Genomic DNA, 120354 nt, shown 5'->3' on the forward strand with positions numbered 1-120354 from the left:
TGTCAGGCAGCTACAGTGCCTTCAGAATGTATTTATACACTACTCTGTCAGGCAGCTACAGTGCCTTCAGAATGTATTTATACACTACTCTGTCAGGCAGCTACAGTGCTTCAGAATGTATTTATACACTACTCTGTCAGGCAGCTACAGTTCCTTCAGAATGTATTTATACACTACTCTGTCAGGCAGCTACAGTGCCTTCAGGATGTATTTATACACTACTCTGTCAGGCAGCTACAGTTCCTTCAGAATGTATTTATACACTACTCTGTCAGGCAGCTACAGTGCCTTCAGAATGTATTTATACACTACTCTGTCAAGCAGCTACAATGCCTTCAGAATGTATTTATACACTACTCTGTCAGGCAGCTACAATGCCTTCAGAATGTATTTATACACTACTCTGTCAGGCAGCTACAGGGCCTTCAGAATGTATTTACACCCCTTTACTTTTTCCACATTTTGTTGTGTTACAATTTCAGATTAAAAAAACAAAATAACTTAGGACAAAACATACATCACGACAAGAGAGACACTGCAACACTGCATAAAGAGCGACCTAAGACAACAACATAGCATGGCAGCAACACAAGACAACACAGTATGGTACAGTAGCAACACAACATGACAACAACATTGTAGCAGCACAACATGGCAGCAGCACAACATGGTAGCAGCACAAAACATGGTACAAACATTATTGGGCACAGACAACAGCACAAAGGGCAAGAAGGTAGAGACAACAATACATCACGCAAAGCAGCCACAACTGTTAGTAAGAGTGTCCATGATTGAGTCATTGAATGAAGAGATGAAGATAAAACTGTCCAGTTTTAATGTTTTTTTTGCAGCTCATTCCAGTCGTTAGCTGCAGCGAACTGAAAAGAGGAGCGACCCAGGGAATGTTCGTGCTTTGGAGACCTTTAACAGAATGTGACTGGCAGAACGGGTGTTGTCTGTGGAGGAGGAGGGCTGCAGTAGGTATCTCAGATAAGGGGGATTGAGGCCTAAGAGGGTTTCATAAATAAGCATCAACCAGTGGGTCTTGCGACGGGTATACAGAAATGACCAGTTTACAGAGGAGTATAGAGTGCAGTGATGTGTCCTTTAAGGAGCATTGGTGGCAAATCTGACTACAAGCGATTACGATAGAGGAAACCAACTCTATATTTAACCTTAGTCTTCAGCTTTGATATGTGCTGAGAGAAGGACAGTGTACCATCTAGCCATACTCCCAAGTACTTGTATGAGGTGACTACCTCAAGCTCTAAACCCTCAGAGGTAGGAATTACACTGGTGGAGAGAGGGGCATTCTTCTTACCAAACCACATTACCTGTGTTTTGGAGGTGTTCAGAAAAAGGTTACGGCCAGAGAAAGCTTGTTGGACACTAAGAATGCTTTGTTGTAGAGCGTTTAACACAAAATCCAGGGAGGGGCCAGCTGAGTATAAGACTGTATCATTTGCATATAAATGGATGAGAGAGCTTCGTAACTGCCTGAGCTCTGTTGTTGATGTAAGTTGAGAAGAGCGTGGGGCCTGAGATCGAGCCTTGGGGTACTCCCTTGGTGACAGGCAGTAGCTGAGATAGCAGCTGTTGTGACTTTATTCACTGCACTCTTTGAGAGAAGTAGTTAGCAAACCAGACCAAAGACCCCTCAGAGACACCAATACTCCTTAGCTGGCTCACAAGAATGGAATGGTCTGCCGTATCAAAAATAGCAGCACAATATTGCTTAGAATCAAGAGCAATGGTGATATAATTTAGGACCTTTAAGGTTGCAGTGACACATCCATAACCTGAGCGGAAACCAGATTGCATACCAGAGAGAATACTATAGACAACCAGAAAGCCAGTCAGTTGATTATTGTTAAGTTCTTCAACACTTTTGATAAACACGGCTAAATTAAAATGGGCCTATAATAGTTAGGATCAGCTTGATCTCCCCCTGTAAATAAAGGACGCATCGTGGCTGCCTTCCATGCAATGTTGAAAGGAGCTCCTTTAGCACCTCAGACTCAATGATAGCCTGCAGGGGGAAACTTTGTAGCGGGCAGGGAAAAAAGAGGGAGGAGCATTGGGGCTAGTCACATTAGGGGTAAGAGAGAAGGAAATGTTGGACAGGCAAGGAGGCATGGCTGAGTCAAATAGGAATCCTGACTTAAAGAGCTCAGCCATGTGCTCCTTGTCAATAACAACCACATCATCAACATTAAGGGGCATGGGCAGCTGTGAGGAGGAGGATTTATTCTCCAGGTCTTTAACTGGCAGCGTAGCCTAGTGGTTAGTGGCTGACAAGGTACAAATCTGTCATTCTGCCCCTGAACATGCAGTTAACCCACTGTTCCCAGGCCGTCATTGAAAAGAAGAATATGTTAAGAATATGTTCTTAACTGACTTGCCTGGTTAAATAAAGGTACAATTTAAAAAAAAAATTACATTAAAAAACATTTTCCAGAATTTCTTGGGGTTAGACCCACTGAGAGAAAACTGCTCCTTAAAGTAACAAACTTTGGCCTTCCGGATAGCCTGAGTGCACTTATTTCTCATTAGCCTCAACTAGAGCCAGTAAGCCTGAGTATGCGTGTGCCGAGCCTTTCGCCAAATGGAATTCTTGAGGTGGAGTAACTCTGCCAAATCACGATCGAACCAGGTGCTGAACCTGGTTTAAATTCTCATTTTCCTTATGGGGGCGTGTTAAGGGGCGTGTTTGGGAGCGTTTGTTAACAATACCACTGAAAATATCAAAAAGGTAGATCCATGCGTCTTCGACAGAGAGGATCAGGCTGATTCTATGCCAGGTCATGAAGGAAGGCTTGCTCATTAAAGTTATTTAGCAAGCGTCTATGACAATTCAGGACAGGTCGTTTCACTGAGCAGCCATTACGTACACAGGCTGTAAAACAGGGATCACTAAGGTCATTACAGAAGTGGTCAGATGTCGCAGATGCTAAGCGACAGGACTGTTTTGCTAGCACAGACTGGAATATGTTCCAGGATTCTTCAGATAGCATTGAGGAGAACACCACATCAGTCACTGGCTTCATCAATAAGTGCATTGATGAGGTCCTCCCCACAGTGACTGTATGTACATACCCCAACCAGAAGCCATGGATTACAGGCAACATTCGCACTGAGCTAAAGGGTAGAGCTGCTGCATTCAAGGACCTGGACTCTAACCCCGACGCTTAAAGAAGTACACCTATGCCCTCCGACGAACCATCAAACAGGCAAAGCGTCAATACAGGACTAAGATTGAATCGTACCACACTGGCTCCGACGCTCGTCGGATGTGGCAGGGCTTGCAAACTATTACGGACTACAAAGGGAAGCACAGCCACGAGCTGCCCAGTGACACGAGCCTACCAGATGAACTAAATCCCTTCTATGCTCGCTTCAAGTCAAGCAACACTGAAGCATGCAAGAGAGCATCAGCTGTTCCGGACAACTGTATGAATATGCATTACCAGGACGTGAATTACCAGGACGTGAACTCAGAGCATGCACTGACCAACTGGCAAGTATCTTCACTGACATTTTCAACCTGTCCCTCCTGTATGTAATAGCAACATGTTTTAAGCAGAAAACCATAGTAGAATAAAATAGAATAATAGAATAAAACTTTATTGTCTATCCAGGAGGGACGTTTTTCTTTGGAGTCACCTTCCATTACAAGAATCACATCACAATCACATCATACACATTTAAACCAGTCAGTCCATCATGTTGCATACACTAACAACATAGAGGACAATTAATACATTCACTCACAAATGACCACTGTCCCAACTGCACTAGAAAGATAAGTAAATATACCGATAATGTAATGTACTTTGCATTTCGTAGTCCAGCCGCACAAGAAACAAATGAATGTTTGAACACGTTCTTCTTGGCCATGGGCATTCTGAAGCGCCAGCCAGAGGTAAGCCTCTCGAACTGAGGGTGTAGATGGTGTTAGGGGTCGCCAACGACAGCCAGTGTCTTCTTTTTGGTTGCCTTGTGGAACAGAATGCTCAAATGTGCCTGTGGTCGACCAATTACTTTGCTGGCTGTGTTTACTATTCTGGTCAGTTTGCTTTTGCTCCTCACACTCAGATTACCAGACTGTCATATTGAACGTGAGGATGCTCTCCACCATGCTGCTGTACACCCTCTCCAGAACATGCTGGCTGACCCCAAACCCCTTTAATTTCCTGATTAAGAACAGGCGTTGGCTTGCTTAAAAAAATAATACACGGCATTCTCTGTAAAAAGCCTGTTATCAATTTGTGTCCCTCTGTATTTGTTATGGGATTTATATGAATAATGACTCAAATGATGTATATGTCACAAGTCCGACCGAGGGTGGTGGAGCTCGGCGGTCATCGTTACCGGCCTATTAGCTGCCATTAGCTATTAGCTGCCACTGATTGTCTTTCCTCCCCCTCCTCGTATGTTTATTGGTAGCACCTGTTTATGTATGATTAGTTTGTCTTTATTATACAGCCGGGCCGGCTGGTTGTTGGTTGCGGGATTATTTCAGTGTAACCTTCGGCTCTGTTGTAGAGGTATGTGTTAGTGCCTGGTCGTGATTTTTTCCGTTGTACATTTTCATTCCCTGTGTTTGGGGCCTTTACTATTGTGAGCACCCTGTGCTATTAAAGACGCACAGCATTGCACTCTCTGTCTCCTGCGTTTGACTCCACACCCACGACACCCGGAGCATTACAGTATACTTTTAACGTAGAATTATAACTAAACAGAATACTACCCTGTCACTTAAATTCAATTCAATTAAATAATTCAATTCAATTAAATAAATAAAGCACAATAAAAAACTTGGGGCTTGAGGCTAGCCATTGTAAGTTCAAAGGGTCACTCGCCCCAACAAGATAACTTTGCACACTTGGATTGTACAATATCTTCTCATTGTTTTTTTAAAACTCGTCAAGCTCTGTCAAGTTGGTTGTTGATCATTGCTAGGACAGCCAAGTCTTGCCATAGATTTTCAAGCCGATTTGAATAAAAACTGTAACTTGGCAACTCAGGAACATTCAATGTCGTCATGTGGTGATGAGCAAGTTGATTTATAACCCACCCGCCGTGCGGACGGATTAAATAATTAAACATTGTGTGGATGAATTGCAATTGGGTGGCGAGTGGGTTGAATAAAGAGAAAACAATACCTTAAAAATCCCTTAAATGTATAATTCTTGTGCAATTTATATCTATAGGCTACATTGATGTTTTTCTTTCATTATTTTAAGGCTAACTGACATTACTGCATAAGCCTAAACTTTAGGGTCTAACTGTGTGCGAGTCAAATAACCTATAAGCCAATTGTCAATCGACAAATGCTTTTGGAACGGGCAGAAAAAGTTTATCTCAATTCGTGGAGACAAAAATGACAATGTCCGAGTTTAATTCAATGAGAGAAAAGCTGCGGAATGGAGAGTTGAAAATAGAGATGGGAGGGCCAGAAAAGTAATGTTTGGGAAAGATTTGGTGAAGTGGTAAAAGAGAACGATAGCAGTGACCGCTATGTTATGTGTGATGATTGTGAGGCGCTAAACAAATTCAACAGTCACAAGCTGGGGACATCAAATAGAGAAGTTCAAGGGAACTGTAGCCTACTGTTCAGATGGATTAAATGGAACCTGAAATCTGGACATTGACTGTATGTCTGTAACCTCTCACATAGTCTTAATATTAATTCCTGCATAATTAAGCACTTCTTGCAGTAAAATTATACACCAAATGTATGCAACATTTTGACTAGGGAACAGGAATGGAGAAATATGGCTTCTTTCTTAGAATGCTAATGCTCAGTTAGATACCATCTGTGAGATGTGTTATCTTTATCAGCATCATAAAAGCTGATAGTATTTCAACCGTATAAAATATGCATCCAAGCCAAACTGAAATCTTATCAGGTACATATTGGGTCGTTTTGACAGCTTTCTATTTCCTTTTGGACTATGTCATTTGGACATTTGGCACAGAAAATGTTTGCATTTTCTCCGAGGTCCCTAAACGTATTTGCTCCGCATAAGATGACAGAGAAAAGTACAGATGTCAACTAGATGAAAGCATTCATTATATGAATTTTTGACACTATTCTGGTGACCAATGTTTTTTTTTGTCTTCTTGGGCAACATATAATGACAGAAGAGAAGTCACATGTATCTAATTATAGACAAGTTGACTAGAAAATAGCTTACCAAAATGTTGGAAATTATAAAGAGAAACATATCCAAATCAGCCAACAAAAAATCCTGTAACCCCTTTCAAAAACCGTTCTGCAGTATTTGACTGTAGCCTACAGCACATTTTCTATATTAGCGCGTTAGGGTTGGGTGCAGGCCTCAGATCTTCACTTTATCACATAGGTTTTTATGAAATACCACATATGGAATCATGTTGTAACCAAAAAAGTGTTAAACAAATGATAATGGAACTTATATGTTTAAAGTAATGATTAGAATATTCCACCCTGAAACCATATCATTGTATGAAATTGATTAGAATCATAAAGTTACTAGTAATGAGGTGTGTGGGTTTAGTCTGTAAAATTATATATATGTACAATATATTTTTATAGTATCTTAAACACATATATCTGTACAATATATATTTATAGTATCTTAAACACAGACTGTCTGAGCAAAATTTTGTGCCGACCTTGCTAGGGGCCTCAGAGATTTGGGAGAGGGCAGGGAGTACTTCTCACATGCTCCCTAATCTTGAGGGAGGACAGGGAGTGCTTCCCACTGTCACCCTAATCTTTGTCGGCTGGGTAGTGATACCGTGTGTGCATAGGATACCTACTGTTCGTGTGTATGTATGTGCGTATGATATCTGCTGTTTGTGTGGAAGTATGTGTGCCGCTATAAAATGGATGTCTTTAAATTGTGGACTTCAGAACGTTCTCGTGAATAAACTGTACTAACCTCTTGCATAAGCTGAGTCTTTGACTAATTATTATTAAACCTATGGTCTTACAAACCTCGGGATTGGTCAAAGCTATTGATCGATTGTTATTATCATTGGGATTGAAAATTCTTGTGGCAGCAAATCAACGTATATTTGATATTTGATATTTTTCAAAGTAGCCGTCCTTTTCCTTGATGACAGCTTTGCACACTCTTGGCATATGTGTTATTTCATACTTTCGATGTCTTAACTTAATATTCTACAATGTAGAAAATTGTAAAAGTAGATGTAACAGTATACTTTTAAACCGTCCCCTCGCCCATACCCGGGCACGAACCAGGGACCTTCTGCACACATCAACAACAGTCATCCACGAAGCATCGTTGTTACCCATCGCTCCACAAGAGCCGCGGCCCTTGCAGAGCAAGGGGAATTACTACTTCAAGGTCTCAGAGCAAGTGACGTAACCGATTGAAACGCTATTTAGCGTACACCGCTAACTAAGCTAGCCGTTTCACATCCGTTACATAGAGAAGAACCATGGAATGAGTATGTGTATCCAAACTTTTCACTGGTACTGTATGTAGTGACTGGGTGTAGTGATACATCGTCCAAGGCGTAATAAATGACTTCACCATGCTCAAAAAGATATTCAGTGTCTTTTTTTTAACCATTCTCCTTTTTTTGGAAAACCTCCCTGGTTTTAATGGTTCAATCTGTGCTTGCAATTCACTACTCGACTGAGAGACCTTACAGATAATTGCATTTGTGGGGTACTAAGATAACATATGGAATTGTTTTAAGACGGTTATACCGTGGATCATTTAGCTATTTCATTTTGAATTTTAGAACCCCTCAATATTGAATTTGGCCCTTACTGCTATAACCTATAGAATACATAAGAAAAGTAAGGAAATATTTGTTTTTTCAACACATTTAGACCCTTTTTTTGGACGCTGATTCCTAAGGTTGCAAGTTCAAATACAGTGTTTTAAGCTATCCCAAACCTTAACCCTTACCTTAACCATTTGGAGTTAATGCCTAACATTAATATGTCAGAGTTAATGCCTGAACTTAACCCTAACCTTAAAAATTAGTTTGCAACAACTTTGACATGTGACGTTTCAGAAACATAGATGAACGTCTAATTCTGACATGAGACTGTGAGAGCTAGTTGCCACCTGATCAATGTAACAAAAAAAGGCACATTTTTTATTACACTACTAGGTACAATTTCTGAATTGCCAGACATTTATTAGCCTGATGATTATTGGTGAGGTTCAATAAAGATATGAAAACAATTTACCAGTCCGATCTGATGTGTCCCTTGTCAAGTTGCCATGGAGCTTTGGTTCAGACTGTTGGCTGGATAGAGAGAGATAACCCACTGCACCCTACTCCCCGATCAACAGTCATAGCGATTAGCAAGCAGTCCAGGGGACTGTTGTAAAATGGAGATACTTTAAAAAGTGAAAGGAATGGAAAAGGGAAGAGAGAGAAGAGCCCTCAGGGCAATTCATATTGACAAAGTTATTGCAGTCTTGTGCTGTCTTGTGCTCCTGAAGATGAAGCATACATTACACTTGAGGGGATTATTTCAGTGGTATTATCCTGTATTTTGTTTTACTAGACAAGAATAACTAGAAACAGTTTTGACGTGGATACTTTATCCAATCATATTGAAGTTCGAGTTTACAGTATATCTGTAGCTGTTACATACCCAATATTTGTTCAAAGATTACACGATAACAACATGATAGACTACTTTTTTGAACTTCAATTTAAGCAAGTACTGTAAGTATAAGTAATTCAATAAACAGTAATCATGTCACTCAAATAAATTAACTTAAACAACAAGTAAGTAATTAAACAAACATATTGTTGTTTCAGGGAAACCAGAAGAAACCAAAATGATTTGTTTGGTTATAATGACATTGCAGTTACTTTTACAGTGCACCGTACTTGTAGCATATTGTTAAAAGTAAATGACATAAAGGGGACAAGAGAGCTGATGTCCACAATCGGTGCTGCTCCACTCTCTATGATTCACAGATAGACTTATGGGTGTAGTAGGGTTATCATAAGTCATGGATGTGTTCATCTTGAACTAGCAAACAGTAGGACTGGATAGAAAAGGAGGTGGGATTAGCGTTGATACAGCTGGGCTGATGATGGAATTACTTTGACACTATGTTGATTCTGTTATGTGATCATGCACGCACGCACGCCCGCCCGCCCACCCGCCCACCCATACACCCCCCCGCCCCCACCCCACACACAGCTGCACCTTGACACAGACAACAGATGATAGCTGTGGATAATTGGCCTTGACAGTAATGCTGTGTGGAGGATAATTGACCTTGACAGTAATGCTGTTTGACAGATAAGAAGCTGTAGAGTTATCTGCCAACTAGAAATGTATCTCAGATATTCTTCCTCTGAAATACAGTAGTACTGTGAAGCAGGCAAAGATCTGGATAGGAAGAGTGAACGTCTCATGTAATGGTGATCCACAACCTCGTCCTGAATTCTGCAATTCAGATCTAGACCTGGAAGAACTGTGGACTTCTTAGCTAATCAACGACCTTGATCAGTTACAGTTGAAGTCGGACGTTTACATACACCGCAGCCAAATCAATTTAAACCCAGTTCTTCACATTTCCTGACATTTCATCTGAGTAAAAATTCCCTGTCTTAGGTCAGTTAGGATCACCACTTTATTTTAAGAATGTTAAATGTCAGAATAATAGTAGAGAGAATGATTTATTTCAGCTTTTATTTCTTTCATCACATTCCCAGCGGGTCAAACCTTTACATACACTCAATTAGTATTTGGTAGCATTGCCTTTACATTGTTTAACTTGGGTCAAACGTTTCAGGTAGCCTTCCACAAGCTTCCTACAATAAGTTGGGTGCATTTTGGCCCATTCCACCTGACAGAGCTGGTGTAACTGAGTCAGATTTGTAGGCCTCCTTGCTCGCACACGCTTTTTCAGTTCTGACCACAAATGTTCTATAGGATTGAGGTCAGGGCTTTGTGATGGCCACTTCAATACCTTGACTTTGTTATTCTTAAGCCATTTTGCCACAACTTTGGAAGTATGCTTGGGGTCATTGTCCATTTGGAAGACCCATTTGTGACCAAGCTTTAACATGACTGATGTTTTGAGATGTTGCTTCAATATATCCACATAATGTTCCTCCCTCATGATGCCATCTATTTTGTGAAGTGCACCAGTCCCTCCTGCAGCAAAGCACCCCCACAACATGATGTAGCCACCCCCGTGCTTCATGGTTGGGATGGTGTTCTTCGGCTTGCAAGCCTCCCCCTTTTTCCTCCAAACATAACAATGGTCATTATGGCCAAACAGTTATATTTTTGTTTCATCAGACCAGAGGACATTTTTCCAAAAAGTACGATCATTGTCCCCATGTACAGTTGCAAACCGTAGTCTGGGCTGGGCTTTGTGATGGCCACTCCAATACCTTGACTTTGTTGTCCTTAAGCCATCACACACGTCTCCTTCCTGAGCGGTATGACGGCTGCGTGGTCCCATGGTGTTTATACTTGCGTACTATTGTTTGTACAGATGAACGTGGTACCTTGCTCCCAAGGATGAACCAGACGTGTGGAGGTCTACAATTCTTTTCTGAGGTCTTGGCTGATTTCTTTTGATTTTCCCATGATGTCAAGCAAAGAGGCACAGAGTTTGAAGGTAGATCTTGAAATACATCCACTGGTACACCTCCAATTGACTCAAAAGATGTAATTTAGCCAACCAGAAGTTTCTAAATCCATGAAATCATGTTCTGGAATTTTCCAAGCTGTTTAAAGGCACAGTCAACTTAGTGTATGTAAACTTCTGACCCACTGGAATTGTGATACAGTGAATTATAAGTGAAATAATCTGTCTGTAAACAATTGTTGGAAAAATGACTTGTGTCATGCACAATGTCCTCACCGACTTGCCAAAACTCTAGTTTGTTAACAAGAAATTTGTGGAGTGGTTGAAAAACAAGTTTTAATGACTCCAACCTAGGTGTATGTAAACTTCCGACTTCAACTGTATATGCAAGGGAGGAAGGGAAACACATAGACTAGAGTTGAACAGTGTGAACTATGAGATGCCTCATATAGGTTGTGAACTATTGTTCTTCATTCCTGATCCTTGGGACCCATAGGGCGTTCAGGCTTTTGTTCTATACAAATTCTAACACGTCATCAAGCCCTTGATTAGTTGAATCAAGTGTCTTACAACAATGTAATGTATAGGTCACGTATAGTTTACCCATCTTCTTATTTTGGAAAATCTCTCTGGTTTTTGTATTTGAATCTGTGCTTGAAATTCACTACTTGACTGAAGGACCTTACAAATAATTGTATTTGTGGGGTAGTAAACTAACATATGGAATTGTTTTAAGATGGTCATACCATGGATCTATAGCTATTTCATTTTGATTTTAGGACCCCTTTAGGTATCCCCCCAAAAAATATTGATCTTGGCCTTTACTACTATAGCCCATAGAAACGCACTGAATAACACATTCATAAATGGAAAAAAAGACAGTCAAAAAATAAATAATAAGGAATATTGTTTTAAAGTGTCTATCCTATATCTAGGATATATAAGAAAGTTCAGGAAATGTTTTAAAAAATTTACACACATTTTTTTTTTTTGCCACAAAACTACCTTCATACTTCAATTTGTTTGTATGGGTTACCTTCAGGTGAGACACTTGTGGGGCTCGGATTTTGATGGGGATTATTTTATTGTGTTACTTCATACACCACCGTGATATTCAATAAGGCCGTGACAACAAAAAGACAAAAGTCACACAGTGGTGGAATAAATGATTGAGAACCACAGAGTTACCGCAAGTCAGCACAAAAACAACAGGAGCACTGCCTCCGCTATTCAAGCACCATTTCAACTTAAACATTTAAACATCATCAAACCAACAAGGCTATATATGCTTAATAACCCCTAGAGTTGATTGATGCACCGGTGCGGGCAATCTAAGTGACCTAATAAAGAATCCCCATCAAAATCCGTCAATTTAAGCTAGAGATATCTGTTTTTTCCATTTGGATGCGTCTCAATCCACCACAAACCGCCTATGTCACACTTCCTTATCTGGGGTGAAAGGTGACAGAGAGCAGTGTTTGTCCATGAGACATTCCGTCTTCTCAGTCTGTAGCTTCTGAACTGTTTGACATTCCCGAAAATCAGTCTTCTCAGTCTGTAGCTTCTGAATGGTTTGACCTACAAACTATTACAAACTGACCACTCTTTGGAGAAAGGATACTCTCACGAACACGATGGTGTTACCTTTTGCTCTACAACCCTAACAAGTGTCACGGGACTCGTCTGGTAACCATTTATGAATATTTTATTCAATGTGTTTCTCTGGGCTCTAGTAGTAAAAGCAAAATTCTATTTTTTTATTAAATCATTTTATTTTTTCGATTTTTCTGATACACCCCCAATGGCTTAGATTTACAGTGGTTTTAATACACTGAAAGCAAACTTAAAGATGCCAACAACAATTTAGTCCAATCAATGTTGCTAAATATCATGTGGCTGTCCATGGCACTGATTTCTGTCTGTGTGGGCATGTGTGCTTGCATGTGCAAGTAAAAAAATATATAATACTCACCCTACTTGTAAACTAGTTAAATGCCAATGTCATCCTCCTCTCTTTCATGTTGGCCAAGCGATCTATGGCTCTGTCATACAGTACACTTTTAGTTTTCGTTTTCATAGGCTACCTAGCTAAAATGCTTGCTAGACTAACTTCCTCTCATGGGCAACAATGAACCAGCTATGTTAGCTAGCTATACTGAATAAAAATATAAACGCAACATGTAAAGTGTTGGTCCCATGTTTCATTACCTGAAATAAGAAATCTAAAAAATAAATCCATGCACACAAAAAGCGTATTTTTTGTACGTATGGATTTTGGGCACACATCCCTGTTCGTGAGCATTTCTCCTTTGCCAAGATAATCTGACAGGTGTCATATCAAGAAGCTGATTAAACAGCATGATCATTACACAGGTGCACCTTGTACTAGGAACAATAAAAGGCCACTCTAAATTGTGCAGTTTTGCCACACAACACAATACCACAGATGTTTCAAGTTGAGGGAGTGTGTAATTGGCATGCTGACTGCAGGAATGTCCACCAGAGCTGTTGCCAGAGAATGTCATGTTTATTTCTCTAACATAAGCTACCTCCAATCATAAGCCGCCTGGCTCCCAAGTGCTTCTCCCAGTCCCTGCTGCTGAAAAACATTCCCACAGAATTATGCTGCCACCACCATGCGTCACCATAGGGATGCTCTCAGGCCCACCCATGGATGCACCCTTGTCCAATCATGTGATTAGGAATTGAATGATTTCCTTATATGAACTGTAACTCAGTAAAAAATGTCAAATTGTTGCATGTTGCGTTTAGATTTTTGTTCAGCATAGTTAACGTGAGTCTACTAGGATACATCTAGGCTACATATTGAACTTCAATCATCTCAGGCCAGTGGCACAACATATTCATGTATGGTTAGATCAGAATTGCCGTTTGATCATTGGCCTGTACAGAGAATTAAGTCTAAACCACAAGTCCAAATCCCCATCTACAACCATGGTTTAGGAAAGGGCCGATTTAGCAAGCTAACTACTGAAAGACATCAACACAAGCAGACTAGAAACAGACAACATTTTCTGATAATGATGACGTTTCGCTTAGGATGTGATTCGCCAGGACAAAACACAGTTGAGCTCAGCTTAGCGCTGATTGGTTAATTCTTTAATAAAAATGTTATCAACGAAGGCCAAATTCTGGTTGGCATCAATCAAATGATACGACGGTAACATACTCTTTTGTTCCTGACAGAATCAGATATATGGGCTACACATACTGAGACAGAGGAGCGCTGTTTCAGCTTCAGCCACTTTCGAATTGACCGAAAATGATAAAAACACAGAGATGAAAGATAAATTATTTATATATATTTTTTATTGTTCAAATATTTGGGGAAGTCTGGCTTCCCTCGGCACCCATGAATACACAACACTGCATAAAGGTTCCTTTTCATAAACTCTAATTAGATTCTGATTGTCTGAAGGACTAGTCTGGAGGAAAATAACACTGCATTTTATGTATAGTAGCCTATGTCTATAATTCATTAACTAGATCTCTTTATCGAAACATCTTTCAACTTTGTTAGACTACTTTGCAAAATGAAACATATTATTTGCAAAATTCTTTCAATATTTAAAATGTGTCAAAATGTTATACTAAAACAGATATTTGGGAATTGTACCAATGGCAGTATCAAATGCCTGGATTAGCACATTCATTCACTGTAATGGACCACCTGTTTCAGGGCCAACTCGATGATATTCCCTGTAGCTGCTGATGTGAAATCAGTATCGCATTTCCTTCCCTTACGATTATAAGGTTCCAATTTGGGGATGGTAAACTGATCCTACATCAGTGCCTAAAAACAACCACAACTGGCAGTGTGTAGGGAACTCTGGGTTGGATTGTCATGTTACAAACTTGTTTTTCTTTGTGTGTGTGTGCTGCCCCCTTCTGTTGAAACAGTACAGTACTAGTAATAGCTTACATCCAATAGGTATCAAGTTTAACAGATAAGAGCACAGCAGTGAACCCCCCCTGATGATATCTGATTCTGTGTGCAAAATCAACATCTCTGTGCTCTAAACATTGCATAACATTCCCAATGTTGTGTTTGTCCACCAGTGTGTCTTCATACAGTCATCATGACCTTCAATGAACAAAATCATTTCAAGAACACAATGTCAAAGTATTGTTGCCTGCATGTTTTTTTTACTTACTAAATAAACAATAGAAAAAGTAACTAGCCTGCTTGTAGATTATTAATCTCTAATTCATTATATGGTCTCCTATTAATATATTTATTGCATAGATCCATTGCTCATAGCTGTTATGCCCAAAATGATACTTTGTCAACTCAACATGTTGTCAAACTGAGGATGTCAAACTGATACACCATTCCGGTGCTAAAGGCCTTGCAGAGTAGGGGTTGGATTCTGGACTCTGGACTGAAAAGAAAGCTTTTTAGGTCAATTATACCCTGCATGACTGCCCCTCCAGGATTTAGCAACCTCGGACACACAACCGTATCAAACCTCATTGATTCCGACCCAGTCTGTCTGAGAAACATACTATTTACCAGGCTAAAATGGATACAATTGAGAAAAGTACATTTAATATGAATAATACTTAATGTGTTAAGAATCTAATGGTTTTGTCTTTTTTAGGCTCTTTGGAATTATAGATTTATGTTTGAATGTGAGGTAGAGTTAAAAAAACAAAATAAAAAACATTTTCAAAAACAAACTGTATCGTTGGTGGTCCTGATTCAACACACCGTGTTTGAATCAAAACACAGATACACCAATTCCACTACAGAATGACCCATGAACCCATCTCCTGGCCCCACTGACATCCTAAACGGGGCTGTGGTCAGTGGTTAAATCCTCCAAACAGCCACTAAATAACAGTCACTGTATTTATCTCTCAGTGTGTTTACAAATGTCATCTGCAGCAGTAGCGGTTGACTGTGTATCAGCTAGTCATTTCAGGATGATCAGGCCATTTCCTCAGAAACTGCATCTAACAGCCCGTAATTCCGATGTATCTTCATGTAGTATTCCAGAGCATCGTGGGAATTCTTTGGAATTGTAGAACATTGGTGGGAATCCTGTTTCTTGGAAAGCATGTTCCCAGAAGTATAGTCTGAAACCACACTGTATTGTTTCTCCATATATCCCAATTCTCGATTTCTGAAATTCACCCAACAGTCATTTAATTTAATGCAATTCATTATTTTACATACACCATAATCATATGCCGGAAGTCATAACGGAATTACAGCATCTGCATCCAACCTAAAGTATAGAGACAGACACTCATATTACATCACCTGTATTAACATGTATATCACATCTATATACCGTATTTAATCATCTATATGTTTATTTTTTAAATCACATGGATTATCTCAATTATGTGACGTGACTATCTAATGTCAAGGTAGTCTTAGCCATGCAGTTATTATTGTGCTGTTTCTATCTCCATGTATTCCTTGCTGGATAAAAGTGTGCCACAGTAACCACGGCGACGTCACATTAAACTTGAGTTTAGCCCTCTGGTGACAGAAACACTTACAGCAGAACCGACATGACACATGGGGGCTGCCATCTCCACAGCTTCACCCTTCAACAGCATTGGAGCCAAACGGCTTTTGATGAATTCAATAGTTTATTCCCCTCCCTGCAATGTTTACAGCAACAGTTCAATACTTCACTCCGTTAGGAAAAGTTTCACACCATATTGGTTCTGATCAACTGATTTATAGACCCATTGTGTGACATGGCATTGTCAGTGGTGAGGCCCGCAAACCTGTCTGTCTGTCTGTCTGTCTGTCTGTCTGTCTGTCTGTCTGTCTGTCTGTCTGTCTGTCTGTCTGTCTGTCTGTCTGTCTGTCTGTCTGTCCGTCCATCGGTTTTACGGAACAACACAAAGGAGGCATGCTGTTGAGTGAAATATCTATAGGACTCATCTGCTAAAGTCATTTAGCCTGTTTGAGGTTAACCTTTCTCTTTCAGAATGGACAGACAATATTGAATGCCTTTTAACTGAAAAGCAAGCTGAAACTATCAATTGATAACGATGGCCAACTGTGATTATTACAAATCATTGTACAAATCTGAACAAAACCCCTAATTTCCCAATGCAATGAGGTAAAGGCCTATATGTAAATCATGTTGCAAAATGGCTACTAATATTCATCAGCAAACAAACCTCTTAAAGGAGCAAATAGATTACTTATGCAGACACACTTACAGTACAGTATACAGAAACCAAGACAAACAAAAACAATCTGTTGAATGATTACAACAATTACATACAGTACAGTGCATTCGGAAAGTATTCAGACCCCCTTGGCTTTTTCCACATTTTGTTACGTTACAGCCTTATTCTAAAATGGATTAAATAAAACAGTTGCCTCATCAATCTAGGCACACTAACTCATAATGATAAAGCAAAAACGTTTTTTTAGAAATGTTTGCAAATGTATTCAAATAAAAACAGAAATACCTTATTTACATAAGTATTCAGACTCTTTGCTATGAGACTCGAAATTGAGCTCAGATGCATCCTGTTTCCATTGGTCATCTACAAATTGATTTGAGTCCACCTGTGGTAAATTAAATTGATTGGACATGATTTGTAAAGGCACACACCTGTCTATATAAGGTCCCACAGTTGACAGTGCATGTCAGAGCAAAAAACAAGTTGTAAGGTTGAAAGATTTGTCCTTAGAGCTCAGAGACAGGATTGTGTCGAGGCACAGATCTAGGAAAGGGTACCAAAAAATGTCTGCAGCATTGGAGGTCCCCAATAACACTGTGGCCTCCATCATTCTTAAATGGAAGAAGTTTGAAACCACTAAGACTCTTCCTAGAGCTGGCTGCCGGGCCAAACTGAGCAATCAGGGGACCAAGAACCTGATGGTCACTCTTGCAGAGCTCCAGAATTCCTCTGTGGAGATGGGAGAACCTTCCAGAAGGACAACCATCCCTGTAGCACTCCAATAATCAGGCCTTTATGGTAGAGTGGCCAGACGAAAACCACTTCTCAGTAAAAGGCACATGACAGCCCGCTCGGAGTTTAGCAAAAGGCACCTAAAGGACTCTCAGACCGTGAGAAACAATATTCTCTGGTCTGATGAAACCAAGATTGAACTCTTTGGCCTGAATGCCAAGCATCACATCTGGAGGAAACCTTGCACCATCCCTACAGTGAAGCATGGTAGTGGCATCATCATGCTGTGGGGATGTTTTTCAGTGGCAGGGACTGGAAAGATGAACAGATCAAAGTACAGAGAGATCCTTGATGAAAACTTGCTCCAGAGCGCTCAGGACCTCAGACTGTGGCAAAGGTTCACCTTCCAACAAGACAACGACCCTAAGCACACAGCCAAGACAATGCAGGAGTGGCTTCAGGACAAGTCTCTGAATGTCCTTGAGTGGCCCAGCCAGAGACTTGAACCCGATCAAACTCTCTGGAGAGACCTGAAAATATCTGTACATCATCCAACCTGACAGAGCTTGAGAGGATCTGCAGAAGAATGGGATAAACTACCCAAATACAGGTGTACCAAGCTTGTAGTGTCATATCCAAGAAGACTCGAGGCTGTAATCACTGCCAAAGTTGCTTCAGCAAAGTACTGAGGAAAGGGTCTGAAAACTTATGTAAATGTGATATTTCAGTTTTTTATTTGTAATACATTTGCACATTTAAAAAAAAAACAGTTTTGCTTTGTCATTATGGGGTATCGTTTGTAGATTGATGAGGGGAAAAAAACAATTTAATCTATTTTAGAATAAGGCTGTAACGTAACAAAATGTGGAAAAAGTCAAGGGGTCTGAATACTTTCCAAATACACAGTGTGTGTGTGTATGTATATACAGTATGTGTGTGTGTGTGTATATATATATATATATATGGTCATGTTAAGTAGCCCTAACCTCCTGCAGAAGAAAGTCCTTTCCACTCTTCACAGCATTCCTATGTTATTAGACTCGTTGTACTGGGGTCTGTGTGGATCTGCCTGTTCCTGGATGAGCCCTGATCCTGGTGATACTGACCAGGGAACAAGCCCTACTGTAGAGGGGAGATTACGCTAAATCATTCTGTATAGTGTTTTTGCTGTTGCACTACCTACATTCATCATTAACGTAATTACAATCCTCTCTCTTGGATTGGCACTGACTGACTGTACTGTATCGTGCTCTTCTCCTCTGTGGAGAATGCTGTAAACGTTTTTGTGTGTGGCAGAAATCTGCCAGGGTCTTACAACTCATCATCACTAATGATCTCCATATGGGGTGACTGCAGCTCCATGCCGCTTTACTCACTTCCTGTTCTGACTAACCACAGGGAGTAACACCAGTGAAAGAATTCCTGAACTTCTGGTGCAGAGGAAACTAATACACAGATTTGTTTCTGACCATGTGATTTGATAAGGTTGAACTCCATGCACACAGAGCAGCGTTTTCCTAAACTAGGGCGTGACACCGGTTGATTTGAAAATGGGGTCGCAAGAGAAACTCAGATTTTCTCTATAATCTGACACTCGGTTAATAAATATCCACTAAATGTGGTTGTGACAAACACAGAATGTTCTGTTATCTTCCTACAAATGTGGCTCTAACTTTTGAATGGTTGGAGCTATAAGCGAGGGGTACTCAAGTACTATTTGAGAAGGTTCAGTCACACACATTTCCTAGGTGGCAAAGGTCTGAATGGATATTGTCATTTATCGACGTAGTAACAAACCCCAGCCTCGCAACCCATGCGACCCCAAACTGTTCAAACCCTTCTTGTTGGCAGAGAGAACATTTTGCAGTTTTCAAACTAATTGCCTGTAATTGTACATGTTTTGCCATGGGGCTGGGAGAAAATGTTGCAGTTTGAAAGGACAATTTCCAGTAATTCTACATGTTTTGTCTTATGTGGGCTTATATGACACAAGTGGTCGAGGCCCGACTGACCCCCCCCAAAAAAAAAAACTAAAAAAATTGAATAAACAACCGGCGGTCTGTATTGACCCCGTTCTGGGTCCGAATCCAAATTGGATTTGATTTCGAACCCATTCCTGAAAACGAGGACTCCCAGGAACATGTATACTACCTGTCAAAAGTTTTAGAGCACCTACTCATTCAAGGGTTTTTCTTTATTTTTACTATTGTATACATTGTAGAATAATAGGGAAGACATCAAAACTATAAATAACACATATGGAATCATGTAGTAACCAAAAAAGTGTTAAACAAAACAAAATATATTTTACATTTGAGATTCTTCAAATAGCCACCCTTTGCCTTGATGACAGCTTTGCACACTCTTGGCATTTTCTCAACCAGCTTCATGAGGCAGTCACCTGGAATGCATTTCAATTAACAAATGTGTCTTGTTAAAAGTCAATTTGTGGAATTTGTTTTTTCTTTTTTCTTCTGCGTTTGAGCCAATCAGTTGTATTGTCACGAGGTAGGGGTGGTATACAGAAGATAGCCCTATTTGGTAATAGACCAAGTCCATATTATGGACTTGGTCTATTATGGCAAGAACAGCTGAAATAAGCAAAGAGAAGCGACAGTCCATCATTACTTTAAAACATGAAGGTCAGTCAATAGGGAACATTTCCAGAACTTCGTAAGTTTCTTCAAGTGCAGTCGCAAAAATCATCAAACGCTATGATGAAACTAGAATGAAAATAGGTAATGAAAATAGGTAAATAGCCCACCCATTTTCACCTACCTCATTCCCATACTGTTTTTATACTGTTTTTTTTATTTATTTATTTTATTTTTTTTTTTTTTTTTTTTTACTTTTCTGCTCTTTTGCACACCAATATCTATACCTGTACATGACCATCTGATCATTTATCACTCCAGTGTTAATCTGCAAAATTGTATTATTCGCCTACCTCATGCCTTTTGCACACATTGTATATAGACTGCCCATTTTTTCTACTGTGTTATTGACTTGTTAATTGTTTACTCCATGTGTAACTCTGTGTTGTCTGTTCACACTGCTATGCTTTATCTTGGCCAGGTCGCAGTTGCAAATGAGAACTTGTTCTCAACTAGCCTACCTGGTTAAATAAAGGTGAAAAAAAAAAAAAAAAAAAAAAAAAAAACTGGCTCTCATGAGAACCGCCACAGGAATGGAAGACCCAGAGTTACCTCTGCTGCAGAGGATAAGTTCATTAGAGTTACCAGCCTCAGAAATTGCAGCCCAATAAATGCTTCAAATCAAATCAAATCAAATCAAATTTATTTATATAGCCCTTCGTACATCAGCTGATATCTCAAAGTGCTGTACAGAAACCCAGCCTAAAACCCCAAACAGCAAACAATGCAGGTGTAAAAGCACGGTGGCTAGGAAAAACTCCCTACTTCACAGAGTTCAAGTAACAGACACATCTCAACATCAACTGTTTAGAGGAAACTGTGTGAATCAGGCCTTCATGGTCAAATTGTTGCAAAGAAACCACTACTAAAGGACACCAATAAGAAGAAGAGACTTGATTGGGCCAAGAATCATGACATCCTTTGGTCTGGAGTCCAAATTTCCGATTTTTGTTTCCAACGACTGTGTTTGTGCGATGCGGTGTGGGTGAACGGATGACCTCCGCATGTGTATTTCCCACCGTGAAGCATGGAGGAGGAGGTGTGATGGTGCTTTGCTGGTGACACTGTCTGTGTTTTATTTAGAATTCAAGGCATGCTTAACCAGCATGGCTACCACAGCATTCAGCAGCAACACGGTATCCCATCGGGTTTGGGCTTAGTGGAACTAAACTTATTTTTCAACACAACATTGACCCAACACACCTCCAGGCTGTGTAAGAGCTATTTTATTGAAAGCAATGATGGCGTTCTTTTCAGATCGTAAAGCAGTCTTACAGTCAGACTGATTTGTAATAGACGGTCATAGCCCCAAATAAAAAAAGTCATCATTCACTGTGGATTGTGTCACCTTTTTTTTTTTACCAGGTTTAAATAGGGTCACGGACCAAAAAAAGTTTGAGAACCTCTGCCACAGGGTCTATGACTAACCTGGTCTCAGAGTTTTTCTTGTCAGAAAAAAACTGGCCCCCCAAAAATGCCCTCTGTCTCTCACATAGACACATTTTCACTTAGCTACCTTTTACCACAGTTTATATACCAAATATATACTTTATTGGAGGGCAAGACAAATAGCACGCATTGAATAAAAGAGTGAAAAGGACTAGAGTGCCCGCTAAAAGCAAACCTTTGGTGAGTGCATCGCGGGCGGTTTATGCAATTTTCAGCCACAATACTGTTTTGATATCAATCTTTCATGATTCAACACACTCTCTCTTCCCAGAATGTCCTCTGGATGTACTCTCTGAACCCTCTTTATAAATTCATCATCTCTGCTGAGCTGAGGGAGAAAGCACGGTACAGTTCCTCATGTTGGCCACGCAGTTTAGTCCCCCCCCCCCAACCACCCTTTTCCTTTGTAAACCTTTAACCCAACTCTATGACCTTTGTCCTAGTTGTTTCAATTATTTTAGACAGACTGAGAGAGATGCTTAACTTGGTCAAACACAAATTAAAGCCCTGTAAGAGGCCAATATAATAGTTTTCAGACCAAAACAAAACAGATTCTGACTGGAGTTCATTCATTTTGTTTTATTCCAAATGAGATTAACATGGATAGAATCTAGATTACTTAGATAAATCTTGTGTATCACCGCAACATGCATGCCTCCTGCACGTGCTCTCTCTCTCTCTCTTTCTCTTTTTCTCTTTCTCACACACACACACTCCCTCTCTTATCTCTCTCTCCCAGATTTCTTTCCCTCTCGCCCTCCTCCCTCTCTCTCCCCTGGTGCTAGTTCAGCAGACGCTTCCTTCTTGAATGAGCACTTCCTCCTCGGGGCCCTGTGATCAGTGGGGCGGCTGTTATGAGGAATGTGGAAAGGAGAGCATCAGCACAATGATCTCTCTCTCTCTCTCTCTCTCTCTCTCTCTCTCTCTCTCTCTCTCTCTCTCTCTCTCTCTCTCTCTCTCTCTCTCTCTCTCTCTCTCTCTCTCTCTCTCTCTCTCTCTCTCTCATTCTCTTTCACTCACCCCTCTCTCATTGTTTTCCCTCTCCTTTTCACCTCATCACTCTATATAATCCCTCTACACTCTCTACCCTCCCTTTCCTCTCTTGCTCTCTACTTTTCTTTACCTCACATGCTACTCTGATCTTATGAACTGCATGGTCAGGACACTGTGGATATTAACATGGCTTTGAACTACTCCAACCACCTGGTATTTCTGGTATGGCACTGCACAACGGCACCAAACCTTTGCATTGTGTATTCATACCCTACAATAGCGTGTCAGTGAGTTTTTCTAAAAACAACATCCAAGCAGGGATATGATGAGCAACCTCAAATGTTCTCCTCCGGTCTCGAGCAATACCCAATGTTATGAATAATACATCACATATGCTCCAGACTTACAAATCATTAGTTTACTGTGACCTTAGAGAACATCTCTACTTTATGAATACCAGACAGAGCCCAGCACCGGCCCTGATTGGTGGATGCGTGAGTTTCTGTGAGTGGGGTCCGTTCAGTACTGTTGTCTGCCAGTTCTCTGGGAGAAGAGAGTGTGGGAACATGACCTACATTATACTGGGGATTGGTTGCAGATGCAGCCTCGGTGCCGTTGTAGCAGGGAGCTGCTATTGAATCAGCAAAAACCCAGGCTTCCTCTGAGGTTTGCCCCCAAGCACGAGCTCTCTCCCTGGGAGGAGGTGTTGTGTGTCTCTTTATGTGTACTCTATCTTACTGTGCACGGGATATGAGGAGGGAGAGAGACAGAGACAGAGAGGGACATAGCGAGAGGGAGGGGGAGAATGCGGAGAGATGAATCAAATCACATTTTATCCATTCAATGCATTGTAAACAACAGGTGAGAGAGAGAGAGAGAGAGAGAGAGCTTCCATCATATTATAATTCACCGCTGCGGGAAATGCCCTCACACTGATATCTGTCTAATACACAAGACACTTGTAATTTCATCCATTTGATAGGAAGTCGTTCATTGAAATATATACAGTCAAATCAAATCAAATGTTATTTGTCACATGCTTCGTAAACAACAGGTGTAGACTAACAGTGAAATGCTTACTTACGGGTCTTTTTCCAAAAATGCAGTGTTAAAGATAATATATGAATAAATACACAGTGAATAACAAATAACAATAATGAGTAAAAATAACATGGCTATGTGCAGTGGTACGATGTGCAAGGGTACGAGGTAATTGAGGTTAGCTATGTACATATACTGTAGTTAGCGGTAAAGTTAATAGGCAACAGGATAGATAATGAATAGACTGAGCTGTAGCGTATGTGGAGCAGTAGCAGCAGTGCATGGTGTAAGTGTGAAAGTGTGTGTGAGTGTGTGTGTAGCATCAGTATGCATGTGTGTGTGGGCGTATGTAGTGTGTGTGTGTTTTAAAAAAAAGTAACCTTTATTTAACTAGGCAAGTCAGTTGAGAACAAATTCTTATTCACAATGACCGCTTACCCAGGCCAAACCCGGACGATACTGGGTCAATTGTGCGCCGCCCTATGGGACTCCCAATCACGGTCGGATGTGATACAGCCTGGAATCTAACCAGGGACTGTAGTGACGCCTCTTGCACTGAGATGCAGTGCCTTAGACCGCTGCGCCACTCGGGAGCCCATGTATGTTGTATGTCAGTTTAAGTACTGCATGTGTGAGTTTGTGTGCATAGTCAGTGCAAGAGAGGTAGTTCAAAATAGAGTTGATGCAGGTAGTTCAGGTTGCCATTTGATTAGCTATTTAGCAGGCTTATGGCTTGGGGTAGAAGCTGTTAAAGAGCCTGTTGGTTCCACACTTTGTGTACTGGCACCGCTTGCTGTGCGGTAGCAGAGGGAACAATATATGGCTTGGGTGACTGTCGTCTATGAAAAATGGTTGCGCCTTCCTCTGAAACCGCTAGTTATAGAGGACTTGGATGGCAGGGAGCTGGGCTCAGTGATGTACTTGGCCGTACTCACCACCCTCTGTAGCCCCTTGCGGTCGGGTGCCTTGTAGTTGCTGTATCAAGCGGTGATGCAGCCAGTCAAGAAGCTCTCAATGTTGCAGCTGTAAAACCTTTTGAGGATCTGAGGGCCCATACCAAATCTTTTAATCTCTTAAGGGAGGAAAAGCTGCTGTCGTGCCGTCTTACCACGTCGTTGCATCAGAAAATGTAATGGTGGTGTTGGAGTCGTGCGCAGTCACACAGTCTTGGGTGAACAGGGAATACAGGAGGGGACTAAGCACACACTCCTGAGGGGCCCCCAGGTTGGTGGTCAGCATGGCGGATTTGTTGCTGCCTATCCTCACTGCCTGTGGGCGGCCTGCCATAATATAATAATAATAATATATGCCATTTAGCAGACGCTTTTATCCAAAGCGACTTACAGTCATGCCATAAAGTCCAGGATCCAGTTGCATAGGAAGGTGTTCAGTCCCAGGGTCCTGAGCTTGGTGATGAGCTTAGAGGGGACTATGGTGTTGAATGCTGAGCTGTAGTCAGTGAACAGCCTTCTTACATAGGTATTCCTTTTCTCGAGGTAAGTGAGGGAAATGTGGAGTGCAATAGAGATTGTGTCATCTGTGGATCTGTTGGGGCGGTATTCGAATTGGGCAACGTTGGTCCAGGATGTCTGGGATAATGTTGTTGATGTGAGCCATGACCAGATTTCACAGCTTTTTATGGCTATAAATGTGTGTGTTGAAGGCAAAAGGCATTTAGGCAGGTTACCTTGGCATTCTGGGGCACAGGGACTATGGTGGTCTGCTTGGTATTACAGACCAGGTCAGGATTAGGTTGAAAATGTCAGGGAAGACACTCATCAGCTGGTCAGTGAAAGCTCTGAGTACACATCCTGGTATTCTGTCAGGCCCCGCATTCTTGTGAATGTTAACCTGTTTAAAGGCCTTACTCACATTGGCTATGGAGAGTGAGATAACACAGTCATCCAGAACATCTGATGCTCCCATGCATGTTTCAGCGTTGCTTGCCTCGAAGGGAGCGTAGGAGGCATTTAGCTCGTCTGGTAGGCTCACGTCGCTGGGCAGCTTGTGGCTGGGTTTCCCTTTGTAATCCATGATAGTTTGCAAGCCCTGTCACATCTGTCAAGCATCAGAGGATTCAATCTTAGTTCTGTATTGACCTTTTGCCTATTTGATGGCTTGTCGGAGGTATAACAGGATTTCTTATAAGCGTCCGGATTAGTGTCCCGTTACTTAAAAGCGGCAGCTCTAGCCTTTAGCTCAGTGCGTTTGTTGCTTGTTCCATGGCTTCTGGTTTGGGTATGTACGTACAGTCACTGTGGGGATGTTGTTGTCAATGCACTTCTTAACTACTAAAGCCGGAGATCGATGTGATAAACTCCTCAATGTTATCGAATGAATCCTGGAACATTTTCCATGCTAGATAAACAGTACTGTAGTTTAGCATCCTCTTCATCGGACCACTTCCGTATTGAGCGTTTAACTGGTACTTCCTGTTTGAGTTTTTGCTTCGAAGCAGGAGGATAGAGTTATGGACTGATTTGCCAAAGGGAGGGCAAGGGAGGACCTTTTATGTGTTTCTGTGTGTGGCGTAAAGGTGATCGAGAGTTTTGTTGCCTCTAGTTGCACAGGTGACATTCTGGGAAAAATGTGGTAAAACGGATTTCAGTTTCCTTGCATTAAAATTACCGGCCACGACAAATGCCGCCTCTGAATGTACATTTTCTTGTTTGCTTATGGCCCAATACAGCTAGTTGAGTGGAATCTTTGTGTCGGCATCGGTTGTGGTGGTAAATAAACAGCTACGAAAAATATAGATTAAAACTCTCTTGGTAAATAGTATGGTATGCAGGTTATTGTGAGGTATTCTAACTCAGGTGAGCAAAAATGTGAGACCTCCCTAACATTAGAGATGGCACACCAGCTGTTGTTAACAAAGAGACACACCTCTCCTTCCTTCGTCTTACCTGAGTCTGCCGTCCGGTCTTGACAATGTCATTTTCAGGTTATGGGAATTTGTTTCATTAGGTTAGTTATTTTGATTTAGAAATATTTAAGGGGATATTTTATGTGTCCATAGAAACAACATCTCAATTTAATCAACAGGTGGGTCCAATCCTGGATGCTGACTGGTTAAAACCGCATTCCAGCCAGTGTCTATTCCACAAGTTACCACAGGCTAAATCTATGACGTTGAAATGCTTATTTATTCTGTTCCATCTGACTGTACAATCCAGTGTCTCATCAGCTCAGCCAGGCAATTTATATACTAAATCTACACTGTAAAAACATCTAGACATTATCTCCTAGAATTTGGTTTTCAACAGCGGAGATTTGTATAAACCTTGCTGTCTGTCTCTCCAACATTTGCAGCATTGTTTCAATATTGAAATTTGATCTCCAGCTGTCCTATGGTAATGAACGTGTCGGGAGTCGTGACAAGACAGACAGGCTGGCAGCTTTTCTCAGTCAGTTGAAATCATTAATCAGCATCATTTTTATGGATATATACAAAGAAATGTCAATAGAAAATGCAGTTAGTTAACTGTGTAGTTGGCGATCTCTTCTGAACAGTGGCTGGCAAGAGAGCAAATGTTCTATGCCAGGCAAAAATGCACATCATTAGCTCATTGTTATGGATGTACCCACAACAATAACTAGAAACAAACTTACACAAACGCAAATACAGCTACTTTGCTGTTACATTTACATTTACATTTAAGTCATTTAGCAGACGCTCTTATCCAGAGCGACTTACAAATTGGTGCATTCACCTTATGACATCCAGTAGAACAGTCACTTTACAATAGTGCATCTAAATCTTAAAGGGGGGTGAGAAGGATTACTTATCCTATCCTAGGTATTCCTTAAAGAGGTGGGGTTTCAGGTGTCTCCGGAAGGCGGTGATTGACTCCGCTGTCCTGGCGTCGTGTGGGAGTTTGTTCCACCATTGGGGGGCCAGAGCAGCGAACAGTTTTGACTGGGCTGAGCGGGAACTGTACTTCCTCAGTGGTAGGGAGGCGAGCAGGCCAGAGGTGGATGAACGCAATGCCCTTGTTTGGGTGTAGGGCCTGATCAGAGCCTGGAGGTACTGAGGTGCCGTTCCCCTCACAGCTCCGTAGGCAAGCACCATGGTCTTGTAGCGGATGCGAGCTTCAACTGGAAGCCAGTGGAGAGAGCGGAGGAGCGGGGTGACGTGAGAGAACTTGGGAAGGTTGAACACCAGACGGGCTGCGGCGTTCTGGATGAGTTGTAGGGGTTTAATGGCACAGGCAGGGAGCCCAGCCAACAGCGAGTTGCAGTAATCCAGACGGGAGATGACAAGTGCCTGGATTAGGACCTGCGCCGCTTCCTGTGTGAGGCAGGGTCGAACTCTGCGGATGTTGTAGAGCATGAACCTACAGGAACGGGCCACCGCCTTGATGTTAGTTGTTAGTTGAGAACGAAAGGGTGTTGTCCAGGATCACGCCAAGGTTCTTAGCGCTCTGGGAGGAGGACACAATGGAGTTGTCAACCGTGATGGCGAGATCATGGAACGGGCAGTCCTTCCCCGGGAGGAAGAGCAGCTCCGTCTTGCCGAGGTTCAGCTTGAGGTGGTGATCCGTCATCCACACTGATATGTCTGCCAGACATGCAGAGATGCGATTCGCCACCTGGTCATCAGAAGGGGGAAAGGAGAAGATTAATTGTGTGTCGTCTGCATAGCAATGATAGGAGAGACCATGTGAGGTTATGACAGAGCCAAGTGACTTGGTGTATAGCGAGAATAGGAGAGGGCCTAGAACAGAGCCCTGGGGGACACCAGTGGTGAGAGCGCGTGGTGAGGAGACAGATTCTCGCCACGCCACCTGGTAGGAGCGACCTGTCAGGTAGGACGCAATCCAAGCGTGGGCCGCGCCGGAGATGCCCAACTCGGAGAGGGTGGAGAGGAGGATCTGATGGTTCACAGTATCGAAGGCAGCCGATAGGTCTAGAAGGATGAGAGCAGAGGAGAGAGAGTTAGCTTTAGCGGTGCGGAGCGCCTCCGTGATACAGAGAAGAGCAGTCTCAGTTGAATGACTAGTCTTGAAACCTGACTGATTTGGATCGAGAAGGTCATTCAGAGAGAGATAGCGGGAGAGCTGGCCAAGGACGGCACGTTCAAGAGTTTTGGAGAGAAAAGAAAGAAGGGATACTGGTCTGTAGTTGTTGACATCGGAGGGATCGAGTGTAGGTTTTTTCAGAAGGGGTGCAACTCTCGCTCTCTTGAAGACGGAAGGGACGTAGCCAGCGGTCAGGGATGAGTTGATGAGCGAGGTGAGGTAAGGGAGAAGGTCTCCGGAAATGGTCTGGAGAAGAGAGGAGGGGATAGGGTCAAGCGGGCAGGTTGTTGGGCGGCCGGCCATCACAAGACGCGAGATTTCATCTGGAGAGAGAGGGGAGAAAGAGGTCAGAGCACAGGGTAGGGCAGTGTGAGCAGAACCAGCGGTGCCGTTTGACTTAGCAAACGAGGATCGGATGTCGTCGACCTTCTTTTCAAAGTGGTTGACGAAGTCATCTGCAGAGAGGGAGGAGGGGGGGGAGGATTCAGGAGGGAGGAGAAGGTGGCAAAGAGCTTCCTAGGGTTAGAGGCAGATGCTTGGAATTTAGAGTGGTAGAAAATGGCTTTAGCAGCAGAGACAGAGGAGGAAAATGTAGAGAGGAGGGAGTGAAAGGATGCCAGGTCCGCAGGGAGGCGAGTTTTCCTCCATTTCCGCTCGGCTGCCCGGAGCCCTGTTCTGTGAGATCGCAATGAGTCGTCGAGCCACGGGGCGGGAGGGGAGGACCGATCCGGCCTGGAGGATAGGGGACATAGAGAGTCAAAGGATGCAGAAAGGGAGGAGAGGAGGGTTGAGGAGGCAGAATCAGGAGATAGGTTGGAGAAGGTTTGAGCAGAGGGAAGAGATGATAGGATGGAAGAGGAGAGAGTAGCGGGGAGAGAGAGCGAAGGTTGGGACGGCGCGATACCATCCGAGTAGGGGCAGTGTGGGAGGTGTTAGATGAGAGCGAGAGGGAAAAGGATACAAGGTAGTGATCGGAGACTTGGAGGAGTTGGAATGAGGTTAGTGGAAGAACAGCATCTAGTAAAGATGAGGTCGAGCGTATTGCCTGCCTTGTGAGTAGGGGGGAAGGTGAGAGGGTGAGGTCAAAAGAGGAGAGGAGTGGAAAGAAGGAGGCAGAGAGGAATGAGTCAAAGGTAGACGTGGGGAGGTTAAAGTCGCCCAGCACTGTGAGAGGTGAGCCGTCCTCAGGAAAGGAGCTTATCAAGGTATCAAGCTCATTGATGAACTCTTCGAGGGAACCTGGAGGGCGATAAATGATAAGGATGTTAAGCTTGAAAGGGCTGGTAACTGTGACAGCATGGAATTCAAAGGAGGCGATAGACAGATGGGTAAGGGGAGAAAGAGAGAATGACCACTTGGGAGAGATGAGGATCCCGGTGCCACCACCCCACTGACCAGAAGCTCTCGGGGTGTGCGAGAACACGTGGGCGGACGAAGAGAGAGCAGTAGGAGTAGCAGTGTTGTCTGTGGTGATCCATGTTTCCGTCAGTGCCAAGAAGTCGAGGGACTGGAGGGAGGCATAGGCTGAGATGAACTCTGCCTTGTTGGCCGCAGATCGGCAGTTCCAGAGGCTACCGGAGACCTGGAACTCCACGTGGGTCGTGCGCGCTGGGACCACCAGATTAGGGTGGCCGCGGCCACGCGGTGTGGAGCGTTTGTATGGTCTGTGCAGAGAGGAGAGAACAGGGATAGACAGACACATAGTTGACAGGCTACAGAAGAGGCTACGCTAATGCAAGGAGATTGGAATGACAAGTGGACTACACGTCTCGAATGTTCAGAAAGTTAAGCTTACGTAGCAAGAATCTTATTGACTAAAATGATTAAAATGATACAGTACTGCTGAAGTAGGCTAGCTGGCAGTGGCTGCGTTGTTGACACTACACTAATCAAGTCGTTCCGTTGAGTGTAATAGTTTCTGCAGTGCTGCTATTCGGGGGATAGCTGGCTAGCTAGCAGTGTTGTTTACGTTACGTTGCGTTAAAAGAACGACAATAGCTGGCTAGCTAACCTAGAAAATCGCTCTAGACTACACAATTATCTTTGATACAAAGACGGCTATGTAGCTAGCTATGTAGCTAGCTACGATCAAACAAATCAAACCGTTGTACTGTAATGAAATGAAATGAAATGAAAATGTGATACTACCTGTGAATGCGACCGGGTTGTTGAGTTCTATTCAGTAGACATTGGCTAGCTGTTAGCTGTTAGCTGTTAGCTAGCTAGCAGAGTCTCCTACGTTAAGGACGACAAATAGCTGGCTAGCTAACCTCGGTAAATAAGATAATCACTCTAAGACTACACACTCTAAACTACACAATTATCTAGGATACGAAGACAGCAAAGACAGCTATGTAGCTAGCTAACACTACACTAATCAAGTCGTTCAGTTGAGTGTAACAGTGCTGCTAATCGGTGGGCGTTTGCTAGCTGGCTAGCTGGTGAAGTGAAGACTACGTTAGGACGACGAAATACGATAATTATGCAATTATCTTTGATACAAGGGCGGCTATGTCGCTAGCTAAGAAGAAATTGCTAAGATTAGACAAATCAAACCGTTGTACTATAATGAAATGTAATGAAAAAGTTATACTACCTGCGGAGCGAAGTGCCGATGCGACCGCTCGCTCCAACCCGGAAGTAACTATTGTTATTCTGACTGCACAGTTTGACGTGACTGGGCTAGCCAAAATTGGCTAGCAAGCAAGGGTTAAGAACGTTTCCAGCCATCATGGCAACAGAACATTTAGAACAAACGACTGAGTCGCGTCCATAGATTTCGAACAAAAAGACTTAACGACTGGGTCGCGTCTGTGGCAACCGAACCAATAGAACGAACGACCAGCTGGACCAGCTGAGTCCTACATTTGTTGCCAGACTATATCTCATGGAAGGATGAAACAATAGGAATAAATTCATCAAAATAACGTTTTTAAGGAAAATATGTCAATAGTCTCGGGCCTAACAACACCTGTGCTTATATATCCTCCAAACACTGTCTTCTCCGGGCATTATCACAAATAAACCTGTAGAGGTGACGATAGTGACGGTGACATAATTTATCATGCGTTGTTGTTTACATGTTTCGGATGAAAACGGACGTCATATAACCTGTACCTCTTTTCTCCAAAGCACAGCCTTTTCAACAAGGTTTGCCATTGAGTTCAATTATCCGCCGGCAAAACGAACCAGGGCCCGTCTTCCATGGAAAAGGACTTACCGGATTGTGAATGCGGCCCAGAATGCACCACACACTGTAGTTGAATCTACTGTTGTACGACGATTGACAGCTAATGATGGTGCTGTCACTGCTATCTATAATTGCTCCTGTAACCACCCTAGTTTCAGGGCTTTTAAACATATTCAGACTGCACTGATGAACTGCTTTGCCAGGGAAAATCGAAACAACATCTCACATACCATCTCACATTGCCAGCAGCATACCACCCTGCTTGCATACCACCCTGCTTGCTTCTGAAGCTAAGCAGGGTTGGTCCAGATCAGTTCCTGGATGGGAGACCAGATGCTCCTGGAAGTGGTGTTGGAGGGCCAGGAGGAGGCACTCTTTCCTCTGGTCTAAAAGAAACATCCCAATGCCCCAGGGCAGTGATTGGGGACACTGCCCTGTGTAGGGTGCTGTCTTTCGGCTGGGACATTAAACGGGTGTCCTGACTCTCTGAGGTCATTAAAGATCCCATGGCACTTATCGTAAGAGTAGGGTTGTTAACCCCGGTGTCCTGGCTAAATTCCCAATCTGGCCCTCAAACCATCATGGTCACCTAATAATCCCCAGTTTACGATTGGCTCATTCATCCCCCTCCTCTCCCCTGTAACTATTCCCCAGGTCATTGCTGCAAATGAGAATGTCTTCTCAGTCAATTTACCTGGTGAAATAACAGATAAATAAAACATAAAGAGCACAACATACAGTAAACCCCACACACCTGGATAAAGTGATGTCACTCAATAACATTTCCAGGTTTTAAAAAACAAGATTGAGGTTCCTAACTAACTAAGGTTTATGCGTCGGTTTAATTTAAAGGGTGTCTGGTATTGTTTTTGTTGTACATCTCACTGCATTCCTGAATGCAGACTTAATTTGACAATGCCTGCTCTCCGTATTAGCGTTCAATGAACCAACAACACGTGCTTTGGGCCAATCGATATGGGAAAACTCAGTCAACCGTGTTGGTCTACATTCACGCCCCTCGGCTCTGACGTTTAGAATAGATTAATCCTGATATCAACAGGGTCACTTGACCAACTTCAATTTGTTTCCTTAATGATTTGTTGTGTAAAAGCCTCAATGGAGTGTCATTGGAAATGGATCCTCTCCATTTGAACCTGTCAATTACTCTCAAGTGTCCTTCATGTCCCCCTAACACCCGTGTTACACATTTCTAACATCATGTGACATGTATTTTTCTTTTCTTGATCAGAATAATGTTTGGCCTTTTTTTGTGTATGTTTCTGTCAAATCAAATCAAAACAAACTGTATTTATCCCATGCTTCGTAAAAAAAAACAGGTGTAGACTAACAGTAAAATAAAATGTTTACTTATGGGCCTTTTCCAACAATGCAAAAGGCAAAATTCTTTAAAAAAGTAACAATGTCATGACAATAATTCTGGTGTTCCAGCCTGGTTGTGTAATTGCTAAGTAACAATGTATAGGGTGGAAAACAGCCCTCCCTTTCAGCCCAGCGCATGTACTTACTGTAATGAATCTCGACACATTCCCCATTCCTTTACATCTCCCTTACAAAATGAAGAGACAGGGGCCTACACTGAATGGCTATGAGGGGAAGTCTAAATTAAATTAGATATTGTGTTGATACTATTGGACTTCCTGTCTGTACAGTATATTGTCTGCTTTCACAACACCCAGTAACACAGTGGGTCATGCTACGATATTAGAAGATAAGGGATTTAGATCTGTGGCTGCTACAGTATGTCTATTGTTTGAATAAATATTAATTTCATCAAAATTGTGATCTCTCTTTATTAAGTCCGCTTATAGGCACTGGGAGAACACGATTTGTGAGAGCCATACTATGCAATGAATGTGATCTGACACCCAAACCACAAGCACAAGATGAGGCCACAAGTTCAGAATCCTAGATGTCGCAATTCCTTGGGCTCAACTGCAGTCTATAGGTTCAATGAGGCATTTGTCTTGGTGATGTAAACCAAGACAAATGCATATCTATTTCCTTTCAGTTTATGCAACATTTTAGACCCTCTCTGTGGGTCTATTTGTCTAAAAGAGATGAGAGCACCCGCCTTTCCCCAAATACCCTGCTGTCTAATCAAGTCTGTAGACAGACAATAGGCTGCCTGACTTAGCCGTTAATAGATAAAAAGCGTTAATAGACTGTAACTGCAGCCATCTCTCTCTCTCTCATCCATCCATCCATCCATCCATCCATCCATCCATCCATCCATCCATCCATCCCTTTCTCAATGCAATACAATTTCAATTTAAGGCTTTAACATACTGTATGTAGATAATAAACAAACGTGAAATAAACTATAAAAATGTACTGTTAACATTGCACCCACAAAAGTTCCAAAATAATAAAAACATTTCAAATGTCATATTATGTGTAAATAGTTTAAGTACAAAAGGGAAAATAAATAAACATAAATATGGGTTTTATTTACAATGCTGTTTGATCTTCACTGGTTGCCCTTTTCTTGTGGCAAAAGGTCACAAATCTTGCAGCTGTGATGGCACACTGTGGTATTTCACCCAATAGATATGGGAGTTTATCAAAATTGGGTTTGTTTTCAAATTCTTTGTGGGTCTGTGTAATCTGGTATGGTTATACATTTGGCAGGAGGTTAGGAAGTGCAGCTCAGTTTCCTCCTAATTTTGTGGACAGTGTGCACATAGCCTGTTTTCTCTTGAGAAACAGGTCTGCTTACGGCGGCTTTTCTCAATAGCAAGGCTATGCTCACTGAGTCTACATAGTCAAAGCTTATCTTAAATTTGGGTCAGTGACAGTGGACTGGTATTCTCTGTCCAGTGTCTGTGTTCTTTTGCCCATCTTAATATTTTATTTTTATTGGCCAGTCTGAGATATGGCTTTTTCTTTGCAACTCAGCCTAGAAGGCCAGCACCCCGGAGTCGCCTCTTCACTGTTGACATTGAGACTGGTGTTTTGCGGGTAGTATTAAATGAAGCACCAGTTGAGGACTTGTGAGCCGTCTTTTTCTCAAACTAGACAATCTAATATGGGGCGGCAGGTAGCCTAGTGGTTAGAGTGTTGGGCCAGGAACCGAAAGTTGCTAGATTAAATCCCCGAGCTGACAAGGTATAAATCTGTCGTTCTGCCCCTGAACAAGGCAGTTAACCCACTGTTTCGAGGCCGTCTTTGTAAATAAGAATTTGTTCTTAATTGACTTGCCTAGTTAACTGGTTAGGGCCAGTTTGTGCTGTTCTGTGAAGGGAGTAGTTCACAGCGTTGTACAAGATCTTCTGTTTCTTGGCAATTTCTCACATGGAATAGCCTTCATTTCTCAGAACAAGAATAGACTGACAAGTTTCAGAAGAAAGTTCTTTGTTTCTGGACATTTTGAGCCTGTAATCAAACCAACAAATGCTGAAGCTCCAGATACTCAACTAGTCTAAAGAAGGCCAGTTTTATTGCTTCTTTAATCAGAACAACAGTTTTCAGCCGTGCTAACATAATTGCAAATGGAGTTTCTAATGATCAATTAGAATTATAAAATGATAAACTTGGATTAGCTAACACAACATGCCATTGGCACACAGGAGTGATGGTTGCTGATAATGGGCCTCTGTACGCCTATTCCAATACAAATCAGCTGTTTCCTGCTACAATAGTCATTTACAACATTAACAATGTCTACACTGTATTTCTGATCAATTTGATGTTATTTTAATGTATAATTTTTTTTTTGCTTTTCTTTCAATAACAAGGACATTTCTAAGTGACCACAAACTTTTGAACGGTAGTGTATGTATAATTTTTTGTGTGCTCTAGGGGAACAGTGTCTAGATGTCATTTGTATTTGTGGTCCTGGCAAATGGACCTTTTTTGGAACACCATTATTTTTGTTTTACTGAGATTTACTGTCAGGGCTCACATCTGACAGAATCTGTACAGAAGATCTAGGTGCTGCTGTAGGCCCTCCTTGGTTGGGGACAGAAGCACCATATCATCAGCAAACAGTAGATTTGACTTCAGATTCTATTAGGGTGAGGATGGGTGCTGCAGACTGTTCTCGTGCCGTTGCCAATTTGTTGATATATGTTGAAGAGGGTGGGGCTTAAGCTGTATCACTGTCTCACCCCACGGAAAGAAATGTGTATGTTTTTTTAGCCAATTTTAACCGCACACTTGTTGTTTGTGTACATGGATTTTATAATGTCTTATGTTTTTCCCCCAACACCACTTTCCATCAATTTGTATAGCAGACCCTCATGCCAAATTGAGTCAAAGCTTTTTGGAAATCAACAAAGCATGAGAAGACTTTGCCTTTTTTTGGTTTGTTTGTTTGTCAATTAGGGTGTGCAGGATGAATATGTGGTCTGTCGTACAGTACTTTGGTAAAAAGCCAATTTGACATTTGCTCAATACATTGTTTTCACTGAGGAAATGTACTAGTCTGCTGTTAGTGATAATGTAGAGGATTTCCCCAAGGTTGCTGTTGACACATCAAATTTGTCTACACTTTTTTTGGATTGGAGTTATCAGTCCTTGGTTCCAAATATTGGGGAAGATACCAGAGATAAAGATAATGTTAAAGAGTTTAAGTATAGCCAATTGGAATTTGTGGTCTGTATATTTTATCATTTCATTGAGGATACCATCAACACAACAGGCCTTTTTTCGGTTGGAGGGTTCGTATTTCTGTCCTGTAGTTCATTCAATGTAATTGGAGAAACCCCCACCACCCATTTCTCTCTCTCTCTCCCTCTCTCCCTCGCTCCCTCTGTCTCTACACATCACCCTCTCTCTTTCTCCAACTCTCCACCCCTCTCCATCCCTCACATTCTCTCCCTCACGCTATCCCTCTCTCTCTAATCACTGCACAGTCATGGGCTAGGCATGGCAGCATGCCAGCGGGATTGATTTTCAAGACCCTCCTCCTGACAAGGAGGACAAGGAGACCAACGGGGTGGTTTTGTGGGGGCTCACTTCTGATTAAATTCCACACAATCTTTGACTTTTCCTCTGAGGGTTCCACTCCCCCACACGTACCCGTCCACCCCCTCTTTATCCCACACAGCAGCTGGTCACAATGATTACAATAACACCCTGGGTGCTTTGTGACAAAGCCCAGATCAGACCTGGTAATGCCAGCAGTCACATGTGAGGGAGGTGAGATAGTAGCATAGCAGGGGGTGATCTCACTGTCTGGTCTCTGAGGTGTTGTTGTATTGAAGGGATGTGATACCAGGCACACTGTTGATGCTTGACATAGTAAAGGTCCTTTGACATCCAATTTATGATCTCTTTATGATTGACTCATTATTTTTTGAGTGCAAACCTTGGACATTATACTGTATGTCTGAGAGAAGCAGTTGTTGTCAATGCCTTGGTCTCCTGCTGTGTTTTGTGGGAGAATCAGTGATGTTATGGTACCACCTTAAATGTCCCGACTCTTTGTCGTGCACCTGTAAGTCATCAGATGTGGTTGGCCCACTTCCGGTTGATCCATTTCTCCAGGTGGACATCAAATCTCACATAACTCCTTGTTGCCCAAATAATTGAATAGAGAGCTCTAATGCCACTCTGGTCAAAAGTAGTGCACTATAAGATACATAATATCTTGTGAATTGAGATGCAGAATGAGAGAATAGTATCTGACACCCTTTCCCATTATATTAGATATTCAATACCAAAAGCCTCAATGTCTGTCCTGAGATGTCCTCTGTCAGAGAAGCATCTAAGGATATACTTGTCAAAGGAACGGCTCTTTGAGTCTGAAAATCCAGTAAGATCCTTTTGTTGATTTCAGTCCAAGCATTGTTTAATAGATTTCAATTTTCATTGTTCCTCACTCTGACAGTCTCCCAGCAATACCCCCGCCCCCCATGCAGTCATGGCAACCCCTGGAGTGTCTGTGCCCATGGTACCCATCCCCCTCAGCTCAGAGGGAGCTGATGCCATTGTAGGACAAGCCTGGCACTGGTAGGGTTCCAGTAGGCCTGGCATGGGACACACGGGGTAGGTCGTCCTATATGGTTATTTGTGTGACAGTGGAACAGAGCTTAGCGCCATGTGTTTCTGAAGATCCCTTTAGTGAGAGGGGGAATAAAGGAGCTGTAATCCTTTTGCATCTCCATAAATCCTGCAGCAATTAACATCAAAGTGGCTGGTGAAAAGGCAGATGGGATGTTTACTGAGGCCCCCAAGAACAAAAATAGGTAATTAGTACCAATCTGTGATTGGCATGTCTAAATGACAAGGAAACTAGACTCTTAATAGTTTTCAAATGAGTCTGCTTGTAATCACGGTGATATAATTTGAGGATTTCACTTTTGAGATAAAACTATACTAAATATATATTAATTCACATGTCACCAAATAGCTGATTAAAACACATTGTTTTGCAATGAAGGTCTACAGTAGCCTCAACAGCACCATCTAGGGTAGCCCCATGGTACAGCCAGGGGACAGCTATTTTCTGTCCTCCGTGTACATTAACTTCAATACAAAACCTAGGACGCTTATGGTTCTCACCCCTTCCATAGACTTACACAGTAATTATGACAACTTCCGGAGGACGTCTTCCAACCTATCAGAGCTCATGTTGTCCATCCAATCAAATGATCAGAGAATGAATATAGTACTGAAAGCATAAGCTACAGCTAGCTAGTATTGCTATGCATAAAGTGTGGTGAGTTGTTGACTCAAAGAGAGAAAAAGACAATAGTTGAACAGTTTTTAAAAGATGCTTTTTATTTATTTAAAAGAATTATAGAGATGCAGCAAAGTGAGAGTTAGCCATACTTGTTGTATTTTTTAAATTCACTTAGTTTACCATTAGCTTACTTAGCTAATGCAGCTAATTTAGCATACTCAACAACCTGACTAAAAAATGCCAGTTATGTTAGCTAGCTGGCTAAGGCTATGTACACATGGATTGGATTGTGGGTTTCCTAACGTGTTTGTGAAAGTCCACAAGTCACTGTCTTTCACCTTGATTACTCCAATTTGTCTCTAGACCAGTGCACCTACGATATAAACTTAAATTTGTAGGCTAGGTTGTAGCAACCTCGTGATGGGTATAGGGAAAATTAGAGTTATGTAGTAGCTTAAACCTATCAATGTTACATAGAGCTGGGAGAATGGAATATGAATGACAGTCACCCAGTTTGCTATAATATACTTGTCAAACTCATTCCACCAAGGGCCGAGTTTCAGTGGATTTTCTCTCCTCCCTTGTACTTGATTGATAAATTAAGGTCACTAATTAGTAAGGAACTCCTCTTACCTGGTTGTCTCGGGCTTAATTGAAACTAAAAACCTGCAGACACCCAGCCCTATGTGGAATGAGTTTGACACCTCTGCTGTAATAGAAATAAGGCCATGCTCATAAAAAAAACAATTGTCCCCACTAATCTTAAATGGCACCGACTGACACTGACATGATCATATCTTGTTAAAATGCACACCACACAAAGTGAATTCAATTTAGCATGAGATGGAAAGAATAATTTATGTGTAAAGCAATGTATATGCCAATGCCTGAGGATCACTGGGATATGGTTAGGGAAAGGTTAACTGAACCATTAAATGATAGTGTCAAATATATATATATATATATATATATACACTTTTTAAAACTTCCTCTATTAAAGTAACTGCCTACTGAAAATCACACTTTTAAAAGTTAATATACTGTTAACTCAATACACAAATAATTTTGTTGACTCGTCCCATTGTCGTATTTGTGGCCAAAGCATAAAATGGAGAAAAAACACTTTAAAAAAAACCCCCACCTATCTTGAACAGACTGCTTGCTATCTCCTCACAGAGGATGATGTCATCCTCCTGAGGATGAGCTGGCCAATCAGAGGTCGACTTGCGTTAATATTTTTAACGACCATTATATCCCCACACCATTCTGTTTTTAGGGTAGAGCCCAACCATTCAAACACAGAAAAACAGCTTTTTAATGTACTTAATATTTTTTAGAAGGAAAACCATTTCACTCATTGTAATTAAATTGTAATCACTCATATTTAATAGAAATCTGGAAACACTGGACAGTTACTTTAATGCTCTGATTAATGTGCATACCAGGCCAGCATGATGTGCCCATAGAAATAAAATGGATAGAAGGGGCCTCCCCATTCAAGTCAATGATGGCATAATGGATGGACTGGCAGCGTTTGCAAGTGTACCTTTCGGAGCAAAGCAGGAAGTAAAAGCAGAAAGTGTACCCAACCAATATGTGCTGTGAATTGTTGAAAAAACAAACATTCAATTTCACATCAGTTATCATAATTTGAATTAGCATTCTACATTACCATGGGAAATTATTGCATCACAATACCAGGCAGCCATAGCGAGTGTACCCATGAGTTGACCAATTGCTAAGCCCCACACCTTCAGTTACTGTTGCAACCTTCGACAACATTTTCCCGGGAAGCCAATTCCCCATTCTAACTAGTGGAGAAAACCCTTCACAATTATCTCAAAATGTGCATCTAATACACAATTAAACTAAACACAGATTACCCCTTGCTAATCAGGAAACCCTTGGGTATGTTGTGGTGAACTATCATTACAATTGCTTCACGGGAACCTGGTAAAACCTGGTTGTCAGCACCAGTGGTGAATTTAACATGTAAATCTTGGTGGGGCAAAAAAAACACTACACAACATAACACTAAACAATACAATAATTGCACTATAAGGGTGACACAAACTGTTAGGGCCTACATAAAGCTGTCCCAACAGCAGTCCCAACACCTTACTAATGCTACACCTCGCTATCTGCGGAGTCTTGTCTGGCAGCGAACCAGTTCATTCAGCCTCATTTACTGCCTTTTAAGAAAAACATAGCTGATACGGCTGACATTAAACAAATGTGGTTTCTACTGACAATTGAGATGCACAAACTATGGAATAAGGGAGTGGATAAGAAATCCGTAATTTAGATTAAAACATTAATGGATGAGCTAGGACGGACGTTGTATATATAACTATTCGTTCAGCACTTTTGAAATATGCAGCAACAGAATTCAGAACATGGGTCTTTTTAAAAGTATTCTCCCTGGAAACCAAGTCAGAACCGTAGGATAAATAAAGGGGGCATATAAGCAGACAATGAAAGCTCTTACAATACTTGATGATGACATTTCTCTAAAACAGGCTATAAGCTATATGTGCACCACCAAGTTTGAACAGTAGGCTAAATTATGCGGAGAAAAGGGACCAAATGATTAGGGTGAGGCACATGGGCTACTAACAGCATACTACACAACACACACGTAGTATTGCTTTCTTAGCTACAGTATACATATCTCCCTGGCATATTACATAATTTATGCAGTAGCATACAAGACATTTTTGGACACACCTTGTTGTGCTTTGCTCACTTGAACAGGAAGGTGGCGTGACGCTCCTTTGTGGACAAACTTTGTCTTCAAAGTCTGGCATGTGTAGCAGGGATCTTCAGGTCAGAGCTCTAGAAAGAGGCCCCGACTTGCAATTCTGAGTTGAATGACCGTTCAAAACGTATTTTCCCAGTCAGATTTCATTTTTTTCCGAGGTCTCAGAAGTCCAAGATTTCCCAGTTTTGTTGTTTTGAGCATGCTGGATTGACAGCATGGCCAATGTTGAATGTTTGTCCTTTTTTAAATGTTTTTAATTTTACTCCCTTTTTCTCTCCAATTTTTGTTACTATCCAATTGTTACTATCTTGTCTCATCGCTACAACTCCCATACTGGCTTGGGAGACAAAGGTCGCAAGCCATGCGTCCTCCGAAACACAACCAAGCCAAACTGCTTCTTTAACACAGCACGCATCCAACCCAGGTGCATGGAGGAAACACCATGCACCTGGCGACCTGGTTAGCGTGCCCTGCGCCCGGCCCGCCACAGGAGTCGCTAGTGCGCGTGCAACGCTTGGCCAATTGTGGAGGTCCCCATGGACATCCCGGTTGAGGCCGGCTGCGACAGAGCCTAGGCTCGAACCCAGAGTCTCTGGTGGCATAGCTAGCACTATGATGCAGCACTGCGCAACCTGGGAGGCCCTTGTTTGTCCTTTTTAAGCTTGGAAAAGAGACCCTTAAACCCAGACTTGAACCAAACACCTTGGAAAAGAGACCCTTAAACCCAGACTTGGACCAAACACATTGCTTTGCAATGCTTGCAGTTAGCCACTGATTCCTTCTGAACCACTCATTGTTAAATTTGCAAATTTCCAACTTGTTGTGTAATGTTTATGTATAATGGCCGATGAGCACAGACACGTTTTATCTATAATTAATATTCATTATTAATTTTCATATGACAAGGATTGTCGACTTGATTCATGATGAGGACTGCTTGTCTAGCTAAGATTTTAAAAGGGAAAGGGGATACCTAGTCAGTACAAGTACAACTGAAATGTGTCTTTTGCATTTAACCCAACCCCTCTGAATCAGAGAGGTGCAGGGGGCTGCCTTAATCAACATCCACAGTGCCCCCGGGAACAGTGGGTTAACTGCCTTGCTCAGGGGCAGAACGACAGAGTTTTACCTTCTCAGCTCAGGGATTTGATCCAGCAACCTTTTGGTTAATGGTCCAGCACTCTAACCAGTCCAATCAAAGCTACTGTAGATATACCATGATTAGATGTCATTTTATGTGTTGCAAATGACCTTGAGCCTTCTTGGATGGGAACTTCTAACGTAACTCTATGGCAGCACCCAAGGGGCTTAAATTTTCTAGCTCTACCTGTAGAGCTCACTGCAGTGACGTAGTGTCCCGGGAGTGACAGAACACTGAGCCAATCATGGCGCAACTAAAAAACATGACCAACCCTTACGCTTCGCGTTTTCCAACATCTGCCTCACCACCACAGAAAGCACTGAGCTAGGCTGAAACACCTGCATTTTAGAGCTGCCTTAATCAAGAAAGCAAAAAAGAGTCCAAGTTTGTATGCGGCTTTATTAACTCAATTATTTATATATATATATATATCTATACATTGTTTGCAAACTGATATGTGACACATATTAATGCCAAAATAACATGCAAAACAGGCAACACATTTTTTTTTTTTTAGCTAAACAGATGGGTCTCTACCCTACCTGAGGGCCGCTACTGGTCAGCATGCAGTCAAAGCTATAACCACTTTTAGAGCTAACTAGTGCTCTCCAATCGTATGCTGATGTCAACAGCAGATGGGAGTTGTAATCATAACATTGCTAAGTTAGCTAGCTAACACACATTTTGAGAAAACAAGTTATTTTAAGTGGTTAGTGAGACTGAGCTAGCAAACAATAACAAAAGTATAATTTCATATTAGAAAAATATTCCATCAACAGGCTGCATTTCAGGTGTCACAGTAGCAAGTACTCCTGGTTCAGTGTTAAATTATTTAGCCATTTAAACATGTATTTTTAAAAAAAGGAACTTGCCAAAGGCCTCACTGGCTTTCATGCGATGTAAACGTGAGCTTGACCGAGGTGTCGGACTCGATCCATTGGAGCGCTTGCGATTGGTTGCCCAACATTATGAAGCGGGGCATAGCGAAGGCTCAGGGTTAGAGGTTCCAATGCCGTTCTATTCATTCTATTTCTATGTATCTAACTGTGCCTTGCGTTCATAAAAAAGAGGTGTATCTTTGAAGGGAAAATGGAACACATCATATGCAATGGTAGGGGTGCACAGATCGACTGAGAATAAAACATACTCTCGATTCTCAAACACAATAATGTATCGTTAACAATCCATAGATATTAACACAAAATAATGTAGGAATAAGAGTTAATCACTCTTAGATTATTTATATGCAAGATAACTCAGAGTATTCTCCTAGCACCCCCCCCCCTTCCATGGCGCTGGGATACAGACTGTACAGTCGCTTGTAGATTGAATTGAATGAGCTTGTTTGGCGTTTCCCTTGAAGCTTTGAGGCCATCCCCACACATTCCGTCTAACGGAAAGATACCGCAGCATCTTTTGTTTTCCTCCGCTGGGTATCAAGGTAAGTGTTTTACCTATGGTTTACCTGCTACGATTATATCTTCCGCACTGACTGACGTGGACATACATTCTTATGTCCAGTCGTTATTTTCCCAGAATTATCCACCAACGTAGGCTATACATCAACATGGCTGTTTGACTGATGTCGGGCTAGTCACTTACATTTTTACGACAAAAATATGATAAGGTCAGTCTGAGTGAAAATGTTAAAGTGTGCGACGTCGTGTTTCAACAGCCATGCAATCACGAGACAACGTTCGTACGTAGCCTACTCGGGTTGTTTTTAGGCTCACATTGCACCATACAGGTGGCTGTCATTTAGCTAAACTGGTGATCGAACGTTGCATCTTTGCGTTGTGCATCAGCCTGAAGCAGCAGGTCACAATGAAACGATGCTCCTAAACCTCAATGTCGCTCTTTGAGGTTTTAACATTTTGTCATGATGATGGTTCGGGTGGCTCGAGCGCTGGGGGGATTGCAGAGTCAGCATCGTTATTGTATGGGGTTATGAGATGTGACATAATTCGAGTAATTGCCCACTAACAAGCAAGAACACTTGGACTTGCCAGTCCACTGGGAACATGGCAATGTTATGGCTCCTCTGAGATATTATTGTGGTGTTTGTCTGTTTTGTCTGTGTTTTTAGGCTGAGACACTGTGTCATCATAAGATAAGTGGGAAATTAAGAGCAAGTGTAAGTTTGCATTGATCATTCTTCAATGTAATATATTAGCATCAGGGCTGTAGCATGGGATGCATATAGTAACGAGTAAATATAGGCTACCGTGTTCACTTGTTCTGTTTGACATGTCATATCCGTTAGTTCACCTGTGTATACCCACTCCTCACACTTCACAGTGAATAGCTGCCGGGACCCTTAAACTCTGTCTGAATCATTTGATCTAGAGAGCCTGGTACACCGCTACACACAACAGGTTTATGAATATTGAGATTGGAGTGTGTGTCTGTGTCAGTGTGTTCGTTGGGAGGTTGGGGTGGTAAAATGATTTGGGTAAGTGTCAGTGTGACTAGATTGTCATGACAAAACGAGTGAAAGGCATTAGGCTTGGATGACTTTAGCAGGAGCCCTTTATTTGAATGTTCCATCATACTGCCTGCATAAGTCATAAACATGACTTAGCTTGACAGAATAAGTAACCTAATGACAGTATGTGAAGCATGATGCACTCATAACAGGTTTATAACAGAGACCAGCGAAGAGAAGCAAGTGGTCATAAACAGATGCATTTGGCCCAGGCCTTATCATTTTTAAGCTGGACACTGTTGTGATGCATATTGCATAACATTAATAGCTAACCATTTAGGCTAAAACCCTGACTGTGTGTGTAGTTTACCAACTCGAAGCAACACAGTATGACAACGTCAACACATTCCATCCCTGATGTGTAATTAACCAATTTGAATTCCCCTGTTGATCACATTAAGATTCAACACTTCCCAGTCTCTCACTGATAAACTCTTCCCCTTTTTGGCTTGACCAAACACACACCCAGGCTGGCACAGTCAAGACAACAACAGCTGTTGATTCTAGTGTTTCTCACAAAAACGTGTTAGCTGTGAGGAATGCTGAACAGTGAAGAATACGGTTTGTTACGGTCATGACTGGCACGGACACCATGCCTTTGTTTGAGACAGAGAGAGAAAAGACTGCAGTGTTGTGTTCTGGGTCCAAAACTATCTCTAACATATGGCCTCGAGATCAATGCTAGGTCAATGATGTTCGGGGTCACCGTGGTTAGATTATATTTATCCCACTATTCCCACAACAATGGATATGAAGTTGAGAGTAGAGGTCGACCGCTTTAATTAGGGCCGATTACATTGCATTCCATGAGGAAACTGCGTGGCAGGCTGACCACCTGTTACGCGAGTGCAGCGAGGAGCCAAGGTAAGTTGCTAGCTAGCATGAAACTTATCTTATAAAAATCAAACAATCAATCTAAACATAATCACTAGTTAACTCCACATGGTTGATGATATTACTAGGTTAACTATCTTGTCCTGCGTTGCATATAATCAATTCGGTGCCTGTTAATTTATCATCGAATCACAGCCTACTTCGCCAAATGGGTGATTTAACAAAAGCACAATCGTTGCATGAATGTACCTAACTATAAACATCAATGCTTTTCTTAAAGTCAATACACAGAAGTATATATTTTTTAAACCTGCATATTTGGTTAAAAGAAATTAATGTTAGCAGGCAATATTAACTAGGGAAATTGTGTCACTTCTCTTGCGTTTATTGCACGCAGAGTCAGGGTATATGCAGCAGTTTGGGCCACCTGGCTCGTTGCGAACTAATTTGCCAGAATTTTACATAATTATGACACAACATTGAAGGTTGTGCAATATAACAGCAATATTTAGACTTAGGGTTGCCACCCGTTCGATAAAATACGGAATGGTTCCGTATTTCACTGAAAGAATAAAGAAACTATTAATGACCAAAGGCTTGTATTTCTGTGTTTATTATATTATAGTTAAATCTATGATTTGATATTTGATAGAGCAGTCTGACTGAGCGGTGGTAGGCAGCAGCAGGCTCGTAAAGCATTCATTCAAACTTTACACCGTTTGCCAGCAGCTCTTAGCAATGCTAACGTGCTGTTTATGACTTCAAGCCTATCAACTCCTGAGATTAGGCTGGCAATACTAAAGTGCCTATTAGAACATCCAATAGTTAAAGGTATATGAAATACAAATGGTATAGAGAGAAATAGTGGACGCGTCATAATTCCTATAATAATTACAACCTAAAACTTCTTAACTGGGAATATTGAACCACCAGCTTTCATATGTTCTGAGCAAGGAACTTAAACATTAGCTTTTTTACATGGCACATATTGCACTTTTACTTTCTTTTCCAACACTGTGTTTTTGCATTATTTAAACCAAATTGAGCAAGTTTCATTATTTATTTGACACTAAATAGATTTCATTTATGTATTATATTAAGTTAAAATAAGTGTTTGTTCAGTATTGTTGTAATTGTCATTATTACAAATATATATTTATTTATTTAATCAAAATTGGCCGATTTTTAATTGGAATCTGCTTTTTTTTGGTCCTCCAATCGGTATTGGCGTTAAAATTCTACTCGGTCAACCTCTAGTTGGGAGTAGTAGGCTACTCTGTGCTGTGCTATAATACACTACATGTTTGTTGCCCCCCTGCAAAAGGATATAATTTAGGCTAGCCTACACTCTTTGCAATGGCCAGCAGCGAGGGCCAATGTCAAGATGAAAACACAATGTGCATGCTAGCACAAATAATGTGCTTGCTGCCTCTCCATCCCATAAAAATTATTCAACATGACCACCATAATATCTGTCAGTTTACATGAAGTAAACAAAGCATGAAGATAATAAAGTAGCCTACAAATTTGCTTGCGCAGGAAGAAAATCAATAGGTCACTTGAAATATGTTCCGAAGCCTACATTTAGGACATATTAAGATATGTAGCTTAACTATTTGCCTAAATACTCAACCCCATATTAGCCTGCCTATAGTGAAAGACCAGTAGGCTAAATCCCTGTCATGTGCGGTACGAGCGCAGGGATCAGGGGATGGTGGAGCCCTGGCTTTCTGAGGAATGCCATGAGGGTCAAAGCAGAGAGGCTCAGTAGAAATGGATGCTGTGAAGTGGGAACAGTTGAGTACACAGACAGACAGAACATGAACAGAACAGTAGTCAGTATGCAGCTCTGCCTGAGAGAGCGCCAAGGGGCAGGGAGGGAAAGAGGACTTGGGGATGCTCTGTGGCTGAGGTAGAGATACTTTTTGTTATGAATACTGACTAGGCTGTGCCCCCCGCAGAGTCATTCTTTCGAGTGGTCGAAATGTTTAAACTCAGGGTGTGTCTATATATGGAAAAATAGCCTATGTGTTTTAATAAAATCAACTACTGTATATGTAAGCCACTGAGCTTGTCTGATGCTTTAAGCACACTGTGATTAAATAATTAAGACACACAAATGACTCAAGGGAGCCAGAGATCAAGATCGCCTAACTAAACAAACCAAAAAATTGTTCCCGAACCACCACCTGCTGCTGGCCTTCGCAGATTCTGCCATTACTCTCCCAAAGTTGCCGGTAATAGGCTAAACCAGGGATCGGCAACCTTTTCCATTTGGAGTGCCAATTTATCTTACCATTTCTACCGATCTGTGTGCCAGTTATGATTTTCTTATGCACATTTTCGTAGAACATTTATTATATAATAAAGTCTTGATCTCAATCATTGTCGTGGTTAATAACAATTATATCTAAATGAAAATGCTACAAATCTAAAAGCAACTTCAATTGCCATTGCCAACTATGTAAAAATAGCCTCCAGAAAGCCAACAAATAAATAAAAACAGACTTTGTTTACTTGCTGTTTGAGGTGAAGAAAAAATTACTTTGAGAATCTCCACAGCTCATTAGTGGTGGTGAGTTAAGACAGAAATACTGTCAGATCCCCAAATGGGCACATTTTATACGCCTACATGTGCACTCAAGCCAGGTAGCCTAGGCCTACTTCTATGCGTAGTCAGGTGTGCGTCCTTTGTCAACATTGACAGGAGCGCTCCAAACCAAACACAATGAATGGCCTCGTAAATGGAATGAAATAAACCAAAACGTGTTTCTCACAAGTGTAGCCTAGTATGTGTTTTGTATGTCCACTCCAAAATGGAGAAGAAAAAGAATAGTAATATATTGAATGCATTAACAGAAATGACGGTATCCAAACAAACATTGTAGATTAGAAATGATGTGAATTAACGGTAAATGTACTATTGGTATGCCATCCCTGCGGCTTCCGCAATGGATTAGTCCACTGAGACATGCATCAATCAAGACATGTCCCATACGTGTTTTGGGAATTTTCTGCAATTCTACACATTTTGTCACTGGGCAAAGGGAAATCTGCAGTTTTATAGCTAATCTCATGCTATTGTACACATTTTGCCATGAGGAAGTTTATCATTTTTAAAGCTAGAATATAAATGTATTTCCATGACAGAATTAAAAAGCTATTTTGGACTGACCAATGTAGATAGTTTCAAAAAGTTACATATCAGGAAATTTCGATTAGAAATCTTTTGGATATCGGAGCAACCTTGATGGAATCTTATTTGAGTCAGAAAGGATGTTCATATGATAAGGAAGATATGCAAAACCTTGCGGAGAGCCTATCCAACTGACAATCCCTTAGAAAAAAACAAACACTTTTGGGACTTAAAACAAACTGATGTTGGCACAAGATGGAGGGAATGTTAGAACATAACTAACAAAATTACAGTTAAAGAAACTGTACGCTTGCTTAATCCGGTATAAACTAATGTATAGAATGTATTATACGAGAGACAAAATTCACAAATTCCACAGCACAACGGCATAGTCATGTCTTCAGTGTTAAACTAAATAATGACTTGATAATCCATGCTTTCTGGGAATACTATAAAGCCCAAAAGTTATGGGCGGAGCTGGAAAGTTGTCAGATGTATTACAATATAAACATTTTTTAATTTGTCTGTTTGCATATTTCAAGACATGGCATTATGGGGGTGCTGTGAGATACCCAATGGGCTGGACGATTCTCTTCTCATCTTGAAAAATGTCTGCTAAAAACGTGGACATCAATCCGCAATCATTAACACAATGGAAGAATCTAAAGATTTATTATTGAAACATCATGGGTGACCTAGAAAAAAGGGGGGGCTTTCAGTTATTATGGGCCTCCCATAACATGAGTGAATTAAATTTCATTTAATCAGAATGTCATTCCAGTACACTGCTTGCTATGGATTCTATCTGATAGTGTTTGCATGTTTTGGTAAAGAGACAAATCATGTCAAGTGTTCCAAACGGGGACAAGTAGAGAGCATGCGAAAGATGAATTGGTCACACAGTGTGAAAATGTATCTTGATAGTGATGAGTGGGTTGTCATCCTCCAGGCCTGACCTTGTGCCTGCAGCGATGGGATCTAGGGCTGCAAGATATATCGAATGAATTAGATGAATTCAAATGTATGTTTTTTTGCACAATATTCCAAATACCTATATTGCAAGGTACCTGTATCGTATTTAAAAAAATGTAATGAGCATTTATGTCCCCTTGTTCCCATGTTGTCTTTTTGGTCACGTCGTCTTTGCGCCTTCTGTGCTGTGTTCACCTTCCCATTTACACCAGAGATCTGTATATAATGACAAGATGGTCATCTCTCCGCCCTAACAATGGAAGTCGTTGTCCCAAAGGCGGCACGGCAGGCGACAAGGTTAGGTCCAAAATAAGCCCATAAAAATGCATTGGGCTTATTTTGGACAGATTTTGGCGAGAGTGAAACCTTACCTCACCTCTTCCTCTGTTTACACACAGACATCAAGCCCCTCCCCCTGACACTCGCACAACAAAGATGAGAGATCACTTCTTCCTCTCTGACAAGCGGTTTCAACTCACTGTTTGCATTTGAGATTTGGTCCAACAGAATGGGTCATACGGACACCAACACATTGAGACATTATTTTACTGTAACAGAGGAGACGTTAACTTTTCTAACCATACCCTCAACTCCTCAAATTGAGCTCATAGTAGACACTACTAAAACAGGAGTATCAATGAACATTGGTTCTGGAAAATGAATTCTCAGTTTGTCGCGCACGGCATTGGGGTACCACTTTAGCCAAAGACTGTTATACCAGCTGCCTAGTCAGTTTTTTTATGCTTATTGCATATTTATAAAACACAAAGGATTTGGCAACTCATTCTGAGAAAGAAGGTAGGCCATTTGATTTCAACATCTGAACAAAGTGGACAGGCTAGCCTGCTGTTCAAACAGTTGGAGAAGGACAGAATGGTGTGTTCATAACAATTCAACTGTTCTTCCTTGTTAACTAGCAAATAGATCGAAGTTGGCTAAACTCGAAATATAAAGATTAACTGGCTACGTCCTAGCAGGTGGGCTTGTGCTTGAGATTGTTTGAGACCTGTGGTCATTTTCTATAATGCCTGCTACAAGATGTGAATGGTTGCATGGTTCTGGTTACATTTGTAACAAAAGGGCATTTACATAGGCAGAGTTTTGGTTGTGGAAGGCTTATATTTAGCCAAGGTATAATTGAAAAAGCCCTGAATTCATTTAGATTATTGTTGACTGTTTGAAATGCAGTGTATTTGACCTTCAATTGTACAACAACGCTTATTTAGAGAGAACATAAAATTTAGATATACAGTCGTGGTCAAAAGTTGAGAATGACACATTAATTTTCACAAAGTTTGCTGCTTCAGTTCATTTCACAAGTGTCAAAGGCTTTTATTGACAATTACATGAAGTTGATGCAGAGAGTCAATATTTGCAGTGTTGACCCTTCTTTTTCAAGACCTCTGAAATCTGCCCCTGGCATGCTGTCAATTAACTCTGGGCCACATCCTGACTGATGGCAGGCCATTCTTGCATAATCAATGCTTGGAGTTTGTCAGAATTTGTGGGTTTTTGTTTGTCCACCCGCCTCTTGAGGATTGACCACACAGGATTGACCACACGTTCTCTTTGGGATTAAGGTCTGGGGAGTTCCCTGGCCTTGGACCCAAAATATTGATGTTTTGTTCCCCGGGCCACTTAGTTATCACTTTTGCCTTATGGTAAGGTGCTCCATCATGCTGGAAAAGGCATTGTTCGTCACCAAACTGTTCCTGGATGGTTGGGAGAAGATGCTCCCGGAGGATGTGTTGGTACTATTCTTTATTCATGGCTGTGTTCTTAGGCAAAATTGTGATTGAGCCCACTTCCTTGGCTGAGAAGCAACCCCACACATGAATGGTCTCAGGATGCTTTACTGTTGGTATGACACAGGACTGATGGTAGCGCTCATCTTGATGCCCCAAACAATCGGAAAGGGGATTCATCAGAGAAAATGACTTTACCCCAGTCCTCAGCAGTCCAATCCCTGTACATTTTGCAGAATATCAGTCTGTCCCTGATGTTTTTCCTGGAGAGAAGTGGCTTCTTTGCAGGCCTGCTTGATACCAGGCCATCCTCCAAAAGTCTTTGCCTCACTGTACATGCAGTTGCATTCACACCTGCCTGCTGCCATTCCCGAGCAAGCTCTGTACTGGTGGTGCCCTGATCCCGCAGCTGAATCAACTTTAGGAGACGGTCCTGGTGCTTGCTGGACTTTCTTTGGCGCAATGAAGCCTTCTTCACAACAATTGAACTGCTCTCCTTGAAGTTCTTGATGATCCGATAAATGGTTGATTTAGGTGCAATATTACTGGCAGCAATATCTTTGCCTGTGAAGCCCTTTTTGTGCAAGCAATGATGATGGCACGTGTTTCCTTGCAGGTAACCATGGTTGGCAGAGGAAGAACAATGATTCCAAGCACCACCCTCCTTTTGAAGCTTCCAGTCTGTTATTCAAACTCAATCAGCATGACAGAGTGATCTCCAGCCTTGTCCTCGTCAACACGCACACCTGTGTTAACGAGAGAATCACTGACATGTCAGCTGGTCCTTTTGTGGCAGGGTTGAAATGCAGTGGAAATGTTTTTTTGGAATTCAGTTAATTTGCATGACAAAGAGGGACTTTGAAATGAATTGCAATTAATCTGATAACTCTTCATAACATTCTGGAGTATATGCAAATTGCCATCATGAGGCAGCAGACTTTGTGAAAATTCATATTTGTGTCATTCTCAAAACTTTTGGCCACGACTGTACAGTTGAAGTCAAAAGTTTACATACACCTTAGCCAAATACATTTTAACTCAGTTTTTCACAATTCCTGACATTTAATCCTAGTAAATATTCCAGTTAGGATCACCACTTTATTTTAAGAATGTGAAATGTCAGAATAATAGTAGAGAGAATGATTTATTTATTTCATCACATTCCCTGTGGGTCAGATGTTTACATACACTCAATTAGTATTTGGTAGCATTGCCTTTACATTGTGTTTAACTTGGGTCAAATGTTTCAGGTAGCCTTCCACAATAAGATGGATGAATGTTGGCCCATTCCTCCTGACAGAACTGGTGTAACTGAGTCAGGTTTGTAGGCCTCCTTGCTCGCACACACTTTTTCAGTTCTGCCCACAACTTTTGTGGTCAGGGCTTTGGGCTTTGTGATGGCCACTCCAATACCTTGTGTTTGTCCTTAAGCCATTTTGCCACAACTTTGGAAGTATGCTTGGGGTCATTGTCCATTTGGAAGACCCATTGGTGACCAAGCTTTAACTTCCTGTCTGATGTGTTGCTTCAATATATCCACATAATGTTCCTCCCTCATGATGCCATCTATTTCGTGAAGCGCAACAGTCCCTCCTGCAGCAAAGCACCCCCACAACATGATGCTGCCACCCCCATGCTTCACGGTTGGGATGGTGATCTTCAGCTTGCAAGCCTCCCGCTTTTTCCTCCAAACATAACGATGGTCATTATGGCCAAACAGTTCTATTTTTGTTTCATCAGACCAGAGGACATTTCTCCAAAAAGTACGATCTTTGTCCCCATGTGCAGTTGCAAACCGTAGTCTGGCTTTTTTTATGGCGGTTTTGGAGCAGTGGCTTCTTCCTTGCTGAACGGCCTTTCAGGTTATGTCGATATAGGACTCGTTTTACTGGGGGTATAGATACTTTTGTACCCATTTCCTCCAGCATCTTCACAAGGTCCTTTGCTGTTGTTAGTGTGTGTAAACTTCTGACCCACTGGAATTGTGACACAGTGAATTATAAGTGAAATAATCTGTCTGTAAACAATTGTTGGAAAAATGACTTGTGTCATGCACAAAGTAGATGTCCAAACCGACTTGTCAAAATTGTAGTTTGTCAACAAGAAATTTGTGGAGTGGTTGAAAAACAAGTTTTAATGACTCCAACCTAAGTGAATATAAACTTCCAACTTGACCTGTATATCGTGAATCACCCATAAGTTTGAAAAAATCAAGATATTATTTTTTGTTCATATAACCCAGCCCTAGATGAATTATCCAGTAGGTTAGCCAGGGCGAGTTACTTTCTCAAACGTGGATACATCTCCCTGCTTTGTCTTCATTCCAGCGATATGCGAAGCGGAGGTGAGTCTGATTCACACGATGGAGTGGGATTTTGATGACATTTAGCTTGCTTGAAGCGATCTTTAGAAGTGAAGCTCTCAGCTGCTGCAAATGCCTGACCTGGAACAATCTGCAAATCACACGCGAATCTTTACATCATATTACTCTGAGAATCAGCAGACTACTAAGAGTATGAGTATTATGTAAAAGACCAGCATTCCAACGAGGGGCTGAGGGGACCTGTGTTTATCAACCTTTTCTGTGCCAGGGACTGGCAAACTGTGGTTCACAACCTTGTACCTGAGATTAAAACTAGTTATTGAGAGCTGTTGAAATAGTGTCAACTCCCTATCTGACAGAGCAGGAAGCGACATCACAAGGACCGGCGCTGGTCAACAGACCAGAGGGTTGAGAACATTTGTAAGCCTACTTTCCCACCTTTTTCCCCCCTTTTTTTCCCCTCCAAAGTTCATGTTCTTCCTCAGGAGAGAGGGGCAGGTCTTTTGGGATGTTGATGTTTTATGTTCAACATTCTGTTTTATTGCTTGGCGTCCTACTGAGTAGTAAGATCTGCACCAGCTGTGAAAGGTTGCGTTTCTGCTGTTTTTTTGTTGTTGAAAAAGAGCCTGAACAGACACATGAACAGAGACAGCCAGGCCTTGTATCTCGGGCTGGGAATTGCCAGGGACCTCGCAAAACGATATTAGCACGATATTTAGGTGCCTATTACGATTCTCACCATTCTGTATGTATTGCGTTTCGATATTGCAATTTGATGTTCCAAACATGTTGCTCACTATATGTCTGCTGCAGAGGGACCAGAGAAAATGAGTTGATCAGTCATGGGGGAAAAAGCGCTGAAAACCTGTTGGCTCACTATTCAAAAAGAAGATGGAGGATAAGCTATAGGATGAAAAATACCAGAGTTTTGTCTCAGGTACAGCCGACTAGCGCTAGCTAACGCTACCTAGCAAAATACAATATAATAATTGACATGGAGTCAAAGTATCGATATGTCATTCAAAATAATATTGCGATATGTAAAAATCGGTATTTCTCTCCATCACTACTTGTGTCCCCCATGGTAGGCCCCCCTCATCCTGCTTGTCTGATGTAAAATTGGGTGCATCTTAATGGTCTATAAGAAGCTTCCTTTCCCCCTCACTCTCCTCTTCATCTGCACTAATCTGAAAAGATAGGCTAGGGGAATCATGAAAGGAAGACGCTGGATGCCTACTGGAAATGATCTTTCACCAGTCCAGAGCTTTCAGATCAGGACCAAAGACCATAGTAGCCATCTGAAGTTTAGACTTGCCTGTGGTGATTTTGGTTATAATGAAAAGAAAAAAAATGGAACAAATTATTGTAGCACAATCACTTGCCACTCAATAAGTTTTAGGCCTAACAGATGATACCTTTGGCTATATGAAATAGCAGAGGGAAATCTATGATGTACATGGTGGTCCATTCCATCTACTACGGATCTCAAGGGACACAAAGCAGCTCATGGTGACTGGTACGGAGGTTAGTCTGGGGTCCTCGGAATACGTATCTCACATCAAAAAGCTAGTGGATTGCCATGTTCGACAGCACCTGTACCACATTTCCTCTTTTCTATAATGCAGGCAGGTCCTTTCTCTGCCCCAGGGCTGGAGGTTGCCAGTGACATGCTGAGAGACCAAGTCAGTCGTGACTAATCAGACATGATGTGGTGGTCAGCGAGGCGCCCCCCCCACGTTTTGATGAGGACATTTGTTAAGACTTAATTATTTGGGCCTTACTTGTTGAGTGTGCAGCTGGCTATGTTTGTGTCATGAACATTTGGAGTCAAAGTGCGGTTGCCACTAGCAGTGGCATCAAATAGTCACGGTTCCTGGAAATGTGCACAAATTACAGTCATAGCAGCATCTCTTAGAGCAGTTATGTTTAGTCAGTGTAACTACAGTGGGGGTCAATCCTGCTAAACAAAAAAACCTCTGTTTCTGTACTCAAACAATAGTGCACTCTTGTACACGAGTAGGCCTACATGGTACAGTGGCTGAGGTATGTTAGTTTGCAGTCTGAGGATCAGTAGATAAGAGACTGGGTCAGACAGCGTTCACTAGGACAGCTCCACTGATATGAGCCATGAGGGAGCAGACAAACGGGGAGAGAGGGCAGGGTAAAGAGCGAGGGAGAACGGTGTGTGTAATAAAGCCCGTCAGCTTTCAGCTGGACCCCCACTTCTCACCAATGGATTTAAAGTAGCAGTGGAGTTTTACTGAGACTGGTATAAAGCTGGCACTCGGGAAGGGAGAAGGGTGGAGGAGGAGAGAAATAACAGTCCAAACACTTTGGGGAGGGGGCATTCACTGTAGACGGTGGGGGCCTTGAAGGTTGACCAGAATCCTCTCTGACTATACTAATTACAATGGGCCTGGTGTGATGGCGGCTATCTGGCGGATGCTTAATGCATTAAAACAAGCTGTGATAAAAACCTTGCAGCTGCGGCTGTTGTTCGGGAATGTTCTCTGCTGGTTGTAAGTTAGTATGGTGGACCGTTATCTCAGACCTGATTAAATGTACTGTTTACAGTGCATGATAATGTCTAGGTTGAATAGTACCACAGTTATAGTTAGTGTGGCTGTCATCTCAGCTAGCCTGATTTATGTCTGGGCTATGTTTGAATTAGCTGGGCTACTTCTGAGATTGCGGTGGCGATAACGTGTATATTGGATAATTTGAATGCTCTGACATGTTAAGCGACGTGATAATGTGGCCGTGTGGTGTCAAGTTAGGGTTGTAGTATTGCGGCTATTGGTTGTGATGGCATAGCTTATGTGTGTGTCATGTTGTGTATTTCGTATCATATCGGAGATGATAGTCGCTCTGGATAAGAGCGTCTGCTAAATGACTTAAATGTAAATGTAAAAATGATAAACCATGTGGTTCGAGCCCAGAATGCTGATTTTTGTTTTTCTTCTGAAAGATGTGGTATATCAAACCGTATACCCAAACAAAGGACTTTTCACTGCTACGACCCTTAGCTGTGGTATATTGGCCATATACCACACCTCCTCTGGCCTCATTGCGTAATTATAGTGCGGCCGTTTCAGTTCTGATCATGTTTCTGTTGTGTTTGTGTGTAGCCTACTAAGTCACGTTTTATTAGGCTCGTTTGTGATAGTGGGGCGGTCGTTTCGTCTCTCGGTTTTGATAGTGTGGCCCTAGTCTCATGTTTCCCCTGCTCATGTGAATCCTCTGGAGGCGGAGGATTCGCATGAAACCCATCTGTCTGATTCCTGACACATCAATGGAGAGGAGACGCAGCTGCGTCGTGGACCCAGCAGGCCTTTTCCACACTCGGTGAACATGTCTGTTTGTTCTGTCTTTTGCCTCCAGTCAACGGTTGCCCTACCTGCAGTTTAAACAAATAGTTTTTAGTCGAGTGCATCTGCCTCCAGAGAAACAAGAGAACTAGCTGGTCTGATCATGTGGCCTAACACTCACCAGTGTGAGGTGTCCCAGATGGCAATTTGACTACAAAACCACAGATACCCCTAATAACCATCCAACACATTATAACATGCCAATCAAACACACCTGAGCTCTGGCAAATAGGCCAACTGAACATCTGCATATTGTACTAACACATTGATGTAGAGTAGTGCTGAGCCATTAGTGCTTTTTGAGGTCAGTTTCTGTTAGATTATACAAAAACTGATCACAGTAAAAAAATGAAATGCACTATGCATTATGTGGTTTGATTTCTCAAAAATATAACAATTAATAAAAGTCCCATGATGGTAGTGACTGCCCATGACTGCTTATCACTTATTAACCGTAAGTTATTCACAAATCTTTAATAAACTATTTCATTTGTTGTGTATATCCGATTACTTTTTGTTATTTCATTCCAAGTCATCTCATCTCTATAGAGCTGCTTCCTATGCTGTCTGATAGTCAGTCGTCCTTCAAAGTAAATAAGGTATACTTTTATGACTGCTGAATACCTTCTATCAGTCACTTGGATAATGTATTTTCAGGTCGAGATACCTCGTGAAGCAACCGCTCTCTGTCCCTCTCGATGTCTCTAACATAGCAGCCATAAAGGAAACACACAGGCCGGATAAGTAGGTGCACAATGGATTGTGGTCAGTGTAGTTAATTACCACATTTTCTCCTCTAAACTATGTAGAATATTGGCCTGTGGGGAAACTACAACTCCCTACTACATCGCACAGTTTGGGCTTGATTTGATTTGAATTGAGAAACTGCAATGTGTGCATTGAGCTCGCAGAAAAAAACCCAAACAAAATGGAATTCAAATAATTGAACCACATTTGTCAGTTAGTTGTTTGACATTTTGGATAATCGCTCAGCACTGGTGTAGAGCCCTCCACACGGACTCCTAGGCAGAGGCAGTCTGTTCATTTGTGCTTGATTGCGAGGAGAGCTACTTTCAGGGACATTCAGGAACCTCCTTTTTTCCGTGATGTAGGTCAAGACCTTTTCATTTTAGCGAGTGTACTTGTAAGCTGCTTGAGTTCTGCTGTGCTGTTATGTGAGGGTGCACATCACGTCCCTTTGTGCACACACTGACTGATTTTCACAGTCCCGAAGCCTTGGCAGTGTATAGTCTTAGGATTAGATCCGGAGTGACATTTGTCCTGCTGAGGTTGTGCTTATGCCTCACCTTTGCCCTGCTTCTGCTTGGCGTTAACCCTTCCTGGGTCTCAGGCTGTCTCTCTAGAGGTCTCTCAGGCAGACCTGTTCATATGCATGAGGTTAAATGCCACTCTCGACTGTTTTCACCCTCTAAGAAACAACAAACCCTGATAGGCCTACATAGGACTGGACTATTTGTGTGACATTCATGGCTGTGTATTAGATCAGTGGTTCACAAACTGTGGGGGGCGAGCCGTTCTAATAGTAGAATGCACAAGGTGCAATTTTGAAATTGGGTAGTGCATCATCAGTTTTCCTCTCGTCATTACAGACCTCAGAGAGCTATTTATAACTTGTCAGAAATGTCCAGATCAACTAGTCCATGTCAGCTTACGTTTTTTTAGCTAGGTCTTTTAGCCCATTGATTTTGTGTTGTAATGTTTGAGTCATTCAGATATCACATGAACACGCATAAGACATGACAAAATGTGTAGAATTGCATGAAGTTTGCTTTAAAATGTTCTCCGCCAACAAGAGGGGTGTGAACCGTTTGGGAACCCCTATCTTAGATGTTTTGTGACATTCATATAACCCTTAAAATGTTAATGTTAATGGTGATTCCATAGAGATTAAATGTCTTGTTTACAAAGGCTTTGTGCCAAACAGGAAGTAGCAATATTACCCTGTAACTCTGCTTTATTTATCTGCACCCTGTAAGGTGTATTTGTTTGTTGTCCTCCGTCGTCTGGGTGTTGTGTAAAGGCTTATTTACAGATGGCTGGGATTGCTACCGGAGTCGTGAGATTATTCCACCATCAAGTCGAATGAAGGGGGATTATACAGCAGCACTGCTGTGAGTGTGAACGACCCGCCAGAAGGTACTGATGAGACGGCCCTATTGTACCAAGCCTGAGCAGATGGTCTCAACCAAAGGTCGCCACAGGAACAGTTGAAGGGTGCCAGGTCACGAGCACTTCCCTATTTCCCAAACGCAAACAAGCAGTGCAGAGGGATAGAGAAGAGCCGTGTCTACAGTAGCACTGCGGACGATTGTGACATTGACAGTATTCGGATAAAGTCACGAACTGCTCTCTACCTGTAAGGGCGAATTGTTTTAGGTTTCGAATTAAGTCAGCCTTGTCCAAGTGTTGGAACATTCTTTATCATTTCTGCTGAAACCAGACTCTACATTGCTGCCGATAAATGAAATACAGGAGAGAAAAAAATGGTGCCTGATTTTACAAATGTTTTGTCCATTGACAAAAATGACTTGCAATTTGTGGCAAATAACCTATATCTGTTGTTATTGTTTTTCCTTCAGCACCTGAGGCATCCTGTAACCTCAGCTGTAGCAGCAGAATCTCAGAATCAGAGAACTAAAGGGCCTGTCATGGCAGGTGGATGCATACAGGCGAACACACCTGGTGCTCTTCAATGGACTCCTATCGTCATTAGGACTTCTCTTTCCAGGTGTCGTTGACAACTGAAGACCTGTCCTAACTATGACTTGTAACTATGTTTTCCCGTCTTGTAGCGGACTTGTAGCTGATAGAGCCCTTGACCTTGAACCAGTTAGAACTTGTTCTTCTCTGCCCCCTCCCCGACCCAGCCTGCTCCTCCATAAACCTATTTTGTTATGTGCTTTGCTGTCGTCCCTCAATGTAAAATAAAGATGCCCAAAGAACAGTATCAGTATCCCTGCCCCCTAATGTTGCCTCCCTCACTTTTTCCAGTCACAACTCCACCTGCCCGTATCCAGTAACTTAGGGACAAAGAGATCCTTGCTGGTGTTGTTATGACGATGAGTTGTGATCTCTGCAGTTTTTACCAGGGAATATACAACAGTAATAGGAGAAAGAACCCAGACAAAAACCCACCTTCCACCTACCAGTGTGCATCTTCTGAAGTCAAAATATTTGACAGAACTGCTCTTAGTGGAGACAGTTCTTCCTGGGACAGGATTGGGCTTACTTCCATTTTAACTCCATAAAAAGAGAAAGAAGAAATTAGCTTTTTCTGTTCAGCCTCCGGACTGACTTGTCCCCAACCCTGTCTGTAGGATTACTTTGAGGTCACGTCATGGTACACTACACTATCCCTGCTTTACCCATAATGTCTATCTGTGGTATAGCATCGTAACCTCTTAATCTTAAGACCTTTTGGGTCCATGATCCGGTTGTCTCTCTAAGACTTTCAGACTGAGACCACGGCTGTTTCAGGAAGGCTCTGCTTTCTTTTTAAGTTTGTGTGCATTTGTCCCTAATTATTAGCCCTCTGAGTTGAGCCAGGGTTGTTTTGTTAGCCTACTATTTGTGGATGGGACATTTTTGTCTGATCATCCTCCGTGAACTCTGTACCCCGGTGTATTGGGACAATAGGCAGTGATTACGGTGCTGTACAGTCGATCTTGGTGAATTAACCCCAGGGTCAGTGAGATCAGTCTGACGATGGGATTAAAGGGCGACCCAAATCCTCTGCACGGGGGTGGGGACGTAGTACCTGGTACAGTAGTACTATTTAAGTATTTTTGTTTTGTTTCCGCATCATCTGACCTTTGTTTCACAGTCAGTCACTCTTACGTAGGTCATAACGAGGCCAGTTGTCTTTAAAGACAATGATTCGTTTTTAGGTGGTGTCCACTTGACCACTGTCCATCTACTATTGGTTTTCCTGAGGTAAACTGCTGCATCAAGCACGACGCGGACAAAATAGTTGAAAATATTAATTGACTGGATGGATGCCAAGTGTTCTCTGTACAAATGTACCATATACAGTATCTTTTGCTCAGCAACACCCTCAATATGTGAAACCGCCTATCTTCAGTTTTGCTTGGACGTCCCCTGGGATGAAGACTGACTGTCGTCCAGACTTCAGACTTTCCGGGGATCCAAAACAAGAGGATTACACTTATTCAGGTTGGTGGATACAGGTCCCCTCAGCCAAATTGGTTTCTCTGCCATAAAAAAACAGATCCTGTCCATGTTAATACTCAACTATTTTGGCTAATGGACCCTATGTCTGGAGGGAAGGCTAAATGTAGGCTAGTACATTAGTACATGGGTCCACCTTGGTCGATCAGGTTGTCTCTCATAGTTCGGGGAGTAGGGCTTTAAGTAGGATGCAGTTTCTCATACAGACACTGATTTAAGCTTTCCCCCCAAAATGCTTCAGGTTAGGATTTTATGGAAGCCAGCTGCTGCTAGGTCTGTGCTTATGGGCAGCTTTTACCCTGAGTGTTAGAGTGAAAGGGCTCTGAAGGGTAGTCAAAAAAGCAGGGTCAGGTTATGCAAAAAGTGGATTGCTGAATTTGGAGAAGCAATTAGGCTAGCGAGGTCAGGTACAGGGTGGCCTGAATGACCGCGTTTGAAGATTTCTGTTATTTCTATAATAACATTAGCCCCACACCAGTTTGTTTCAAATGAACCGTGCTAACTTTGCCAGTGTAAATAGAAAGCGGTTTGCATTGTGCGTCTTAACTCAGTTGGCATCCTCATTCTCTGGTCTGAGTGTTCTGGCTGTCAATGTGGGTGTGTTCCTCAGGCGTCACCTCGTGTAGTCTTTCGGACCTGTGGACAGGGTCAAGGTTAACTCAAGTTTTGGCCTTTTGTTATGTCGTTATCTCTTCAGAGAACATTACCCTGAGAGTCATTGGCCTAATCTGTGTTGAGGGCTGCAGCAAGAGGATTATTTCTCTCTCGTGCACCTTATCAGAATGTCGAAGTGATCTTATCCTTCCCGTGCTCAAAATAAAGAATACGATACCTTTGCTTCTCTTTTCTGTGTTGACTTGTTGAGGTTAAACAAGGGCCTTGCCGAATCTGTTCATAAGGGTCTTGCCACATGGTTTGGCTAGCATAGCATTAGCTGGCCTGAGGCAGGATGTTAAGCTGTGATTAAGGTGGCAGGTAGATCAGACTGTATTAGTTTAATGGGGTCTGACAGCAGGTTCTCATGTCCTACTCAGTTATTTTCCTATGTGTGGTTGTACCATTTGGGTTGTAAAAGGATCCAATTCGGGCACCCCTATGAAGGACGCCAGTCTACGATGTGTACCGTGATTCTGTGTTTCCTGATACGGCAGCTCTGGAAAGTGCTTGTCAACATTTGGGCTGCCAAGAAGAGCTGCTCAAGCAGTAAGTTTGTCTGCTAATTTGCTTGTTTCTTGTATCAGGCAAGGTGTTAGGACAACAACTTGTTAGGAATGTTTTTTCTTCCAAGTAAGATGTGGCACATAGTTTGACGGTGTTGAAAGTTTTTATTTTTATACAGGCTAGTAGAGCTGTTGTGACTATTTAGCAATTACTATAGGCCCTACACAGGTCTATCTTCACCCTTGAATTCCTGCCAGTGTACCAGTATCTATGGCTAAGCCTTAAGTCCCTTTCCAAGAATGTCAGTCTCATGGCCATGTTCAAACCAATATTCAGGGATTTTCAGTCTTAGGCAAAATAGCCACAACATTGCAAGAAAGTGCATGAAATTGACACACATTCAGTCAACTTGTTATTTGTTTTACTCCATAGCCTATAGTTGAATTCTGTGTTATTTATGTGGCAGAAGTGTTGTTTTCTCATACCCTTTTAACCTCTAGATACCACTTGACTGTCAAGTCGATCTCGATTTCAGTGTGGCTCAAATGTGTGACCAGTACAACTGTCACAGCACAGGGGGCGTCCCTCTCTCCTGTGACCAGTACAGCTGTCACAGCACAGGGGGCGTCCCTCTCTCCTTCACTTTTCAATAAAAGCAGGCCGTTAAAGACATCATAGAATACGGAGGCGGAGATTGATCTCCTCTTTTATTGTTGAGTGTCTGCGCTGGTTTACATGACGGATGAATCACCATGCAGCTGATTGATCGGGACTAACCTCCTTTTTAACAAGAAAAGATAATCCGCCTGCATGGGCCTCCAGTCGAAATAACCTGACTCACCTCACTAAGGGATCCCTGTATTGGCTCTTACAACACGGATGGTTCTTTTCCTGTGGTTCTGTAGGTCCTTTGTTGCACAGAAGGCTCCCCAGTTCTCACACATGTTAATAATGAACTGAACCATCAGGTATGGTTACTGTTAGGGAGAGTCTTAAGGCGGATGTTCTGGGCATACGTCTTACTGCTTGCTTGAACTAGTGCAATGACTCTTGAGAATGTTGGGTCACTGTGCAAAAGGAAAATCTTAAAAGAAGAGGGGGAAAAAATGTTTTTACGTAGACCTAGCCGATCCTACAGGGTCGTGCTGCATCTTTGCACACGTGACACCACACACACACGTGCTCTGGTGTGCTGTTACACTTGCATTCACTGCTTCGTGAGGTCATGGCAGGCAGACACTTTCCGTCACCATTATGTTCTGGCTGACTAGTCTACACACACACACACTTACATATAGGGACACTGGGGCTGACGTTGGGTTCTGAATTCCTTTTTTGGGTGCAATAAAAATAGTCTGGAATCAGAGCATGCAAAAACCCAAATAAGAACAAAAAGTCTTACCCTACTAAGGCTCTATCACATGGACAACACCAGTAAGCCTGCCGCTCTCCGCACTTAGCGCATAAACATTGAACGCATGTACGCACACCGTAAGGACCGGCTCGGTCTGTCTACGGGGGCTGGATTGAGATCATTGTGTCTGTCCTCTCGGCAACGTTATGAAAAGGATGGCTGCTTCACTTTGTCTCCTGATGATTCCATTTCTGAAAATATAATACTGCTGCTGCTGATACCCTGCCTGGCTCACCATCACGTCTGACTAACAGTCCACTGAATGCCCATAATCAGATTAGAGAGGGAAAGGGGTGAAAGAGGGGTTATAAACATCCTACAGAAAGGGAGCGAGAGAAGGTCAAATTATTGTATTAAACAGAGGTCATATGACATAGAAAAAACTGAAAACACCATCAGTGGAATATATTGCCTAGACCTGGCTTTTTAAATGTCATTTTTTTGTTTGTTTTATTTAACCAGTCAGTTAAGAACAAATTCTTATTTACAATGATGGCCTACCCCGACCAAACCCTAACCCGGACGACGACGGGCCAATTGTGCGCTGTCCTATAGGACTCCCAATCACGGCCGGATGTGATACAGCCTGGAATCAAACCAGGGACTGTAGTGACGCCTCTTGCACTGAGATGCAATGTCTTAGACCACTGCGCCATTCGGGAGACCAGCCTGGCTGCAGCCTACAACACCTTAACTCTCAGCAGCATGTGTTTGCCTGGTGCTGCAGGTGTCAGTGGCACGGTCTGACAGGTGGACTGCTCCCCCCTCCCTTAATCCTGACACTGCGGGTCCTTGCTGCTGGTGCAGGCCATCCATCTCTGTGCCTGCGGGGAAACCATGGGCAGGAAAGGGGAGGGGGTAGGGAGGGTAAGGTGGGGTGACTTTGTTTTCATCTCTCCCTAAAGGTCAGCAAAAAGTATTCAGCAGAAAGCGGCGGCAGTAAGAGAGGTGTGTGTGTGTGTGTGTGTGTGTGTGTGTGTGTGTGTGAGCGAGCGGGGTCAGGTAGCCTAGCGGTTAGACGGTTGGCCCAGTAACTGAAAGGTTGCTGGTTCAATTTCAGTTTCTGATTTGTTAAAAAAGTTTGAAATATCCAATAAATGTCGTTCCACTTCATGATTGTGTCCCACTTGTTGTTGATTCTTCGTTTGAAGCCTGAAATGTGTCAAAAGGTCGCAAAGTTCAAGGGGGCCGAATACTTTCGCAAGGCACTGTATATGCTGCACTCAATACCATCTACTGTATCTTGCCTATGCCGCTCTGTACCATCACTCATTCATATATCTTTATGTACATGTTCTTTATCCCCTTACATTTGTGTCTATAAGGTAGTAGTTTTGGAATTGTTAGCTAGATTACTCGTTGGTTATTACTGCATTGTCGGAACTAGAAGCACAAGCATTTCGCTACACTCGCACTAACATCTGCTAACCATGTGTATGTGACAAATAAAAATGTGATTTGATTTATTTGGATGACTTGTTGTATTTAAAAATTAATATATATTTTACCTTTTATTTAACTAGGTAGGCCAGTTGAGAACAAGTTCTCATTTACAACTGTGACCTGACCAAGCTAAAGCAAAGCAGTGTAACAAAAACAACAACAGAGTTGCACATGGGATAAACAAACATACAATAGAAAAATCTATATACAGTGTGCGCAAATGTTGTAAGATTAGCAGGTACCACACACAAGGTACCAGTCAACTTTGGACACACCTACTCATTCAAGGGTATTTCTTTATTTTTGACTATTTTCTACATTGTAGAATAATAGTGAAGACATCAAAACTATGAAATAACACATGGAATCTTGTAGTACCAAAAAGTGTAAAACAAATCAAAATATATTTGAGATTCTTCAATGTAGCCACCCTTTGCCTTGATGAAAGCTTTGCACACTCTTGGCATTCTCTCAACCAGCTTCATGAGGAATGCTTTTCCAACAGTCTTGAAGGAGTTGCCACATATGCTGAGCACTTGAATGCTTTTCCTTCACTCTGCGGTCCAACTCATCCCAAACCATCTCAATTGGGTTGAGGTCGGGTGATTGTGGAGGCCAGGTCATCTGATGCAGCACTCCATCACTCTCCTTGGTCAAATACCTCTTATACAGCCTGGAGGTGTGTTTTGGGTCAGTGTTCTGTTGAAAAACAAATGATAGTCCCACTAAGAGCAAACCAGATGGGATGGCGTATGGCTGCAGAATGTTGTGGTAGCCATGCTGGTTAAGTGTGCCTTGAATTCTAAATATATCAGTGTCACCAGCAAAGCACCCCCACACCATCACACCACCTTCTCCATGCTTTACTGTGTGAACCACACATGCGGAGATCATCCACACCACGTCTCACAAAGACACTGCGGTTGGAACCCAAAATCTCACATTTGGACTCATCAGACCAAAAGACAGGTTTCCACTGGTCTAATGTCCATTGCTCGTGTTTCTTGGCCCAAGCAAGTCTCTTCTTATTGGTGTCCTTTAGTAGTGGTTTCTTGAACTCTGTGACTCATTTATTTGGGCTGCAATCTGAGGTGCAGTTTCCTGTGGCGGTCGTCATGAGAGCCAGTTTCATCATAGCGCTTGATGGGTTTTGCGACTGCTCTAGAAGAAACTTTCAAAGTTTTTAATGTTCCGTATTGACTGACCTTCATGTCTTAAAGTAATGATGGACTGTCATTTCTCTTTGCTTATTTAAGCTGTTCTTGGAATAATATGGACTTGGTCTTTTAGCAAATAGGGCTATCTTCTGTATACCATCCCTACCTTGTCACAACACAACTGATTGTCTCAAACACAAATTAACTTTTAAAAAGGCACACCTGTTAATTGAAATGCATTCAGGGTGACTACCTTAGGAAGCTGGTTGAGAGAATGCCAAGAGTGTGCACAGCTGTCATCAAGGCAAAGGGTGGCTACTTTTTAAAATGTGTTTATTTGTTTCTTTTTTTACAGTGTGTATGTGTGTATAATATATATAATATATTATATTATATTTATTGTACAAAACATTACGAACTGCCTTCCTAATATTTAATATCACATTTACAATAGTATTGAGACCCTTTGCTATGAGACCAAAATTGAGCTCCGGTGCATCCTGTTTCCATTGATCATCCTTGAGATGTTTCTGCAACTTGGAGTCCACCTGTGGTAAATTCAATTGATTGGACATGATTTGGAAAGGCACACACCTGTCTATATATGGTCCCACTGTTGACAGTGCATGTCGGAGCAAAAACCAAGCCAATGTGGTTGAAGGGCACCAGATAATGTCTGTAGCATTGAAGGTCTCCGAGAACACAGTCACCTCCATCATTCTTAAATGGAAGAAGTTTTGACTCTTTCTCTAGTTGGCCTCATGGCCAAACTGAACAGACGCTTGGCATTGAGCATGGTGATCTTAGGCTTGTGTGCGGCTGCTCGGCTATGGAAACCCATTTCATGAAGCTCCCAGTGAACAGTTCTTGTGCTGAAGCCGCTTCCAGAGGCAGTTTGATTTTTACGCGCTTCAGTGGTCCTGTTCTGTGAGCTTGTGTAGCCTACCATCTCGCGGCTGAGCCGTTGTTGCTCCTATACGTTTCCACTTCACAATAACAGCACTTACAGTTGACCGGGGCAGCTCCGTCAGGGCAGAAATTTGATGAACTGACTTGTTGGAAAGGTGGCCTCCTATGATGGTGCCACGTTGAAAGTCACTGATCTCTACAGTAAGGCCATTTTACTGCCAATGTCTGTCTATGGAGATTGCATGCCTGAGAGCTTGATTTGTATCCATCTATTAGCGACAGCTGTAGCTGAAATACACAGACCATACAAACGCTCCACACCGCGTGGCCGCGGCCACCCTAATCTGGTGGTCCCAGCGCGCATGACCCACGTGGAGTTCCAGGTCTCCGGTAGCCTCTGGAACTGCCGATCTGAGTTCATCTCAGCCTATGCCTCCCTCCAGTCCCTCGACTTCTTGGCACTGACGGAAACATGGATCACCACAGATAACACTGCTACTCCTACTGCTCTCTCCTCGTCCGCCCACGTGTTCTCGCACACCCCGAGAGCTTCTGGTCAGCGGGGTGGTGGCACCGGGATCCTCATCTCTCCCAAGTGGTCATTCTCTCTTTCTCCCCTTACCCATCTGTCTATCGCCTCCTTTGAATTCCATGCTGTCACAGTTACCAGCCCTTTCAAGCTTAACATCCTTATCATTTATCGCCCTCCAGGTCCCCTCGGAGAGTTCATCAATGAGCTTGATGCCTTGATAAGCTCCTTTCCTGAGGACGGCTCACCTCTCACAGTTCTGGGCGACTTTAACCTCCCCACGTCTACCTTTGACTCATTCCTCTCTGCCTCCTTCTTTCCACTCCTCTCCTCTTTTGACCTCACCCTCTCACCTTCCCCCCTACTCACAAGGCAGGCAATACGCTCGACCTCATCTTTACTAGATGCTGTTCTTCCACTAACCTCATTGCAACTCCCCTCCAAGTCTCCGACCACTACCGTGTATCCTTTTCCTCTCGCTCTCATCCAACACTTCCCACACTGCCCCTACTCGGATGGTATCGCGCCGTCCCAACCTTCGCTCTCTCTCCCCCGCTACTCTCTCCTCTTCCATCCTATCATCTCTTCCCTCTGCTCAAACCTTCTCCAACCTATCTCCTGATTCTGCCTCCTCAACCCTCCTCTCCTCCCTTTCTGCATCCTTTGACTCTCTATGTCCCCTATCCTCCAGGCCGGAACCATCAGATCCTCCTCTCCACCCTCTCCGAGTTGGGCATCTCCGGCGCGGCCCACGCTTGGATTGCGTCCTACCTGACAGGTCGCTCCTACCAGGTGGCGTGGCGAGAATCTGTCTCCTCACCACGCGCTCTCACCACTGGTGTCCCCCAGGGCTCTGTTCTAGGCCCTCTCCTATTCTCGCTATACACCAAGTCACTTGGCTCTGTCATAACCTCACATGGTCTCTCCTATCATTGCTATGCAGACGACACACAATTAATCTTCTCCTTTCCCCCTTCTGATGACCAGGTGGCGAATCGCATCTCTGCATGTCTGGCAGACATATCAGTGTGGATGACGGATCACCACCTCAAGCTGAACCTCGGCAAGACGGAGCTGCTCTTCCTCCCGGGGAAGGACTGCCCGTTCCATGATCTCGCCATCACGGTTGACACCTCCATTGTGTCCTCCTCCCAGAGCGCTAAGAACCTTGGCGTGATCCTGGACAACACCCTGTCGTTCTCAACTAACATCAAGGCGGTGGCCCGTTCCTGTAGGTTCATGCTCTACAACATCCGCAGAGTACGACCCTGCCTCACACAGGAAGCGGCGCAGGTCCTAATCCAGGCACTTGTCATCTCCCGTCTGGATTACTGCAACTCGCTGTTGGCTGGGCTCCTGCCTGTGCCATTAAACCCCTACAACTCATCCAGAACGCCGCAGCCCGTCTGGTGTTCAACCTTCCCAAGTTCTCTCACGTCACCCCGCTCCTCCGCTCTCTCCACTGGCTTCCAGTTGAAGCTCGCATCCGCTACAAGACCATGGTGCTTGCCTACGGAGCTGTGAGGGGAACGGCACCTCAGTACCTCCAGGCTCTGATCAGGCCCTACACCCAAACAAGGGCACTGCTTTCATCCACCTCTGGCCTGCTCGCCTCCCTACCACTGAGGAAGTACAGTTCCCGCTCAGCCCAGTCAAAACTGTTCGCTGCTCTGGCCCCCCAATGGTGGAACAAACTCCCTCACGACGCCAGGACAGCAGAGTCAATCACCACCTTCCGGAGACACCTGAAACCCCACCTCTTTAAGGAATACCTAGGATAGGATAAATTTACGAATTTACTAAATTGAAGGGGTGTCCACATACTTTGTATGTATGTATGTATGTATGTATGTATGTATGTATGTATGTATGTATGTATGTATGTATGTATGTATGTATGTATGTATACATGTGAAGTGTAAACATTATTAAAGTGACCAGTGTTCCATGTCTATGTACATAGGCAGAAGCCTCTAAGGTGCAGGGTTGAGTAACCGGGTGGTAGCCGGCTAGTGACAGTGACCAACCCTCTGTGTTTAGTATCAGCATAGGCAACAAAAAAAACTGTACTATCTTCACCACCTAGGGGTGGCCCGTCAGTAAGTCCAGGACACAGTTGCACAGGGCGGGGTTCAGATGCAGGGCCCGGAGCTTAATATTGAGCAGGGAGGGTACTATGGTGTTGAAGGCTGAGCTGTAGTCAATGAACAGCAGTCTTGCATAGGAATTCCTGTTTTCCAGGTGGGATAGGGAACACCATCCCCTATACACTTTCTGATTAACTCAGTTACTGTGTCAGTGTATGCGTTGATGTTATTCTCAGAGGCAACCTGGAACATGTCACAGTCTGTGATCAAAACAATCTTGAAGCATGGATTCCGATTGGTCAGACCAGCGTTGAACAGTCCTTACCACGGGTACTTGGGGCTGCAGGTAGCCTAGTGGTTAGAGCATTGGGCCTGTAACCGAAAGGTTATTTGATAGAATCCCTGAACTGACAAGGTAAAAATCTGTCGTTCTGCCCCCGAACAAGGCAGTTAACCCACTGTTCACGTTAGGCCATAATTGTAAAGAAGAATTTGTTCTTAGCTGACTTGTCTAGTTAAGTAACGGTTACATTTTAAAAAATGAACAATGAAATACTTCCTGTTTGAGTTTCTGCCTTCTGATTTACCGAGGGGAGGGCGGGAGAGGGCCTTGTAGACATCCTGGAGGCGAGGGTAGCAATACTCGATAATTTATGATGGAACGGTAGCACAGACAATGTGTTGGTTAACTTCTGTAGCGTTTCTCAGATTTGCTTTATTAAAGTCCCCAGCTACAATAAATGCAGACTCGGGATTTGCGGTTTCCAGTTTGCATAAAGTGTAGTTCCTTGAGAGCCGTCATGGGATCAGCTTGAGGGGGAATATACACTGCTGTGATGATGACCTAAGAGTATTCTCTCTCTGTAGGTTAATGCGGTTGGCATTTGATTGTTAGGTATTGTAGGTTGGGTGAACAAACAGACTTGAGTTCCTGTACATTATCATAATCACACCATGAGTCACAATCACACCTCCGCCTTTCTTTTTCCCAGAGAGTTCTTTATTCCTGTTTGCACAATGTAATGAAGACCCAGCTGGCTATATGAATGGAGACAGTATATCCAGAGAAAGCCACGATTCCATGAAACCAAGTATGTTACAGTCCCTGGGTCTCTGGAAGGAGATCGTCGCCCTGAGCTCGTCTACTTTTTTGGGATTGAATATTAGCGAGCAATATACTCTGAAGAGGTGAATGGTTTGCATGCCTCCTGAGTCAGACTAAAAGTTGTACCATCTAAACCGCTGTGAAATATATTTTCCATAACCAAAAACATTGTATTTTCAACTGTTTGAAGCTTGTCTACAAAACTAAAAGTAAAATACGCAAAAACTAAACATCACGGGAAGCATAGAAATAGTGCACATAGAACACATCTAATGTTTTTTAGACTTGCTCTTAATGAGTGACATCTATAACTCGCATTTCTATGTGGATTTGGTCGGGTCTCCCAAAAAGTTACATATTTCAGCTTTTAGGGCAGAACACATTGAATAACTACAATGACCAGAATCCGTTGCGCCTACAGCTGCCTGTTCTCATCGGTTCGTGCCCGGGCAAGCCTGTGTCGAGCCTGCAGACAGACCAGGAGAGCAAGCGTGATAGACACGATGGATAGAGAGCAGTTGCTTAGGTATCTCTACCCGACAATACATCTAATTGATTGATTTTTGTTATTCAGCAGGCTTAAAAGTATGCCTTATCAACTTTGAAGAACCACTGAAATAGTGATTTAGTCAGACAGCTCTGCAGCACAGGCAGCTGCTAGCTAGCAGAGATGAGATGATGACTTTAAGAAATGAAATTAAGTCATTAAATAATTAAAGGAATATACACAACTGAAATATTGTATTCAAATAATGTGAATAAATGATGGTTAATAGGTGATAAGCACACAGTAATGAGCAGTCACTACCATCATGGGGCATTTATTGTTTTCTTCTGTGTTAGACAATATTTGGCTTTGTAATAATTGCAAGGTCATATTTCATAATGTATTTTATTGAAATCAAAAACCTTGGTAAATTGTTTTTAACTGAATCAACTTCAAACAGCACTAATTCAAAACAATATTAATGACTGGAGATTTGGTGCCGATTTCAAACTCTATTTTCCACGTTTTTTAAAACAATACATTCTCCCCTTTGATCAAAACCATGAAAAAGAGCAATCTATCAAATCCAACCACTATCGTACTCAAACTGTTTCCTACTTCAAAACACAGGATTCAGGGATAAATTGTTCAGTGTCATCCATCAGCCCAGAAACTGTATCTGTTTAGACGAAGAGGCAAACACCTTAAAAAGTAGTCGTGATTTAACATTCCCTCGGAGATCCTAAGCAGCCCTCATTCCTTTCTCACAGTTCACACCCTCTGCTGCCAAACCCTGAAGTACTGTAGCTAGCTAGGCGCTGTTGGCCAACGGAGCATCATCCCAGATGTTCCTTCCTTGCTTCAGTGTTTTCACTGCTACAGTGCTACAGTGTTTTTCCACTCTATACTGAGGCCAACAGGCAGCTACCAGGCAAGCAGCAAGGTAGCAGCATGCTTCTGCAGAAGAAGAAAAAGCAAAGACCCCAAATTCTCCTGGTGTGTTTAGGCTAATGTCAGAAAAGAGGACAAACACCAGTGGACTAAGTTTGTCACTCACTGGTGATGAGGATGACATTTTCCACTGTTAGACACTGAGGCTGGTTGGAAGTTCTCCTTTTAGCCAGCCGAGTTCTCTTGCATTTGGGATGCATTTGCTTTCATCTGAGACAGTGTTCTATCTATGGCAAGGGAAGGCTTTCATGTCAATCTGTAACTGTAAACTGGTATCTGTACCATAAGCTGGTATCGCTGACAGAGCAAAACACTGATCGCCCACTGAGTCAAGAAGAAGGGATTTTCAAACACGCCCACCTTTCTGCATCTGCTGGTGTTAGTAAACAAACAGATAATGTATCCCAACTGTGACTATCGTCGCTAAGAACAGGATGTATTTAACTGTGACAAGGAAAGCTGTTATGAACAGAGTAGAATGCTACTGATCAAAGTTAGTTCTGCGTTTGGTTAGGATTTGATCAGGTAGGCCTACTATCTTCTACCTTTTTTAGAGTTTAGAACAGGGAACAGAGGAAGCCAACCATTCTGGGGAGCCATATGGTGCATGTAGTGCAACCTCCTTTGTTCCAGAACACTAAACACCTGACTCCACTAGTTGTGGTTTTGAACCAGTTCTGTCAAGACCATGAATAGTTGAAGCAGGTGCTACGGTGAAACCAAAAACTTGAAAAAGGATCACTGCCTTGCTCGGTTCTAAACAGTCATAAGTCACAGTAACCTTTAGCCTACATTGTTTTTAATTGTACACTGAAAAATCATTACAGCCAAGATTAGATTTAGCCTAGATTAAGCGATCACAGAGGCCTGCTGGTTTAGGGAAGGGTCAGTGTAGGCCTAACCACCTGAATGGCAGACCCTCCGACAACTAGGCTTACTGTTGTGTGTAGCAAAACAGCAGAGTCAAAGTAGATAAAGTTAAGCAATAACCTATCAGATGGAGTGCCCCAAGGGTGAGTCCTAGGGCCAGTTTCATTATCCCCACTGCTGAAAGTCATGGTCATTCAATAATGTTTGGGGATACAGATCCCGGACCTGCTTTTCTACATCAAGGACATTATTCAGCCACCTTATTTCTTCCATGACTCCCACTGTCCGGGACTGTTTTTGTGGAGGTGGGGTCAAGAAGGGGAGGGGAGTGCTACTCTCCTCTCTGTTTTCCACCTGTGCCATAATTAACACCACCGACACACACAGCATTCTGTGAGATGTTAGGGATGGGGATGAGGTGGGGTGAGATGTAGTCAGGCGGGTTAGCGACTCAAGGTGAGGCAGCGTGTGTGTGCGTGTGTGGGGGCGTCTGCCAGGAACCCTGTTTATAAATAGCCCTGCCTACACTGCTGCATCGTGGGATGCTGAGGCAAATTGTGTGGAGGCTGTGCTCTTTGCAGTGTGTGAGATAATCTGCTGTTTCTTATGAGGGAAGAAGAACGGATATGAGGCTATGCCACCATACTGTTTCAAAATTTAGAGAACAGATTTGAAAAAGCTTTAGCCTACTTAATTTGCATCAAAATTGAAAAAGTATTTCTTATTAGGCTTATTTGTCAACAAAATAGTCCATACTGCTATTTTACTCTCTTGATTTAATTGCATTCTCTCAAAAGTCCTCCATGTGAAACTAAAGTAAAATAAGTTATGCTTAATTATAAACTAGGTGGTTCGAGCCCTGAATGCTGATTGGCTGACAGCCGTGGTATATCAGAGACTGTATACCATGGGTATGACAAAACATGTATTTTTACTGCTCTAGTTGTGTTGGTAACCAGTTTATAACAGCAATAAGGCACCTCTGGGGTTTGTGGTATATGGCCAATATACCACGGTAAAGGGCTGTTCTTTAGCACGACGCAACGCGGCGTGCCTGAATACAGCACTTAGCCATGGTAGCCGTGGTATCCCTGATTCTTGACTCAGTGTATTGCTCTGTCAGCAATACCAGCTCCACCCCCTCGTGCCTTATTGCTTAATTAGAATATACCATTGTAAAATATTACATATATTTTTGAATTGCAAAATACCAACTTCAAAATAAGTTCTAACATACAGTACCAGTCAAAGGTTTGGACACACCTACTCTTTCAAGGGTTTTTCTTTATTTGTACTATTTTATACATTGTAGAATAATAGTGAATACATAAACTATGTAATTTCACAAAGTTTGATCTCTGCGTGTCTGGTTCCCACCGTGAAGCATGGAGGAGGTGTGATGGTGTGGGGGTGCTTTACATGATTCCATGTGTTATTTCATAGTTTTCATTTTTTTAAATGTTGCAAATGTATATAAATTCAGTATTTTTGTAGAAGCACCTTTGGCAGCGATTACAACCTTGAGTGTTTTTGGGTATGACGCTACAAGCTTGGCACACCTGTTATTGTGGAATGTCTCCCATTCTTCTCTGCAGATCCTCTCAAGCTCTGTCAGGTTGGACTGGGAGAGTCGCTACACAGCTATTTTCAGGTCTCCAGAGATGTTTGATGGGGTTCAAGTCCGGGCTCTGGCCAAATGCCAAGACGTGACATTCAGGCCAAAGAGTTCATCTTGTTTCTCATTGTCTTAGGTGCCTTTTGGCAAACCCCAAGCAGGCTGTCATGTGCCTTTTTACTGAAGAATGTCTTCCATCTGGCCACTCTACCATAAACACCTGATTGGTGGAGTGCTGCAGCGGTGGTTGTACTTCTGGAATACTCTCCTATTTCCATAGAGGAACTCTGAGCTCTGTCAGAGTGATCATCAGGTTCTTTGTCACCTCCCTGACCAAGGTTCTTCTCCCCCGATTGCTCAGTTTGGCCTGGCGGCCAGCTCTAGGAAGAGTTTTGGCGGTTCCAAACTGCTTCCAAGAAGGATGAACACCACTGTGTTCTTGGGGACCTTCAATGCTGCAGAATTGTTTTGCCACCCTTCCCCAGATCTGTGCCTCAACACAATTCTGTCTTGAAGCTCTACAGACAATCCCTTCGACCCAATGTCTTGGTTTTTGCTCTGACATGCACTGTCAACTGTGAGACCTTATATAGACTGGTGTGTGCCTTTCCTGTCCAATCAATTGAATTGACCACAGGTGGACTCCAATCAAGTTGTAGAAACATCTCAAGAGTGATCTATGGAAACAGGATGCACCTGAGCTCAATTTTGAGTCTGAATAGTTATGTAAAATAAGGTACCTATTTCTTTATACATTTGCTAAAATTTCTAAAAACCTGTTTTGGGTTTGTCATTATGGGGTATTGTGTGTAGATTGATGAGAATTATTTTATTTAATACATTTTAGAATAAGTATAATGTAACAAAATATGGAAAGGTCAAGGGGTCTGATCACTTTCCGAATGCATTGTATTCTGTATGTGTATATACACTGAGTATATCAAGTTGCACCCATCCTTATATATTGAGTTGCACCCATGCTGGCCCATGTTGGTGGCCCATGTTGACTCCAATGCTTCCCACAGTTGTGTGAAGTTACCTGGATGTCCTTTGGGTAGTGGAGCCCGTGGGGAGTTGCAGCGATGAGACAAGATTGAAAAAGGGGGTAAAATACAAAAAAATAACAACAAATCTCAAGCATTGCAGTTCTTGACACACTCAAACCGGTGTGCCTGGCACCTACTACCATACCCCGTTCAAAGGCACTTAAATCTTTTCTCTTGCCCATTCACCCTCTGATTGAGACACACGCAATCCATGTCTCAGTTGTCTCAAGGCTCAAAAATCATTCTTTAACCTGTCTCCTCCCCTTCATCTACACTGATGGATTTAACAGGTGACATCAATAAGGGATCATAGCTTTCACCTCGGCAGTCTGTTGTGGAAAGAGCAGGTGTTCTTAATGTTTTGTACACTTAATGTATAGAGCCATGTCATCATGGAATGCTCTGCCACCAGAGGTTACTCAGGCAAGAAGCAAGTTTAGCTTTACAAAACAGATAAACATATTGTATCAGAGCGCCTCTCATCTTTCTAAAGATCTAATTTAACTGCACTGTATATAAGAATATGAATATACGATTGTAAATAGTATTTTTGTCGTCTCTTGGCGCCTTTTCAATAGATATCTCTTATTTGTTTTTCTTGTCTATAACTGTTCTGTACTCCGTTCATGTATTTGTATGTTTCATGTGGACCCCAGGAAGAGTGGCTGTGCAGTAGCTAATGGGGATCCTAATAAACATAACTACGCTGTGACTGTTTCACTCAATGTTCCAGATGTAGATTCTCAAGAGTAGAGCACTAAGTACACAGTGTACTCTTTCACCGGCTATGTCTCCTCTCTTCCAGCGGGGTATGCAACTGAAGTCCTCGAGGGCCTCCTTGCATGGTGCTAGCCCACTCTTTCTTCCCTCCAGCCCAGCACACTAGTTCCCCTGTTTTTTTGCAGTGCAGAACGATTGTGATTTCAGATAAATAATCTCACTTTTTAAAGACCTGTGATTGAGGCCTATCACTCAGCTTTGAAATGTGACAGGCTTTCAGAATGTCACACGCAAGCCTTGGCACCTATCCACAACATTCCCTGTGAAATGTGTTGTCTAACTTGATTTCTGAAATGCCTCTGGTGACAGAGTGGAGCTTTTCGTCTTCCTTTTGGAGTTTGATGTATCTCTGTTCCCTGCATCTAGACAGCTCGCAGCGCTAGTGTCTGATCGGTCTGCACAAGTGCTACTCACACAGCGAGAGCATCTGCATCTAGGAGAGTGGTTGATGGACTATGTCACTGAACCTGACTAGACTGAGTTGTGATAATGAAGACACAGTAGTTGTATATCACAGAGTTTCTAAACCCAGAGGTGCAACTTCGCAAGACTTCCCGGGAACGCTTGCGAAGCAGACCAAAACAGACCAGGTTAGGGAAGTCAATGAGAGAAGTGTAACGTTCCTTTAGTTGTTCATTTTCTCAACCTAAATTCCAGCCAATGTCTTAAAAAACCTCTTAGGGCTCGGGACTATTTTTTTCAACATTTTGTTAAAAATTACGCAAAATTTCAAAGTCCTGCTACTCATGCCAGGAATATAGTATATGCATATGATTAGTATGTGTGGATAGAAAACACTCTGAAGTTTCTAAAACTGGTTAAACCATGTCTGTGACTATAACAGGACGTGTTTAACAGGCGAAACCCCAAGGAAAACTGTTCACCAAAAAGAAAAAAATATCAATCCGCCAGTTGGCTGTATTGTCTATGGCCTGAGAAAATATATACCTCCCAGTTTACAGGTCCTACAGCTTCCACACGATGTCGCCAGTCTTGGCAATTGCTTTGAAGTTGTTCCTTGGTCAAATGAAGAAGAGACACTTGATTTCATCCGGTACACGACAGGATGTTTTGGAAGAGAGAATATCAACCATTCATTTCAAGACGTGGAGCTATTGAATACACATCGCCCGCGATCAATTTGATCGATTATTAACGTTTACTAATACCTAAAGTTGGATTACAAAAGTAGTTTGAAGTGTTTTGTCAAACTTTATAGGCAACTTTGTTCATTTTTAAAAATGACGTTGCGTTTTGTAAAGCAGTTTTTTCCTGGATCAGACGGGCTTCATAAATGGACATTTTGGTTATACATGGACGGATTTAATCGGGAAAAATACCCAATTGTGATGTTTATGGGACATATAGGAGTGCCAACAAAGAAGCTCGTCAAAGGTAATGAATGTTTTATATTTTATTTATTTCTCTTGTGTAGCACCGGCTATGCTAATTGTTTTGTTTACGTCCCCTTCAGGTATTTCGGGGTGTTGCATGCTATCAGATAATAGCTTCTCATGCTTTCGCCGAAAAGCATTTTAAAAATCTGACTTGTTGGCTAGATTCACAACGAGTGTAGCTTTAAATCAGTACCCTGCATGTGTGTTTTAATGAAAGTTTGAGTTGTAGCGAGTACTATTAGCATTTGGCGTTGCGCATTTCCATTTCCTGTTGGCTAGGTGGGACGCAGACGTCTCACTTATCCCTAAGAGGCTTTAGTAGTTGAACATGTTATTACTCCAACCTCTTGGAAGTGACAAACTGACACGTTTTCATTTTCGTCAAAAACAACGTTATATCGAAGGAGTGACTTTGATTTGACGACCTACACATGCGCAGGTTGGCACGAGACGACCGTTAGACCCGATGACATGCGGATGAACGCAGCTAGCCATCGTCATCATGACAGCACCTACCAGCGTGACCAGGGATTTCTATTGGAGAAGCAGTTTCTTCCGCTCTTCATATTGTCTTTGGTTGTACCCATAGACCTATGAGTTTCTTGGATTTCGTTGGTGATAGTTTACTCAGTTTGTCCGATTGATTTTTCAGACCTCATGGTCTAATGACATGAGTCCATGTCCCACACCATCTGTTGAGTAGCCTAAATTAAAAACGATTCTACTAGTTGCTGTTTAGAGCTGGAGTATTCCTCTAGTACAATATAGCCTATGTGTCACCTAAGAGTGTTTCCTGATCTAACCAGACGTATGTGTTATCGCAGCTGTTTCCCCTGCTGACAACCTGCAGCGGTTGGAGGACAAGGGGGACTCAGAGTTGGCCAATGGACCAGAGTCTGCCAACACCTGAGCTCTGAACAGGTGAGCCCCATCATCATCTCCGTGTCCATCCATGCCTACACACCTGATTCAACTGAGTCTAGCCAGCCGGCCTTGCTAGCCCCTGCTGGTATGCAGCTGCACAAGCCTCCCTCAAACTAGACTACTTCATCTTAGTTCATCTATTGGACCAGATCTATCAATTACAAAATTATCTTTGTGTAGGGCAGACACAATATAGACTACCTTTTGTGATTTGGTAGGCTTGTTAGGCTATATAGTAATATAAGTCTAGCCCTATCTACAGTGCAGTCTGCTTCCTAGTGCTTCCTAGGCTATGCGGTGTACAGCAGCTATAAAACATAGTTAATTAGTGTGTCTTAGAGGGTGTATTCATTCAGTAGAAGACCTAGCATGTCCGCTCATCTTGATGATATTGGAATGGGACTTGCGTAGACACTCTTACTGACAGTTGTGGCTGCTTCGCGTTGTGTATTGTTGTCGCCACCTCCTTGCCCTTTTGTGCTGTTGTCTGTGCCCAATAATGTTTGTGTTGCTTCCATGCTATGTTGTTGTCTTAGGTCTCTCTTTATGTAGTGTTGTGGTGTCTCTCTTCTCGCGATGTGTGTTTTGTCCTATATTATAATTTATTTTTAAATCCCAGCCCCCGTCCCCGCAGGAGGCCTTTTCTCTTTTGGTAGGCCGTCATTGTAAATAAGAATTTGTTCTTAACTGACTTGCCTAGTTAAATAAAATATAAAATAATTGTGTTCATCTAGTCTGTCTTTATGGCTTAAAATCAGTATGGATAAGCAAGGGTAAATCTAGGCTATCGACTCCATTACACGCTCTTACAACGTGGTGAGTGACAGAATACGATATCTCTCGATGCTTTTCCAGAAGAGCGGTCCGCCATAACAAATGCAGAATTAGCCAACGGGCGCAGTAAAGTTTAAGCAATGCACTGTTTGATTCCATTAGTCTTACACCGACTAGTCTCTGCATTCACCCAGACCAGTTTGAGTAAATGAACATTACTGCTGGCGTGAATAAAGCTGTCAAAGGTGATGTGCTGGCAGCGTTGTAAAGCAGTGTCTGTGCCGAACAAACTGTCCCAAAACAGCCTCTTCCCCTGCCATCCCATTAGCAATATCTGTCAGTAGCTGTTAGGCCTGCTGATGGTGGGATCACATTCACCTAGCCTGTGTGTGTGTGTGTGTGTGTGTGTGTGTGTGTGTGTGGAGGAGGGAGGTTTGTGCGTGCAAGAAGTAGAGAGGAGAGGGAGAGATGGTCAGAATTAATTTAGGATAGAGAGGGTCGTCAAATCACCCAGGGTGAGAGTACACATAACCCCACTACACACAAACAGTACACGTATTAAAAAGTCCTATATCCTGATACTGGAGACCTACAGGGTGTGTAGGCTTTGGTTTTACACTCCTAGAAAAAAAGGTTCCAAAGGGGTTCTTCCATGTAGGACCCTCTGTGGAAAGGGTTCTACGTGGAACCAAAAAGGGTTCTTCAAAGGGTTCTCCTATTGGGACAGCCAAAGAACCCTTTTTGGTTCTAGATAGAAATAAAGGTGCTAAGAGTGTAGCCCACCTCTAACACTGCTGATAAATCTAATCAAGGTCTTGTTGACTTTATGCATGCTATATAAAGCCTTTAAGTTAGTTTTAAAGTGGGACCAAGCCTCAACACCCTGTGGGACTAGGAGTGACAATGTTATCCATCAACTTGGTGTAGTACACAGTATTGTGGACGATAGTCTCACTACTTTGCCACATGAGACTCAGTTTAAAGTGGGTCACCGCGTGTGGTGTGGGTGTGTGAGCGTATGTGTTATTCCCATAGAGACTGTGGTGCGTGTGTGTTTGTCTCTCTAAGAAACCCTGTCTGTCTACCCTTTTACATCAGTTTGCCTCGGACCACAGATGATTCATTCATAGCTTTACCTCCTTCTGTACCATCAACATCGATTATCTCATCATCCAAAATAAGTAACATAGGACTGCTAGTAGTCGTATCAGCACAAATATGCTTTAATGGAAACGCTGGCACATTTCGCGGAACGTTTTTAGCCTGCCTTCGCTCCGTTCTTCCAACGAGCATCAAATTAAACGGACTGAGATTCCTCTATTTGCTAAAAATAGCGGAAGGCCTGAAAGAATCTTTTCCTGTTGTAAGATTTAACTGAAATTCTAAACAGTTTTCAGACTGGATGGTTGAACGTTTATTTACGCTGCGGGGACGGCCAAGATGTAACGGGATAGCTGCAGTGTACAAGAACAACAGATCTATTACAGATCTATTTTAGTGTCTGTTGACCGAGGACACAGTGTCCTGGCTGCCGTCAATATCTCCTCAGAGCGATAGAGATCATCCAAAGTCTTGTATTGAGATTGACATAACTGTCACTGCAATATCTTGGGGGAAATAAAGCAATTTTCTATTCTACCCACAAAAATCTACCATAGACACCCCCCCCCATCTACCATTCCTAAATGACCTTTCTGGGCCTGGAGCCAAGAAATAACAACCCTCCCCCTTTAAAAAAAACAGTCCCCCTTAACCACACTGAGATGAGAAACCTGGGAATGACAGTCCTGTTTCCTGTGGTAACAACATCTGCATGTGAACTTCAGATAAGTTGTAGCTGGATTGAACCATGTTCCCAAGAACCACACACAGAGGTGATGGGTGATGGGGTCTTACCTCTGTCAGGAGTCCAGTGAAGCAGTGCAGGCACATAATCAATAAAACCTGCTATCTGGAAGGAAGGCTTGCATAAATCTGGAAACATTTTGGGGAAATAAGGACACATGTTTTGGGACACAGGTTGTCTTTTGCATTCAAGTGAATTGAAATGACTTTAAAATGACATGATAATCTGGCCCGTATTTTGGCCCACCATCTCCGCTGTCTGTTGCCGATTTGTGTACAAGACATTGACAGATGGTTAGGGTTCCGAACCCTATTAAAATTCAACCACCAGTTGAATGACTCAACACAGAGACTGTCATTATGTGGGGGTAGGGCTGGGCGGTATACCGTATTTTACTATATGCACACCTGAAGGTACAGACACATGAATGCGCACACATTGTTGTATGGTGGTATTGAACATGTTGTGTTGTGGTGGTGTAGGGATGTTATATGATGTACTGTTTTATCTTTAGCTCATTCAGTGCAAACATAGTTCACTGTTTTATATATTGTTTTATAGGTAATGTGGATGCTTTGGTGTGTTTGGACCCCAGGAAGAATAGCTAATGGGGATTGTTAATAAATACAAAATATACAGGTATTGATGCACGGACCGGTTTGGGTTTTTACTTGACCTTCTATAACGGTATTTGAATGTTTGGTTTGTTAAATGTGATATGCCGTGTGTAACATCCATTTCTATAGTTTGCTCCGCTACTTGAATCATCTCGCTCTGCTCTCTCTCTATGCATTATTTCCCCACACGAGCTAGCCCCGCCCCCTCACTCAAGGAGCACATTTGTTGTTGCTCAACCATGAGACACTTGCATTCAGTCTGCATGGTCAATGCAGCACATGCAACGATGTTGATGACAATGATGCTGCTTCCATTTTGCTTCTTAATATAAATCCACTCGTGTTCTATAATTACACCATTAGTTTGTTTCTCTTATATCTGCAAACAGCTAGTTTGTCTTTTCTTAGCAAGTTGTGGCTAAGTCATGCTAGTCAGAGCAAATGTAGCTAGCTATACAGCCTGATACCAGTAACTGTGTAGGCCTAAATCAGCATGTTTGTGCAACAGTGTCTTCTAATTCAAAGAGGAATTGGGAATGCATGAATATGTTAGCTACATGGAGTAGCTAAGAGAAGCATTTAATATTGACAAAGATTATAGGGTCTGCAAGGAAACACTGACCAACACTTTGGTTACTACCCTGTCACAGTAACTCCTCCCTGGCATTTTCATTCGTTATCATGTCAAACAATACTGTATTCAAAGTAACTGCTTATATTCTAACTATAGAATTAGAATAATCATTATTTTTCCACGATTACAACAGTTCACCCAAGTGTTTTGACCTAAATCGCAAGTCAAATGGCAATTGCAAAATTTGGTTAAAAATAAGGCCTAGATTGTTTGCCAGTATCGTGCAGCCCTACTTGGCCATGTGAAAATCATCTCAAATGAGTGCAGGAAATGCAAACATTTATGAAAATGCAAAAAAATAAATAAATAAATTGTTGAAGTATAATTGAACAGTATAAAACGATCAGAATGCAGAGAAACCTATTAACCTCTTATTAAAAACATAACAGATTTGCAATTCTTGAGAATTGGCGATCGCAAAACATTTGTCTAACCCCTTGTGCCTTAAAGCTGACCATATGTTTTATTATCAAGCCAAAGTGATTGAGGAAGGTGCTTTAGCTCGTTGGAGTATAATTGAGTAGCCTAGTAGTAACATTGTGTACTTCCGTTGTAGTCTGCAGCCACCAAGCCTCCCTTGCTTTGAAATGAGTTAGGATTTTGCATTCAGTACTTCCCTGTGCACGATGTGTTAGTCCTGCAGCTATATTGGATGAAAGTCTTACTCCGTCACAACAATAACATGATTTAACTGAACATGGGCCTCTAGCCATATAAGTCCAGTCATTCCATAAGGCCTGACTGCATAGTACGTAACACCCTCTTGTATGACCGTCATGTGTTTGGGGCCTAGGGGTGAAAAGAGAAAAGGATTGTCTCCCAGAACCAGCAATGGATTTGACCTCTTGGCTTTATGTGGGGTTTTTCTATTGGCCTTTCATTTATTTTCAAGGAGGAGAATGGAATTTTAGGCTGATGCGGTTCTGAGAACGAAGGATTCCGTTGGGTCAAACATTCTGAGCATACCGCTGTTATGGATGTGGTCATTTTGGTCAAAGGACACTATGCATCTCTGTGTTGCACTGTCATAATACGATCTATGGAGATTATAGGTCTGTTATAGAGATTGCCTATTAGGGAGAAAGACAGGGCACGTGGTATTAATTAGGGGGAATCGGTTTCTTCAGACATAGGAAGAGGGGGAGAGAGCCGTTTGTGTGCACGCGTCACATTTGTGTGTGGAATTATCTGATAGGTACTTTCGCTTTGATTTACCGGAATCATGACTGTAGATAACTGACTGAAACAATTATCATACATTCTCTATTCTCTAGATGCTGATTGAATGCCTGGAGAAAAGGTACTGAACTCTGATGACATCATGCATATACTGTACAGTACATACAACACAAATTCACTCACCCCCTCCACTAAACAAGGAGAGTGTTGCAGGGCAGTCAGGGGACAAAAGCCCACCACCGCTGGTATGGGGTAAGAGGTTAACCTCTATGGGATTGTTGTCCCTATATCGGGACGGTTGAGCTAACATGCGCTAATGTGATTAGCATGATATTGAAAGTAACAGCAAACTTTCCAGGACATAGACATGTCTTATTCCATTGTGGTGGCAGGTAGCCGAGTAATTAGAGCGTTGGGCCAGTAACCGAAAGGTTGCTAGATCGAATCCCCGAGCTGACAAGGTAAAAATCTGTCGTTCTGCCCCTGAACAAGGCAGTTAACCCACTGTTCCTAGGCCGTCATTGTAAATAAGAATTTGTTAGGCAATTTGTTAGGCAAGTTTTAACTGACTTGCCTAGGATAAATAGGATAAATAAATAAAAAATATTGTTAACCTCTTGCTCCTACCTGGCACGCAGGCGTCCCATCTAAAGCTCTGGAAATGCAAATGCGCTACGCTAAATGCTAATAGTATTAGTTAAAACTCAAACGTTCATTAAAATACACATGCAGGGTATTGAATTAAAGCTACACTCGTTGTGAATCCAGGCAACAAGTCAGATTTTAAAAATGCTTTTCGGCGAAAGCATGAGAAGCTATTATCTGATAGCATGTAACACCCCAAAAGACCCGCAGGGGACGTAAACAAAATAATTAGCATATTCGGCGCTACACAAACCGCACAATAAAATATAAAACATTCATTACCTTTGACCATCTTCTTTGTTGGCACTCCTAGATGTCCCATAATCACTATTGTTTTTTTTTTCTCCGCTTAAATCGGTCCATATATAGCCTAGATATCGATCTATGAAGACTGTGTGATAAACGGAAAAAAATAGCGTTTCATAACGTAACGTCATTTTTTAAAATTCAAAAAGTTGACGATAAACTTTCACAAAACACTTCGAAATACTTTTGTAATGCAACTTTAGGTATGAGTACACGTTAATAAGCGATAAAATTCATCAGGAGGCGATGTAAATTCTATAGGTATCCGTCTCGAAAAAATGTCTGGAGAGAGCTCGACCAAAACATCCGGTCGGAGACCGGAGGGAATCGGTTCCCTTGATTCGGTTTGACCAAGAATCAAAGCTGAATCAAATGACAAGACTCTACACATCGTGTGGAAGCTGTAGGCACTGCAACCTCGGCCTCATTTAATTCGGTTCACTTTGAACAATTCCTGGAAGTAGCGCAAGGATATTTATTTCCATTTTCAGTGATCAGATTTTCCTGCACTATTCGATGAAACGCACGTTCTGTTATAGTCACAGCCGTGATTTAACCAGTTTTATAAACGTCTGAGTGTTTTCTAACCACACATACTAATCATATGCATATACTATATTCCTGGCCTGAGTAGCAGGGCGCTGAAATGTTGCGCGATTTTTAACAGAATGTTCGAAAAAGTAGAGGGTCGACTTGAGGGTCGACTTTAACTTAGGTTAAAAACTGCACTGTCCAATTTACAGTAGCTATTACAGTGAAAATACCATGTTATTGTTTGAGGAGAGTGCACAACAACAACAAAAACGTATCACGGCGACTGGTTTGATACATTCACCTCTGAAGGTAAAATTAATTAACTTTACATTCAGTAATCTTGCTCTGATTTGTCATCCTGAGGGTCCCAGAGATAAAAATGTAGCATAGTTTTGTTTGATAAAAATAATTTTTTATACTCAAATGTAGGAACTGGGTTCTAAAGTTTGAACCACTGCTGTCTCTGGCTCCACACCCCCCTTCCCGGCCATCTAGATGTGTGAAAGTTAGTGTATAAGCTAATGATCCATGTATGATATTCCTGGGAGTGTGTAAATTTAAATGTAGTATTACCATATCATTTTTGTATGTTCTCTGTAGTTATGTACTTGAAAATGTATCAATTGACCAATTCAGCACATTTGGACAGACTTGATACAAAATATTGGCCTGTATTGCATCGCTTCACTGATAAATCTGAAACTTTGCACACACTGCTGCCATCTTGTGGCCAACATCTAAATTCCACCTAAACTGCAATATTATATTATGGCCTTTCTCTTTCCCAAAGATTAAGAAAAAAAAGATAGAAAACGCATATTTTTGGTTTGTATTATCTTTTACCAGACCTGTGTTATATTCTCCTACATTAATTTCACATTTCCACAAACTTCAAAGTGTTTCCTTTAAAATGGTATCAAGCATATGTATATCCTTGCTTCAGGTCCTGAGCTACAGGCAGTTAGAGTTGGTTATGTAATTTTAGAGGAACATAAAAAAAATCCTATTAAGACTAGCCTAGTAGTCAAGGGGGAGGATGATAGTCACTTGGTATATTGGGTAGAGGAGAGCCTGGCTTCATTCACTGTTATTACTGTGTATAGTGCCGGCTCTGACCCCCTCCTGCTCCTTAATTACAGTATGGGGTAGTGTGTGTGACTGCAGACAGTGTGGTGGCAGATTGCAGCCTCATTGTATGGGCCCTGCCACCGACCCACCCCCTTCTCATGAGAGATCAGTTGCCTGTTGTCCCGCTGTTTTACATGGTCCTCTGTCTCCCGTAACATTCACAGGTCATAGTTATATATGCCTCTCTTGTGTTTACATTATAATACAGGCTATCTACAGGGTCCTGTAGATCTAAGGTCTAACCATGACCTTATCTATAGTCAAGACTTGAGGAAATTGAGCCTGGCAATGTTTCTGTTCATTCAGACGTCCTGCTATGTGTTTTCATATAGCCGGGATTGAGGCCCCTGAATCTGTATCCATGGCTAACCAAACAAATGTCTTTCATTGAAACGAATTTGATTGGGGAAAAAAATGTAGGTGAGGGCAATGGGCCTATGGGCAAGGCAGGCCGCCTTGCCTAATTTGGTTTATTACCTGGAGTGTCTTACTGTTAGATGATGAAATTGGGTCCCTACGGTTACCCCGTGGCCAATGGCGTGTCTCGGCTGGAGCTGTGTCGTTGCTGGATTGAGTTTTGCAAATATGTCTGTGCAGATTGCTGTGGGACTCCCCAGGCCCCTAACAATATACTTATATTTCTAAATAGAGGGATGCGGGCTCACTTCAGGTCTTTGAGTGGTTGATGGGTCAGGATATAAGCTGTAGTGGTGTGTTTCTACACCGCACGACGAGGGGCATGGGGATGGGGGAATTGGAAGTGAGTATTGGATGATCTATATCTAGTCTGGGACTATAGTCCCACCCCCGTCCCGTTTGGATGGTTTTGATTATTAGAAAACGTGAATGATCACAATGATTCGGCTGGGTAAAATCAGAGCTATTGGATTCAGGCATTTCTATGAAAAAATAATTGCTGATAAGTTGGGGTGGGGATAGTCACATGTTTGCAGATAGCGATTACATTATGTTGTAGCTTATGCAGTAAAAAAAACTGTCAATTTCAGTGATTTTGAGACGGGAATAGTCAAACGGTGCCTCGGTTAATTGAAGCCCCCCCCCCAAATAGTTACATCCGCCCTGGTCCAGGACCCCATCACACCATCAGTTTACAAACAAGTCCCAGGCAGGGTGAAACGTACAGGTTGCGCCTTTGAAATTAACTCATCAATCTACTCTTTAGTAAGCCAGATATTAGGGCCACCACCAGCCATGTGTTTTACGTTTTACTGAATCATTCCAGGCGTCTGCCCCGCATCGCCCCAGACTCCCTCCCTTCCCCTCAGTAATGTATGACGTGTCGCAGGCAGCGCAACCACACACTCGTGTGCGTACACACACACAGTGGGTCCATAAAACTGCTTTGTCACTGCAATTTCCCTGTCCATTGGCCGGCACACAAACAGCCCTGTCCCTGATGCCACTGTAATTACTTTTATTTATGATCCCCCCACATCCTTGAGGTTCTTCGGTCTATATTTCACTCTGCACTTTCTCGATCTCTCTCTTCTGTCTCTCATTCCTTTTCTCTTGCCATTCTGTTCCTGTATCTGATCTCACTCTCGTAGTCCCTTTTCTCTCTCTGGCTCTGTGGTGGGAAAAAACCACACCACTGGCGGCTGTGTCAGCACTTTCTCGTGTGTATCTGAGGGAGAGCTGGAATAATCGCACTCCTCACTTTGACAGACAATGAGGTTCTTCATAACACTTGCGATGTTAGAGCAGGGAAAAGACATGGCTAACTGTATGCTTTTCTACTCAGCCTTCCTCCTTTTGACTAGGAACATATTTCCCTCTGTGTTTAAGTGTGTGTGCATTTGCGTGTGTGCATGTTTGCGTCTGCATGTGTCCCTATAGGTGTGTCTATATAGTGTGCCTCTCAACAGTCAAGTACATGCATGTGTCCCAGTTCTTCATGTTGTTGCTATGACCGTGATATCACCTGATTCCCCCTAATGCGATTGGTCTCTCTTTGTTTCAGATCTGCTGCCTCCAGTTGTGGGCGAACAAAGGAGGTGAGACGAGGTTGTTCCTTCCCACAATCCTACACCCCGGTGCCTACTGATCCGGACCACTGCTCCTGCACTCGCTCTGCCTCTCTCCCTTCTCACCTCTCTCACTTCTCCCCACTCTCCCTCTCTCTCACTTCTCCCCACTCTCCCTCTCTCTCCCTCTGCCTCTCCCTTCTCCCCATTCTCCCTCTCTCTCACTCCTCTTGTTTCTCTCTCTCTCTGTCGCTCCACCCTGGGGCAGGCAGGCTGTGGGGCAGTAGGAGCAGGGCAGCAGTAGGGGCTGATTGATGCTCTGTGGGGATGAGTCCTGGCTGTTGAAGGCCAGTGGAGACGGCCCCCATTCTCCGCTCGCCTGGCTTCATGTGCGTGCCTGCAGGCTGCCCTACGCGCAGCAGCAGAGCCACCCCCCGCGTCAGCCACCACGGCGGCCACCCCGAGCCACCCAGACATGCCCACCGAGACCCTGACGCCGCTGGCAGATAGCAAGCCCCCCGGCCACGGGGCGGCCTTTGCCTCCACCGTCCCCCTGCGCATACTCAACAAAGGGCCTGACTACTTCCGGCGCCAGGTGGAGCCCAACCCTAAGCGGCTGAGCGCTGTGGAGCGGCTGGAGGCGGACAAGTCGAAGTACGTCAAGAGCCAGGAGGTCATCAACGCCAAGCAGGAGCCTGTTAAGCCCCCACTGCTGGCCAGGCCGCCTGTCTGCCCTGCCGTGGCTAAGAGAGGGGCGAATGGGGGTGGTGGTGGTGGGGTGGACCTCAAGGCATCCAACAACAACTCCAAGTCAGACACATGCACCACCACCAGCAAACGGGAGAACCTCAACCTGGAGATCCTTAAGAACCTCCTGAACAGCTCTGGCTCGACCTCTGAGGGCCACACTAAGAGCGCTACTCTAAAGCCCGGGGCCAGGAGCTGGGCCCCCCACCGCTCCATCCCCACCACAACGGACTGCTCTGAGCCCACCAGCCTCCGTTCCTTCTCTGAGTCCCTTAAGGTGCCTCCCCCTGTACCTGGCCGACGGAGCCCACAGGGGGGCAACGCCCAGGGGAGCAACTTGAACCTCAGCCGCCGCCTGTTGGAGGAGCGGGGTGAGGGCGATCGTTCACACCTCCACGCCTCCCACAGCTCCTCCGACATCCGCAGGCTATGCAACGGTAAGCCTCTAAGGGCGGCCCGAAGTAGCAGCAGCTCCGCACCTCCCTTACCCCCCAAACCCAGCCCCAAAGTCCTTGCCCCTCTCTGCGACAACGCCCCCCAGGCCCCTGAGAGGGAAGCCAACCCCACGCCGCCCTCCTCTGCCGCTCCAGCTGAGCAGTTGGAGCTAGAGCTAGGGAGCTCTGTGGCCCGCCGGCCGTCCCTGCATCGCTCCAAGTCGGACCTGAGCGACCGTTACGCACGAGCCGGCGCCGACGTGGAGCGCTTCTTTAACTACTGTGGGCTGGACCCCGAGGAGCTGGAGAGTGTGGGCGTAGAGAGCTTCGCCCGTGCTAACTCCGACATCATCTCACTCAACTTCCGTAGCGCCAGCATGATCAGCTCGGACTGCGACCAATCACGGCACAGCAACGAGGACATGACGGATGAGGAGGAAGATGCGAGCGAACGCGTGCCTTACGGGATCTCGGCCGTAGAACGCAACGCCCGCGTCATCAAATGGCTGTACAGTATCAAACAGGCACGCGAGTCGCAGAAAGTATCTCATGTCTAAAAGGCAGGGAAGAAACAAACTAAAAAAAAATATATACTACCGATGCAATGAAGGTCTTTGGACACTTGCGTACTGAATCTCTATGAATGTCAAAGTATTGATCTAGCAAGGCACCCGTGGATGGCTCTTGCGGTCGCTTTCGCGTTCAGTGTTTGTTGTCCTCTGAATCTGCATGACTCCTTTCACCCAACCCGCCAGTGCGGCCTCCAGCTAAAGCAGCAGGTTTAGGAAAAAATAGCCTTTTTCAAGATGGCTGCCGTTCAGTGCCGTCTCTTCGAGCAGCGCAGCTCTCTCTCTCTCATCGTTTTGCTTTCTCTGTTTAGACCAGCATTATGATGCCAGCTCTTTTTAGGTGTGTCTTCTTAATGTCCTTTCGTTCTGAACAACACTAAGCCTGGAAGCCATACGGGTGTGAATGCAGCGCTTCAGTGTGTAACCAGTCTTTAGTCTGATAATTCTCTCTGATGCATCTGAGCTTTGTGTGTGGAAAAAAAACTCCCCTGAAAAAAGGACTGTGGAAGCATGGTACAGTCCAAACCTGCCTCACCCCTTTGGTACCAGGAGAGTTTGTTTGGTACATTCCAGACCCAGACCCAGACCCTGCCCCCTTCCTGGGGAAACCCCAGCTTAACCCCTCTCTTAGCATTACTATGGCGATAACATTCAGGCAGCATCATGAAACCATTCAGCATTACGTGGTTTTTGCATCTGTTTAGTTTGTTGTCCATAATGTTCTTATTGACAGTTGGATTTTGTGGTACTGGCTTTTCTTTAAGATGTGTGTAAATGCTGTAAGAAAATGTATATACATCATTTTTTTAAAATTGATTTTTGTCAGAGGGCGCCTGTCAAGCTAACTTACTACATTGTTCAGTCTTCTCTCTGGGCTTGACTGTGAGACTGCGTCAAACCCTGTTCATCATCAAATGTGTATGACGTTGTTATGATGACATACATGGTTCAGTATATGGGAGTTGGAACTGTTACTGTACTTAAAAATTAAGGCAATTAATTGTTTTCAATGTTAGTTATTTTGCATTATTTTAATAAATGTCTTGTTTTGCCATCTACGTTGAAAAATGTGAGTTATTTCATTAAAATTATATTTGATGAGGAAACACGAAGCTGTGTTCATTTTCTGTACTACAATACTTATGGTTACCGCGTTACCGTTACATCAGCCATTTAACCGCTGGAGGATCAGAAGAGTACCCATGTTAATCAGTGGAGTCTGTTGATGTTAGCTCATAGATCAGAGGTCACCAATATCACCTTCCTTGTGCGGTCCTATAAAGCTGTCAAGATGTATTTTCCATGCTTCTATGTATCGCTCCACTGACAATACAATGAACCTGAGCTAGTATGTAAAACTGAAAAAGAGTCTGTTTACAGTTACTCCTATCTCCACTGTTCATGTTCCAGGTTTAAAAGGCTGTGGGATATGGCAGGAGAGTGATTCATTGTGGGTAATGCAGTTTCTTTATGTAAATTGTTACTCCCCGAGCTCAGAGACAAAGTGATCTAATCTAAAACCTCTGTGGAAAGGACAGATTTCCTCATCTTTCAAATACAGTTCAGACGTTCATACTATAGATCATTTAGCTATTTGAGTTTGAATTGTAGGACCCCTTTAGGAATAAAAATATTGAATTTTGCCTTTACTACTATAGCCAAGAGAAACACATTCATAAATAATCCAAATCTGTATTTTTTTGCCATCATAAGAAACAAGGTTTTGAAGTGTTTGTCTTATGTCTAGGAGATATAAGAAAGCTCATGGAAATATATATATACAGTGGGGCAAAAAAGTATTTAGTCAGCCACCAATTGTGCAGGTTCTCCCACTTAAAAAGATGAGAGAGGCCTGTAATTTATCATAGGTACACTTCAACTATGACAGACAAAATGAGAAAAAAAATCCAGAAAATCACACTGTAGGATTTTTTATTAATTTATTTGCAAATTATGGTGGAAAATAAGTATTTGGTCAATAACAAAAGTTTCTCAATACTTTGTTATATACCCTTTGTTGGCAATGACAGAGGTCAAATGTTTTCTGTAAGTCTTCACAAGGTTTTCACACACTGTTGCTGGTATTTTGGCCCATTCCTCCATGCAGATCTCCTCTTGAGCAGTGATGTTTTGGGGCTGTTGCTAGGCAACACAGACTTTCAACTCCCTCCAGATATTTTCTATGGGGTTGAGATCTGGAGACTGGCTAGGCCACTCCAGGACCTTGAAATGCTTCTCACGAAGCCACTCCTTCGTTTCCCGGGCGGTGTTTTTGGGATCTTTGTCATGCTGAAAGACCCAGCCATGTTTCACCCTCAATGCCCTTGCTGATGGAAGGAAGTTTTCACTCAAAATCTCACGATACATGGCCCCATTCATTCTTTCCTTTACACGGATCAGTCGTCCTGGTCCCTTTGCAGAAAAACAGCCCCAAAGCATGATGTTTCCACCCCATACTTCACAGTAGGTATGGTGTTCTTTGGATGCAACTCAGCATTCTTTGTCCTCCAAACAAGACGAGTTGAGTTTTTACCAAAAAGTTCTATTTTGGTTTCATCTGACCATATGACATTCTCCCAATCTTCTTCTGGATCATCCAAATGCTCTCCAGCAAACTTCAGAAGGGCCTGAACATGTACTGGCTCAAGCAAGGGGACACGTCTGGCACTGCAGGATTTTAGTCCCTGGCTGCGTAGTGTGTTACTGATGGTAGGCTTTGTTACTTTGGTCCCAGCTCTCTGCAGGTCATTCACTAGATCCCCCCGTGTGGTTCTGGGATTTTTGCTCACTGTTCTTGTGATCATTTTGACCCCCAGATCGAGGGAGATTATCAGTGGTCTTGTATGTCTTCCATTTCCTAATAATTGCTCCCACAGTTGATTTCTTCAAACCAAGCTGCTTACCTATTGCAGATTCAGTCTTCCCAGACTGGTGCAGGTCTACAATTTTGTTTCTGGTGTCCTTTGACAGCTCTTTGGTCTTGGCCATAGTGGAGTTTGGAGTGTGACTGTTTGAGGTTGTGGACAGGTGTCTTTTATACTGATAACAAGTTCAAACAGGTACCATTAATACAGGTAACGAGTGGAGGACAGAGGAGCCTCTTAAAGAAGAAGTTACAGGTCTGTGAGAGCCAGAAATCTTGCTTGTTTGTAGGTGACCAAATACTTATTTTCCACCATAATTTGCATATAGATTAATTAAAAATCCTACAATGTGATTTTTATGGAGAAAAAAATCTAATTTTGTCTGTCATAGTTGAAGTGTACCTATGAAAATTACAGGCCTCTCATCTTTTTAAGTGGGAGAACTTGCACAATTGGTAGCTGACTAAATACTTTTTTGCCCCACTGTATGTACATACATACATACACACACACACACACACACACACAGTTGAATTCGGAAGTTTACATACACTTAGGTTGGAGACGTTAAAACTTGTTTTTCAACCACTCCACAAATGTCTTGTTAACTAACTATAGTTTTGGCAAGTCAGTTGGGACATCTACTTTGTGCATGACACAAGTAATATTTCCAACAATTGTTTACAGACAGATTATTTCCCTTAATTCACTGTATCACAATTCCAGTGGGTCAGACGTTTACATACACTAAGTTGACTGTACCTATAAACAGCTTGGAAAATTACAGAAAATTATGTCATGGCTTTAGAAGCTTCTGATGGGCTAATTGACATAATTTGAGTCAATTGGAGGTGTACCTGTGGATGTATTTCAAGGCCTACCTTCAAACTCAGTGCCTCTTTGCTTGACATCATGGGAAAATCAAAAGAAATAAGCCAAGACCTCAGAAAAAGAATTGTAAACCTCTACAAGTCTGGTCAATCCTTGCGAGCAATTTCCAAATGCCTGAAGGTACCACGTTCAACTGTACAAAGAATAGTACACAAGTATAAACACCAAGGGACCACACAGCCGCCATACCGCTCAGGAAGGAGATGTGTTCTGTCTCCTAGAGATGAATGTACTTTGGTGCGAAAAGTGCAAATCAATCCCAGAAAAACAGCAAAGGACCTTGTGAAGATGCTGGAGGGAACAGGTATTGAAGCAACATCTCAAGACATCCGTCAGAAAGTTAAAGTTTGGTCGCAAATTGGTCTTCCAAATGAACAATGACCCCAAGCATACTTCCAAAGTTGTGGCAAAATGGCTTAATTATTGGAGTGGCCATCACAAAGCCCTGACCTCAATCCCATAAGAAATTTGTTGGCATAACTGAAAAAGTGTGTGCGAGCAAGGAGGCCTATGAACCTGACTCAGTTACACCAGCTCTGTCAGGAAGAATGGGCCACAATTCACCCAATTTATTGTGGGAAGCTTGTGGAAGGCTACCCAAAACGTTTGACCCAAGTTTGACAATTTAAAGGCAATGCTACCAAATACGAATTGAGTGTATGTAAACTTCTGACCCACTGGGAATGTGATGAAAGAAATAAAAGCTGAAATAAATCATTCTTTCTACTATTCTGACATTTCACATTCTTAAAATAAAGTGGTAATACTAACTGACCTAAAAACAGGGAATTTTCACTAGGATTAAATGTCAGGAATTAACTCAGGAACTGAGTTAAAATGTATTTGGCTAAGGTGTATGTAAACTTCCGACTTCAACTGTATACATAATATTTCTACACATAGCCCCTTTTTTGGGTAAGCACAAAACTACCTTTATAATTCCATCCCGTGACACCACCATCGTGTTTGTGAGAATCTCCCCTTTCCACAGTGGGATCACATTAGTTTGTAGATCAAACCATTCGGATGCCGCAATCGTTTTCATGAGAAGACCGATTGTCGTCTCATGGTCTGATAAACACCACTCTAGCTCTGCCACGTTTCCCCGCAGATGCAGAAGTGCAACAGGCGGATGAATGCGCAGGATTGAGATGCCGTTCAATGCAAAATCTTTATCTTTAAACCGACGGATTTTGATGGTGATTTTTGTATGATGTTACTTAGATTGATTCACCGATGCATCTAGGGGGTTAATCAACACTTGAAGCACGAGGTCACACGTTACACAGTGAAACATCACTGATGGACCCCCCCGCATTGAATGAAAGTGCTCACCCTCAGATTATTTATCCTATTGTAATTGGGTGGTGAAACCTCCAAGATAAGACGGTCGGTCTGTCAGATGTTTTTAACCACAAGTCTAGTCACCACACCCGAACATGTTTCACTAAGGGGTGAGTATGAACGCACATACCCATACTTTAAAACTACAACTGCTAGATAGACAATATGGTTATAGTTTCTACGGTGCTCTCAGGGGAAGCATTTCCAATCTTCATCCCCCACAACTGGTTGTTTTAAAAACAGTATGATCTCCAGCAAGACCAAGCATGACCTTAGCCTCACCTTTGAGTCACAAATGGTTAGTGTCTGTCTGCTGGTGTGCTGCCAGGATACTTCTAGGGTACCTTTATATATGGCCTAGAATCTGGAACAGGACAGTTGCAGTTGACAATGAGGGGTGTAGATAATCATTGTAACATCTAAACCGCCGTGAAATATCGTTTCCATGACCAAAAATATTGTATCTTCTGCTGTTTGAAGCTAGTGTACAAAAGTGAAAGTAAAAGATGCAAAAATGAAACAGGAACGGGAAGCATAGAAATAACGCACAAAGAACAGATCTACCGCTTCATATACTTGCTTTAAATGAGAATGACAGATCTAGAACTCACATTTCTATGTGAATTTGGGCAGCTTTACATTCAGCTAAAGTAGGGTTTATTTCAAAGCGATGGGGTCAAACAACAACAACCTCACCAAACCCAATACAAAACATTAATGAGGGCCTGCTGGCCCAGGGCCGGTAAAAATGTGTGTCCGGCTAGTGTATCCAGTGACTGTATATATGAATGGAAAAAGCCATCGATCACATGACACCATTTATTATTTTGTGAAGACTCAATACCACATTGAAGCCAAATAAAGTCAGTTAAGATGGTGTTTCATTGAGAAAAATCATGAGCAGTTTGAGCTACGACAGGAAGTGACGTTGCAGGCTAGCTCAGTGCTGCCGCCTCTCATTGAGTAACTCAATTTGAAGGCCGACAGTTCAAGCACATACATCTAGTGAATTAGAAGAAATGATGTTAGAGTGACTAATTATCTAGGACTGCTAGTCCCAAATGTGGCTTGTCACTTTCAGAAAATAAGTTTGCAGCAATCTGTTGTTTACGACCTGGCGGAACGTAAGGCGCAACATGGTGGTGGAAAATGTTGCATACAATGCTTTTGGAAGGTAAGATGAAACGACTTTAATATCGCCAACTGCCAGCCTTTGGGTTACAACTTCTCGAGCACCCTAGCAGTCCAGAAGTTGATGCATTCAAACTGCACGTGCGTGCTGTCCTGAGCAAAAAGAAGCGCCCAACAATCTACTCCGTGAGGTTATTTATTTTAGGGAAAGTAATTTACAAAAGTAAACTTTCAGTAGTGAACATACCAGCAATATGCTGCCTACTGTTGACTGTCTGCAAAAAGAAAGCTACAAAAAGACACTGTAGCATTAGTCTTGGTTAGTCTACCATATCCTGGAACGCATTTATCTTAAAAGGGGCAGCACACATTTTGAAATGTAAAGAAATTATTCTCAAAATGTGTGCAATGCAATTCAAAGAATAATGACTTACAGTGCATTCGGAAAGTATTCAGACCCCTTGACTTTTTCCACATTTTGTTACGTTACAGCCTTATTCTAAAAAATATATATATTTAAATGAAATCCTCATCATTCCACACACATTACCCCATAATGACAAATCGAAAACAGGTTTTAAGAAATGTTTGCAAATGTTTAGCTCCGAGACAGGATTGTGTCGAAGCACAGATCTGGGGAAGGGTACCAAAAAATGTCTACAGTATTGAAGGTCACCATCATTCTTAAATGGAAGAAGTTTGGAACCACCAATACTCTTCCTAGAGCTGGCCGCCCGGCCAAACTGAGCAATCGGGGGAGAAGGGCCTTGATCAGGGAGGTGACTAAGAACCTGATGGTCACTCTAACAGAGCACCAGAGTTCCTATGTGGTGATGGGAGAACCTTCCAGAAGGACAACCATCTCTGCAGCACTCCACCAATCAGGCTGGTTTGGTAGAGTGGCCAGACGGAAGCCACTCCTCAGTAAGAGACACATGACAGCCCACTTGGAGTTTGCCAAAAGGCACCTAAAGACTCTCAGACCATCAGAAACAATATTCTCTGGTCTGATGAAACCAAGATTGAAATCTTTAGCCTGAATGCCAAGCGTCACGTCTGGAGGAAATCTGGCACATTCCCTACGGTGAAGCATGGGGGTGGCAGCATTATGCTGTGGGATATTTTTCAGTGGCAGGGACTCAGAGACTAGTCAGAATTGAGGGAAAGATGAACGGAGCAAAGTACAGGGAGATCCTTGATGAAAACCTGCTCCAGGGGCGAAGGTTCACCTTCCAACAGGACAACTACCCTAAGCACACAGCCAAGACAACGGTCTGAATACTTACGTAAATGTGATACATTTTAGTACATTTGCAACCATTTCTAAAACCCTGTTTTTGCTTTGTCATTATGGGGTATTGTGTGTAGATTGATGAGGAGAAAAAACAATTTAATACATTTTTGTAACGAACCTCGTCCTCCTCTTCTGAGGAGGAGTAGCGAGAAAGATCGGAGGACCAATTTGCAGCGTGGTAAGTGTCCATAATGTTTATTTTAATACATAAACTGAACACTACGAAATACAAAACAATAAACGTGAAATGAACTAAACAGTCCCGTGTGGTACGAACACTAACACGGAAGACAAACACCCACAAACTAAAAGTGAAACCCAGGCTACCTAAGTATGATTCTCAATCAGGGACAACAATTGACAGCTGCCTCTGAGAACCATACTAGGCCGACCTCAAAAACCAACATAGAAAAACAAACAGACTGCCCACCCAACTCATGCCCTTGACCATACTAAAACAAAGAGATAATAACAGAACTAAGGTCAGAACGTGACAATTTTAGAATAAGGCTGTAATGTAAGAAAATGTGGAAAAACACAAGTGGTCTTAATACTTTCCAAATGCACTGTACATTGCTAAACTATATTACACAGAGTTTTAATACATACACTAAAAGTATGTGGACACCTGCTAGTCGAACATCTCAATCATGGGCATTAATATGGAGTTGGTCCCCCCTTTGCTGCTATAACAGCCTCCACTCTTCTGGGAAGGCTTTCCACTAGATGTTGGAACATTGCTGCGGGAACTTGCTTCCATTCACCCACAAGAGCATTAGTGAGGTCAGGGACTGATGTTGGACAATTAGGCCTGGCTCGCAGTCAGCCTTCCAATTCATCCCAAAGGTATTCAATCGGGTTTGCGGTCAGTCAAGTTCTTCCACACCGATCTTGACAACTACATATTCTTGAAGCTCCAGACGAACAGGTCTTGTGCTGATGTTTCATCCAGAGGCAGTTTGAAACTCGGTAGTGAGTGTTGCAACCGAGGACAGACGGTTTTTACATGCTACGTGCTTCAACACTCGGTGATCCCTTTCTGTGAGCTTGTGTGGCCTACCACTCGCGGTTGTTGCTCCTAGACGTTTCCACTTCACAATAACAGCACTTACAGTTGACCAGCGGCAGTTCTAGCAGGGTAAAAATTTGACAAAATGACTTGTTAGAAAGGTGGCATCCTATGACGGTGCCACATTGAAGTCACGGATCTCTTCAGTAAGGCTACTCTACTGCCAATGTTGATCTCTTGGGATTGCATGGCTGTGTGCTCAATTTTATACACCTGTCAGCAACGTGTGTGGCTGAAATAGCCAAATCCACTCATTTGAAGGGGTGTCTACAAATGTTTGTACATATATTGATATCAGAATAACCAAATGTAGCCTATTAATAGCTTAATATAGAGAGAAGCATGCCAATGTATAGGCCCTCCATGACACCAATACATTTAAAACCTACACCATGTCTGTGTGCTGAACCGTAGATTTTTGGCCAACTGGCCCGACCGGGTCAGTGAGATAAAAAGGGAGGCTTTGGACTTCACTCTAACATCTCTGGATTTGGTATTGGATTTGGAAGCTTCTCTCCTCCCGCACTCCTCCACACACATTAGAGAACCGCCTGCTGCCTTTGAAGCCTTTGAGTCATTCTACTCAACTGCGGCAGCTTAGCCGAAGCCCATTCGCCGTGCGAAACAGAGAGGAGACGTTTAGCTCTGAGTAAAGAGCTGACAGACTCCTTAACTCAGAAACGCTCTGTCACCGCCACCATCGTGGTGAAAATAATGGAGCTTTCTGTGAGGAAGCGCTTAACTGGAGGGGGAAAAGGCCTAAAAGGTCTGTTTTTTTGATAAGCCTACTATTCCCAATGTTAATCATTATGAGGTTCCCTGCACTATCACTTTAGGGCCGCAGTCACCCAGTCAGGTTTTAGCTGTTGGCAAGGCTCCATATAAATAGACATATTATAAGTAGAGCCAGGAGTTCTGCCTGATCAAATGAACTGGCCAGGCAAAACTCAAGGTCCTAGTTATAGGGTATTTTGCCAACAGGTGAGCAGGTCATGTGAACCATGGGAGGTAGGAAATACCCGTGTTCAGTTGATACTTTATGAACCCGTTGCACCCAAATGTGTGTTACACCATCCATAGTCATTTCTACACAAACAATTAAGAAATCGAAGGTCTCAGGTTCAAAAGTTGAATCTCTAAGGATTTGTGTTCCATACCATTCCTATGTTAAATGGATAGATGGAATGTGTTGTAAAGAAATCTAGCTACTGTAGTCTGCCCCACTAAGCAAAAGAGCAATAACTGCTCAGAGTGAAACTGAGAAAAAATATATATTGTTATCTTTATGTCTTACTATGAGGTCATTTTTTATTAAATTGACCCTGACCTCTGACATGACCTTTGTCCCTGGACGGCAGTTACTGCCTTTCTTGCTTGGTACACCCACTGGAATATGTTTCCATGACGATTGTTCTTAACACAAACTGGTGTTAATATTTTTATTTGTATGCGGCTGTCAGTGTCATATAGTTTGACACTTGTATCAGCAAAGAACAATAAATAATACCAAGATCAACCGTAGACACTGCAGCACAAAGCTCAGTGACATCATGGTAAAAGGCAGTAACTGACGTGTGATGGCAGTTACTGCCTTTTTCCTTGGTTTCGCTGTAGCTTTTTGCAGTTACTGAAAACATAACCCCAAATGTTCTCCATAACACAACACAATGGAGGCGGGATATGTATCCACATGATAAAGCATGTATTTGATGTACAAAAAAAATGTAACTACTTTTTGGCCAAATGCACAGTTACTGCTTTTTTGCTTGGTAGGCCAGTAAGGATGCGTACAACTCCAAAAAATGTTGTCTATTAGTCAACTAATGAGTGGAGCCTGCTTTTCAGGAAGAGCATCTCATACAGCACTACCTCGAGTGTTTTATGCTATTAGACTGCAGTGTTACAGCTCTCCCACGTGTAAGTCATGTGGGCATAGCTATTTTCAATGCCATGCCTGTGTGTCAAGTAATTTCAATGGTGATATGGCCCTATTACATCACCTGAAAGGATTGTAAGCCAAAAACCTATACTCTTTTCTATGGGTGTAGGGGTGCATGTTTCACCTCATTCCGCCTTTGTACAATCATACCATGTGTACAAAATGCCAGCCCTCTCAATCTGATTCATCCAACCAATAAGGGAACTTGGACGCATTCCAAGGCTTCGCCCCCGACACCTCACGTTAGTGCCTGTGTTTACATGCCGCCGCAAGAAGAAGAAAGTGTTGTGCTGATGGACAGTTCGCATGCTGTTAACTAAACTCAAGTGTTTTGGGCGTCAAATGGCATAATCACAATCACATGAAGAACTATTGCCGCATTCAAGACAACTGGGAACTTGGAAGCTCCCGTCGGAGCTTGTTTTCAGCGGTCATCCAACTCGGAATTCCAAGTCGAAAACTCAGGCATCTTTCTAGAGCGCCGACTTTACAACCTAAAGGTCACGGACATCATGATTTGACCTTATTCCCATTTATCATCAAAGCACCATATGAAACAGCTGTGTTTGCATATGTGTGATAGTGACAGACAAGGGTATAGTTATGGGCCTCAACATCAAGTTCTAAGCAGACACCACTATAGTGGGATGAACCAAAACCAATCAGCATTAAAAACATAGCGGGTGAGGGCTCCGAAGCCCACCACTCAGAGGAGCTCCAGCTAGCCGTTTTTTTTCATGGTTCTAGTTTTTCGCCGGATTTAGTGACCAACCGTTTTTATCACCATGAAGACCTGATGGCTACACTGATTCAATGACTCAAGACTGATCCTTGATCATACCAGTAAACATCTGGTCCCCTCTCTCTCTGTCACACATTCACACATAGATCAAATCCCCTCTCAACACAGCACTCTACCTGCATGTATGGGGCCGGCAGACAGCAGGACAGGACGAGGCAGAGACAGACAACTGACTGTTTACCACAGAAACACATGCCCCCATTCCCATGGAGTAACCTATATATAGAGCCAGAAGTTTGGGGGCACTTTTTGAGGCACTGTGCTTTTACTGATATTTCCACCATTATCCACTAGCGTTGCTGTAGGTAAGAAATCCTATGAAATGTTCTGTAATTGACAAGCTGTCTCCAATCAATGTCTAGTTGTGCATGTGTGTTTGGCAGGGGGATTGCCTAAGCCAGGGGAGGTGTAGCTCTGTAAATCTTAAATCGCACAAAACCTATTATTTGGCAGGGAATACTATTTGTAGATCAGTGATTCTACACCTCACTTTGCTCAATTAAACCTCTCCGACAGACTCGGAAGATGTAACTAAAAATGGGTTAATTAGGGGCAGTTAAAGAGGAGAGTCAATGAAACCAACCATGGAAGTACAGTATATTGTACAGAATTCAGGGGGGTAGCCCCGAACGGGACTACATTTGAACTGTTACCATAGTGTTTTTGCGGACATGCCTGTAGTATAGTGTAGTGGTTTTGTGGACATTACTATATTATACTACAGTATTCACTGTAGTGTTTTTGAGGACATGGCTACTACAGTAAAGTCTGTAAAAGTCTTTAATCAGTTCAACACCCGCAAGGCCAAGACGGTATTCGAGTTCTGAGAGAATGCGCAGAACAACTGGTAGGCACATTCACTGTAATTTTAAATCTCTCCTTGTCTCAGTCTGTAATCCCCACATGTTTTAAGATGACCACCATCCTTCCTGTTCCCAAGAACTCAAAGGATTGATGACACAATGACTACCGTCTTGTAGCAATCACATCTCTAATCATGAAGTGCTTTGAGAGGCTGGTTATGGCACACATCAACTCCATCATCCCAGAAACGCTAGACCCAGTCCAATTTGCATACCGCCCCAACAGATCCATAGACGACGCAATCTCAATTGCATTTTACACGGCCTTCACCCATCTAGATAAGAGGAATACGTATGTGAGGATGCTGTTCATTGACTACAGCTCAGCGTTCAACACCATTGTCCCCTCCAAGCTTCGGACCCTGGGACTGAACACCTCCCTCTGCAACTGGACCCTGGAACTCCTGACGGGCCGACCTCAGGTGGTGAGGGTAGGTAATATCACCTCCGCCACGGTGACCCTGGACACAGAGGCCCCACAGGGGTGTGTGCTTAGTCCCCTCCTGTACTCTCTGTACACCCCCGACTACATGGCTACGCACGACTCCAACGCCATCAAGTTTGCTGACGACATGATGGTGGTAGGCCTGATCAACAACAACCTAGCCCTCCACATCAGTGAGCCCAATGAGCTGATCGTTGACTACAGGAAACAGGGGGGGAACAAGACTGCTAATTACAAAATAGCTAACAAAATGGCTACATGGACTGAGTTGACCATTGTTTTTTTTATTTATGCACACTCACACACTTCATAATTTGCTCACACAATTCTTTATTTTGACTATTTTCTACATTGGAGAATAATAGTGAAGGCATCAATACTATGAAATAACACACATGGAATAATGTAGTAACCAAAAAAAGTGTCAAACAAATCAAAATATATTTTATATTTGAGATTCTTCAAAGTTGCCACCCTTTCCCTTGGCACACTCTTGGCATTCTCTCAACCAGATTCATGAGGTAGTCAAGTCACCTGGAATACATTTCAATTAACAGTGTCACACCCTGATCTGTTTCTCCTGTCTTTGTGTTTGTAGCCAACCTGCCCCATTATCCCCAGTGTATTTATACCTGTGTTCTGTTTCTGTTGTCAGTTCGTCTTGTCAGGTCCTGTTGCTCAAGTTCTGTTTCCTAGTTTTTCCTGGTTCTGACCATTCTGCCTTACTGTACCTGCCTGACTATATGACCTGTTCGTGAACATCTGCCTCTCTTTGTGAGACGCAGTGTAGGTGAACGGATGATCTCCGCAAGTGTGGTTCCCACCGTGAAGCATGGAGGAGGAAGTGTGATGGTGTGGGGGTGCTTTGCTAGTGACACTGTGATTTATTTAGAATTCAAGGCACACTTAACCAGCATAGCTACCACAGCATTTAGCAGCGATACGCCATCTCATCTGGTTTGTGCTTAGTGGGACTATTATTTGTTTTTCAACAGGACAATGACCCAACACACCTCCAGGCTTTGTAAGGGCTATTTGACCAAGAAGGAGCGTGATGGAGAGTGATGGAGTGCTGGGGGCAGCAGGTAGCCTAGTGGTTAGAGTGTTGGGCCAGTAACAGAAAGGTTGCTAGATCAAATCCCCGAGCTGACAAGGTCATTCTGCCCCTGAACAAGGCGGTTAACCCACTGTTCCTAGGCAATCATTGTAAATAAGAATTTGTTCATAACTGACTTGCCTAGATAAATAAGTAAAAATCAGATGACCACAATCACCTGACCTTAACCCAATTGGGATGAGTTGGACCGCAGAGTGAAGGAAAAGCAGCCAACAAGTGCCCAGCATATGTGGGAACTCCAACACTGTTGGAGAAGCATTCCTCATGAAGCTGATTGAGGGAATGCCAAGAGTATCTCAAATATAAAATATATTTAGATGTTTAACATTTTTTTGGTAACTACATGATTCCATGTGTGTTATTTCATAGTTTGATGTCTTCACTATTATTCTACAATGTAGAAAATGGTAAAAATAAAGAAAAACCATTGAAAAACCATTGACTAGTACATTTATACTGACTCTACACACACGCTCACCCACTCACATACAATCATCAAATACGCTGATGCTACTGTGTTTATCATATATCCAGATGCCTATGCACCACCATATCTACCTCAATCACTCCAGTATCACTGCACACTGTAAATATGGTACTGGAACTGATTGATTTACTGCATTTATATGTTTAGAGCTTGCAAAAAAGGCATTTCACTGTACTTGTGCACGTGATATTAAAAATTGAAACTAGTAAGTAGTAGATAAATATAGTAATATTATTTTGGACCATGGTACACCATAATATTTTTTGAATGAAGATTAGCTGTAAATGTGAGACATGTTTATGTTCGAACTCGGACCACAATGGAAATATTTTTTTTTGTGTTATTCTTGACGAATTTCTAAATTAATTGTATCTATACTGATCAAAAATATAAAAGCAACATGTAAAGTGCTGGTCCCATGTTTCATGTCCTAGAAATGTTACATACACATGAAAAGCTTATTTCTATACAATTTTGTGCACAAATGCATTAATGTCCCTGTTAGTGAGCCTTTCTCCTTTGCCAAGTAAATCCATCCACCTGACAGGTGTGGGATATCAAGAAGCTGATTAAACAGCATGATCATGACACAGGTGCACCTTGTGCTGGGGACAATAAAAGGCCACTCTAAAATGTGCAGTTTTGTCACACAATATAATGCCACAGATGTCTCAAGTTTTGAAGGAGCGTGCAATTGGCATGTTGACTTTAGGATTATCCACCAGAGCTGTTGCCAGAGAACCGAATGTTCATTTCTCTATCATAAGCCACATCCAACATCGTTTTAGAAAATTTGGCAGTACGTCCAACCGGCCTCACAACCACAGACCAGGACCTCCACATCCGGCTTCTTTACCTGCGGGATGTGGAAAGACTGCTGTAATTTTGTTATGTTAAAGCCTAATTCTAAAATGGATTACATTTTTTAAATCGTCACAATACCCCGTAATGACAAAGCGAAAACATGTTTTTAGAAATGTCTTCAAATAAAAATAAAAAACAGAAATAACTTATTTCCATATGTGTTCAGACCCTTTATGAGGCTCAAAATTGAGCTCAGGTGCATCCTGTTTCCGTTGATCATTCTTGAGATGTTTCTACAACTTCACTGGAGTTTACCTGTGGTAAATTCAATTGATTGTACATGATTTGGAAATGCATACACCTGTCTATGTAAGGTCCCACCATTGACAGTACATGTCAGAGCAAAAACCAAGCCATGCGGTCGAAGGAATTGTCCGTAGAGCTCCGAGACAGGATTGTGTCGAGGCACAGATCTGGAGAAGGGTACCAAAAATGTCTGCATATTGAAGGTCCCCAAAAACACAGTGGCCTCCATCATTCTTAAATGGAAGAAGTTTAGAACCACCAAGACTCTTCCTAGAGCTGGCCGCCAGGCCAAACTGAGCAATCAGGGGAGAAGGGCCTTGGTCAGGGAAGTGACCAAGAACCTGATGGTCACTCTGACAGAGCTCCAGAGTTCCTCTGTGGAGATGGGAGAACTTTCCAGAAGGACCTCCATCTCTGCAGCACTCCACCAAACAGGCCTTTATGGTAGGAAGCCACTCCTCAGTAAAAGGTACATGACAGCCTGCTTGGACTTTGCCAAAAGGCACCTAAAGGACTCTCAGACCATGAGAGACAATATTCTATGGTCTGATGAAACCAAGATTGAACGCTTTAGCCTGAGTGTTATGTCTGGAGGAAACCTGGCACCATCCCTGCGGTGAAGCATGGTGGTGGCAGCATCATGCTGTGGGAATGTTTTTCAGTGGCATGGACTGGGAGACTAGTCAGGATCAAGGGAAAGATGAATGGAGCAAAGTACAGAGAGATCCTTGATGAAAACCTGCTCCAGAGCGCTCAGGACCTCAGACTATGGCAAAAGTTCACCTTCCAACAGAACAACGACCCTAAGCACACAGCCAAGACAATGCAGGAGTTGCTTTGGGACAATTATCTGAATGTCCTTGATTGGCCTAGCCAGAGCCCGGACTTGAACCCGACCAAACATCTCTAGGGAGACCTAAAAATAGCTGTGGAGCGAAGGCTCCTCATCCAACCTGACAGAGCTTGAGCAGATCTGCAGAGAAGAATGGGAGAAACTCCCTAAATACAGGTGTACCCAATAAGACTAGAGGCTGTAATTGCTGCCTGTTTTTGCTTTGTCATTATGGGGTATTGTGTGTAGATTTTAGAATAAGGCTGTAACGCAACAAAATGTGGAAAAAGTCAAGGGGTCTGAATTCTTTCAGAATGCACTGTAAGTCATTATTCTTTTAATTGCATTGCACACATTATTTTAATTGCATTGCATACAGGATATAACAAACAGAGTAGCAGCAGCTTGCATATGATTGGGTGTGCGGGTACGTAGAGTCAGTTTAAATGTATGTACATATTATGTGTGAGTGAGTAAATTATTTTATGTGTGTGCGCTTGTGTGTGTGTTGGAATGAAACAGACAGTAGGGCCCTGTGAGTGTGCATAACAGTCCGTGAAGCCATTTTGTTAGCTATTTTGTTATTAGCAGCATTATGGTCAATAAAGATATAGTATTGCTTTGGGATAGAAGCTGTTCAAGACCCTGTTGGTGTCAGACTTGCACCGTTACCTCTTGCTGTGTGGCAGCAGAGAAAATAGTCTATGGCTTGGGTGGTTGGGGTAAACGATTTTCCGGGCCTTCTTTTCACTCCCCCAGTAATGTACTGGTCTGTCCGCACAATGTTATTTATTTAACCTTTATTTAACTAGGCAAGTCAGATAAGAACAAAGTCTTATTTATAATGACGGCCTACCAAAAGGCAAAAGGCCTCCTGCGGAGCCAGGGGCCTGGGATTAAAAATAAAAAATAAATACAACATAAATATAGGACAAAACACACATCACGACAAGAGAGACAACACAACACTACATAAAGAGAGACCTAAGACAACATAGCAAGGCAGCAACACATGACAAAAACATGGTAGAATCACAACATGATAGCAGCATAAAACATGGTACAAACATCATTGTGCACAGACAACAGCACAAAGGGCAAGAAGGTAGAGACAACAATACATCACACAAAACAGCCACAGCTGTCAGTAAGTGGTCATGATTGAGTCTTTGAATGAAGGGAATGAGGAAAAACTGTCCAGTTTGAGTGTTTGTTGCAGCTCGTTCCAGTCACTAGCTGCAGCGAACTGAAAAGAGGAGTGACCCAGGGATGTGTGTGCTTTGGGGACCTTTAACAGAATGTGACTGGCAGAACGGGTGGAGGATGAGGGCTGCAGTAGATATCTCAGATAGGCCTAAGAGGGTTTTATAAATAAGCATCAACCAGTGGGTCTTGCGACGGGTATACAGAGATTACCAGTTTACAGGAGTATAGAGGGCAGTGCTATTGCCATACCAATTAGTGGTGCAGCCAGTCAATATGCTTTCAATGGTACAGCTGTAGAACCTTTTCAGGATTTGAGGGCCCATGCCAAACTTTTTCAACCTAGACCAGAGCTGTTAGTATTTGCTTACATCTAGTGGTTGATAAACGCAGTTAAATAAAATGCAACAATGTATATGATCATTCGGAATTAACAACATATATGAAGTACGGAATCATTTCGTAAAAATAAGTATTTATTGCACTCGCACTTGTCTTTTAATAGCACTAATTTTGCTGAAACTACTATTTTTGGGGGGAGGGAAGTAACGTTACTTACTTGCAATGACTGTGATATGTGGTTGTCTTACCTACCTTAGTTAAATGCAACGACTGTAAAGTCGCTCTGGATAAAAGCGTCTGCTAAATGGCCAAAATGTAAAATACTCGCAAACATTTTATGTGAACCTATATTGAACAGGCCATAAGATATTCGTGACCCGGAAAAGAAACAATCAGATACTTTGAACTCTGACCCCGCCCACCGTGTACGTGGAGCAAAAACAATTACTCATATGCTGCTCGTTTTCTCTTCTGACCTTAGTCGTGCAAGAATTTTTGAGAAATAGGTACTGACCGGTGGTATATTATTTAACAAACTATATGAGGAAGCTGATGTTATCTTTAGAAGTCATGTTTTCTACGTTTGCTTGACAGCCAATGATAGCACTCCAGGTAACGTTAGCTAGCTAACTAATGTCGCTAGCAAGCTAGCTAGGTAACCCATAAAACAACACAGGTAAATTGTTCAACTGCGTAAGCTAGGAATGTAAATAACTTTTGAAATGAAAACTAGCTAGCAATCATTATCATTGTCTTGCATTTACGAACCCCGGCAGTGGTTGTGTGTGACATTTAGCTAGCTAGCTTATTAACTAAACCGATGGCTCCTATGGGAATCCGTCTTTCGCCACTTGGAGTGGCCGTGTTTTGCTTATTGGGACTCGGCGTGATCTACCACCTGTATGCCGGAGTTATATCCAGCCGCATAGCTGCTTTCACGTCGAAGAGAACAGTGAATCTCCGCGACCTGCTCGCACTGTCAGTGGAGGCTGCAGTCCAGGGCGGTCGGGAGGTGAAGAGGGTCAGAGAAGAGGACAAGTTAGAAGAGAAGACCAAGGGGAAAACGAAGGAAGGGGCGAGTGAAAAGCTCACTCAGGGGGACTTAAACTCTCACAGAAAGATGTATTATCTTATCAAGAACACTTATCCATATGTACAGGTAAAGAAATTATATTTATGTGTATCAGTGCATGAGGAGTTGGAAAAGGGGGGTACCTAGTCAGTTGTTCAACTGAAATGTGTCTTCCATTTAACCCAAGCCCTCTGATTCAAGGGGCTGCCTTAATCGACATCCACGTCATCAGGCTCACACTGTGTACCACATTGTTTATTTATACCCTTTACAGATAGACTTACTGGTATGTTGCCTGTAAAAAAAAATATCTGTCAATGTTTTTTAGTGCCCGATTCACACAGACCAATTTTTACCACATTCTTCCCGGGATAAGCCTTTTATATCTCCCGTGCATGTTTAGGAGCTGGAGTAGAAGTGGGCCGATTTGGCTGGGCATCTATTTGAATAGATCCATTGAATATACACTATCACAAAGAAGTCCATTCTTAATTATTTTTAGACGGGCCCTAAGAAACGTAAGAATAATACAATTTATTTTCTAAATAATAGTGTCATATTGTGAGTAGAATAGTGTTACTGGTCTTGCAGCCTGTATGCTAAATCAAATTGTATTGCTCCATACACAAGTGTAGCAGTTATTGCGGGTGTAGTGAAATGATTTTGTTCCAAGCTCCAACAGTGCAGTAATATCTCGCAATATACACACATCTAAAAGTAAAAGAATGGAATTAAGAAATATAGAAGTATTAAGATGAGCAATGTTTGAGTCTGGAATATGTGTGTATGTTCTATCCACATACTGTTCATGTCTGAAGAATACATAGAATAGTATATGTACAGCAATAGTTGAATAGGATAGGCCTTGACTAGAATAGTTTATACATATGAAACGGGTAAAACCGTATGTACATAAGTTACTAATGTTCCATTATGAAAGTGACCATTGTTCCATGCCTATAGGGCAGCAGCCTCTAAGGTGCAGGGTTGAGTAACCGGGTGGTAGCCGGCTAGTCACTGTGACTAAGTTCAGGGTAGGGTACTGGGTGGAGCCTGGCTCAGTCTGATGACCTTGAGGTAGAAGCAGTTTTTCATTTAGCTAGGCAAGTCAGTTAAGAACAAATTCTTATTTATAATGACAGCCTACCCCGGCCAAACCCAGACGACACTGGGCCAATTGTGCGCCTCCCTATGGGACTCCCAATCACGGCCGGATGTGATGCAGCCTGCATATGTCACTAAATACTCCAAAAGTAATCCGATTTTTGTAATACGTTTCAAGTAATATTTCAACAGCTAACATTTCTACAGCCTAATTGTAGCCGAACCAACGTACAAACGGAGATTCAGTGGGGGGAAAAAACATTCGGACATTGATTGACGTATCAAAACGAGTCCCCACACTTGTCTCAAAGCAGCATGAAACGGTGCTGTAATAGTTGAACACGCGGGCAGGCAATTGCTTCAAATGTATTATAACAATTGGATGACTGGGAGTTTCAGTAAGCAACAATTTGATGCCTTCCATGGCATTAGCCTACTTTATTCCAGTATTTGTATCATTCAGTAATATTTATTCCCACAGTTATTCTTTATAAATCCATCCAGTTGTGGTTAAGAAAAACAATGCATATGGTGGGCTATGCAAAGAGATGGGTGAAGTGACATGCTTCGCAAAGTTAAGAACTAGCAGAAGGATAGTAGTAACGGGCACTGCCTAGCAACCATCAAGAGCGTGGTATGTGCCAATGCATTGCATTACGGCTACATTTCATACTAAGCCGTAGGCAGAACTTCACTGCAATCATGATTAGGCCGTTTAGCGGAAATATAATTAGAGGCTTTGTCGCCGACAATACCTTTCATGTATAAAGAAAAGTCGGCAAAGAGTTGGTAGGATCCTTTGGGCTGCAGGTAGCCTAGAGCGTTGGGCCAGTAACTGAAAGGTTGATGGATCGAATCCCAGAGCTGCCAAGGTTAAAAATCTGTCCTTCTGCCCCTGAACAAGGCAGTTAAACCACTGTTCCCCGGTAGGCCGTCATTGTAAATAAGTTAAAGTTTAACTTTTTTTGTTTTGTTTTTAAGTTGGTGGGAAAACATATTGGTTTGAAAGGTGTATTACTGACACATACCATGACTTATTGTAGTTCCATTGTGTTTGCAATGGAAAGCACACCCTTATTTGTCCCTGTATTGTTCAGTGTCAATCACCATAAGAGGCATTGGTCTCTTCATGTCGACATTACTTCTAACATAACAACGTGTTCAACAGAACAGCCTTAGTCTTCATAGTATTGATAATGATTTTTACACGCTGATGTGATGTTTACGTGTGTTCTGTCCCTTTTGTAGGTGAACTCTGAAGAGCATGATGAGGCCAACAATGAGCTGGGGGTGTGGAACAGAGACATCCCTGCTGACATCTTAAAAAGCGTGGAGGTGGGCAGGGATGTGCCTGCTGACAGTATCACCATCTGGATAGACCCACTGGACGCCACTCAGGAGTATACAGGTATGGTGTCATGTAGCAACCCACTATGGTCGGTGTTCTGAAGGATCATGCCACCTCACCAATTCCCTATTTACCCTCTGGACACGCCCAACTCTTGCCAACTCACCTTAACTGGACTCGCTCTGATAATCACCATTCCACTCCCTTCCTCAGTAGCTTGTTTTACCTTATTGTTTGGTGGCATGGGGTGGCCCAAGTCCTTATTCCTTTTCCTTTGTTGTACGTGACCTGACTAAAAACCACAACATCCTAGAACAACCTCTTATCACAACTTGTATCTCAAATGTACCTACTGGCATTTACAAGCCATCAAATCTTCATCCTAACCAGAGCTTGAAACCTACCCTAAGATGGTCCACCCTAGTCCTTTTATTTCGTCTGCCAAACCCATAAACCTGCGTCGAAACCACATGTGTACACTGGTTTGCCTAATGCCGAACCTTCTCAATGATTTGATTATCTATATTAATGTTCAGACTTATACTAAGCTTTCCCGCTAGATGCCATGTCAAAATGGAGCCCTACTGTAGATGTGCTAAAGCAATAGGAGGGCAACAGATGGGTTTACTTTTACCAGTCCTGTTATACCATGTCAATGTTAGCCATTGTCAAGATAAGAAATACAGTGCCTTCAGAATGTATTCACTCCCCTTGACTTTTTCCACATTTTATTGTTACAGCCTGAATTTAAAATGGATTAAATTGAGATTCTGTGTTACTGATCTACACTTTGACACCCCATAATGTCAAAGTGTAATTTTGTTTTTAGAAGTGTTAACAAATGAATAAAACATGAACAATTTAAATGTCTTGAGTCAATAAGTATTCAACCCCTTTTTATGGCAAGGCTAAATAAGTTCAGGAGTAAAAATGTGCTTCACAAGTTGCATAGACCTACTCTGTATAATAGTGTTTACCATGATTTTTAAATGACTACCCCTCCCCTATATATATATATATATATGCCATTTATTCCCCTGTAACCCACATACAATTATCTGTAAGGTCCCTCAGTCGAGCAGTGAATCTCAAGCTGAGTCAAACACAAAGTCCAGGGAGGTTTTCCGATGGTTCGTAAAGGGCACCTATTGGTAGATAGTTTAAAAACAGAAGTGGACATTGAATATGCCTTTGAGCATGGTGAAGTTATTCATTACACTTTGGGTGGTGTATCAATACACCCAGTCACTACAAAGATACAGGTGTCCTTCCTAACTCAGTTGCCGGAGAGTAAGGAAACCGCTCATGAATTTCACCATGCGGCCAATAGTGACTTTAAAACCGTTAGAGTTTAATGGCTGTGATAGAAGAACCGAGGATGGATCAACAACATTAACATAGATCCAAAATACTAACCTAATTGACAGTGAAAAGAAGGAAGTCTGTACAGAATTAAACTATTCAAAAACATGCATCCTGTTTGAAATAAGGCACTAAAGTAATACTGTAAAAAAAAAAAGGTTTCCTTAATACAAATGTTATGTTTGGCGCAAGTCCAACACATCACGGAGTACCACTTTTCATATTTTCAAGTATGGTGGTGGCTGCATCATGTTATGCTTGTTATTGGCAAGGACTATGGCGTTTTTGGGATAAAAAATAAATGGAATAGAGTTAAGCACAGGCAAAATCCTAGAAAACCTGTTATCTGCATTCCAACAGACACTGGAAGACAAATTCACCTTTCAGCAGTACAATAACCTAAAACATAAGGCCAAATATACACTCGAGTTACTTACCAACACAGCATGGAATGTTCCAGAGTGGCCTAGTTAATGTTTAGACTTAAATTGTCGTGAAAATCTATGGCAAGACTTGACAATGAAAATGGCTGTCTAGCAATGATCAACTACCAATTTGTCAGAGCTTGACAAATGTAAAGAATAATCAGCAGATATTGTACAATCCAGGTGTGCAATGCTCTTAGAAACACAGCTGCAATCGCAACATGTATGGTCTCAGAGGGTTGAATACTTATCTAATCAAGATGCATTTAACATTTTAGTCACGTAGCAGACGCTCTTATCCAGCGCTACTTACAGTAGAGTGCATACATCTTCATACTTTCTTTCCATACTGGTCCCCCGTGGGAATTGAACCCACAACCCTGGAGTTGCAGGAGCCATGCTCTACCAACTGAGCCACACGGGATATATTCGTGTTTGTGTAGATTGTTGACAGAAAATTACAAATCTATTTTAATCCCACTCTGTTAAAAAAATTATAGGGGTGTGAATACTTTCTGAAGGCACTGTAGTTTAGGACAGATCTGTACTATAGGACAAGATGGAGAATAAAAAATATTTAAAAAAAATATATATATATGTACTATTTAGACACAGCTTAAGTTTGATCTCTACTCTTTGTGTGGGTGATTGAAATGAGACTGTGGGGGCTACCTATACTCAGCTACAGAGTAGTTGTCTTAGCAGTGTCCTATTTCCTAAGCTGTAATCTGTTTCAATGAGCCCATTGTTTTCTTTCTCCTATTGACAGAGAACCTGCTCAAGTATGTCACGACCATGGTGTGTGTGGCCGTGGATGGGAAACCTGTCATAGGCGTGATCCACAAACCTTTCACAGGATACACAGGTGGGTTTTTCATTGTCAACGGTTGTATACAAGGTGTGTACGTGTCACACTCCCTCAATGGTTTAAAGAATGGGATTTTTTTGAGTAGACAAAATGCTCACCATATTTCCTACACCAATCTAATGCTTTTAAATCTGTTAGGGGAGTGAACGAGTGCAAGCTTTGGAGAGAAGGGGGAGAGACATAATTTGGGTTCAGGACAGAGCAACACTGTTCTACTGTAAGATATACCAGTCAGTGGTGACAACAGGGGCTAAGTCACTCCTTTGAGAATTCTCCCGGGAGGGGAGCTCACTATAAAGTGGCTTCATTGGTGATTGTGAACGGCTGCATTGTGTCCATTGAATGGCGAGACGAGGGATGTGCGTCAGATGTGTGTTGACTTGCAGTGTCCCGTCCATGCCCAAAGAAAATGATTTCAATTCATCTGTATTGTTACAGCCAAAATAAGTCATGGCCAAGCCTCTACCCACAGGCGTTTCTTTCCTGACAGTTATATCTGTTTCTTGCATTCTATATTACATAACTGTAACCAGTCCTGTTGGTGTGGAACTAAAAATCCATCTCCAGCTATTTAAAGCATATGTTCCTGTCCACAGCTTGGGCCTTGGTTGGTCATGGGTCTAACATGAAGCCTCGCACCACCTACAACATGAACCCCCCCAAGGTCATCGTGTCCCGGTCACATGCCGGGAAGGTGAAGGGTTTCATCGAGGAGGCCTTCGGCAACACTACAGTTATTCTCCCAGCAGGGGGCGCAGGTACGGCGCTGTGCTTAAGCTTTCACCCACATTTGTTATGGTAGTAGTCTATCGCCTATGATTGAATGCAACCTATGATTAGTCATTACGTAACATTTTGAGAGGCATACGTATTTCTGCGGATGTTAGTTTCATGCAATGTTCTGCGCGGCAGCACACCTCCAGGACTGCCGCGCAGACGAAAGACATTAAACTTCACTTCGCCCCATTTTAATTTGCACTATACGGATCAACGTTTTTTCTGTGATCATATCGGCATTATATCAGCCCCTTTTTCGATGCAACAAACCAAAACAAATCTTACTTTGCAAGATTGAGTCTGTGATTTTGTTATAGGCAGATCCAGAGTGCAACGGATTAGAATTCTCTTGGCGGGGGAGTAGCCCACGAGCGGTCTTTCAATCACCCGTGAGTGAATGCGCTTTTCAGATCACTTCATATCAGAGCGCAGAGCTGCGTGTGCACATTTGTTGATATTCTTTGCTAGTTAGTGAGTTATTAGCCCCGTTACAGATCATTATAGGTCAGCAATGGGGAGTTACTGCTTCCTGCAAGAGCACAAAACGTCTAGGCTACATTTCAAGCTGTCTTTTTGAAAAGCCAGTCAAGCTTAATTAAAGGGGCGGTGTTGTATTTTGAGACCGGCTTAAATATGCAAATAAGCCAATAGGCGGAGGGGTAGTCTACATTGTCTAATTCTCTATATGGTAATAATAATTGTATTTTGTAAAGGGGTTTCTTGCAACATGCAACACAGTACTATGCAATTTGGTCATCTATTTGGCCCATGGTATTAGACCAAGTAAAAGAAAACATGAATTAATGTAAAATTGGATTTAAAAGTCTCATGCAATGTAGGCCTGCATTGAACACCACATATAGGCTACTGTAGGCTATATCATGTACATTTCAAATGTATTTCCATTCAAAAATGTTATGTGATTTTCTCAATTGGTTTTGTTGGTTGGCCTACATTATGCTCAGATAGCCGCAATAGCCTATTGGCTACTGTCTACACTGTAAGGGTACAGCCTTAGTGTTCACTGTAAACGCGTGCCGGAAGTTGCAAAAAATTACACTCACAAGACCAAGAATTTGCTACTTACTCGCAAAAGGTTTGAGGGAACATTGGTTTCAAGTGTTATGTAATTTTGGAATCAAATTACTTCAGGTATTTAAACTCAGCAAAAAAAGAAATGTCCTGTCACTGTCAACTGTTTATTTTCAGCAAACTTAACATGTGTAAATATTTGTATGAACATAAGATTCAACAACTGAGACATAAACTGAACAAGTTCCACAGACATGTGACTAACAAAAATTGAATAATGTGTCCCTGAACAAAGGGGGGGTCAAAATCAAAAGTAACGGTCAGTATTTGGTGTGGCCACCAGCTGCATTAAGTACTGCAGTGCAGTACTTAACATCTTGCTGTGAGATGTTACCCCACTCTTCCACCAAGGCACCTGCAAGTTCCCTGACATTTCTGGGGGGAATGGCCCTAGCCCTCACCCTTCCGATCCAACAGGTCCCAGATGTGCTCAATGGGATTGAGATCTTGGCTCTTCACTGGCCATGGCAGAACACTGACATTCCTGTCTTGCAGGAAATCATATACACAGAACGAGCAGTATGGCTGGAGGGTCATGTCAGGATGAGCCTGCAGAAAGGGTACCACATGAGGGAAGAGGATGTCTTCCCTGTAACGCACAGTGTTGAGATTGCCTGCAATGACAACAACCTCAGTCCGATAATGCTGTGACACACCGACCCAGACCACGACGGACCCTCCACATCGATCCCACTCCAGAGTACAGGCCTCGGTGTAACGCTCATTCCTTCGACGATAAACGCAAATCCGACCATCACCCCATGAAAGACAAAACAGCGACTCGTCAGTGAAGAGCACTTTTTGCCCGTCCTGCGACGGAGGATTTATACCCGTAGGCGACGTTGTTGCCGGTGATGTCTGGTGAGGACCTGCCTTACAACGGGCCTACAAGCCCTCGGTACAGCCTCTCTCAGCCTATTGCGGACAGTCTGAGTACTGATGGAGGGATTGTGCGTTCCTTGTGTAACTCGCTCAGTTGTTACCATCCTGTACCTGTCCCGCAGGTGTGCTGTTCACATATACTAATCCTGTGCAGGTGTTGTTACACGTGGTCTGCCACTGCGAGGACGATCAGCTGTCTGTCCTGTTTCCCCGTAGCGCTGTCTTAGTCGTCCCACAGTACGGACATTGCAATTTATTGCCCTGGCCACATCTGCAGTCCTCATGCCTCCTTGCAGCATTCCTAAGACACGTTCACGCAGATGAGCCGGGACCCTGGGCATCTTTTGGTGTTTTTCCAGAGTCAGTAGAAAAGCCTCCTTAGTGTCCTAAGTTTTCCCACCGTCACTGTAAGCTGTTAGTGTCTTAACAACCATTCCACAGTTGCATGTTCATGAATTGTTTATGGTCCATTGAACAAGCATGGGAAGCAGTGTTTAAACCCTTTATGATGAAGATCTGTGAAGTTATTTGGATTTTTACGAATTATCTTTGAAAGACAGGGTCCTGAAAAAAGGTCTGTTTCTTTTTTTTGCTAAGTTTATATAGCTCATTATTACTATGGTTTGCAATTATTGCTGTTGTATTTTCCATTGATCCCAGGCTATAAGGTGTTGGCTCTGCTGGACCCCCTTGATGAGGACATTGAGAAGGCTGACGTGTACATCCACGTCACCTTCATCAAGAAGTGGGACATCTGCGCCGGCAATGCCCTGCTCGCGGCCCTGGGAGGTCACATGACTACGCTGAAGGGCGAGGAGATAGACTACTCGGGGGCCGCGGGCAACAGGGAGGGTCTGCTGGCCAGCGTCAAGGTGGACCACCAGGACCTGGTGGCCAAACTGCCGGCATGGGACTCCTCTGACAAACACTGAGGAACACACACACATATTCACAGACACAGATATTTACACACACACACACACACACACACACACACACACACACACACACACACACACACACACACACACACACACACACACACACACACACACACACACACAGATGATCAGAGACAAATGGACAAGATGACCATACGCCTTGAAGACCTAACAAGCACAGATGAGGACAAGACAATAATGCAATATATTACAAAGCCCGCCAGTCTCCTTCAAACTCCTTTCTCCATTTGTTAATGTTTGTTAAGCTAGATAGGTTAACCGTTTGAGGAGATAAATTGTTTAACTCTCGCTTAACACCTTACATGATAGGGGTGGGATTTTGGCTGCTGCAATGCGAATCGAGTTTGAATATTGGAATGGTAGTTTGAGTAGATCTTTGCTTTTGACACAGTCCCAACGTGAAAATCCTACATCCTGGGAAGTCTTAACTGCTGACATGCAAGATATTTTGGGATTGTACAGTGGACTAATGGAAAAAAATACCAAAAGATTGTTTGAGTGGATTTGTCCTTTAATGCATGGTACTTCCTTCAGATTCACATTAATTTGATTGTTCTGTATGCATGTGAAGGTACAGTTTCCTTATTTTCTCATGAATATCATCAGAGTTCAGTTTGTATCGCAGCCTCCTTCGCCTCCACCTTTTGGGGAAAAAGGCTATACAGTGTGTTAAATCCATATGTGGCTTATTTAGTCAATGCATTTGTAAGTCTACTCTACTAGAAACCATGCTTTTGTACGTATGTTAAGTGGAAATACTTATTAGCTAAACATGCTAATTTAGCAACAATATATTGGAGATCTTTGGTAATGCTTTAGATTGTCAATATACAGTAGGGGTGTTCTGTTGACATTTGGAGTAGACCATCCATACATGGATATCACTAACACTGTGAATACTAACTGTATTGTCCAACTGCGCTTTTTCAAAAGGACTATTTTTGTGCCGTGTGTGTGCAGATGTTTTGTGTCTGAACTGGATGTGATTGCTAAAAGCCTGTGCATATAGCCGTCATGTAGCTGTGTCTCTCAAACTCCCCTCTTGTGTTTCAAATGAAATGGCGGTGTGCATGACATCAGTGACGGGGATATGACTGCTTCATATACGTGATCGAGATCATTTCTGTTTGACGTATGTTGCACTGTTGAGAATTACAGGTTCAAAGCTGTCCCTGTCCATTAATTGAACCCGTTTCTATCAGCACTTGTCATGTTTTCAAAAGATAGTGTATCTTTGAAGAGATTACAGCAAAAATAAAGAAGCAGAATGATGGAATCCTAAACGATCAAGTCTGTTCACTGTACATAACACATGAAGGTAGATTCAAAAAGTCCAAACTACAGTACAACATGTATTGTTTTACCAGAAGAGGGAGACGTTTGCATGGCCATTCTGTTCGTCGGGACGAAATTGGTTTAGCGGAGTTCTCTTTGAGTGTACTGGAGTCCATCTATTGTTTGAACCGATTTGTTGTCGGAGATTGAACTCTGCATTCAAGTAACAGGCCACTATAGGCACACAATGGCACGACGTACCACGGTACAACTAAAATCCTGAGTGGCCCAAACCGTTATCTACCAGCAGAGTCCAACCTTCCAGCACCCTTGACTTATGAGGCGCAGACTACCCACTGGGCACAAACTGGTTGAATCAATGTTTCCGTGTTGTTTTGCGGATGAAATGTCAACCACAGGATAATGTGGTTACCAGTTTTCAACATAGACAAACCTTTTATAAAATATGTTGAATTTGTACGTTTGAAACAGCGTCAGATCTTCAACATATCCACTATCACAAAAAAAAACCTATAGGCTGGGCAACACCTACCTGTGGAGAATTAATCTATCTACAGCACGTGTCAAACTCATTCCACAGAGGGCCCGAGTGTCTGTGGGTTTTAGCTCCACCCTGGTACCTGATTGATGAATGAAGGTCACTAATTAGTAAGGAACTCCCCTCACCTGGTTATCTAGGTTT

At 42.6% G+C, this 120354-nt stretch overlaps 2 protein-coding genes across 4 annotated transcripts; both read left to right on the plus strand.

Annotated features, from left to right (window-relative positions):
* Positions 1 to 43514: 43514 nt before the first annotated feature.
* On the plus strand, positions 43515 to 91805 carry LOC118402212 (protein FAM110B-like). 3 transcript variants are annotated; one of them, XM_035800230.2, is made up of 4 exons: positions 43515 to 43847; positions 79254 to 79350; positions 88998 to 89031; positions 89270 to 91805. In XM_035800230.2, the coding sequence occupies exon 4, from the start codon at positions 89477 to 89479 to the stop codon at positions 90737 to 90739; it is 1263 nt and encodes a 420-aa protein (XP_035656123.1). In that variant the 5' UTR covers positions 43515 to 43847; positions 79254 to 79350; positions 88998 to 89031; positions 89270 to 89476; the 3' UTR covers positions 90740 to 91805. The 3 variants fall into 3 exon arrangements, with proteins under 3 accessions (XP_035656123.1, XP_035656126.1, XP_035656124.1); XM_035800233.2 differs by lacking the exon at positions 79254 to 79350; XM_035800231.2 differs by lacking the exon at positions 43515 to 43847 and adding an exon at positions 62546 to 62681 and having other exon boundaries at positions 88998 to 91805.
* A 17074-nt stretch (positions 91806 to 108879) lies between these two features.
* Positions 108880 to 119659, plus strand: bpnt2 (3'(2'), 5'-bisphosphate nucleotidase 2). The gene is made up of 5 exons (XM_035800234.2): positions 108880 to 109643; positions 111909 to 112068; positions 114565 to 114660; positions 115260 to 115421; positions 118075 to 119659. The coding sequence occupies exons 1-5, from the start codon at positions 109305 to 109307 to the stop codon at positions 118344 to 118346; spliced, it is 1029 nt and encodes a 342-aa protein (XP_035656127.1). The 5' UTR covers positions 108880 to 109304; the 3' UTR covers positions 118347 to 119659.
* The last annotated feature ends 695 nt before the right edge of the window (positions 119660 to 120354 follow it).

Source organism: Oncorhynchus keta, chromosome 23 (assembly GCF_023373465.1).
Source record: "Oncorhynchus keta strain PuntledgeMale-10-30-2019 chromosome 23, Oket_V2, whole genome shotgun sequence".
Classification (NCBI taxonomy): domain Eukaryota; kingdom Metazoa; phylum Chordata; class Actinopteri; order Salmoniformes; family Salmonidae; genus Oncorhynchus; species Oncorhynchus keta.

Coding starts and splice junctions, on each gene's coding strand:
- LOC118402212 (XM_035800230.2), top strand. CDS start 89,477: ATGCCCACCGAGACCCTGACGCCGCTGGCAGATAGCAAGCCCCCCGGC.
- bpnt2 (XM_035800234.2), top strand. CDS start 109,305: ATGGCTCCTATGGGAATCCGTCTTTCGCCACTTGGAGTGGCCGTGTTT. Junction 114,661..115,259: donor ACCTTTCACAGGATACACAG/GTGGGTTTTTCA, acceptor TCCTGTCCACAG/CTTGGGCCTTGGTTGGTCAT. Junction 115,422..118,074: donor TCTCCCAGCAGGGGGCGCAG/GTACGGCGCTGT, acceptor CATTGATCCCAG/GCTATAAGGTGTTGGCTCTG.